Source organism: Pristis pectinata, chromosome 11 (assembly GCF_009764475.1).
Source record: "Pristis pectinata isolate sPriPec2 chromosome 11, sPriPec2.1.pri, whole genome shotgun sequence".
In the NCBI taxonomy this organism is placed as follows: Eukaryota; Metazoa; Chordata; class Chondrichthyes; order Rhinopristiformes; family Pristidae; genus Pristis; species Pristis pectinata.
In genome coordinates, this window is record NC_067415.1 from 72,857,375 (window position 1) to 73,001,553 (window position 144,179).

Genomic DNA, 144,179 nt, shown 5'->3' on the forward strand with positions numbered 1-144,179 from the left:
TTTCCTCATTTTCATCGCCCAGGGATATGTTCTTGGTATTCTTATCATAATCCTCTTTCAAAACAGATTCTTGGGCACCAGTGGTATGGTTTTTATGATGTTTCAAGAGATTAGTGATTATGTGTGCTGATGCAAGATTTTTATTTCCAGATGTAAAGAAATCCTCAATATATGAGGTCATGGAGTCAGACAGCACAGGAACAGGTTATCTGACCAACACACCACGTTGACCATTGATTCTATCTTCCAGTACTTGACCCAAAGCCTTCAATGCCTAAGCAATTCAAGTACTCACCTAGACACTTCCTAAATGCTGTCACCAACTCCACTTCTACCAATCTCTCAGGCAGTGTATCCCAGGTCTTCTCCCCTCTCAGGGTAAAGAAGGTCCACCTCTAAATCGTTCACCCCTTACCCTAAATCTATGTCCTCTAGTTTTATTACCTCTGATATTGGGGAAAGTTTCTTGCAGTCCACCCTATCTCTCCTCCTCATTATTTTATATACATCATTCATGTCCCCCCTTAACCTCCCCCATTCCAGAGAAACCAGACCTAACCTCACCAATCTCTCCTCATAACTGAAATGCTCCATCCCAAGGCAGTTTCCTGGTGAATCTCTTCTGCAGATTCTCCAGCGCTATCATATCTTTCCTGTAGTGTGGTGATCAGAACTGCGTACAGTTCTCCAGCTGAGGTCTGATGAATGTCTGATAAAGTTGGGCCATGGTCTCCCTTCTCTTGTATTCATTACCCTGAATAATGAAGGCTGGTATCCCATTTACTTTCTTAACCACATTATCTACCTGTGTTGTCACCTTCAAGGATCTTTGGACATGTACACCAAGGTCCCTCTGTTCTGTAGTAATCACCAGGACCTCACTATCCATATCCTTTCCTCACAAAATACATCACCTACATTCATCTGGATTAAACTACATCTGCCATTTCTCAGCCCATTTCATCAACACATTGATATTAATGTGTAGCCTAGTAATACATGCCACACTATCAATAACTCCACCTTCATGTCGTTTGCAAAATTACTGATCATGCCTCCTGCATCCACATGCAAATCATTCACACATATTACAAATAGCAAGGGTCCCTGGCCCGATCCTTGAAGTCACCGGCATCCAGTTACAAAAACAACCCTTAACCATCACCTTCCGTCTCCTATCGTCAAGCTAATTTTTGGATCCAACGTATCACCCTGCCCTGGATCCCATGGGCCATAACCTTTTGAACTGGTGTCCTATATGAGATCTTGTCAAAGGCCTTACTGAAGTCCATTTAAACCACATTCACTGCAGTATCCTCATCAACACACTTTGTTACCTCTTCAAAAAATGTAGTGTATTGGGAATTGTCGGTATTGGGCCGTATGTGTCATATTATGCGGAGACTGAGAGTTTTGGCTAATTTGCCTGAGGGCACAATTGCACTTACAGTTCCAATCACTAGCAAGTTAGATGTTAGCACAATTTTCCACATTGTAATCCAATTTGCCATGTCTTCACCCATTCATTTTGCCTGTCCCTCTGAAGCCCTCACAGATGCTGCTAAACTGCTCAGTTTTTGCAGCATTTCTTAATTTTATTTCAGAGTTCCAGCATCTGCCATATTCTGCATTTGTATTGCTGCCACTTTCCTTCTGGATCTGATGTTTGAGCAACAAACATATTCAGGCGTTTCCAGCACGACACACAGTATTTTAAAGAACATATCTAAAAATGGAATTTTGAAGGACTTTTGAGCTGGAAACCGACTAGGAGAGACTTTGAAAATGAAGTCAGGACAATAAGAATGCTTTCCATGATATGCTACTGCAGAGACCGAGGAGTCAAGTGAGTTAACTTTACTGACCTGTTGAAGGAGGAAGCCTGCTGCTCACACAAGGAAGGTATGGTAGGAGGGAGTCCAGAAGTCCATCCGTTGAAGCTTTGTATCATGCATATTTAGTGCAGGAAGCAGTTTAACGTGCCACAAACAATACATTTGCATATTCGTCTACATCCTGCTCTGCTCATTACCACCTACACCCCATTTCACATTGCCTTCTCAATAAGATTAATGCTCACTTTCCAAGTACGTCCTTCTCCTGCTTTTCTTCTTTCACATGCACTGACCTATCCATCCATTATTGCCCCTTCCCCTCAACCTTAGGCAATTTGGTGTCTCTTTCTGATGGCTACCTCACTGCTTGCACTGTATCCAAGAGCTGGAGAGAAGAATTTGCAATGACTTAGGTCTCTTCCCATTTTCTCATTTAAGGGGGATGTAGAAAAAAAGGGAGAGGGACAAAGCCAGAGGTAGGCCTTAATATATATATCAACTCACATGGAGAGGAGGAAGCAGTGGAGTTCTGGGATCCCTGACAGTCAGCTGTCTAATCATACAATGAAATATCAGCAAACCTCATGACTCGTGCTATTCCATCACATTAACTTGATTTCAAAAGAGAGAGAAATGCATTCATTTTTATGATAATAAATTCAAACATCTCCAAATTCCCAGAACCAATTACTTTAATTTGTTTTATAGGATGTGGGTATCATTGTTAAAGTGGCATTTATTTTCCATCCCTATTTGTCCCTGAACTGAGTGGCTTGTCAGAATATTTCAGACAACCATTTAGAGTCAATTGCACTGCTTGTTCTGGTCACAGATGGACCAGAACAGACAGTGATGATAGGCTTCTTTTTCTGAAGGACACTAATAAAAGAATGGGTGTTTAACAAAAACAATAACGGTAGTTTTATGATTACCTTTATCGATATGAGCATTTTTTTTTGATCTGATGTCTTTTAATGACTTGAATTTTAGTTCATTATCTGCTTTAATTCAAACTCAGATCAGTAGACAAGGCTTCTGAATACTAGTCCAGTAACTTAATCATGGTGAAAAACACAGTGATGCTGGAGGAACTCAGCAGGACAGGCAGCATCCATGGAGAAAAGCAGGCGGTCAACGTTTTGGGTCAGGATCCTTCTTCAGGACTGAAAATAGGAAAAGGGGAAGCACAATATATAGGAGGGAAAAGCAGAGCAGTGATAGGTGGACAAAAGAGGTGAGGTGGGGTGGGAACAGGGTGGTGATAGGTAGTTGCAGGTAAGAGATAGTGATAGGCAGGTGTGGGGGAGGAGGGGAGAGCAGATTCACCGGGGGATGGGTCAAAGGTAAGGAGAGAAAGAAGACAAAGGATAGAAAAAAGAGAGACTAAGAAAGGGAAGAAGAGAAGAAGGATCATGGGTGGGGGGTGTGGGGAAGCAGAGTGGGGGGAAGAGGGGTGGGGATTACTTAAAGTGAGAGAATTTAATGTTCATGCCATTAGGCTGCAAGGTTCCAAGATGGAAAGTGATGTGCTGTTCCTCTAGTTTGCGCTTGGAATTCTCCTGGCAGTGGACGAGGCCAAGGACTGTCATATCAGTGATAGTGTGGGAGGGGGAGTTGAAGCGACTGGTAACAGGGAGAGGTAGATCGTGGTTACGGACAGAGCACAGGTGTTCTGCGAAACAGTCACCTAGTCTTAATCACAGTGCTACTGAATCCCAACATATTATTTTCTCCTGCGTGGGCCAGCTGTATGCAAACATTTCGGTGACCATACTGAAGGAGAGATCTAGATCTTCCCATCCAGGTGTTTGAAGTGCATCTTCAGCGTGATCCCACATCTGATGGTTATTTTGCTTTCTTTGTGGCACTGCTGGTCTTCTTTAGCTGGAATATTCATGGCTATCATCAGCCAATTTTCAATTGGGTACCCTTGTCTCCATTCATCATTAAAATTAAAAATAGATTGAAATATCCCTTTAACTAAGACATTTTATTCAACAATTACACTCTCCAAAGGGTGTATGTGGAAGCAGTCTAATATAATCCAGTTACATCTGAAAGCTGGAGAGTCAATGTTGGCTTGTTGCTGTCTAATATCTTTACTGGATTTAACCCCTCACCTTCACTCAAGTCCATGTGTCTCTCCATGTTAAAATTCTATCCAATGATCCAAATGAGGCCTAACCTGCAATTTAGTTGAACTAATAGGATCAAAGACCAATAAGTGTCCTGAATTGAATGACCTGCATCCTAAAGTCTTGAATGAAGTGGCTATGGAGATCATGGATGCATTGGTCGTGACCTTCCAAAATTTCCTGTATTTTGGAAAGATCCCTGCACAACTGGAAAACCACAAATCTAACACCCTTTATCAAGAAAGAAGAGAAACAGAAAGCAGGAATCAACAGGCATCGGATAAGTTTTGGGGTCCACTATCAAGAATGTAATAACAGAACATTAAAAAATCATAACACAATCAAGCAAAGCATGGTTTTATGAAAGAGAAATATTGTTTAACAAATTTATTCTAGTTCTTTGAAAATTTAATGGGTGGGGTGGATAAAGGGGAACCAGTAGATGTAGTGTATTTGGATTTCCAGAAAGTATTTAATCTGGTGCCACGTAAAAGGTTATTTTAGAAGATAAGAGCTCATGGCATTGGGGTAATATATTAGCATGGATTTAGGATTATCTGATTAACAGAGAGTTGAGATATATGGATCATTTTCACTTTGGCAAATTGTACCTGGTAGAGTGCCACTTGGATTAGTGTTGGGGCATCAACTATTTGCAATCAATATGAATGACTTTGGTGAAAGGACAAGTGAATTGTAGATGTATTTGCTGATGATACAGAGAGTTGGGAAAACAAATTGTGAGGAGGATGTTAGGTATCTGGAAAAGGTTGCAAGTAGATAAGCTAATAGACAAAAAGTAGGTAAATGAAGGATGACAAGGGAATTGTGAGGTTATCCACTTTGCAGGAAGAACTGAAGGGCAGATATCGTCTAAATAGAGAGAAAGTACAGAACTCTGTTTTACAGAGTGATCTGTATCACTTTGTACATGGAGAAAAAAGAAGCATGGAGATATTGGAACAAGGCAAATGAAATGTTAGCCTTCTTTGCAAATGCAATGATGTACAAAGGAGGGAAGTCTTACTACAGCCAATTATGTATTATGGAGATTCTGCTGATGTATTGTGCATAGTTTCAGTCTCCTAACTCTAAAGTTAGAGTGCATTGTTTCAGAATAAGTTAGTTACCCATTTAAGGTAGAATGTTTTTCTTTCTAAGAGTAGAAAATCCTTGAAATTCTCTCCCTAAGCGATACCTGTAAGTTGAGTCATTAAATGTATTCAAGTCCAAGATGGACAGTCTTTAGAGAAGTCAAGAGTAATGAGAAACAGACGGGAAAGTAGAACTGAAGACCAGGTTAGATCAGCTGTGAGTTTGTCCAAAGACAAAGAAAGTTTGAGGGGCCACCTGTTCTACTTCTGCTCCCATTTCTTATGTTCCTTGTTTTGTGCACCATTCCTTCAGGGATCAAGTCAATCACGAATAAGCCACAAACTTAGTATCTTTTTAACAGCCCATCCAATCCAGGAATTTCCTGCTAGAGCAAAATTCTGTAGATGGTTAGATCTTACTGGATTCAGGGTGGAGAGGAGATATGGCTACAACACCTCAATACAAGTCAAAAATACTTAATTTTCTATCCAGTACTTTTAGGTGTCATAAGGTTGTATGAAATGCCATGTGTATCTGTGTGTGAGTTCCTTCTTGGTTTCTTATTATTCTTATTGGAATCAGTGATGGTAGTAAGAAAAACTAACATTTAAGTATAATAATATCATGCATGACTTTGTAAGATACAAATGTTGAAATTTGTCCCTGACCACACATACTGAATTTGTATTCCTTGTGCTCTGCTTTAAAAATTCAGTTACAGTGAAGACAATGAATTCCAATGCTGTTTCCTTGCACGTTTAACACTTGCCAGTGAGAGTGAATTTCCACTCTATATTTTACTAACTTGCTTTGCATTCACTTACTAATGATTCACAACACATTATTAACTTGTTCAAATTTTCTGAGAATAATTATTTTAAGAGATTTGTATTAAATTCACTAGGGAGTATTTTCTTACTCCTGACAATCATTTTGCAAATTACAATCTTCTTATTCCTTGAACTGCATTTTCTGAATGTTTTGTTTTGGCAGCAAATTGCATTATTCCCAATGAAAGATGCAACAGTCTATTTCATTATAACTACAAGCTTGATGTTAATGAAGATACTTTTTTATTTCAGCAGTATTTTCTTGTCATTTGACAGTCAAAGTTAATGCAAATTTATGGCAGGGCACAGAAATGGAACAGTGTCTGCAAACTCCAAAAATTGATGTGACATTTTGCTAAGTTGCTGTCATGCCTTACAACGTGGTCTGTAAACTTTTTGTAAAATGTGATCAAATGCGGAATGTTTCAACATTTTGATAATTCACAATGCAAACAAAAATCCATATCAAGATAGGTTTGCATTGCATTGTAACACTGTTTTCTGTTAAAGGCTCTTAATTTGTTTAAAGTACTTCACCTGTAGATGAAACCTAAGAAGATTCATGCTGGTGGTGCATTTCTTCAGAACTATGACTGATGAATTAGGTGCAGTAGATTCATGAACTCTGGAGAGTAGCCTCGTCATTGCCATAACTCATTTTCACTCATCTCTTATAAATTGGCAGAGAAAGCAACCCTTAATTCCCTTTTTCAAGACTAGATTGAAACTTTGATCTCCAAAGGTGACTGTGGTGTATGATAGAAGCTTGAGTTTTCTTTGAGGCAGGCTGCAGAGCCAAGATATTTCAGTCAGGTCATTACAAGTGAGAGAAAAGATACATTTTTATTGCATTTCAGCAATAATGGTCCTGCTGCTGTTTTGTGTTAACCAGAGTGCAATATATTTGATCACTGAGTTTGGACATAAACTATACTCAAGAAGTACATGAACTATTATCTATACAGGATGGATGTTCTTTGGCAATTACATTAAATTTAAAATGGTAGACTGTAATGGAGGAATTTAGGTTTGAAGGGGGCTTTGATGTGAAAATTTAACATTTGACTCATTGCATGTCATGCCTTTCTGATCTGGAGTGAGCAATGATTGACGTTCAGTTCACTTCATATATGGAAAAGGCTGTGAGACATCACTGAAAGTGCCTGAATTTTGTTGAAGGATCAATAAGAAGGAAAGCTGGCAAAGCATCAAATACATGGTGAAATTCAACAGTGTGCCAAAGGAGACATTTTGTGATAAAGGACAAATTAACTTATGACACAGTAATTTAATTTTTGACGCCACCAGTCCTTCCGTGAAATAAATGAATAAATGTAGTTAGCACCTTATACAGTTCTTCTTCTGACCTCAGCCATCAATAATATGTATGTAACAGTAGGTGGGAGAGAGTGAAAGTAAGAATACACTAATTTATGCCAAAATTCAGCCTATTGTATGTATGTATGTTTTGAATTTCAATGTGAAAATCAAGATGGGTTTGGAGACGAATAAGGGTTAAAATCGGGAATCACTATGTTGGAAGGTGACTCCAAGTCACTGTTTCCTTTATGTCTGGAGTTCCTGTCTGTGTGCAATGGCCATTGCAATTCATGACTGCAATATCACAGAATGACTTGGAGTACTTGCAACATTGCATCCATGCATGCCGTGATCTTGTCGGAACTTTGGACTTTCTGAAAGGAATGTCAGAACGTACAGGATTTTATCTTTACTGATACCTTCTATTGTAATAATAAAACTGTGCATTAGACTAGATTTAAGTCTTTATGCAAATTTTAAAAATTGCAGTTAGCCACACCAGTGTTTGTAATTTGTTGTTTTGAGATTTTCTATATTCCACTGCATTATATAATCCTCTTTGTTAAATTCAAATTTGTCATTATTCACATCTCCCACAGAGAAATGTAATTCAGCCTTTTTTTAACAAAGTACAAATTATTGTGTTATTATTTTATACAGTAACCTCTGATTTACACATTCTATAGCTGACAAAATGCTTACTTACTCCCTCCATCCTCAGCCTGAGTTAACACCAATATATTCAGAACATCAATTTTCTTCCAAACTAACATTTCTATGTTCATATTTGATGTATTTTTATCTTCTATTTGTATGCAACCAGCTGATCCATGCTGTATTCATTGTTTTTACAGAACACTCAATAGGCTGTTTGATGTATTGGCTGCATTACTGAAGCATCCATAATCAAAAACTGAATCAAAGGCTAAAGTTTGCATAGACAGGAAATTCTTCTTAAAAATCTAACCACATCACAGTATAAAAATTCCCATGGAGATACCAGAGACTTAAACTGGATTTTAAACACTAGAAATAGTTCTTTTAATAATGGTCAACATCATCAATTCATTCAATAATTAATCTTGAGCATATTAACAACTGCAATCACAACCATGTATATCATGGACGCTTATCAAGGAAAACTGGTTATATCAAACAAATTGTGCTTACTTACATTTTGCCAGTTACTGTGTTAAGCACAGTAGCTATTTTGTGCATGTTTGGTGGCATTGCTTTCCTTTCCAACTCAGCTACTTCAGTCTTCTCAAAGTCAAATAGATCAAATGTAGCTTCCATGGCAAGTGCTCATCATTGAGGACCCTCGCCATCTGCGACATGCCCTCTTCACGGTACTACCATCAGGGAGGAGGTACAGGAGCCTGAAGACCCACACTCAACATTTTAGGAACAGCTTTTTCCCCTCTGAAATCAGAGTGCTGAATGGTCCATGAACCCATGAATACTATTTCGTTATTCCTCTTAAGCACTATTTATTTATTTTTGTAACTTATGGTAATTTTTATGTCTTGCACTGTATTGCAAAACAATACATTTCATGATATATGTCACTGATAATAAACAGGATTCTGATTCTGAAGGACAATAGTTTTATTTGTCAAACATTAACCAATCGTTTCCAAGCTTTTTCCTTCTCTCTGCTGGTCTACTTATAGGAGTGCTCTCTTTCCCTCCACTCCCTAATTAAAATCTTGAAGAACCTTCCTCCGCACCAGGATCTGCATCTAACCTAAGTCTAAGTCAAAGTCAAAGTCAAGTTTATTGCCATATGCACAAGTACATGTATGTGCAGGTGTAATGAAAAACTCACTTGCAGCAGCATCACAGGCACATAGCATCATTTAAGCAGCATTCACAAGAAAAACATAAATTAAACATAAATTGCACAGAATTTTTACAAGAAAGAACACTAGAACAAAAAAAGTCAATTTTAGTGCAAAGTGATCAAAGTGGTCATGGTGTTGCTTTACTGTAGTGCTTCGAGTTGAGCAGGTTGATTCAAGAACCAAGTGGATGAAAGGAAGCAACTGTTCTTGAACCTGGTGGTGTGGGACTTCAGGCTTCTTTACTTCCTGCCTGATGGTAGCTGCGAGAAGATGCCATGGTCAGATAATGGAGGGCTTTGATGATGGATGTTGCCTTCTTGAGGCAGCGCCTCATGTAGATAGTGCTGATGGTGGGGAGGGATGTGCTGTGATGTATTGGGCTGAATCCACTACTCACTTCAGCTTCTTATGTTCCTGTGCATTCAAGTTGCCGTACCAGACCATGATACAACCAGTCAGGGTTCTTCCCTTTTCCCAGCCACAAGTTATATTCCCTGTTCTCAAGTCTCTAAATTCAGTTTATCTTTGACTTTTGACACCTTCTGTGCTTCAGAGTCCCAGTAATCCCTCATTCCCAGTCCAATTATTAATCTCAACCACATTCATCTGTAAATTGCTTTCTATTTCTATGTACCAGGGGTGACATTTGAATAAAGTATTACACCATGTGTGAAACTGATCAATAACAGATTAAAGAACTAATGTTCAACCTTCCTGCCAACTTTTTTCAATTATAAATTCTGCAAAGTAAACTGTTTATTTAAACTTGGCACACCGTAATGATATTCTTCCTTCTCCTGTGAGGATGCTCTGTTGCTGTCACTTGTGGAAGGGTAGAATTATTTTGCAACCAGTCATTACACACCATTTCCTTTGTAAGTTTGGATTTTGGAACTTTAGAAAGGAAATAATGAAAGGTGTATAGGTTTATAACTTTAAAATGGAAATTCAATTGCATCTGCATGTTCTGGGGCAATTATTCCTGCCCTTTAACTTTGCTTGGTGTTGAAGTTTCATGTGCCAATTCATCAGTGAATGTCATTTATGACTAAGCCTTTAAAAATGCCATTTATTTGTTGTTTTTATGCTGGTCAAAGTCACTGAATTTAACCTCCAAAGAATGAACAAAAATTCCAGATTGCCATTTAATCAATATGGAATATAATTTGTTCATTTCCTATATACACCCTGCAAGGCAAAATATCGCAAAGAAAATAACCTTGGAATTACTACAAGAAACACCACTGAAAATGTACTATTATGAGTTTGAAACTATAAAGCCTGGAAATTCCATCATACACTGCAGTGAAACAAAACAATGAGGCAACAGTAATGTTAGGTTTGAAGTAGAACCATTACTGTTACCAAAAGTTTGGTTAAAATTTGGTTAATATGACAATACTGTAATGTAGCCCTAGAAACTCTTCATTGGTTTGTGGCAGCATTGTGTGTTGGATCTGCACCAGTTTGATAATAGACCTCCAGCCTGCTCCATGAAGTACAACTGAATTTCAGTCTTCATAACACATGTATGGAGGATGCAATTGTCTTCAAGTGAAGTTAATGCATTATTAATATTTTACATCCACTCTTGTCACCAATAGTAGGTATGCAAAACTTTTAGACCTCAGCAGAAGGAACAGTTGCTCCGGCATTACTTGATCATCTCAATTTTATCAGGGGAACCTGACAGAAAAGTTACCTGCAGGATGGTTACTATTCTTTCACAGCTTCTTGTTTCAAGTGCAGCTACTTCCCTTCAACAACGTGGTTCTTGAACTAACCTACACAACCCTCATCCTGACCTCTGTATAGCAACACTATGACCTCTTTGACAATTTTGCACTATAATGGACTTCATTTTTTTTTCTTCTAATTGTGTTCTTTCTGATAAAAATTGGGTATAGTTTATGTTTTTCTTGTGAACATTGCATATCTGATGCTATGTGCCTGTGATGTTGCTGCAAGTATGTTTTTCATCATGCATACATGGTACTTGTGCATATGACAATAAACTCAACGTTGACTTTGACTTTGAATTCTTTATTTCTGGATTCATGGGAGGATCTTGATCACCACTGTCCATCGCCAATGTGCATTGGGAGCTGCTGTTTTAAGAACTTTTGCCACTGCAGAATACCACAGAGCAAGGTCATGTTCCTATAATGCTGTTGAAACATGCAAGATCTGAGAATATATATTGCTCTCAAATTCACCAAATTGGCACAAATCCATCACATAGCACTGCTTCAGCATGTTATCACCCACTGAAGAATTTCACAGGCTACATTTCTGCATCATCACATCAATCAAATATTACAAAACAATGAGTTCCCATTGTGGTTCCTTTTCAGATGCTCAGAACACCTTACATTGCTATGGATTCATTATTTTGTTCACTTGTAAAATCATCAGTCATTATTGCTAACAGGGATTCAAAATTCTCTCCTTTCAAATATTCTTAATGATATTTTAACGGCTCCCTGTCACAAACCTATTTCCAACTGACATTTTTTACATATCAGCTAGAATGTAATACATCACTGAATCGAAATAAATCCTATGATAAGGTACTTTTTTATCAAAAAGCTAAGATCATAATAGACATCATTCTCTTTGTTAAACAAACATTTTAATTTAGTCTCTTTTTGGTCCATTGAACACAAAGGATAAAATAATCTGATTGGACAGTAATGAAGGACTTTTAGTTCACAGCATGGGCTCTGAAGCAATCATGAGTACATAAATGGAACATCGCATTTCTCATGATGCTGAAGACAATGGTTTTCTGGATTTTGGAGTCATTATCCTTTATATTTCTTGTATGCTGTGGCTCTGTGCCCTGGAGTCAACAGCCAGAGCTCAATAATGATGATGTTCTGGGAAAATTATATGAAGGGTATCTTTAAAATAATTTTGGAGTGGTCAGTTAGAACCTACCTCATACCATGATGTATTTTCATAATAGTTTTCCTGTAACTAATCAATTGGAGAGGTTATTCCTCAAATGGAGAGGTTATTCCATTGCACATGCACTTCATGCAGTAGAATTTGGTGGCACAGTGGCACAGCCAGTAGAGCTGATGCCTCACAATGCCAGAGCTGGCGGTTCCATCCAAATCTCAGGCCCTGACTGTGTGGAGTTTATGACCATGTGGTTTCCTCTGGGTGCCCTTGTTTCCTCCCACATCCCAAAGATGTCTGGATTGATAGGTTAATTGGCCACTGGAAATTGCTCCTTGTGTGGAGGTAATTGCTGGAACCATGGGGAGTTGGTGAGAATATGGGGAGAATAAAAAAATGGGATCAATGTAGGATTAGTGTAAGTGGGTGATTGGTGGTCAGCACGCATGCAGTGGACAAAAGGGGCTGTTTCCCTGCTGCATGACTCGATGACTCCAATGGAATTCCAGTACCTTGTTCACAAGCACCAAAACCTGCCATCTCTCTCAATGGAGTTTCCACGCTAGCTGGGGCAGTGTACACGGTATGGCTGATATTGTGGCAGTTGTGTTTATTAGGTGAGAGTAGGAAATGACTGAGGTCAGGTAGGCCATCTACATGATATTATGCTTCACTGAAACCAACATTCACACCCATCCAATTAGGTTAAAATCAGTACTTTTAATTTAGTGATCTAAATGGAATCCACGTCATTAGGGATTACACAAGGCTGATAGGTCATCAGTGCTTTCTACACATCTCAAGATTTTGAACAAAAAGTTCCAGCTTCCATTTTATGCTTGTACAACAGCCTTTTCATTATAATCTTGTTTTACAAGAAGACCCATGATAAAATAATCACTGAGTTTGTGCTAAATTGAAATGTGTTAATTTATGGGAGCTACAGTCAATGTAAATATGGTGGGCAGAAGGTCCTGTTTCTGAACTCTCATTGATTTCATTCCCCTTGGGTTCTATGTTAAAAATATGCAGTAATAACCTCAAACATCTCACAAAAGCTGACAGTAGTATCAAAGTGAAAATATTTAAATATCACGTGTTCATAATATATCATGGATAGCAAATTATACTTACTTCCACCATTTGGTTCATCATGTTGATGACTACACTCAGAGCAATCCATTTCCCCACTTAACTCCCTGAGATTTATTCCCGCACTCATGCTCACTAACACTTCTCTGATTGTCCTACACAAGGAGAAATTTCCATTTACCAATCCACCAAACAGTCAGTGCACATTTGGGAGGAGGAAAAAACCAGAAAACCTGCAGAAAACCCCTGAGGTCACAAGGAGAATGAGAAAACTCCACATCAACAGTGCCACAGGTTAGAATCGAACCTGTGTTACTTGAGCTGTGGGACTGTTGCACTACCTGCAGTGCCACAATGCTGCCTATGTGCAACTGATGGCTGTCAGTGCATTGTGAAAAAAAGAACTGCAGTTAAATAAAGTGAAGATTATTCAATACGATACCCAAGCATACATTTCTGGGAGTTTAAAAAAAGATCAAAGTATGCCTGAAATGGGAAATGAATGAGAAATGGATGGATTAAACTGGCAAAAAAGCCAGTGCTCCATAATTGTATTAAGTATGAAAATATTGATTGATGACTCCTCAGAAGAAATTCAAACCTGTGTTACAACTAATTTTATGATGTAAACATAGAAAATAAACTGCAAATGGAATGATTCAGTAATAAATAAACTTTTGTTTTGTCACCTGAGATACCTGCAGTAAGTTTTATCAATCAAACCAAATCAAAATAGATTTTACATCTAATGATAGAGGAGCTCACTGCTGGGCCTGAATGTATTATCAGTTAAGCACACTGGCTGAAAGTAATACTTAAACCTTTAAATGCTGTTTCTCTTCAATTACAGTACATTTATCAGGTACTGCTCCATGGAAATAGAAGTAGCAGATTTATTTCCATGAAATATTTTACTGGTACTGATGGTTTCCTATGTTATTTATCTTTATTGTAGAGTTTTCTCAGCTTCTAATTGATAATGTTGTCTCTAAAATGCATCAGTCTTGAATCTGAATATTGCTGTGTAGTCCAGTATCATGTTAGTAAAGCTATAAAGCATACCATTTTGGGGGTTTTCAGCAGCTTTGCAATACAGCTTTTCTATCTTCGCTTCTAGGCTTGAAAATACTTGAGCTGTTGATATCAACATAAATATTGGGATCCAGTGTTGAACCTTCCAAACATGGCAGTGTCCAAAGGTGATCAAAGTGTAGGAAAGCTACTCGTGCCACTGCCTCAGAGTTCTAGAGACCTGAGTTCAATCCTGAGCACAGGTGCTGTCCCTGTGGAGTTTGCACATTCTTTCTGCGACCATGTGGTTTCCTCAGGGTGCTCCAGTTTCTTCCTACATCCCAAGAACGGGTGACGTGGTGGGTTAATTGGATACTATGACTTGCCCTTAGTGTATAAGTGAGTGGTACAATCTGGGGAGATTTGATGAGAATATGGGGAGAAAAAACATGGGATTAATGTAGGTTAGTGTAAATGTGTGGCTGATGGTCAGTGATGGGCTGAAGAGCCTGTTTTGATACTGTACGTCTTTATAATTCGATGACATGACAGAGTTTTATTGGCAACTGACCAGTGAAGGTGATTAACACAATGATGCTGGAGGAACTTAACTGGCCTACTAAATTTCTCCAGCATCATTGTGTTTTTCATATGGATTCCAGCATCTGCAGACCTTTGTTTCTCCAGTGAAGGTGATTGCCTAGTTACTGCCCTTTTAATAGAGGTTGCAGAAATTACTCTGGATTCTCAACGCATCTGATGAATTAATGCACAGAGCTGTCCCGACATGCAAGGTAACCTCTAATGGTGTGCAATGTATAGCCAAGTACTATCTCTGGAAAAATGAGGTGTGTTTCCTTGGTCCGTGGGTGGCATGAGGCTCTTCACACTGAATGTGAGGCCTGCTTTGGTGATACTTTAAATGTAACCAGTAGCAGATAAGATACCATCAAAGTTAAAAACTTCTCTCTCTCATAGCAGGGCTCCCTTGAGGCTGCTGTTCCTGAATCCCAGTTCAACCATGAACATGGATGCCTATTGCCTTTGTTTTCAGACCATGCCCCCCAATCTAATCACAAGACCAATAATCACCCAAGAATCTAATTGTAACTCACTACTGATGCCAGAACCTAATCCTCAAATCTCAATGTTCAGATTAACATTACTCGTCCACACCCCCAGTCCCCCCACTCCGACTTATAGAACATAGAACACTAACAGCACAGCACAGGCCCTTTGGCCCACAATGTTGTGCCGACACTTTATCCTGCTCTAATAAATATCTAACCCTTCCCTCCCAAATGTTAACCCGTCCCTCCCATTTCTCTATCATTCATGTGGCGATCTAAGAGTCTCTTAAATGTCCCTAACGTATCTGCCCCCACAACCTCTGCCAGCAATGCGTTCCACGCACCCACCACTCTCTGTGTAAAAAACTTACTCTGGCATCCCCCTTATTCATTCCTCCAATCACCTTAAAATTATGTCCCCTTGTGTTAGCCATTTTCGTCCTGGGAAAAAGTCTCTGACTGTCCACTCGATCTATGCCTCTTATCATCTTGTAGACCTCTATCAAGTCCCCTCTCATCCTCCTTTTCTCCAAAGACAAAAGCCCTAACTCACTCAATCTATCCTCAGAAGACATGCTGTCCAATCCAGGCAGCATCCTGGTAAATCTCCTCTGCACCCTCTCTAAAGGGTACAGTGCAAAATTCTCTGTGACTCATGGTCCATGGCCCAAGCTCTACTTGCTTGTATTGGGATTGGTTTATTGTTGTCATTCGTACCGATGTACAGTGAGAAACTTGTCTTGCACACCGATCGTACAGGTCAATTCATTACACAGTGAAGTTACATTGGGTTAGTACAGAGTGCATTGATGTAGTACAGGTAAAAACAATAACAGTACAGAGTAAAGTGTCACAGCTACAGAGAAAGTGCAGTGTATAAGGTGCGAGGTCACAACAAGGTAGATTATGAGGGCATAATCCATCTCATCGTTCTGCCATGGTAGTGAGCCTGTTTGGTTCCATACAATGCCTGGGTTACAGTGATGTGTCAGACTGCCACTCCTCACCCATTTCAAACCCCTTTCCCAGCTAAGAAAAATTTCTAGGCCACATCCTTCACTAATCTGTGGTAAGGCATTCAAAGAGTACTATTTTTATGGACTCTCAAGCTAATTAGTCCAGTCTGATTCATGTTTGTACTTTACCCTGTTCTGAGTTATTTGGAAGAGACCACCTAATTTCATAGAAATGTGCAGCACCAAAACTGAGTGAAACAAAAAGTACATGGTGGGTGAGGAGTACAAATGAAAGGCTGAGTAAATTTGCCTTTCTCAGTGGAGTTTTTTTCCCCGAGAATGAAAGATGCCACGAATGAAATATGTAAGATTCAGAAAGGGTGCTTGCCGAAGAAACATTTGTGATTCTGGAAAGAGGGTATTTTGTTTCAGTATAAGAGATCAGTCACTTAAGATAAAGATAAGGATAAAATGTCTTTACTCTGAGGTTTATAAATCATTAAAATTTCCACCCTGGAGGACAATTCAAGACTGAGATTGATAGATTTTTGGTTGGGCTATTAAGCCATTAGAAAAATTAATCCTGAGATAATCACAACATTAATCACATGGTTTAAAAAAAAATAACACAATAGTGTTATTTTGGATTGAACCATTGGGAAATACTTTTCTTTTTTAAATCCTAATAATGTAATATGAAATTCTCATTGTGTACAAATCTCTCTATGGGCTTGCCCCTCAATCTGCATCTTTAAATCTGACAAGCCTGATCTCTGTATTATTCTGCAGAATCCCCACTTCATTCTCACCACCGTTAATGACTATGTGCTCCAGTGTCAAAGAACTAGATGAGACAGACATTCACACACAAATCTTCCAGCCTTATTTATTCCTGGTGAGACCAGACACAAACTATGTGACTGCCATGGCCGTCTGGAGCTCCCGGTTGATAATCGTTTTAATTCTACTCCCCATTCCCACACCAACATATCTTTCCTCTGCTTCCTCTACTGCCAAGGGTGAGTCTAAATGCAAACAAGGGGAACGGCACCCCATATTCTGCCTGGGTAGTCTACAAACTGATGGTATGAATATTGAATTCTCCAATTTCAGCTAAACCGCTCTTCCTCTGTCTCTTTTCTCTCTCTTCCAGATCTACCCAATTCCTCCCACACTCACTCCAGTCCCTATAACCTCGTTTCTCTCCCCTTCTTCACCCACTCCACCTGCCCAGCATCCACACACTCTGCCCACTGGTTCCACTCCCACACTGTTCCCATCTGCCCTCCCCACCTCCCTCACTTGCTCCCTTGTTCCAACTTCCTCTTCTTCAGTCCTTTGTCACCTTCACCTATCACCTCCCAGCTTCTGGTGCTATTTCCACTCTTGCCTCCTCCATCTGCCTATCACCCCTCCTCACCTGGATCCACCAATCATTTGCTGGCTCTTGCTCCATCTCTTCCCTCCAGTTCTTTATATTGACTATCTCCCCTCTCTCTTTCAGTCCAGATGAAGGGTCTCAACCTGAAATGTCAATTGTCCATTTCCCTCCATAGGTGCTGCCCGACCCGTTAAGTTCCTCCAGCATCTCGTGTGTTGCTCCATTCTGCGTTTAACCACCATTCAGTCTCACTTGTTCCATGAACTGGTGACCAAGCTGGACTAAGGTAAACCAGAATCAGTTGCAGATTAAGGCGAGGTATGTGTATCTACACCAAATTGGATTCAGACCTGGTGCCTAATGATTTGCCTCAAACCTGAGGGACAGTGACCCAAATCAGTGTTAGAGAGCAAGTACTAAATTAAGCCAACCCTGGGTTTCAATCATAGGAGCTCAGTCCAGGAGTTTGATCCAGACTCCATCGCTGAAAAAGATTGGATCTATGCTGCATTCCCCCTTCTCTCTATCTCTATTGGTTGCCCCTTATCCCTCCTTGCATTCTCAGCTCCAGCCCCTCTCCATCTACCTCTGTCTCTCCTACCCTCCCTCTCTCTCTCTCTCTCTTCAGGAGTTCTCACTGTCCAGTGTATCCCATGACATTTAGAGTGAGAGCCAAGGGAACACACAGATCAGCAGTCAAGCAGCTATTACTGAGATCCTTATCACTGGACATCAGCTTTCTCAGTGGGCTGGAGATGTATTCGCCATATCTGAGCTTGTGGTCAACAGTGTCCAATATAATGACATGGTCTCTTCTTCCTGCTTATCATTTTCATTCTCCTCTGCCACCTCCTCCAGTGGTGTGTGTGGCTCTTTTGAGAGTGGGTGTAGAGGCTGTATGGTGGCTTTCACTCCTGAGCCTCTTTCTAACCACACATCTGGCAGGACCCTCAGGCAGCTCCTCAGTAGATCACAGTTCACCACACAAGGGAAGTCAGTGCTCCCCAACATGGAGATGGAAGGTTGGACATTATTTTAATTTTTAATTGTTTAAGCCTTTGAGCCACAGCTTCTATCCCACTGTTATAAGACTCTTGAATGGACCTCCTGTATGATAAAAACTTGATCTTTCAATTTACCTCATCGTGGCCCTTGCACCTTATGTGTCTACCTGCACTGTACTTTCTCTGTAACTATAACACTATATTCTGCATTCTGTTATTGTTTTTCCTTTTATACCACTTCAATGTATAATGATTTGTCTGGATGGCATGCAAACAAAAGCTTTTCACTGTATCTCGGTACATGTGACAATAATGAACAAATTATTTTTTATATGCTCGAGTGATTAATGCTCTTAAGAAAGAGAACATGACAATTTGAGTTTGTGTTAATTGCAAGTTAACTGAAATTTAGATACAATGGGAATCAAAGGATATGGAGACTAAATGGGATAACGGACAAGATACTGCATCAACCAAGACCTAGATGAATGCTGAGCAGGCTCAGAAGTTGCATGGCCTACTGTTTCTTCTCTGTTTAATTTTTACGATACATGAATAATTGGTTAACATTGTTTTTGCTGTTTTTAGTAGCTCACCTATTAGGTGGCGATTAGAAACACACTAACATGTAGGGGAGGAGGAGAATTGTTTAGTTTTCTCCAAGAACACTTCATAAGAAACAGGGTTGTGGGAATGGGAAGAGTATAACTGTTAGTTACTAAGAACAACCAACGTCTAATGTACTTGATGCCTGAGAGAATAATGATGCAGGACGGTGGGGTAGACAGCTGTAAAGCCAGCATGACCCCATGAGCATGTCTGTGGTGCATGTGCGACAGCGGTGAGAGAAAGCAGAAAAATACAATAATTCAGGGGGATGGATCGGCTTTTTTTGCAATTATGACCAAGAGTCCAGAAGGACTGTGAAGATGATGAATATATCAGAGCAATTAAGAGAAACCAGGAAGGGGAGTCGGGAAGACCCATTTGCCACCCTCCATGTTAGGACCAATGACAAAGGAAAATAAATGAAGTCGGTCCTGTCAAAAGAATAGGAACTCAGAAAGTTAGGGACCATATTAAAGTCATATCTTAGTTAGGATAGAAGTTGGCAGGTCTGGAATCACTGTGTGGTTGGAGAACTGGTATGGGAAGAATAGATCCTCTTCTGTGGGACTATGCTGGGATAGGAAGCAGTTGTACTCCTGGGAAGGATTTCATCCAGTTGGGCTTGTGATCAGTATTTTACTGGAAAGAAAGTGGGAAAAAAAATCAAAGAGCAGAGATAATAAGGGATCTGGTGAAAGTGAAACAAGGCTGAAAACAGAAGTATTATAATCTCAGAATAGGTCAGGAACATAGATGGCATGTCAGGGAATACACACAGTTATTCAAAAAATGTGGTAATGGACTGTTAAAAATAAAAAAAACAAGAATGTCAACCAAAGATGAATTAAACTGTCTGCAGATCAATGTACTCAGGTGCCTCAGAATTCTCCCACTCCAGCAACAGAGTGCTGAGCCAGTACTACGCAGTTCATCTGCATTCCCATGCAGTAGGGTTGCGGTCTGAATTCAACATCACAGTATAAAAGCACAAGTGTATTTTCACAGGCTAGTGTTTTCGGTTAAAGGAGGTGATGTGGGTTCTGACAATTAAGCATCAAATTTAGTGCAATTCACAGCCCTTCGCAGCACTGAATCTCACCAGGGTATACAGCTCTTAAATAGTACTCTGCACTCAACCACGGCGTTGGTTCAAGTGTTGTGTGCTGGTGTAAATAGCTGAAAGACGGATAAGCATCCACACTCAGAGACAGAAAGGCAAAAAGCACTCAGATTCAGAGACAGGCAGCCACAAATACACCACCTCCCAGAGACAAGCATGCACACACCCACAGATAGACCCACACTCAGAGAGAGGCAAGCAAACACACAGAAATCAAACAAAATTGGTCACTGAGATTTGAAATAATATTTACTCTTTGTCTTCCATTGTATATCTCACCTAATATTTGGTGGGCTTTCCAGTCTCAGAGACTACCCAGGCTGGGAGAGTGGCACTCACCTTGAAGGGAATTGAGACGACCCAAATACGTTGTAGGAAATGCAATTTATGGCCCTTCTCTATCCCTCCATTCTTCACTGAAGTGAATGTTCTGTCTACACAGAACATGGAACAGTATCCCACAAGTACAGGCCCTTTGGCCTACGATATCTGTTCTGACCATGATGCCAAACTAAACTAATTCCTTCTGCCTGCAAATGATCCATAACTCTCCATTCCCTGCATATTCAAGTGCCTGTCTAAATGCCTCTTAAATGCCACTATCATATCTGCTTCCATCACCGCCCCTATCAGAGTGTTCCAAGCACCAACCGCTCTGTGTAAAACACTTGCTCCATATATCTCCTTTAAACTTTCCCCTCTCAGCTTAAAGCTATGCCCTCTAATATTTGATATAACTACCCTGGAGAAAAGATTTTGACTGTCTGCCCTATCCATGCCTCTCATAATTTTATAAATTTCTGTCAGATTGCCTCTTGGCCTCCGACACATGTACCTGAATTTCAGCTTGTATGAATGGCCCCTTTCACACAAATAGTTAAAGGTTATTTTCGCAATTTATCATTGCAGGCTTTCTGGAGGGACACACTCTCTACACCCCCTCAAATACCCACACAGACTACTGGAGGAGGAGGTGAAAGAGAAGCATGAAAATGATAAGCAAGAGGAAGAGACTACCTCATCGTGTTTGACAGAAACTCAGATGAGACCTGAAGACAAGAGGTGAGAGAGGCATGGTTCATTCAGAGAAACACCTGGTACTGGTGTGCTGCCGTCAAGATAGAGAGAGGGGAAGCTTATGGGTCGGCTCCGTGGAGGTAAAGGTCACACACTAACACTGCTTTAGAAGACCATGTTCGGGAAAAGAAAACACGCAAGGGATAATGTGGGTACATGACCAAACAGCTGGTGCATCGTCCAACTTCATGACATCTCTAATGTTGAGCCAAAGCTTCTGTAGAATCTCAGAGAGCACTATTTCCACTCTGAAAGTGGTCCCAGACTTTTGCACCAGTCAGTGTCAACATTTCTGCACCACAAGAACTGATGATGCAGACATTGGCAGAACCCATTCAAAGTCTTTGTACCTCTGTGATTGATGGAGGCTTGCAGCTGAACACAAAATTTAGCCATGAAGTGATTACCATGAAGCTGTTAGAGAATACAGGTAGATATGATTGAAGGCAGTGTATCCACCTCTTCAGCCTAGTTCACAGATATAAAAGACATAGACATAATCTCTGAGGGTCCAAACTATAATAGAGGACAGGAAGCCAGAAATAGCTGCAAATATCCACCATAAGCATCGATGTGGATTCCATTAATTAACATTAGCCCACCCAACAAAAGTATTTGTTGAAAGCTTTTAAATCTAGCAATGAGAATGATCTGAAGCAGATGGAATGTGGTTATTTGCCTGGAACCTGGATGACTGAAATATATCAGAAATAAGTTGGAATAGGGCATATTTCCAATGAGAATGATAAACATAGTTTAAAGGTCCAACAAATCATTCTACAGCACAAAATATATGACCAAACTTTCCGAGGTGGCACAGTGGCACAGCCAGTAGAGCTGCTCTCCCACAGGTCCAACAACCCAGGTTCAATCCTAAACTCAGGTGCTGTCTATGTGGAGATTGCATAAACTCCCTGCGAAAACAATGACTTCCTTGGTGTTCGAGTTCCCTCCCACATGCCAAATACATGTTGGGTTGACTGGTCAACTGGCTACTGTAAATTTCCCCTGGTTGCAAAATTGATGAGAACTTGGGAAAAATAGATTACAGAAAAAAAATGTCAGAGGAATGGGATTGCCCTGTAAATCAGCCTAGACTTGATAGACCAAATTGCCTCATTCTATGTTATAATGAAATTAATGTGGACAGTTAACATAATAGATCAGCCCTTGACTCTTTATCCACATATTTATCAGATGTCAAATATTCGAATGCACTGCAACATCATCTTGGAGAAGTTCATCCCATTCCAATTTAAAAAACTTCAGACTGCAGAAAGAAATTAGTTTCTTTTTTTTTGTTTAATGAACAGTATCACTCATACAAAATATTGACAAAACCCAGAAGCTGCTGATACAAATCAATGGGATTAAGATTGTAGCTGTGTGAGCACACAATTCTCTTCTGATGCTACATTTCCTGAATTTGACCAGAACATGTCTAACAAACAGTACACCTCAATGTTCCTTTAATGGTTTATTGTACTACAAAGACCAAACCAGCACTAGTACATGATCTCCTTTAACTTTCTGTTCTCTTTAATATGAAACACATTCACATGCACAGTTCTCATTAGCCTCCTTAAATTTCAATCACCACTCACCCAAATGATTGCCTGGAGGTCTCTGTTTCCATATGTATAAATGTGCAAATCTGCCTACATTTCTCTTACTAATTGTCAAGGTTTGTCCTTTAAAAACTTTTTTTATAATATGACAACTGCCTATGACAATTGATTCATTGAACCTCACTTCCTGTTTTTTGAGTGTACCATCTCCGTTCTGTTTGTTGTTAGTTCTTAGATGGATTGATTGATTTAGTAAATAAGTTAGTTCATTGTCAGTTCAATAAAATGTCTTCATCATTAAAAAAAAGTGTTATTGGGGTAAAATTCTTATTTTATTGGTGAAAAGGGTACTCAAGGATAAAACCCACTGAAGTTAACATTTTTGAAGGATTTAGAGATGAGCAGACTTACTGAATGATTTGCAATTAACAACTGCAACACAGGACAAGGAAGATAGTTTAGGTTTGAATGCATTTACTTCAGTGTGTGACTGGTTACTAGAGCTTTGGTTATTGTATTCATTAGATCACTGAATGCTGTCTGCATCTAGGTATGATTAACCAATTGTGTCAGTATCTCTGCATGATTGACCAATTGTGTCAGTGTCTCTCTATGATTAACTCCTCCTGCATTCCACCACCTCACAGATTTAGCTTTGAAAGTTGATTTAAAAGTCCTATTGGTTCCCCAAGGCATGTTGGAATATAAAGTGATTTTTTTTATCTGTGAAGGTCACAAAACTGCCTTTCCAGTAGAGCTGCTAGTTCCTTTTGTTGTCAGTTTATTCTGAGTTAAACATATTTTAGCTGCAGGTCAAGCTGAGATTTCTTAAGTTTTCTCAGGCCATGGTTCTGAATTTACGTGCACATTAAAATAATGGATAAGATTACTAAGAAGTTTGTTCAATCTTCTGTCACAGCTAACAGAAGCCCCTGCAGAAATATCGCAAATGGTTGATTTTAACTGTCCGTGTCATTTCCTTAGGTTTCCTAACTCTCTGTCAGAGAAATGGACTGAAGTTCCTAATAAAACTTCCTGGGAGCTCTCTTGTTATCTTCAACATATTTAACTTGGAATATAATTATCAAGCCATGGTGCACAAATATTGTACTTAAAGTGAGTCTAATATTTCTACAGAGCAAGGGTCAATATCAGTCTTTTTCTGTGAAGTTAATAAGGCATTACTCCAGCACGAAAAATAATTTGCCAAGCTACTGAGAAATTCAGTCTTTTAGTAAGGTCAGTGCTTTTCTCTTAGCTTGTTTCTAATGGTAATATGTACTGGGTCTGAATATTAAGAAGATTTTTTTTAGTTAAGCCAGGTCAGCAGCAAGTATATAACAGAAACAAGGAAGGCTATGGATATCTGACCAGTAATTTATTCAAGATGAAAAATACGATGATGCTGGATGAACTCAGCAGGCCAGGCAGCATCCATGGAGAAAAGCAGGCGGTCAACGTTTCTCCAGTAATTTATTCAAACTGAATTGTAGATTACCTTTCTTAAATTGTTCCGCATAGGAGATAACTAAAAAAAAACTTAATCGCTGGAATAAATTAATAAATAAACATTGACTAATATTGTAAAGATAATGTGCATTTAAACCATAATATATATTTAATAACTATACAATATTAATCATTATGAGTGACAAAAATAATATTCCATCAAGAAAGAGGTAAATTCATAAACAAAATGCCACAACAAGTCATCAATCACTCCAGTAATCTCATCTGTAGAATTATCATAGCACTTTCCTTTCACCACTCAATTCTTGCTCCATTCCTCTAATCATCAAAACATAATTATTTATCACAGAAAAGTGAATTCACTTGGCATGCACACTTTTAGATCAATGCTTTAGCTTCCTTAACAGTTCTCAGTGTAGTCTCAACTATAAATGTCAAATGCTGCCTACAGACATTCGATTTTGAATTGCCTTACTGACCAAAAATAATTTTATTGTGAGTGATTTAAAATATAGATTCTGTTCAATCTGATCTTATTTTTCTGGCAGCTTTAAAAGAATCATTTTGAATCAAGTTTACTAAATTTAAATAATCCGATTGCCTATAATTAGTTTTGGTCAAGTAAATGTTAACACAAGTACATGGTGTAGATGGTGGTGATCTCTGTGGTGTAGATCTGAAGATCAAAGATAATTAACAAATATCAGGATTCTGAAATAAAAACAGAAAACACTAGAAACACTCAGCAGATCAGTGACCATCTGTGGAAAGAGAAGTAGAATTAATGTTTCAGATCAAAGAAAATCTGACAAAGGGTCTACAACCTGAAAAGTTAACTTTATATTTGGTAATGTTTCCCTTCCTTCAAACCTACGATTATTGGTATTGGTATTGCTTTATTATTGTCACTTGTACCGAGGAACAGTGAAAAACTTGTCTTGCATACCGATTGTACAGATCAATTCATTACACAGTGCAGATACATTGAGTTAGTACAGAGTTCATTGAGGTAGTACAGGTAAAAACAATAACAGTACAGAGTAAAGTGTCACAGCCACAGGGAAGTGCATTGCAGGTAGACAATAAGATACAAGGTCACAACAAGGTAGATTGTGAGGTCAAGAGTCCATCTCAACATACAAGGGAACCATTCAATAGTCTTATCACAGTGGGGTAGAAGCTGTCCTTGAGCCTGGTTGTATGTGCCCTCAGGCTCCTGTATCTTCCGTCTGATGGGAGAGGGGAGAAGAGAGAATGCCTGGGGTCTTTGATTATGCTGGCTGCTTCACCAAGACAGCAAGAGGTATAGACAGAGTTCATGGAGGGGAGGCTGGTTTCCATGACACACTGGGCTGTGTCTACAACTCTCTGCAGTTTCTTGTGGTCCTGGGCAGAGCAGTTGCCATACCAAGCCGTGATGCATCCAGATAGGATGCTTTTTATGGTACATCAATAAGAGTTAGTAAGTGTCAAAGGGGACATGCCAAATTTCTTCAGCCTCCTGAGGAAGAAGAGGCGCTGGTGAGGTTTCTTGGTCATGACATCTATGTGGTTGGACTAGGACAGGCTATTGGTGATGTTCACTCCCAGGAACTTGAAGCTCTCAACCCTCTCGATCTCAGCACCATTGATGTAGACAGGTGCATGTACACCGCCCCCTTTCCTGAAGTCAATGACCAGTTCTTTTGTCTTGCTGATATTGAGGGAAAGGTTGTTGTCATGACGCCATGTCACTAAGCTCTCTAGCTCCTTCCTGTACTCCAACTCATCGCTGTTTGAGATATGACCTACAAAGCTGGTATCATCTGCAAACTTGTAGATGGAGTTAGAGCAGAATCTGGCCACACAGTCATGAGTGTATAGAGAGTAGAGTAGAGAGCTGAGGACACAGCCTTGTGGGGCACCAGTGTTGAAAACAATCGTGCTGGAGGTATTGTTGCCTATCCTCACTGATTACGGTCTGTTGGTTAGAAAGTCAAGGATCCAGTTACAGAGGGTGTTGAGTCCTAGGTCTCGGAGTCTGGTGACATTTTGCCTGGGATTATAGTATTGAAGGCAGAGCTGTAGTCAATAAACAATAGTCTAATGTAGGTGTCCAGATGCTCCAAAGCTGTGTGTAGGGCCAGGGAGGCTGCATCCGCTGTAGACCTGTTACAGCGGTAGGCGAATTGCAGTGGGTCAAGATTGTCTTGGAGGCTGGAGCTGATCCATGCCATGACCAACCTCTCAAAGCACTTCATGATGTGTCATAGCCACTGGTAGTCATTAAGGCATGTTACCTTGTTTTTCTTTGGTACCGGGATGATAGTGGTCTTCTTAAAACAGGTGGGAGAATGCCTTTGACATTATAACCAACAATTCCATTCTTCTCCTTGGCAACAGCCCATCATTAAATTTAACATTTTTAATGTTGGCGGTATGTTTCACCCCAATATGAGTATTGGCCCTTATATCCATGTCATGGCTAAGACTGTCTATTTCCACTGGATATCTTCACCTCAGCTTGCTTTAACTGAACCTTCCTGCTGCTAAAACATTCACAGACAATAGTCTCCAAACTTGAACATCACAATCAACTTCAGAGCATTATCCTTCTTTCTACGCTCTTCAAACCAGAGGTTATCCAAAACTCCGCCTCCTCTCGATGTACTTGTACAAATCCTGTTCATTATTATTCCCATGTTGATAAACGTTGGCATCAGTTCAAGTCACACTCCCGTTTAAACATTTCTATTCTTGTTTTCAAATCTCTCACCTCTCAGTTCTCCCTTTCTTTGTAATTTCCCACATCCCTACAGCTCTCTATCTCTCTATCATTCTTCTTTCTTTTAACTCTTTCACTGAGCCTTTAGCCACCTGGTTTAAAATCATTTTTGTGGTTTAGTGTTTTTTTTGGGAAAGTGCCTTGAGATCTTTTGCTATGTTAGAGTGCTGTATGGATACAAGTTAAGTTATAGAATGGTATGTATTCTGTAGCATTTTTTGGCTGAATAGAGTGAGGTTATCACTGAAATCAGGTTAAGTCGTACATGTAGGTATTATCTGGCTGTGGGAACATTCTAGCTTTATGCTGCTAGGACAGCTGGCTTTAATTTCCTTTTCCACACTAGCCTCTATCTCTCATTCCATGTCTTTGCAACTTGTAGTTTTGTTTCTCCCTCACTTTTTTTTGTAGTAAAATCTTTCCTTCATTCTTGTTTCTCCCTTTTCAACAAGAGAACGATGCCAGGACCCATTTGCAGGCTGGTTCTTGCCTGATTCAGGCAGTCATTACTAATACCCAAGAATTTGCCCTCATCGGTGTAATGGTACCCCAATCAGAGATCAAGCACAGACAAAAGATTGTGCCTGTTCTTCTTGTTTTGTGGCATTAAGTGAGGACAGTAAGGGTCATCCTAACATGAACCCTTCACCTTTCTTTCCAAATGTTCTTAAATATTTCACTGAAAACCCTTTAGTTTGGTATGAAGGCACATGAAAATCATTTAATTAAGCTGCAGTGCTTTGGAAACATAAAAGAATATTGTCTCCTATTTCAAAAAAAACACACTTAAAATGACAGCAAATACTAATAATATCCTCCAACAAGAAAGGAATCAAAAGCACTTTACTGACCCAATGCAATCAAAAACAGGGAAGCACAGTCTTCAGAAAGGAACAAACTTGGTCAAAAGAGCAAAATTTATAACAGAAATATGTTTGACAAAGATCTGTAAATAAAAAATGTAAAGTATGTGTAACATAAACTGTAAAGGCAATGAAAAATAAGAAATTAGAAAAACTTGTTATAATTTAAATTGCTTATATTGCTGATAATTAAATAGTTGATAGCGTATTATACTAATTCCTTTATTACCATAATTATTTTCAGCTCCATCATGAGAAGAAGATATAAGCATTTTCAATTCATTCATCTGAAAGTATATTTTATTCAGGGGAAGAGAAGCAATTTTTCATATCTCTGAGAATTGTCTGCAGGCCAAAACCTAGCACTTGAACTGGTGTTAGTCATTGTGAGGAATGTGCACAGATTCTGAAATAAAGTGCAAATAGATCATTCATAATCTGAGACTCTTCAGGAGTTCTGCAAACTGCAAAGCAGCAAGGAAGAGATTGAAGGTTAACAAAGCATACAGTAGTCAACTGTTATATACACAGAAAATCATGTCCATAAGTCATAAAGTTCCAATAAAAGCAAGAAAAAAATCAAAAGCACAAAAGTCCAAAATGAAGTAAACCATCATTTCAATTAGGTATTAGATTTTTATTTACTAGTCACATGTACATCGAAACACACAGTGAAATGTGTCTTTTTGCATTACTGGGAATGTGCTGGGGGCAGCCCACAAGTGCCGCCATTCTTCCATCGCCAACATAGATGCTCACAGCTCCTAACCTGTATGTCTTTGGAATGTGGGGGGAAACCGGAGCACCCAGAGGAAACCCACGCAGACACAGGGAGAACGTACAAACTCCTTTTCGACAGCGGCTGGAATTGAACCCAGGTCGCTGGCACTGCAATAGCATTATGCTAACCGCTACATTACTGTGCCGCCCAAGAATATCTACCATCTACAGAACCATAGCTCAATGCATTGCCTCAACTTCAACAACTCTGCAATCCAAGGTGACTATTCATATGTTCAAGCAAGTATTTCAGAATTGATTGCTTTCTTATATGAATCTGAATTACACTGTATTTTCTAACTGTCTATTCTTTCTGAACTCTGGCAGGTTCAGCCAGATAGATAGGCGACTGCCAAGATGGGCAAGCAGATAGTGTGGGAGTCCCCTGTGGTTATTCCCCTCTCTAACAAGTATATTGTTTTGGATACTCTTGGGTGGAGATGGCCTCTCAGGGGAAAGTAACAGCAGCAGCCAGATCAGTGACACCTCACAAGCAGGTCCTTGTCGTATCCTTGCAGGGCGGTTTGCTAGTGTTACTCGGGACGGTGTAAGCTAGTCTGGTGGGATGGTAGGACCAGAGCAGTTGGTCAGCAGATGGAGGGATTGAGGAGATGGCAGAAGTTGTCAAGTAAGTCTAATAGGAAGAACAGGCAGGACCAGGTTCATGAACATGGTGGTACTGATGGTTTGAAACATATTCATTCTAATAGTATAATAGTAAGGCAGATGAGCTTAATGCCTGGATTAATACATAGAACTACAATGTTGCACCCATTACAGAAACTTGGCTGAAAGAGAGGCAGGACTGGCAACTCAGTGTTCCAGGGTTTTGATGTTTCAAAGATGTACAGGTGGGCATGCTATGTTGGCGCCGGAAGCGTGGCGACACTTGCGGGCTGCCCCCAGAACACTACGCAAAAAGATGTATTTCACTGTGTGTTTCGATATACATATGACTAATAAAGGTATCTTATCTTATCTTCAGATGTGATAGGGAGGTATGTAAAAGAGGCGGGGATTTGCATTACTGATCAGGGAGAATGTAACAGATGTACTTAGAGAGGACATCTTAGAAAACTTATCCAGTGAGGCCATAACTCAGGAATAAGAAAGGTGAAATCACTATGATGGGGTTACATGATATACCTCCCCAAAGCCTGCAGGACATAGAGGAACAAATTTGTAGGCAGCTCATGGAAAGTTGTAAAAATAATAGGGTTGTTGTAGTGAGTGATTTTAACTTCCCTAATATTGACTGGGAATCCCTCAGTGCCTGAGGCTTAGATGGGACAGAATTTGTTAGTTGTATCCAGGAGTGTTTGTTGAAATAATATGTGGATAATCCAACTGGGGAAGGGGCCATACAAGACCATATACTGGGGAATGAGCCTGGCTAGGTGATCAAAATTTCAGAGGGGGAGCATTTTGGGAACATTGATCATAATTCCATATGTTTTAAGGTAGTTATGGATAAGGATAAGATTGGTTCTCGGGTGAAAGTGTTAAATTGGGGGAAGGCAAATTACAGCAGTAGTAAGCAGAAACTGGGGAAGGTAGATTGGGAGTGGCTGTTTGGGGATAACTCCATATCTGATATGTGGGCATCTTTAAAGACTAGCTGGTTAGAATTCAGGACCTGTGAGGATGAAAGATAAGGATGGCAAGTTCTGACAACTTTGGATGACAAGAGATATTGTAAATTTAATCAAAAAGAAACAGGGAGCATTTGTAAGGTTTAGGATGTATCGACCATTGCTCCATAACCTTTAAAATTGTCATGGACAGGGATAGGTGCAGAGAGGACAAGAGGATTTTTAATTGGGGAAGGGCGAACTATGAGGCTATAAGGAGAGAACTTGGGAGTGTAAATTGGGATGTCCTTTTTGAAGGAAAATGTACCATGAAGATGTGGTCGATGTTCAGGGATCTTATGCAGGATGTTAGGGTTAAATATGTCCTGGTGAGGCAGAGAAGGAATGGCAGGGTGAAGGAACCGTAGGTGATGAGAGAGGTGGAACGACTTGTTAGGGAGAAGAAGGTAGCGTACATGAGGTATAAGCAGCAAGGTTCAGACAGGGCCCGTGAGGAATATAGGGTAGTGAGGAAGGAACTTAAGAAAGGGCTGAGGAGAGCTAGAAGGGGACATGAAAAGGCGTTGGCTAGTAGGGTTAAGGAAAATCCCAAGGGCTTTTTCAAGTACGTGAAGGGTAGGAGGATGGCTAGGGTAAAGGTAGGTCCAATTCAGGGCAAAGGTGGGAGAATGTGCCTGGAGGTGGCGGAAGTGGGAGAAGTTCTCAATGAATACTTCTCTTCTGTATTCACCAGGGAGAGGGGTCTTGATGACGCGGAAGGGAGTGCTGGTAGGGGTAATGTTCTCGAGGTTGTAGCTATCAAGAGAGAGGATGTGTTGAAGTTGTTAAATAATATTAAGACAGATAAATCTCCGGGGCCTGACAGGATTTTCCCCAGGCTGCTTCGAGAGGTGAGGGAGGAGATTGTTGAACCACTGGTAAGGATCTTTGAGTCCTTGTTGTCCACGAGGATGGTGCCGGAGGATTGGAGGGTTGCGAATGTTGTCCCCTTGTTCAAAAAAGGTAATAGGGATAGGCCAGGGAATTATAGACCGGTGAGTCTCACGTCTGTGGGGGGTAAGCTGTTAGAAAGGATTCTAAGGGATAGGATTTATGAACACCTAGAGAATCATGGACTGATTAGGGACAGCCAGCATGGATTTGTGAAGGGAAGATCTTGCCTCACAAGCCTGATAGAGTTCTTTGAGGAGGTGACCAGGAAGATTGATGAGGGCAGTGCGGTGGATGTGGTTTACATGGATTTTAGTAAGGCGTTTGATAAGGTTCCTCATGGTAGGCTTCTTCAGAAGGTCAGAGGCCAAGGGATCCAAGGAAGCTTGGCTGTGTGGATTAGGAATTGGCTTGCATGTAGAAAGCAGAGGGTTGTGGTGGAAGGAGTGCCCTCGGATTGGAAGGCAGTGACTAGTGGTGTCCCGCAGGGATCGGTTCTGGGACCTCTACTTTTTGTGGTATTTATAGATTACTTGGATGAGGGGGTGGGGGGCTGGGTTAGTAAGTTTGCGGACGACACTAAGATAGGCGGTGTTGTGGATAGTGTGGAGGGCTGTCGGAGCTTACAGAGGGATATTGATAGGATGCAGAGCTGGGCTGACAAGTGGCAGATGGAGTTCAATCCGGAGAAGTGTGAGGTGGTACACTTTGGAAGGACAAACTCCAGGGCAGAGTACAGGGTAAATGGCAAGGTACTTTGCAGTGTGGAGGAGCAGAGGGATCTGGGGGTTCATATTCACAGTTTACTGAAAGTTGCCTCACAGGTGGATAGAGCAGTTAAGAAGGCCAATGGGATGTTAGCTTTCATAAATCGCGGGATTGAGTTTAAGAGCTGTGAGGTGATGATGCAGCTTTACAAAACTCTAGTTAGGCCACACTTAGAGTACTGTGTTCAGTTCTGGTCACCTCATTATAGGAAGGACGTGGAGGCGTTGGAGAGGGTGCAGAGGAGATTTACCAGGATGCTGCCTGGATTAGAGAGTATTGAATATGAGGAGAGGCTTAAGGTGCTAGGGCTTTATTCACTGGAAAGGAGGAGGATGAGAGGAGACATGATAGAGGTATATAAAATATTGAGAGGAATAGATAGAGTAGATAGTCAGCACCTCCTTTCCAGGGCACCAATGCTCAAGACGAGAGGGCATGGCTTTAAGGTTATGGGTGGGAGGTTCAGGGGAGATGTCAGGGGGAGGTTTTTCACCCAGAGAGTGGTTGGTGCATGGAATGCACTGCCTGGGGTGGTGGTGGAGGCAGATACATTGGACAGGTTCAAGAGCTTGTTGGATAGGCATATGGAGGAGTGTGGGATGGGAGGATATGCGGGAAGAAGGGGTTAGGTAGTGTGAGGGTGGTTTGATGGATGGCACAACATGGTGGGCTGAAGGGCCTGTTTTGTGCTGTATGGTTCTATGGTTCTGTGGTTCTATGTTGAAATCGGGCAAGGCCCTTGAAGAATATAACAGAAGCAGGAACAAACTTGAACAAGGATTTACAAGGGCTAAAATGGGATCATGAAAGTAAGATTAAGGAGAATCCCAAGGCATTTTATCTATATATTTGGAGCCAGAGGGTAGCAAGGAAAAGAGTAGGGTCTACTCAAGGACAAGGTGGGAACTTATGCATGGAGCCAGAGGAAGTAGCAAGGTCCTAAATAAGTACTTTGCATTGGTATTCACAAGGGAGAAAGACGTGGATGATGGTGAGATCAGGAAGGGGTATGTTGATACTCTAGCGCATATCAATATCAAGGAGGAGGGGTTGGGTATTTTTCTAAGAATTCCTGTGGATAGGTCCACCCGACCTGATGAAATCTATCGCAGAATACTGAGGGAGGCAAGGGAGGAGATTTCTGGGGCCTTGACAGAGATTTTTGTATCTCCTTTGGCGATAGATGAGGTCCCAGAAGATTGGAGAATAATCAATATTGTTTCTTTGTTTAAAGACAACAGAGACAAAGCAGGAAGTTATAGGCCAGAGACTGTTATATCAGTGGTAGAGAAATTATCAGAGAAGATTCTTCGGGACAGAATTTACTTGTATTTGGAAAAGCATAGACTTAATGCTAGTCAGCATGGTTTTGTGTGGGGGAGGTCCTTTTTCACAAATTTGATAGAGTTTTTTGAGGAAGTGACGAAAATGATTGACGAGGGTGGGGCAGTGGATGCTGTCTACATGGACTTTAGTAAAGCATTTGACAAGGTCCCTCATGGTAGGCTGATCCAGAAGATTAAGTCATATGGGACCCATGGTGAGTTGGCTTGGACATGGAAGACAGAAATGGAGAGGTACTTTTCTGACAGGAGGTCTGTGACCAGTGGTGTTCAGTAATGATCAGTACTGCTTCTTCTACTGTTTGTAGTATGTATAAATGCTTTGGATGAAAATGTAAGTGAAGTACATTTTCAGTTGACATGAAAATTGGGAGAGTTGTGGATAGTGAGGATGATTGCCAAAGGGTATAATAGGATATTGATCAATTGGAAACTTGGGCAGAGAAATGACAGATAGGAGTTTAATCTGGCCAAGTGTGAGGCGTTGCACTTTGGGAGGTCAAATGCAAGAAGAAAATATACAGTAAGTGGCACGACCCTAAAGAACATTGATGTACAGAGGTATCTTCAGTTACAAGTACATTGCTCCCTGAAAGTGGCAACACAAGTTGATAGGGTGGTAAAGAAAGCATACAGCATGCTTGCTTTTATTGGTTGGGATACTGAGTATAAAAGTTGGCAAGTCATGTTGCAGCTGTATAAAAGTTTTGTGTGTAGTTCTGGTTTTTACACTATAGAAAGGATGTGGAGGCTTTGAAGACGGGTAGTTACATAAATCATTCCATATCGATGTGCTACTTACCTTGGATATGTTGTCTGGATTTAGGTGGTCCATGTCATGAAAACCCATAAGCCGTAATTCTGGTGAGACTGACATTAATTGAAAGGACAATAATTGTATAGGGGATATGAACAATGTTCAAGTAACACTACATACAACGCTCACGAGTTTCTTCTGTGAGTTTGGGGAGGGGATGCACAAGGACTCACACAAAGAAGTAGGATGAGCCCCCAGCCTTGTGTAAAATTATGTACAGCTTCAGGAGTAACAAGGAAAACATAAACTTGACTGCATCATCAACCACCACAGCAGGAGCTTTTAACACTGTGTATCCCAAATGGAGTGGTTGCTTTGAGTAATGGGGTGCATGTGTTTCACCTCATGCTGGAGTGGACATAGATATGAGACTTGATTGGACATTATAGCTGGTGAGATAGCCTTGGAGGGTAGAGTCAGAGTGGCCAACATTATCTGCCATCCCTTCCCAGAAAACCAAGTCTTATCTGCAGATACATTGCAGTCAATTGATGCATCAGGAAAGAATCCAGTGTTGTCTTCCCATAAATGGCTCCAGCAAGGACTGCAGCCAAATCTGCAGCAAGTATGCACTTAATGATGGCAAGTATATTGGAAATTACAACACAATAACATATTAAAAGTCGTATTTATGTTAATATTTACTGTCATCCACTTTCCTCTCTTCCCGAGGCAGTGGCTCAGGATAGAGGATGATTTATTTCCTCTGAAAACATTGCCTGTATCACAGAGCCATAAAAGTACTGGAGCTATACAGCATGGAAACAAATCCTTTGACCCAACTAATGCGTGCTTTCAAAAAGAAATTTGGCATGTCTCCTTTGACCTTCACCAATTTTTATCGACACACCATAGAAAGTATCCCATCCGGATGCATCACGGCTTGGTATGGCAACTGCTGTGCCTTTGACCCCAAGAAACTGCAGAGAGTTGTGGACACAGCCCAGCACAACACGGAAACCAGCCTCTGCTCCATGGATTCTGTCTACACTTTTCACTGCATCAGTAAAGCAGCCAACATGATCAAAGACACCACCCACCCCGGACATTCTCTCTTCTCCCCACTCCCATTGGGCAGAAGATACAAAAGCCTGAAAGCATGTACCACTAACCTCAAGGACAGTTTCTACCCCGTTATTATAAGACTATTGAACGGTCCCCTAATACGATAAGATGGACGCTTAACCTCACAATCTACCTTGCACTTTATTGTCTACCTGCACTGCACTTTCTTTTAACTATAACATGTTATCCTGCACTCTGTTGTTGTTTTACCTTGTAGTAATGATCTGTACGAGCGGTATGCAAGACAAGTTTTTCACTGTATTTCGTACATGTACCAATTTACCTATTTTTGGCAAGGACATCCAAGGCAACTGGAGACTATGCTGTGCTCCACAGACTTAGCACACATGCCCATTAGATCCACACAGGTTTACTTTGACTGTGCATTCACCATGAACTCAGGCACATAATCTTGCACACACTATTTTCCTCAGCTCAGCCCCGATCTCCTCATTTGGGTTCCCTATCTCTGCCCCTTTTTCCTACTTCTTGTCCCTCCTGACCCTGGTTTCCCATCCCTCTTAGTTCCCTCCCCCTTTGCTCTCCTCCTTCCTGGTTAGTCCTGTTGACTCTTCCTTCCCCTCTTGATTCTCTTGTACCCACTCAGGCCTGGTGCTCCCCAATATCTAGCTGCTTGCTGCTCAGTCACTCTGAAGCCTTTTCAGGGGCCATTCCCTGGTTGTCAATTGCTGCACCAACTGAAAGCTGCAGCCTCGCCCAGAATCCTGGACCTCCCCTCGAAAATCTCAGGAGACTGTTCGCCTGTCCCAGTGGTGCTGCCTGATGTTGACAGATTGTCATTGCCTGCTGAGTCCCAATGTGTGATTCATACTGCAGGAGTGGGAGCATTTCACTCAGCCACCATCTTCATACACCAGAAACAGTGGCCCTAAATTCAGGGGCCCATTTACCAAGCCTAGGCCTCTTCCTTGTGCTCCTTTTAATCTCCCTGGGCCTCTCTCCCGTACTCTTTATAATCTCCCTGGGCTTCTCCCATGCTTCTGAAACTGGCTTAATTGTCCACCAGATCACCACCATCACACCATTGACCGGCATATCCCACAAGCAAATGAGTTTGGTCGGATTTCTACCTGAACCTTTTGAAAACCATATTTATCACTATTAAATCAAAACAAATCAAAATGTAACTCTCTCATGGTTGGTTTTTAATGCCAGCATTGAGTTTTATCAATGACAAAAGAAATACATTTTTTCCATGTCTGACATTAGGATATCAGGAATATTTTTTAATTTCATTTTTTATTGGTTGAAACCAAAACATTCAAGCCATAATTACACTTCATTCATCATGATTCATTCCTTTTGCATTGCACATCAAATATTTATTTTCACACTTCCATCCAATTTGCTCAAATGCGATATTTCAATTGCAATAAACCAAAATTTGATTTCTCTGGCCAATGAAGAAAGAAGGAAATTAAACTGTCCATATGGCTCAATATTTATTTGTTAAATTACATTCAGCTTCAACAGATCAGGTTTGTCATTTGTGATATGTGAATCAAACCAAGAATAACCTAAACAAAATTAAATCAATAACATTCATGTCGTTGTTTAAGAACGGGTTCACCCACAGGTACCTTTTTTCCACCTTCCAAAATAAATATCTAATAATTAATTAGAAAAACAAGGCTCATTTCACAACGTCATGGCTGAAGTGGTAGCTATAAAAATTGTGTGGTCTTCCTTTTGAGTAATATTTGACCTGAAAGACCTCAGTCTATGCTGAGAGTTGATACTGCTCACATCTCTCGCAGTGTTGGGTAAAGGTGATACTAGATATCCATTTGTTGACAGTTCCCTCGATGTTGTGGTGTGTATGAGTCTTCAATGTGTACAGCATATAGAATGTGCAAGACTGCAGAAGTAAAAATCTCAGTCTAGAATCTGAAGTGTATCCTTCCTATGTTGTATCAAAGCAGTGGAATGAAATTTTAAAGCATTTTTTTTGCCTGAGGACTGTTTAAAAAACAAAGCAAAACAGAAGACTGGAAAGGATCATTGAGGTGAAAATACCGATCCCCTAATCCAGAAAGAGTGCACAATTTATTTTTAAAATCACACAGTTCATTCTATCGCCAAATCCTTGTGCATTTCTTCTTAAAATCTTTTAAGGTGCATACTATTTCTTATAAAACTTGACAACATACCCAAGTAGTTAATTTCAAGCATTCACAACCCAAGTTTTTCTCCTCATGTCCACCACTGACAGAGACAATGTAAAGATTCAAAACTGACTTCAGCAAGATCCAACATCATGCATGGGTCATCCACGAGCAGTGGGTAGGACAGAAGATGTTACTTGGTCACAGGTCTCAGGTATAGTAGCATAAACCCATTTTATCTTGTTGGCTTTTAATTGGCCAGCTTGGGCATTGAAATAGTTTGGGCCATCTCGGTGGTCCATTTCTCCTCTATGGCTACAGAAAAATATTTAGTCATCCTCATTGCAATGTTGATCCCACTGCCAAAGATTGCAATTCTTGCCAGCCACAAATCGTCGCAGGTGGTTGCAGCAGTGGTGGTTGGTTACTCTTGTTGTCACAAGGAAGCTCCTGCGAAACCTCAGGCATTTTTCTTCAGTTCTGGGTACCTGGCATCCTGTCTCCTTGGTGGGCCACAGCTTGGTGATCTTCTTCCAACGAGGTTCAAATGCTGTTGACAATCATTAGCTTAAGGTAGCCTGTGTGATTCTGCAGCTGCCATTCAGCACCGGTTCATATCTGTGTGGGCAGAGCATTCCCATGCAGGGAATGCATATGTGGCCCTGGAGTAACATAGGGATAATAAATGATAATGTAGCGACTCACCATCCGTTCAGGCGAACTGGCTCGGCGCTCGGGTCGCGCGGTGTTGGAGCGACGAGGCCCAAGATGGCGGCGGGCCTTGTCTTTCCCGAGCGACGGGTAGAACCCGCGCGCGGGAAAGACTTGATGTGACATAGTACGTCATTGCCGGTTGCATTGGGCGAGAACAGTCTCCCTTAAAAGTCCAGCACAAGGCGGGAAAATAAACCAGTTCTTGTTGACAATCCTTCGACTAGCGTCTTGTTTTATTTCGCGGTAGCAACCGCTACATTGGTGACCCCGACGATCTAAACAGATTTTGGACCCACGCAATGGACGACAACGCAGCAGCCAACACAGTGGCCCTCAAGCTGCCCACCTTTTGGACACTTCAGCCCAGTGTCTGGTTTGACCAGGCCGAAGCGCAATTTCACCTTCGGCAGATCACCTCCGACTCCACAAAGTACTACCATGTGATTAGCTCTCTGGACCAAGAGACAGCCGCCCAGGTCGGAGACTTCATCCAGTCACCTCCAGGGGAAGATAAGCACCCGGCTTTCAAAGACCTTTTGCTTCGGACCTTCGGCCTCTCCCGTCGTGAGCATGCCGCCCGCCTGCTTCATCTGGATGGCCTGGGGGACAGATCCCCATTCGCCCTAATGAATGAGATACTGGCATTGGCTGAGGGACACAAGGCATGCCTGATGTTCAAACAAGCCTTCCTTGAACAGCTCCCCAATGACATCCACCTGTTGTTAGCTGACACCGACTTCAGCAACCCCCGTGAGGTAGCCGCCCGGGCAGATGTCTTGTGGAAGGCCAAACGCGAGAGCGGTTCGTCCGTCGGCCAAATCACCATGCCGCGAGCCCAATGCCCGCCTCACCCAGTCCCAGCAACCGAGCAGCCACACCCCAGGAACACAGACGACGACACGGTTGACCAGCTGTGTTTCTACCATCAGAGGTGGGGCGCGGAGGCCCGTCGATGCCGTCCACCCTGCAAGTTTCAGGGAAACGCCAGGGTCAGCCGCCACTGATGGCTACGGTGGCTGGCTGCCGACAGAGCCTCCTATTTGTTCAGGGCAAGAAATCTGGATGGCGTTTCCTCATTGATACTGGAGCGGAGGTCAGTATTTTGCCCCCGACCGGCCGCGACACTCGTAACAGGCCACCAGGTCCTGTACTCAATGCCGCCAACGGTACAACGATACGGTCTTTCGGTACCCATACACCTCAATTACAATTCGGCTGCAGCCGTTTTACCTGGACCTTTACCCTTGCCACCGTCGCCTGACCACTCCTAGGAGCTGATTTCCTTTGGGCCCACAACCTGTTAGTCGACCTGCGAGGGAAGCGGTTAGTTCACTCTAGCGCTTTCCAGACCTATCCCCTGGGAGAAATCGGCCTACCAGCCCCGCACCTGGACTCCATTTCCCTTTCTGGCGACGATTTCACCAAACTCCTAGTCAAATTCCCATCAATTTTGGCACCTCTGTTTACATGGGGTACGACACTACATCATTACTACAGGGCCACCCCTTCATGCCCGAGCACGACGATTACCTCCAGACAAGCTCCGCCTGGCAAACGAAGAGTTCCGTCACATGGAGGAGCTGGGGATTGTTCGCAGGTCAGACAGCCCCTGAGCCTCCCCCCTGCACATGGTCCCCAAAGCCACCGGAGGGTGTAGGCCCTGCGGCGACTACCGCAGGCTGAATGACGCCACCACCTCAGACCGCTATCCCATCCCTCACATCCAGGACTTCGCAGCGAACTTACACGGGGCCCGCATCTTTTCCAAAGTGGACCTCGTTCGGGGATACAACCAAATCCCGGTCCATCCGGATGACGTCCCCAAAACTGCGATTATCACCCCATTCGGCCTGCTCGAATTCCTTCGAATGCCGTTCGGCCTTAAGAACGCCACGCAGACCTTCCAGCGGCTGATGGACGCGGTAGGCTGAGACCTGGACTTCGTGTTCATTTACTTAGATGACATACTGATCGCCAGCCGTAACCGCCAAGAACACCTTTCCCACCTCCGCCAGCTGTATTCCCGTCTCCGCGATTTCGGCCTCACAATCAACCCGTCCAAGTGCCAATTCGGACTTGACTCTATCGATTTCCTCGGCCACAAAATCACCAGCGACGGGGCAACACCCCTACCCGCCAAGGTAGACGCTACCCGCCATTTTGCCCACCCCGACACGGTCAAAGGCCTACAAGAATTCCTTGGGATGGTCAACTTTTACCATCGTTTCATCCCTGCAGCAGCCCGTATCATGCGCCCTCTGTTCTCGCTGATGGCTGGTAAGGGCAAGGACATCACCTGGAATGACGAGGCTGTGGCTGGCTTCATTAAGGCCAAAGACGCCTTGGCAGATGCCACGATACTCGTACACCCTAGGACAGACGTCCCAACCGCCCTCAAGGTGGACGCGTCCAACACCGCAGTGGGTGGGGTACTGGAACAGCTAATCGAAGGCCGTTGGCAACCTTTGGCATTTTTCAGCAAGCACCTTAGACCACCTGAACTGAAATACAGCACTTTTGCTCGGGAACTTCTCGTGCTGTATCTGGCGGTCCGGCATTTCCAATACTTTCTAGAAGGCAGGCCTTTCACCGCTTTCACCGATCATAAGCCTTTGTCCTTTGCCTTCTCCAAAGTCTCCGATCCCTGGTCAGCTCGTCAGCAGAGACATTTATCCTACATTTCCGAATTCACAACAGATATCCAACATGTCTCCGGAAAAGGTAATGTTGTTGCTGATGCACTTTCCAGACCGACCATCCACAACCTGTCCTTGGGTGTCGACTACACGGCCCTAGCTCACGCACAGCAAGCCAACGACGAGCTGCCCAGTTACAGAACCGCAGTCTCGGGCCTGCAGCTCCGAGATTTCTTGGTTGGTCCAGGTCAGCAGACTCTACTTTGCGACATCGCGACAGGTCAGCCCCGCCCTATAGTCCCTGCAGCCTGGCAGAGATGCGTTTTCGACTCGGTACATGGGATGGCACACCCATCCATCAGATCAACTGTCCGACTGGTCGCCAGCAAGTTTGTCTGGCATGGCCTGCGCAAACAGGTCAGTGAGTGGGCCAGGACTTGTCCACACTGCCAGACATCGAAAATCCAATGACACACCAAAGTCCCGCCACAGCAGTTCGAGCCTACCCGTAGGAGGTTCGACCACATACACATCGACCTCGTGGGCCCTCTGCCGGTTTCAAGAGGAGCCCGGTACCTCCTTACCATCGTGGACCGGTTCACGAGGTGGCCAGAGGCAACCCCCCTGACTGACATCACAACTGATTCCTGCGCCCGGGCGCTGCTCACAACTTGGGTCTCATGTTTTGGTGTTCCGGCCCACATCACTTCAGACAAAGGCACCCAATTCACTTCCAGTCTCTAGGCTGCATTAGCGAACCTGCTAGGGACGCAGCTGCACACCACCACGGCCTACCATCCTCAATCAAACGGGTTGGTGGAACGTTTTCACCGCCATCTGAAATCAGCCTTGATGGCCCGCCTGAAGGGTCCTAACTGGGTTGACGAGCTGCCTTGGGTCCTGCTCGGCAATACACACCGCCCCCAAAGGAGACCTCCGCGCTTCGTCAGCTGAGCTTGTGTACGGGGCGCCCCTAGTTGTCCCAGGGGATTTCATACCTGCCCTTCGAGATCAAGGGGAACAACCCCCAGCAGTCCTACAAAGACTGCGCGAGAAGTTTGGCAACTTGGCCCCGATTCCCACCTCACGGCATGGTCAAGCCCCATCCTGCCAACCCAAAGAACTATGAGACTGTAAGTTTGTTTTCATTCACAGGGGCACACCTCGGGCGCCGTTGCAACGACCATATGAGGTACCGTTCCGAGTCATAAGGAATAATTGTCCACCTTTATTTTGGAAGTTGGGGGCAGGGAACAGGTTTTCACGACAGACCGCCTCAAACCAGCCCATTTAGATCTGCAACAACCAGTCGAGGTTTCAATGCCGCGACGCAGAAGCCGACCCCCTAAGCGGCGGCTGGCACAGCCCGCGGACCTTGAGGACTGTATCACCGGTTCTGGGGGGGGTTGTGTAGCGACTCACCGTCCGGTCAGGCGAACCAGCTCGGCAGTCGAGTCGCATGACATCGGAGCGACGAGGCCCAAGATGGCGGCGGGTCTCGTCTTTCCCGAGCGATGGGGAGAACCCGCACGCGGGAAAGACTTGATGACGTAGTACTTACGTCATTGCCAGTTGTATTGGGCGGGAACAGTCTCCCTTAAAAGGCCCATGCAAGGTGGGAAAATAAACCAGTTCTTGTTGACAATCCTTAGACTAGCGTCTTGTTTTATTTCGCGGTAGCAACCGCTACAATAATAACATTTCATCCCACCAGTCTACGTATCCAACACATCATTCTCCGCCACTTCCGCCATCTCCAACGTGACCCCACCACCAAGCATATCTTCCTCTCGCCACCCCTTTCTGCCTTTCTCAGGGACCAATCTCTCTGTGATCCCCTAGGTCACTCCCCCCCCACCCCCCCACCCATCCCACTCCCACCCCGGGAACTTTCCCCTGCCCCCCTCCATAGGTACAACACCTGCCCCTACACCACTTCTATCCAGGGACCCAAACAGTCCTTTCAGGTGAGACAGAGATTCACCTGCACCTCCATTAATGTCATCTACTGCATTCGGTGCTCCAAGTATGGCCTCCTCTACATTGGTGAGACCAAATGCAGACTAGGTGACCATTTCGCAAAACACCTGCGCTCTGTCCGTAACGGCGATCTGCATCTCCCCGTTGCCAGTCACTTCAGCTCCCCCTCCCACACCGTCACTGATATGACAGTCCTCGGCCTCCTCCACTGCCAGGAGAATTCCAAGCGCAAACTGGAGGAAAAGCTTCTCATTTTCTGTCTTGAAATCTTGCAACCTAACAGTATGAATATTGAATTCTCCCATTTTAGGTAATCCCCCCCACCCCTTTCCCCATGACCCCCCCCCCCCACCACCATGCTTCTTCTCTTCTTCACTTTCCTAGCCTCTTTTTTTCTACCTTTTTTCCCTCTCTCTCCTTACCTTTGACCCATCCCCTGGTGGATCTGCTCTCCCCTCCTCCCCCATACCTGCTTCTCACTATCTCTTACCTGCATCTACCTACCACCACCCTGTTCCCACCCCACCTCACTTCTTGTCTACCCATCACTGCTCTGCTTTTCCCTCCTATATGTTGGGCTTCCTCTTTTCCTATTTTCAGTCCTGAAGAAGGATCCTGACCTGAAACATTGACCACCTGCTTTTCTCCATGGATGCTGCCTGGCCTGCTGAGAAGCCTGCTGAGTTCCTCCAGCTTCATAGTGTTTTTCATGGGAGATATTATAGTTGATGTTTAGCAATTACGTTGTGTAGGTGGGCAAGGCTGATCTGTTATTTGCTTAGGTTGGGCTACAATTGATCAGCGGTATAGTAGTGCAGCTCATTCAGCTGTTACTGCTGTTAGAGTGTGCTTGACCTGGGGAAGTTCTCAGGTTCCATTGCTTTTGTTAGGGATAATTCTGGAGTTATGAAATTATGGATATTAATTAAAATGAGAACCAGTCTTCAGGAAATAAAACCTATTCACAATTTAAGTTTAACTGATGCTTTGGGGCTATTAAAACCAATCATTGGGTCTGGGACATTCTGATCCTGTACCATTGAAACTGCACAGGGGAAGACAATAGGTGAATGTTCATGTTAATTGATGCTCATTGGAAACTTCAGGATGAGATCAGGGAAGGCATTCAGTGGCCATCTCCTGTATTAACACATTGTTAAAGGCACATCCCTGCCACTTAATGTGCAGTTCAGGACAGGTCTGTTTCATCACTTAATATTCTGGCTGGTTGTATATTCATGGACCCATCCCTCAACACAGTGACAAATTTATAATTTGGTATAACTTTGGTGTCTGGAGTTTGTGTACAGAGGCTTTCGGATGAGACAGCAGTGTTGAATATTCAAAGGGTTTCTGCTGGTTGGGATGTGCTACCATTGTAAACATGTAATTCTGTAAAGTCACCTGACTACGTTCAAAATGTTAGTTAAAAATTAAAAGTTAAGGTGGGGCAGCACGGTAGCGTAGCGGTTAGCGCAATGCTATTACAGTGCCAGTGATCAGGGTTCGATTCCCGTCGCTATCTGTAAGGAGTTTGTATGTTCTCCTGTGTCTGCGTGGGTTTCCTCCAGGTGCTCCGGTTTCCTCCCACATTGCAAAGACGTACGGGTAGGTTAATTTGGGTTTAAAATGGGCGGCGCGGACTCATTGGGCAGAAAGGGCTTGTTACCACGCTGTAAATAAAATTTAAAAATTTTTTTTTTAATTTAAGTAGGTGATCATAGCCATTGAAATTGTAGTTAGTCACTTATTGTTATCTTTGTGTAAAAGTATAAAAGTGTGTAAAAGTAACAGTATAAAAGCATTGTGTCAGGAGAGCGAGATTCTCCTCGACTTTCTCTCCAGAAGATCTGCTGTGCGAATAAAGACTTCTATATCTCCCAGCTGCAGCTTCCGTGTGGCTCAGTTTAGTCAGTCGCAATAGTTTTCAACAGATCATTGGCAAAGACAAAGATAACAGAGCTTGGATGGTTGGCCAGGTCATTAGTGTAAATGTCAAAAAAGCAGAGTTGCCAATGCACTTCTCTGGGATAGGTTGATGCATTTTGAATGCCAGTGGCTTTGTTTTCCTCCAGATTTGATTTACAAGTCACTCATTATGTAGGTCTACTACCCACCTTGTGAAGCACTCCTATCGAATCTATCTATTCATCCCTTGTCATCTGAACATCCTTCTAATTCTCTTGTTTATTATGCCCTCAGGTTTCATTTTTATGAAAGTTAGAAGTTAGTTTGAAAGAGATATAAAGGTCATCTCGAGTCGGTTATTATATTGAACAAGCTAATTGATGCTATATGTTTTAAAACACAGCCACAAGGAGATAAACATACAAAATCATTCCAGGAGAGCATCTCAATTGGCAGAGATGTTTGGGGTTGAATACGTGAAGGTCCCAGAGCCAAGAAGAGAATACTTATCCTTTGCAATAATAATTGGAAGGGATAAGAAATCAACATTGATTGTGCTTCTCTTTCCACATATATTATTGGGCTGACTCAGTATTTCTAACTCTTTGTTTTCATTTCAGACTTCCAACATCTGTAGGACTTAAGTTTTGATAAGAATTCAGAAAGAACAAAACAAAAAAATACAGCAGCTTTGTCAACAAAATGCACACAGAGAAGTGGTATTGTTATCTTATTTAAACATTTTCCTATTTTATTTCATGTATTTCCTTTTGGCATGGAAGGAGGCCATTTAATCCAAAGCCTCGATGCTGGCTCTTAGTGCAGTCCAATCAATCCCACACTCCAGCTTATTTCTCTGCACCCAATTCTCTCTCATATATCAAATCACACCCACCACTCACCAATTATCTTACCTACACTAGGGACAATTCACAGTAGTCAATTAACTCATCTTTGGGATAGGGGAGAAAACTGAAACCATCTGGGGAGACCCAAGCAAGAACATGCAAAGTCCGCAGAGACATTACCGAATATTAGCACTGAACCCGTGTCGCTGAAGTAGTGAGACAGCAATGCTACTTGCTGCACAACTTTAATGAAACAAACACAAACTGAACCAATATCTCAAGCAGGAAATACTTATTAAACATTAGCTGAGCCCAGTATGTGCAATAATTTCCTGTGGCTATGTATTATTGACAACTATATTGTATTTGGAGGGTTATGTATTATTATCTCATTATCCTGACCCAATTAAGTATTAATTAGAAGTCTTTGAGTGTTTCCTTTCTCCTCCAGCATGCATATATATAGAGGATGTATCTCCATATCCAAGAATAATATATCTACATAAGATAAACAATCCAAGACTGGAGCACCTTGTATTGTTTTGTTGCATCAACAATTTGAAAAAAAAGATGAATGGGTCCATTTACGTTATCTCAAAGTAAAAAATAAAGTACATCTTACTGATTCTTCAGACTCATGCTTATTTTCTCTATGTGGCTTAAAAAGGGTGTGGGAGTTTTTTTATATAAACTTTTTGATGTAAAAGTTCACAATAAAGCTATAGAAAAGAAACTGTCAATCAAATGAATTTTTGAGGCAGAATGCAATGTACTGACACTTCCATATTTAGCACCAATGAACTGGAATGAATTTCTCTGCACAAGGCTTTGACACAAGAATACATACATTACAGTGTGCTTTGGTTCAGTGAGAGAACTGTCCAGGTCCGATCCGATTGATGTTAGTGAGTGATATCACCAGCCAGCTCCCAGTTCAAATTATGTGCACATGATGGCCATTGAATAAAATTTTGCCTGCTTTTTACCAAGAAGTTGACTTTTAAAAACAGCACAAGAAGTACAACCATTCCCAAGATTCAAACACTTTGATAGACATCTCATAGCGTGATCATTATGAATTTCAATATTATCTGCACTGCATGAATATTTCTATCAACCATTTTTGCTTCAAAATCAATTTCTTAGACATATTTGCATAATGTTTCCATTTTAAGCACATAGATTCTAGCAGAAAACCGCATAAAATGTGTACCCTTTGCCCCCATTATTTCCAGTCTCCCATGAATCAGTGGAGTAGGACAATGCCCTAAAAATGAACATTTTTAAAATACCTTTACTTCAAAAAAAATCTTTGATATAATAAAACATGATAATTAAATGCAATTCAATTATTACAGGTAAGCTTCTCACTAAAAAGAAACCTTTTCAACCACTGTATCAAAATGCCACCCACAAGTAACTTGATGTTAACATACTGTAAATGACTTTAAAGAAATAATCAGTATTATTTTCTGCTTAAATTGGGCCACAGTAGTAATTTCTTTGAAATGTATAAAATAATCATTCTAAGTACTTCAAAATGAACCACTGTCATTGGATCCAAAAGAACTAATTTAATATTTGGAGACTTTTCAGAAGTCTGCAAATGAATGTAACTAATGGAAACTCACAAAAATAATAAATTAATTGTAAGAACATGCCAGGTTTGTTGGATGTAGTCTGCTATTGTGATATTTTTTTAAATTGTGGTAAAGATTGCAGAAGGACAACTGCAATTTGTGCTCAAAATTCCCGAATAATTTGAGTGGGTTACTTTGATATCTGACAAAACTCATTAAAAAGCAAAGAGTAAACATCAGCCAATGATCCTTGTGAGTTGTAACATCTATGAAATAGACTTATATACAGAAACATGCACAAAGCCGGGAGGAGGGAAAGCAAGGGCACAGCCTCCCAACCCAATGATAACTGAGTGCACACAGAACAGACAAATGGAATGCATTACCTGAGAGGCTGTTGCTCGGTGATGCCTTTGGGCATGCACACAAACACCAGCTGTGGCTTTGTTGTGGGTCTGGGAGTGATGGGTGGCCCTTTTCTCAGATTGTCACTGTTTTGCAGCTGTGTTCACCTCTCAGAGTGATTTATTTTTACATTCCAGCTTATCCCCTTATTCGTCTTCTATAGATTTGTGCCATGGATAGCCACCCCACTCATTCCACCCTAGTTATGGTTAAAATCAAAAAGACATTTATTTAGACATCTCCCCAGCATGGATTTTTATTGAAGTAGTGATTATACTGCTATTGATTTCCATGCATGTATAGTACATGATTGGAGACATAAGACCCCCACCCACCCGGGACATTCTCTCTTCTCTCCTCTTCCATTGGGTGGAAGATACAGAAGCCTGAGGGCACGTACCACCAGACTAAAGGACAGCTTCTATCCCACTGTGATAAGACTATTGAATGGTTCTCTGATACAATGAGATGGACTATGAACTCACGATCTACCTTGTTGTGACCTTGCACCTTATTGCACTGCACTTTCTCTGTAGCTGTGACACTTTACTCTGTACTGTTATTGTTTTTACCAGTACTACATCAATAGACTCTGTACTAACTCAGTGTAATTGCGCTGTGTAATGAATTGACCTGTACGATTGGGATGCAAGACAAGTTTTTCACTGTACCTCGGTACAAGTGACAATAATAAACCAATACCACTACCAGACTCTGCAAATGCTGCAATCAGGAGCAAAGCCCAAACTGTTAGCAGCTCAGGCTGCATATGTGGAGGGAAATAGATAGTCGACATTTCAGGTTGTGGCCCTGTGTCTGGCTCGAGAGTGTAGAGGGGCTATAGCATATGTTTGAATGTACTGATATGGTTTAATATGTGTAATACGTTTATGGTTAAGTTGCCCATCCAGAAGCAGTTAAGTGTAAATTCCTGCTCGTGTTCCCTGATGACCAGAGAGGATGCATCCCACAAGGTTGCAGGGAAAGATCACTGAGATGGATTAGCAAAAGTAGCATCCGACACGCACATGATGTAACAGATTCTATGTAAGTTAAGGTCTTTCAAAAGGAACATCTCAGGCAGAATGTACACTATGACGCAAATAGTTAAACTTCAAAAGCAGCACAAAGACTGCAGGCAGGCAGTTAGCTGCATAGCAACCAAATCACCTGACATTATATTTTAGCAGAAAACATTTCAATCTATGTTGTAGTAAGGCTCAATTAGTTATTCTTAACATTTCAGGAATACACAAAACCTGGTTATGTCCAGGTTCTCCAGCTGCTATTGAGGTATATCAGAGCTGTCGAGATGGATCATCTGAACCTTCATATTCTATGTACTTGTCCACATTGATGATGCTGCCAGACATTTTATTTAAGTCTTGGCTGGACCCTGCTGGAGCCAGCCCACAGTCTGTGGTTTCCACCCACACAGACTTGCAAATTCCAGATGCAAAGGCCGGAGGAGCTGACTCTCTACAAGGCAGGCTGGGTGAACTGTTGAGGCCTCGATCCTCATGTCCATTGATGGTTCTGATAGAGAGAACCATTTCAAACTTATTTAATTCATTAAAAAGCAAAGAAATTAAAAATATCACTATCTATACATTTAACTAAAATTGCCTTAAATCACTCTTGAATAATTAAGTAAGTAAAATAATGTTAGTCAAAGACTAGCATTCCTTTCTCTTGAGGGTTGATGTTCCCATTCACAAGAATGGGGTTCATATTCCTTAAGATATAGGAGCAGAATTAGGACATTCAGACCATAGAGTCTACTCCACCAATCAATCACGGCTGATTCTTTTTTCAACCCCATTCTCCCACCTTCTCCCCGTAACCCTTCACCCCCTTACCAACCAAGAACCTATCAATCTCTGCCTTAAATACACTTGGCCTCCACAGCCCTCAGTGGCAATGAATTCCACAGATTCACCACCCTCTGGCTGAAGTAATTCCTCCTCAGCTCAGTTTTAAAGGGATGTCCCTTTATTCTGAGGCTGTGCCCTTGGATCCTAGACTCTCCTACTAATGGAAACATCCTCCCTACATCCACTCTATCCAGGCTTTTCAGTATCCGGTGGGTTTCAATGAGATCCCCCTTATCCTTCTGAACTTCAAGTACAGGCTCAGAGACATCAAACGCTCCTCATATGTTAAGCCTTTCATTCCTGGGATCATTCTTGTGAACCTCCTCTGGACCATCTCCAGAGCCAACACATCTATCCTTAGATACGGGGCCCAAAATTGCTCACAATATTCCAAATGCTGTCTGACCTTATAAAGTATCAGCAGTACATCCTTGCTTTTATATTCTAGTCCTCTCTTAATGAATGCTAGTATTTCATTTGCCTTCTTTACTACTGATTCATCCTGCAAGTTAACCTTAAGAGAATCCTGAACGAGGACTCCAGACCTCTAATTTCTGAACTTTCTCCCCATTTAGAAAATAGGCTATATCTTTATTCTTCCTACCAAAATGCAGAACCTCACACATCCCGACACCATATTCCATCTGTCACTTTGTTGTTCACTCTCTCAACCTGTCCAGGTCCTCTGCAGACTCCCTTCCTCTGTGACACTACCTGTCGTTCCACTTATCTTGGTATCAACTACAAATCTGGCCACAATGCCATTAGTTCCTTCATCCAGATCATCCAGCCAGCCCCAGGGTAAAGCTGGCAGCCCAGATATGAAATATGTTTGGCCCCTCTCATCAGTTCTTCAATGTGCTGCCAGGGGTCAGTAGTGAGTCCAGTGGTAGAGCAGGAGGCCATGTGCCTTTGGCTGGGCTTGTGCTGAAGTCTGCAGTGAACTGAGTCAAAAGCAGCTGACAGGTGACATTTCTGCAGAACTGCCAGCTGTCAATCACATTGGGGCAGCCCAATGAATAGGTAATTTAAGGTAAGAATTAAGGTAAAAATTTAAGGTAAGAAGCGTCAATGGACATGAGGATCAAGGCCTCAACAGTTTGAGGCCTCAACAGTTCCATTATTTAAGGTAAAAATCAACATGTTTTTGCCACAAAATGAATGCTCTCGGTCAACTAAAAATGAAAAATTAAGATAAACAGACAAACTGGGAATGTGGAAGAACATAATTAAAAGATCGGATGTCCCTGTGTCACACGTCCGCAGATGAACATTTCAATCAACAAGACTGCAAAGTACGAGAAACCTTTCTCTCACTGCAATGCAAGAGGTTAAGTATTCGCCCATCAGATGAAAGGGCACATTGGAGATTATGGTTTTGCAATGCATTCTGAAGGAAAGGATAGGTTAAGCACACAAGTCATTGCTTTCCATGACATTCTGGGGTTGACATTCAAACAATAGTAGTGGACTAGCTGCCTGTGCTAACCTTTCCATTTTACAAGGAAATCTGTTGTGAAATTTCTGGGAGTTGAGTGCTGCTAAATCTGTCCGTCATTTTCCTTCTTGAATAAAATTCAATGCTCATGTTTTTCACCTGTATGATTTTCTGTTATTATGTTACTTTCAACATAATCTTTGTTATTTTCCACTTTTGTCATTCTTTGATCAATATTACATTGAGGTTTTTATTCTCCAGCATTAGTGTTCTCCTCAGTTACATTCCACCTCACTACCCCTAGCCCCAACACCAAGGCAGAGCAAAATTGAAAAATGCCAAAGCAAAAATGAGTCAGCAAATCAGAATTCATCTGAGATAAAATCAAGGCACAGCCGCTGTCAGAATTCCTGCCTGGATTTAAACTGAAAGGAAAGCTCTTGATAATACAGTTAATTTAAATATTGTGAATTCTAAATAAATGAGCAAGAAAAAAGTGACAGACTCATCAAAAAAAAAAGAAATTTAACTTAGGGCACTAAAAGATGCCTTCACCTACAAAACGTTGCCTTCAATTTGTAGAAGCAGCTCCCACCAACCTAAACTGCTGCCTGCTGGGTGTTTCCAGTTTTTATCTGTTTTTTTTCAGATTTCCAGCATCTGCATTTTGTTTTTGTTTCTCATCACCCTCGTGTTCCCTGTCTTCACCAAGCCATTCATGTTTCACCTGTTGTCATTCATGGGGTTCCAATGGGAAAAAAAGTGAAAGTTGCCACAAGGGGTAAGTCCTTAGTTGAAGGTGAACCTTTCGAAGCTAGTTCCCAGTGCTGTCCATGGGCCACACACGCATGAATGAAAACAGCCAAGCGCAAACTGGAGGAACAGCACCTCATTTTCCATCTTGGAACCTTGCAGCCTAATGGCATGAACATAGAATTCTCCCATTTTAAGTAATCCCCACCCCCTTCCCCACACCCCACCCCAACCATGCTTCTTTTTTTCCCTTTCCTAGCCTATCTATCTTTTTTCTACCCCCTTTTTTTCTCTCTCCTTACCTTTGACCCATCCCCCAGTGGATCTGCTCTCCGCTCCTCCCCCACACCTGCCTATCACTATCTCTTACCTGCATCTACCCATCACCACTTTGTGCCCACCCCGCCTCCCCTCTTTTGTCCACCTATCACTGCTCTGCTTTTCCCTCCTATATATTGGGCTTCCCCTCTTCCAATCTTCAGACCTGAAGGGTCCTGACCTGAACCGTAGACTGCCTGCTTCTCTCCACAGATGCTGCCTGGCCTGTTGAGTTCCTCCAGCATTATAGTGCTTTTCATCTAGATTCCAGCATCTGCAGTCCTTTATTTCTCTAATGAAAACAAATCCATTTGTATCTAAATGTATGTTGAATACTGTTGGACTACAATGTACAATTCCAGACATCTCCGTGCATTAGTGAAATTAGATGACCTGAAGTGTGGTAGGAATATCACAGCCATCATAATCCATTCAGTAAGTGCCAGATTTCAGTTTCTAGGCACTTCTCTCAAAAATTCAATCATGTAGAGCATGTGAAAGTTGCATAATGTAATAGACTTCTTGAATTTGAATTGTATGAATTTGTATGCTTGGAATGGGATTTTGTCTGTAAGGATATATATATATGTGTGTGTGTGTGTGTGTGTGTGTGTGTGTGTGTGTGTGTGTGTGTGTGTGTGTGTGTGTGTGTGTGTGTGTGTGTGTGTGTGTGTGTGTGTGTGTCTATAGCAAATTTTATGTTGGAAATTATAAAACTCCATTGGTTTTTATTTTACCATAATAGGATCTATTGTGTCTTTCTTAACTTTATGCATATTAGGAACTTTGACTTTATGTCTGAGCTGAAGAAGGACTGCTCCAGGATTGCAGTACTCTTTCAATGTCACATGAGAGTAGTCTGAACAATATGCTCCCCAGTAGTAGCGACCAGGATACTTGCCACCCCTTCCAAACTAAACATCTTTTCTAAACCATAATCCAAAATGAATATTCATGTCACTTAATACTGAGGTCACTGCTTACTATAAGATTTCAAATAGCATTATCGTGATTTTACTCACCGCAAGAAATCCTGAGCATCACTTACTAATCTTGGTGTTTGTAAGTAACTGTTTAATTACTTTTTTATTTACTTTCATTTTACTCTGAGGGAGCTGATAAATAGGAGGAGGAAGGCAGCTATGATCCTTGCAAGGGTTCATGAGATGCTTGTGGACAGGAAACCCATCAGCTTGGGTGAGAGGAAGGTCAAGTGAAGATGATATCAATTCAGTGTCTAGCCACATGGTCTACTCCCCTGAATATCTCGGATCAGGTTACAGCAGCCAATTAACCTACTCACCAACATGCCTTTGGGATGTGGGAGGAAACTGGAGAACAGGGAAATCCTGCAAGATCACAAGGAAGATCTTTACACACAGTACCCAAGGTCAGGATCAAACGCAGGTCTTTAGAGATGTGAGACAGTGTAATGTAGCATCATATTGTTATGTTCAGTGTAAGGATGCATGAAAAGAGGATGAACAATTTCAAAATAAAAGGAAGAGTAAGTCATAATACAACTACACTGCACTGGATCATGCCACCAAGCATGCCTACCACCAATAATGTGTGCATGTCTTTCTTTGATGTCAAAGGCAGGTTCTTCTATGGGAATAAATATTAGTAATCAGCAAGGCTTCCTCCTGTCTGGATGGCACACACATGCTGTATGCCAACTTTTCTTGCAAGAAGGAAATGTGGATTAATTTATGCCCTGGTCTACAACTTTCAGGTTTCTCTGGGAATGTCAACTTATTGTTGTATTCATGATGATAGGATGAATCAAATTTACAAATTTCTACAGATCTATGGTGGAGAGCATTCTGACTGCCTGCATCACAGCCTGGTATGGAGCTTCCAATGGACAGAATCACAAGAGGCTGCAGGGGGTTGTAGACTCAGTCAGCTCCATCACGGGCACAATCCTCCTCACCACTGAGGACATCTTCAAGAGGTGGTGCCTCAAGAAGGCAGCATTCATCACTAAGGACCCTTGCCATCCGAGACATGCCCTCTTCTCATTACTGCCATTGGGGAGGAAGACCCACACTCAGTGTTTTAGGAACAGCTCCTTCCCCTCCGCCATCAGATTTCTGAATGGTCCATGAACCCATGAACACTACCTCATTATTCCCTTTTTTTGCGCTATTTTTATATTTTTGTAATTTATCATAATTTTACGTCTTTGCACTGTACTGCTGCTGCAAGACAACAAATTTCACCTCATTTGAGTCAGTGATCATAAATCTGATTCTGATTCTGACTCTGAATCATCCTGTGAGAGTTAACGGTGAAGTCTGCAGAAGATTCAGTGGTGTGAGCAACAATGAAGAGGAGCTTTGGTCAAATAGGTATCCATGCCTATCTGGGATATGAAGCAGGCTTTGCAATGGGTATACTCACACATACTACCAAAACCTTCACATTTACCACCAAAAATTCAAAGCGGTATTTTAGTAGATCAAAGCAGGTAAATCAGAAATTGGCTGAGAAGTACAAGACAAAAAATGAGAATGAAGGGCAAGTACCCTTAATTGTGAAGTTCAAAGAGATAATCAGTTGCCTTCATGCAAGAGACACGGAAAGTTAATTTGCAGGTACAGCAAATAATTAAAGAGACAATCAGAATGCTGGCTTTTATTCCAAAGGGATTACAAAATTTATTCTTTATTGTAGAAACAATACCTCCAATTACAGACACATGTTCCTTGATTATCAAATAATAAATATTACACAAATTTCTTGTGAGATAGTTTGGTTCAATGGTCAGCTGCAAACTCAGCTTTTTTTCTAATCGATTCATCATCTTGAAGGCGAAATTACTTATTGATGCCTCATAATAAATGTAATTTATTGGAGAACATCCCAATTGCCCTTATCTATTTTAATCCTGCAATAAAGATTCCTGCAATTGTGTATGCTGTTGTGATACTAACCTCTGCATAGTGGTTATAATTTTATACAGCATACTTAACCTTTTTGTAAACAAGCTACTTAGGAACCATTAGCATGTTGACCATAAGTGTAATGTACAAGTACTGACATTTGAAACACATAATGATGCACCCAAAGAAAATTTCAATGGTTCATTGCAACTGTACACATAAATAATTGTTGTCTGCTCCTTTTCAACTGTATGCTCTTCAGTATCATTTTTGCAAACTATACTTTCTCCTTGGTTTTCACATTAATCATTCCAGGTAAGATCAGATATCTATATTAGTCACATGTACATCGAAACACACAGTGAAATGCACCTTTGTGTAGAGTGTTCTGGGGGCAGCCCACAAGTGTCGCCACGCTTCTGGCGCCAACATAGCATGCCCACAACTTCCTAACCCACATGTCTTTGGAATGTGGGAGGAAACCAGAGCACCCGGAGGAAACCCACGCAGACATGAGGAGAACGTACAAACTCCTTACAGACAGCAGCGGGAATTGAACCCAGGTCTCTGGCGCTGTAATAACATTATGCTAATACTTAGTATCTAACTTGTTTTTATTTTAAAAATAAACTTTATTCATAATATAAAATATATACAAAAGAATAAACACTGCAAACCTTTTTACATTCATGGTCAATACATTCAGTAGTGTCAACTTATTTTGTTAAAACCATAGCACCATTGCCACTCAGGTGACTCCCTGGCGTGATACACCATTTCAATGTTTGAGGGGCTTCCCCACCCAACTCAGCCCCTATATGTTGCGATAGCAGAAGGAGCCTAGACTGTGGACCTTCCCCACAGAGCCTTAGCATTGGCTGCACTGAACTTCAGTGCATCCGTCAGCACGTACTCCTGCAGCCTGGAATGTGCCAGTCGATAGCATTCCCTTACAGATACCTCATTGTGCTGGGAGACCAACAAGTTTCAGGCAGACCAAAGGTCACCTTTCACCAAGATGATGATCTTCCAGCAGGACTTGATGTCTGTCTCGGTCTGTGACCCTGGGAACAGCCCGTAGATCAGAGAGTCCTCTGTAACGCAGCTGCTTTGGATGAACAGAGACAAGGACCTTTGGATCCTTCTTCACGCCCTCTTAGCAAATCCACAGATTTCAAAGAGGTTGGTTACAGTCTCTTCCCCACTGCAGCCGTCCTGAAGGCAGCATATATTGGAGATGGTATGTTGTCTGTACAGGAAGGATCTGACTGTGTGGAACCCTCTCACCACAAGGCAAGCGAGGTCCTGGTGCTTGCTGGTGAGTTCTGGTGATTAGTCATTCTGCCAGATGGTTTGGAAAGTTTGCTAAGGGAACATCAATAGAGACCCTGTCCCGCAGTGTCTGCAGGACGTTCCATGCTGACCACTGTCTGATGGACTTCAGGTCAAAGATGTTTGCTTGGAAGAACTCTTCCACAAAGGACAGGTAGTGCAGCAACATCCAGCTGACTGGGACGTTGTGCAGCAACAGGGCCAGACCCATCTTCCGCAACACCAGTGACAGGTAGAACCTCAACACGTAGTGGCACTTGGTTCCCGTGTACTTTGGTTCCAGGCACAAGCATGATGCAACCACACACAAAGGTGGTCATCAGGATGAGGTCAACGTTAGGTACACTTTTGCCCCCTTTCTCAGGGGACTTGTGCATCATGACCCATTGTATTATAAACATTTTCTCTGTGGTGTCAGTGCCTTGATGTTCTAGACAGTTGTCTCTCTCCCCTGTGCCACATGAAACATATTATGTCATGTCGTTGTCAAATAACTATGCATGGCTGAGATCCCTTCTTCAGTGAAAGATTGCATGCCTTTCCACCAGCTAGCTGATTCGTGATTGTGCACAATCACTTAGTGGTTTCCCACTATCATGCTGCACATGCTGTCCAATGAAGCCTTGGGCATTCAGGTAGTTTTGAGATTGGTGAGCTGCCAGAGATTATTTTAAATTTTCATCCCATTGATTCCAATGTGGCCCACAGTAGGTTATCAAAAGTAATTTACTTAATATGTCTACAGGCAGGACATAAGCTTTTCCAAGAGAAGTTTTTAAATAAATATTTGATTTTAAATTTAACAATCCAATTCAAAATTAATGTGGGGAATCTGCTTATTTGGTGATGAAATTTCCCTCTGATTGAGGAATAATAGAACTCGCAATTTCACGTAATTCACAAGTGTTGGAAATAATTTACTTTTCAATGCAACGTGCAAGATAGAGAGAGAATAGCATTCTAAATTGACTCTCAGTCAGTAATTGGGTTAGAAGACAGAGATGGGCAGATGGTTTTGGAGTACATTTTCTTCTCCCTCTCCACAACTGATTCTTGTCTCTTCGGCCATTATCCAATGTGAGAATATTGGTTAAGGTCTAACACTGGGTTCCAATTGGGTTGGACTCCAATTTTTACACCCATTTATCTTTGCCAATCTTGGTCACATCTCAGCCCAGCATGACAGTTTATCGGTATTGGTACTGGTTTATTGTTGTCACTAGTACTGAGGTACAATGAAAAACTTGTCTTGTATACCATTCGTACAGAGCAATTCATTACGCAGTGCAGATACATTGAGTTAGTACAGAGTGCATTGAGGTAGTACAGGTAAAAAAAACAATAACAGAGTACAGAGTGAAGTGTCACAGCTACAGGGAAGTGCAGTGCAGATAGACAATAAGGTGAAGGTTACAACAAGGTAAATTGTGAGGTCAAGGGTCAATCTCATCATATAAGGGAACATTCAATAGTCTTATCACCGTGGGATAGAAGCTGTCCTTGAGCCTGGTGGTATGTGCCCTCAGGCTCCTGTATCTTCTACCTGATGGGAGAGGGGAGAAGAGAGAATGACCTGGGTGGGTGGGGTCTTTGATTATGCTGGCTGCTTCACCAAGGCAGCGAGAGGTATAGACAGAATCCATGGAGGAGAGGCTAGCTTCCGTGATGCGCTGGGCTGTGTCCACAACCCTCTGCAGTTTCTTGCGGTCCTGGGCAGAGCAGTTGCCATACGAAGCCATGATGCATTCAGATAGGATGCTTTCTATGGTGCATCGATAAAAGTTGGTGAGTGTCAAAGGGGACATGCCCAATGTATTTAGCCTCCTGAGGAAGCAGAGGCGCTGGTGAGATTTCTTGGCCATGGCGTCTACGTGGTAGGACCAGACCAGACTATTGGTGATGTTCACTCCCAGGAACTTGAAGCTCTCAACCCTCTCCAGCTCAGCACCGTTGATGTGGACAGGTGCATGTACACTGCCCCCTTCCCTGAAGTCAATGACCAGCTCTTTTGTTTTGCTGACATTGAGGGATAGGTTGTTGTTATGACATCATGTCACTAAGCTCCCTATCTCCTTCCTATGCTCCAACTCATCATTATTTCAGATACAGCCTACTACGGTGGTATCATCTGCAAACTTGTAGATGGAGTTAGAGCAGAATCTGGCCACGTAATCATGAGTATATGGGGAGTAGAGTAGAGGGCTGAGGATGCAGCTTTGTGGGACACCAGTGTTGAGAGTAATTGTGCTGGACATATTGCTGCCTATCCTCACAGATTGCAGTCTGTTGGTCAGAAAGTCAAGGATCCAGTTGCAGAGGGAGATGTTGAGGGCCAGGTCTTGGAGTTTGGTGATGAGTTTGCTTGGAATTAAAGTATTGAAGGCAGAGCTGTAGTCAATAAACAATAGTCTTTACTATCTTTACTGTCCAGATGCTCCAGAGCTGAGTGTAGGGCCAGGGAGATGGAATCCGAGGTAGACCTGTTACGGTGGTAGGTGAATTGCAGTGGGTCGAGATTGTCTGGAAGGCTGGAGTTGATGTGTGCCATGACCAACTTCTCAAAGCTCTTCATGATGGTGGCTGTCAGAGCCACTGGTCAGTAGTCATTAAGGCATGTTACCTTGCTTTTCTTAGGTACCGGGATGATAGTGGTCTTCTTAAATCAGATGGGAACCTGAGATTGAAGCAGGGAGAGGTTAACTATGTCTGCAAATACTCCCACCAGCTGATCAGCACAAGATCTGAGCACTCGGCCTGGGACACCATCTAGGCCAGATGCTTTCCTTGGGTTCACTCTCCGGAAGACTGATTTTACGTCCTCGATGGTGACCATTTCCCTTCTGTTCAAAACATGCATAGAATGCGTTAAGCTCATCAGGAAGTGATGTGCTGTTGTTAACTATGCAGCCTGACTTCATTTTGTAGCCTGTTATAGCATGTAAGCCCTGCCATAACTGACGGCTGGTCTGGGACTTTATTTTGAACCAGTATTGTCTCTTGGCATTCCTGATAGCTTTCCAGCGGTCATATCTCAATTTCTTGTATAGGTCAGGATCACCAGATTTGTGTGCAGCAGTCCTCGACTTCAGTAGGGAGTGGATCTCCCAGTTCATCCATGGTTTCTGGTTTGGGAGCACCCATATTTTCCTTTTTGGTATACAGTCAACACACTTGCTGATAAAGTCTGTGATGGTGGTGAAATACTCATCTAGGCTGGCAGCTGAGTCTTTGAACATGGACCAGTCCACCGACTCAAAGCAGTCCCGATAATTAGTTGGTCTTTCAACAACTCTGTCCTTCTGCCTACTGAAATGGGTCACATTCCTATTGGCTCTAATATTTGACCTATCATCCTGAGGTCACTCAGGCAGATCATCCTGTTCTGAGAACACAATACTTGGCCCTCGTACATACCTCACCACAACTGTGTTGACATTCTAATTTTCTAACAATTAAAATCTTAAAAGTTCACTATTTTTTCCATCAATGCACCTGTACGCTCATCCTTGATTAGATGCTAAGCACGCTTTTCTGATGAATCCCTGTGAACTTCAGTTTCCAAAGCAGAAACAATTATTTTAATCAAAGACATGTAATTTTCCTTGCTTATCAAATAATGGCTAAACTACACGCTTCCTTTGTTTGAGCTGGTATTATTCATTGGTCAGCTTCAACCTCCACATTTTTGTATCAAAGTGCAATTTTGTTCACTTTAAGTTCTTCCTTATATTCATAAGAAAAAACACATTAGCTTATTTCTAGTAGCAATTTAAAAGAAAGTCTCACCACCATATTCTTGTGAACAACCAGCATGGACAATAAATACTGATATTGTTTGTGGTGCCCATCTCCTGGGAACGAGCTAAAATACTAATAGTTAATGGGCACGTACAACGTGTAGTCGAAAAGGTTATTGGAGTGATAGCTTACAAAGAGGAGGAAATTATACTTCAGTTATATGCAAGTTTCTCATACACTATCTGGAGTACCTCATTCATTTTTGGGAAAGGAATATTTATTCTTTGAGAGGATTGAGTGCACACTGTCCAGGTTGATACAGGAGTTCTGAGAGTTATGTTCTTGGCTTCAAGCACAGACAGATGAATTTTTGCTTGTAGAAATTAATGGACATTAAAACAGGAGATGGAGCTATGCTATTTAAAAAAAATATGCACACATTGCCTGGGCAAGCAACACATTTCTGAATTTGTCAATATGTAGAACTTTTAATAAATATAAATCAGTATCAGTCAATAAAACTTATTAAGAGCTGAAAATTGAACCAATTTTGAAGATTTCGTTTAAAATTATTATGTTTCAAAATTGATCCAGGAAAGTTTATTTTTAATTGAATATGTACATTCAAATTATTATTTTCTTTACAAAAAGGAACAGTTGAAAATAGAGAATTTTATTATGTCCATATTAATTCAACGCTTAACTATCGAAACACGTTTGAAAATTCACAAGAACACAAGAAAATAGGAGCAGAAGCTGGTCACCAGGCCTCTCAGACCTGCCCCACCATTCAATATAATCATGGCTGATCAATACTGGCCTCAAGTCCTCTTCTGTGCCAATTCCCTGCAACCCTCAAATCTTTGATCTTTCAAATATTAATCAATCTCCACCTTAAATATATAAAGTAAGGTATCTTTATTCGTCACATGTACATTGCATCTTTTTGTGTAGAGTGTTCTGGGGGCAGCCTGCAAGTGTCACCATGCTTCATTGTCAACATAGCATGCCCACAACTTCTTAACCCATACGTCTTTGGAATGCAGGAGGAAACCAGAGCACCCGGAGCAAACCCACGCAGACATGGGGAGAATGTACAAATTCCTTACAGACAGCGGCGGGAATTGAACCCGGGTTGGTCCTTGCTTCCACCACTCTTGGGGGCAGAGAATTCCAGAAATTCAATCCCCTCTGAGAGAAGAAATTTCCACACATCTCAGTTTTAAATGACCTGCTCTTTATTTTGTAGCTTGTTTGTGACTCTCCCACCAGCAAAAGCATCTCAGCATCTACCTTGTCAAGTCACCCAAGCATCTTATATATTTGATTAAGGTCACCCCTCATTCCTCTAAACTCCAAGGAAACCGAAAGTCTAGCATCACTTGCTAGGACAACCGTCGCATCCCAGGAATTAACTTGGTGAATAGCGTAACGCTATTACAGCGCCAGTGACCCAGGTTCAATTCCCGCCACTGTCTGTAAGGAGTTTGTACGTTCTCCCCGTGTCTGTGTGGACGTCCTCCGGGTACTTCAGTTTCCTCCCATATTCTAAAGACGTATGGGTTAGGAAGTTGTGGGCATGCTATGTTGGTGTCAGAAGAGTGGTGACACTTGCGGGCTGCCCCCAGAACACTCGACGCAAAAGATACATTTCACTGTGTGTTTCGATGTACATGTGGCTAATAAAGATATCTTATCTTATCTTATCTTATCCTTTGGACTATCTTCAATGCTACCATATCCTTTTTTAGGTAAGGGGACCAAAACTGTGCACAGTATTCCAGATGTGGCCTCACCAACACCCTGTGCAACTATAACAAAATCTCCCTATTCTTAAACTCCAAACTCTTTGTAATAAAGGCTAACATGTTGTTAGCTTGTTACCTTCTTAGCTTCTTCTTGGACCTGCCTACACTAGAACTCCTAAATCCTTCTAAATTTCACTCATTCACAGTCTCTCCGCATTTTGATAATAATCAGCCTTTTGATCCCTCCTATTGAAGTGCGTGACCACACACTTCCACACATTAAAGCACTCAAGTACTCAATCTATATCCCATTGTAGAATCACAATGCCCCAATCACAATGTGCCCACCTGTCTCTTTTTGTACAATCTGCAGACTTGGAAACCTTGCATTTTGTTCCCTCGTTGAGATCAATAATGTAAAGAATACATAATTGAGGACCAAGTTACATCCTTCCAATCTGAAAAGGGCCCATTTATTCTAGCTCATTGTTTTCTACGTGACAGCTGGTTGTCAGTCCAAGCTGACACACTTCTCTCAATACTTCGGGCTTTTAATTTATGCACCAGCCTCTTATGTGGCACCTTGTCAAATACCGTAGATGCCATGACCAAGAAAGCTCACCAGCACCTCTACTTCCTCAGGAGGGTAAAGAAACTTGGTATGTCCCCTTTGACTCTCACCAACTTTTATTGATGCACCACAGAAAGCATCCTATCTGGATGTATCACAGCTTGGTACAGCAACTGCTCTGCCCAGGAATGCAAGAAATTGCAGAGAGTTGGGGACATAGCCCAGCATGTCGCGGAAACCAGCCTCCCTTCCTTGGACTCCCTGTCTTTACCTCTTGCTGCCTTGGCGAAGCAGCCAGCATAATCAAAGACACCACCCACCTGGGTCATTCTCTTTTCTCTCCTCTTCTATCAGGTAGAAGATACAGGAGCCTGAGGGTACATACCACCAGGCTTAAGGACAGCTTCTACCCCACTATGATAAGACTATTGAATGATTCCCTTATACGATGAGATGGACTCTACCTTGTTGTGACCTTGCACCTTATTGCTCTGCACTTTCTCTGTAGCTATGACACTTAACTCTGTACTGTTATGGTTTTTACCTGTACTACCTCAATGTACTCTGTACTAACTCAATGTAACTGCACTGTGTAATGAATTGACCTGTATGGTCAGTATGCAACACAAGTTTTTCACTGTACCTCAGTACATGACAATAATAAACCAATACCAATACCAATACTACATCTGCAGGATCACCTCTATCAGCTTTCCCTGACACATCCTCAAAGAATTCAAGCAAGCTTGTCAAACATGATGTACCTTTCAGAAAACCATGTTTGATTATATTCAGCTTTTCTAAATGATTAGTCATTTCCTCTTTGATTATTGAGTCCAGCAACATGCCACCAATAGTTGTTAAATTAACTGCCCTATAGTTCCCCACCTTCTATCTTCCTCCCTATTGAACAAGGGAATCACGTTGGCTGGATTTCCCTCCTGGAATTTAGTGAGTTTAAAAACATTCAACCAATGGGTCCAATATCTCTGCAATCACTTCCTTTAAAACCCTTGAGTACTTGCTATTGGTCCCAGCAGTTTGTCGGCCTTTAGACCCAAATGTTTCTCTAATAATTTATCCCTTATGAATTCAGTTTCTACTTTCATTCTAATTCTTTTGGAAAAATAAACAATCCTTATCCTCACAAAACAAGGAGCATATACCATTAATCTTCAGATCCTATTGATCCATGGATAACAGCTAAGGAAATTCTGAAAATTGCACCTACTTGGAAGTCACAGTATTATTGTAAGTTCTTACCTAAGTATTGTGGGATAAAAATATTCATTTGAATCCTAGATTTTGAGCTATGGAGTTGTACTGCATAGAAACAAGCCCTTCGGTCCATTATGTCTATCTGCACTAAGCCCAGTTGCCTGCATTAATTCCATTTCCCTCTATGTCATGCTCATTCAAGTCCCTGTTCTGATGCCACTTAAATGTTGTTACTGTCACTGCCTCCACCACCTCCTCTGGCAACTCATTCCAGATACCAACTACTCTTTGTGTGAAACATTTACCCCTCAGATCCCCTTCAAACCTCCTCAAACTTATGCCCTCTAGTTTTAGACTCCCCTACCACAGGAAACACAGTCTGGCTTTCTCGCCCATCTATGCCTCCATGTTAAGATTTTCCAAGTGAAAAAATACTTCCATGAAAATACAAAAGGCTAAAAATATAACAACAGATTAATGTATTTATGTTACCATTAAACAATCATTTATTGTAAAAAGGGGAGTGAAAGAGAGAGCGAGATATCTTTATTAGTCACATGAACATCGAAACACAGTGAAATGTATCTTTTGCGTTGAGTGTTCTGGGGGCAGCCCACAACTGTCGCCATGCTTCCAGCGCCAACGTAGCATGCCCACAACTTCCTATCCCATATGCCTTTGGAATGTAGGAGGAAACCCACACAGACACAGGGAGAATGTACAAACTCACAGACAGCAGGCGGAATTGAACCCAGGTCGCTTGCGCTGTAATAGTGTTATGCCAACTGCTACACTACCGTGCCAGGGCTACAGGAAAATAAGAGGGAATGGACTTGATGGGATTACTTTGCAGATGGCTAGCGTTGATCTAATGGACCAAATGTCCTCTATGTGTGTTGCAGTAAATAAAGTGTTCTCATTTCTAGTGAGATTGTACCAGAAGAGTCAGTCTGTGACACCTTGAGCTCCACTTCATGTCAGTGGAGGTGGAAACCTGCAACTATTGACATCCTTCTGTTTAACTTAATGTCAGGAAAAGGTCAACCATGCTAAGATGAATCACACACAGAAGTACCCAGTCTAATTTTATAACTGCACAATTTCACCCAGAAATGATCACCAGTGCGATCAACAGGTAAAATTGATGTTGGGCTATTTGTTTTTAAATTTGAATGGTTCAAATGAAAAACCATTGCATTTGTGGCTTCTAATGATATAAATTATGTTTCTTATGTGTTCAGAACATTAAATCTTTCTATCCTGCTTTTTGTAACCCCCTCCAGCCCATAACCCTCAGTTATATGTTCCCTTATGCTGGCTCTTTGTACACACATCTTTTTTCCAACCATCAGTGACCCTATGGAATATATGTCAAAGAGGGTACTTATACTACTGCACCTTACATAAAGGATAGTGGAATTTCTTCACAAATGCATTAAGATACAGTATATGCACTGAAAGTAAAATGATTTGCAAGGGAGAACATTTAACCTTTCTACATTTTGACCCTTCAAACTCCTGTGATACACAGGCTTCTCATTTCATAGTGATACTATGCTTTGGCACATAGATAGGCAGCGTGCTGTATGTCTATGTATGTAGATGCACTACAGATGTTTATTTTTAGAGATGACATGCTGCAAGGGGAGATGTTAGAATGACAAACTCCTAACCTGCTGAAATTTAGGATGCATTACTTTTAAGCTGCATTTTTTATTCACTCAAAAGATGTAGGCTTCGCAGGCTGAGCCAGCATTTAATTGCTCATCCTTGATTGCCCTTGAGAAGGTGGTGATGAGCTGGCTTCTTGAACTGCTGCAGTTCTTGCGGTGTGGGTTTACCCACAATACTTAATCTTATAAACATCAATGTGGTGAGTTAATTAACATAATTATGATCAGAAACATTAATCAGAATGCATTTAGTTAGATGCAGTTGGATAGCAGAGATATATAAGAAATTTAGCTGCTGGTGGAAAGTAAAGAAATCAGACTTCCTGTATAAAACTCTGATCTTGGAAGAAACCTTCAGCCATGTATAAAGCCTGCATGTAAACAACTTCTGAGAGCATCCCTTCAAGAAAATTATATTCTTTTGTAGACAATAAATCACAGAAATACCCAAATCAAGGCTAACTTAGGTTGGATTATAGAAACAAACTCTTGTACCCTGTGAACTATGTTACAGTGCACGATGAACTGGTTTCTTGAATCATTGCAGTTCTTGTGGTGTGGGTATACCCTGACCTGTATAATTAGAAGTGCCATTGTTACAAGAGAAGTTACTTTGGAGGAGATAACTTGGGTCCTGATACCAACCAAATAGTAAAAAATAATTTAGAATGAAAGGTCAAAACAGAAATAACCAATTGCAGTACCTAAGGAAGGATATATTTTGATAGAAGGAATGCAGCAAAAATTCACCAGACTGATTCCTGGAATAGCACGTTAGTTGTATGAGAATAGATTAAGCTGACTAGACTACACTTCTTAGAGCTGATTTCATTGAAGCTTACAAATTTCTCACAAGTTTTGACAAGATGGATGTGGAGTTGATGTTTTCCTTGTCTGGGATGACCAGGTACAGGGGTCATACAATTAAAATAAAGGGTCAGCCATTCAGGACAGGCATTTCTTCATCCAGTGAGTAGTAAATCCATGAGATTCTCCACCCAAGAGCACTGTGGAGACTCAGTGAGTATATACATAACAAAGATCAATTTATTTTTAGATATTAAGGGAATCAATGGATATGGAGTTAGTGCAGGAAAGTGTGGCTGAGGTAAAAGAGCAGTCATGATCTTACTGAATGGGGGTGTGGGGGCGCAATGGGTTGAATGGCCTACTTTTGCTTCTACTTCCTATGTGTTTATGAAGTAAACTTGGCCGAAGCCAGATTGCTGAACCACTGGTAAGGATCTTTGAGTCCTCATTGTCCACGGGGATGGTGCCGGAGGATTGGAGGGTGGCAAATGTTGTCCCCTTGTTCAAAAAAGGTAGTAGGGATAGGCCAGGGAATTACAGACCGGTGAGCCTTACGTCTGTGGTGGGTAAGCTGTTAGAAAGGATTCTAAAGGATAGGATCTATGAACACCTGGAGAATAATGGACTGATTAGGGACAGCCAGCATGGATTTGTGAAGGGAAGATCTTGCCTCACAAGCCTGATAGAGTTCTTTGAGGAGGTGACCAGGAAGATTGCTGAGGGTAGTGTGGTGGATGTGGTCTATATGGATTTTAGTAAGGCGTTTGATAAGGTACCTCATGGTAGGCTTCTTCGGAAGGTCAGAGGCCAAGGGATCCAAGGAAGCTTGGCTGTGTGGATTAGGAATTGGCTTGCCTGTAGAAAGCAGAGGGTTGTGGTGGAAGGAGTGCCCTTGGATTGGAGGGCAGTGACTAGTGGTGTCCCGCAGGGATCGGTTCTGGGACCTCTACTTTTTGTGATATTTATAGATGACTTGGATGAGGGGGTGGAAGGCTGGGTTAGTAAGTTTGCGAACAACACTAAGATCGGCGATGTTGTGGATAGTGTGGAGGGCTGTCAGAATTTACAGAGGGATATTGATAGGATGCAGAGCTGGGCTGACAAGTGGCAGATGGAGTTCAATCCGGAGAAGTGTGAGGTGGTACACTTTGGAAGGACAAACTCCAGGGCAGAGTACAGGGTAAATGGCAAGGTACTTGGCAGTGTGGAGGAGCAGAGGGATCTGGGGGTTCATATTCACAGTTTACTGAAAGTTGCCTCACAGGTGGATAGAGCAGTTAAGAAGGCCTATGGGATGTTAGCTTTCATAAATCATGGGATTGAGTTTAAGAGCCACGAAGTGATGATGCAGCTTTACAAAACTCTAGTTAGGCCACACTTAGAGTACTGTGTTCAGTTTTGGTCGCTGCATTATAGGAAGGATGTGGAGGTGTTGGAGAGGGTGCAGAGGAGATTTACCAGGATGCTGCCTGGATTACAGCGTATGGAATATGAGGAGAGGCTTAAGGTGCTAGGGCTTTATTCACTGGAAAGGAGGAGGATGAGGGGAGACATGATAGGGGTATATAAAATATTGAGGGGAATAGATAGAGTAGACAGCCAGTGCCTCTTTCCCAGGGCACCAATGCTCAAGACGAGAGGGCATGGCTTTAAGGTTATGGGTGGGAGGTTCAGGGGAGATGTCAGGGGGAGGTTTTTCACCCAGAGAGTGGTTGGTGCATGGAATGCACTACCTGGGGTGGTGGTGGAGGCAGATACATTGGACAGGTTCAAGAGTTTGTTGGATTGGCACATGGAGAAATGTGAGATAGAGGGATATGCGGGAGGAAAGGTTTAGATATGTGAGGGTGGTTTGATGGACGGCACAACATGGTGGGCCGAAGAGCCTGTTTTGTGCTGTATGGTTCTGTGGTTTTAACTCAGTTAGTTTGGTCCAGGTGGTTTGGGTTTGACCACCCTTCACTCTCCATCTGTTCTGAATGTTGATGACTAAACTGGAGTCAGTTTCAGGATGATGTAAAGTATTTCAGACAACAGTGAAACTGACCTGGATTTGGACAAAATAACAGACCCAAGATTAAATGATTTCCACTTGTCCTACTGACAGGGAAATTGCACCGTCAGTTTTCAACTCTGTGGTCAAAGACTTAGCAAAATGTATGTAGGCATAATTGATCATTTGTTTCATCACCTCTATTTCCAAGCTTCATCTTTTCTTCTTTCTCATTCCTTCCTCGTGCAACCTTTTATGCTCCGCTTCTTTCTTCTGCCCTCATTCCTTTTTCTTGAACTGTCCATTTTGTAGGTTCTTGCTTTGTCCAACTTTAAGTGGCCTGTGAATTCTCTCTGGATGACTTTGCATCTCACAGCATGGTTCAGGTTGGCCTTAATGATTAGTGGCTCTCTGAACTGTTGCAGCTCATTGCCAAGTACAGGTGACTGAGCAAGTTTCAAAGGTTGACTTCAGCAGGATGTACATACATGGTAACATCATTGTGAACTGTTGTGGAATTCTTTTGATTGGAATTGGCAAGGCTTAAAACATCCCTACAAACTTTGCCACAAGGAAAACTAAAGCATCAAACTGCCTTGTTTCAAGCAAATAGATTGCAATCAGCATTCTAATAGGTAGAACATTTATTTTTCATTTTAATTTATCATGTTTTTTATGGTTATGTACATGATTAATACATTACTAAAGTTAACATTCATATTAATTGTGCATTAATAGTGATTAATTTACAGCTCCAGTTAAAATCTTTATATTAGGTAGTCACAAAAAATAGTGGCTAAAAACAATTGTTGGAAAACACATGGAGTGATGTGTCAGATTGTGAAATCTGAGGGTAATATATTCCAATTTTGAAACAACAACTATTGGGTGTATCATTGTTTGCCATTGAACATATCTGTCATTGTGTCATCGATATGAGAAAGTGGAACTACAAGTGTTCACACTAACTGCTCAATGAAATATATGCCCAACATACAGATTAAGTACATGATACATCTGTAAGTAGCAAATCTAAGTCTACTTAGGCTGCAAAGAATTAGTCATTTGGGGAACAGGAGTTTCATTGCAGTGCAGGTTAAGGAGCTTGGACAAACCAGATGATGTTTAAAAATTATTTTCCAGTTGGCAGTCTAAACAAACAATAGTCTCAATGGCACATTTCTCTGAAATTCAATTCCATTGATTTCTAAATTAATTAAATTTCCTTGACTACTATATAGCACATTTAATGCCACTGACCAGGGATGAATTTTCAAGTATGTATTGCCAGTAAAATTCCAATAAATCAGTACCGGATTGTTTGGAAATCCTGATGGTTTAGGGTCTGGCTCATTGAAGAAGTAAGATAAGATATCTTTATTAGTCACATGTATAAAGAAGCACACAGTGAAATGCACCTTTTGTGTAGGTAGTTCTAGGGGCATCCTGCAAGTGTCGCCATGCTTCTGGCGCCAACATTTTTTTTGAATTTGGAATGTGAGGGAAACCGGAGCACCCAGAGGAAACCCACGCAGACACAGGGAGAACGTACAAACTCCTTACAGACAGCAGCCAGATTTGAACCTGGGTCGCTTTGAGCCAGGATCCGGAATGTGGGCTGGGCTTGCATCCAGAGACAGGTTTGGAAACACTGGGGTCAGATTTGTAGCTGGAGTCAACATCTGAAGTTAACAAGCTAAAAGTTACAAGCTGAAACTCACTGAGTTCAATTTACCGCTTCCTTTAATCTCACTGTGTCTACTGAAAAAAAATCACCAAACTATTATGTAACATATAAAACAATGTGTAATAAGGCTGTGTTGGAGTAACAGTATGATCCAATAGTCCAGAACATCTGCTAGTCTGGCACCAGCAAAGTCCCAAAGGTGCTGGATTAGTGGAGTTTTATTGTCCTGCAATGTCACTATTGATATGCCATTATAACACATCTGCACACACATTTCCATTCAAGATGTGGACACTGGCATTTATTATGAAGAAAGTTGTCAAGAAGTGCACACCAATGATCTTTAATATATTATTCATGTTTACTGTGTAAATGACAACAGCAATGATGAAGTCCCCTCCCACATCTAAATCAGCATCTTTCAGAAAAGACAAGTCGTTCCATAAAAAGCATGGACAAAATTAGTCTGATCTAATCTATGCAGGCATTTGAAGTCAGTCTGTTGAAGATTCAAAGGTTCTTTTGAGCAATAACCTAATGGCAGTGGTTCAGTATAGGCTTTTTTAATGAGAAGCAGAATGCTTATTTTCTCTGATGAAAGGACATCAACCTCTGAGCAGCATTACAGGTAGTATCTAATAAAATTTATTAAAACAAATGATTGCTTGAGGTAATTCAGATATCAACAAACCACTAATTGTAACCAAAACTTCAAACTATTAAGGATCACTATTTAACATACTAGTGATATGAAATCAATTAAACATATCATTGCATTATCGGATTCAACAACTACTTGTATGGAGAGCTGAATCAGAAATTATACATTACCTGATGAATCAATTGGTGAAATGCACCACTTCTTTGTTGCCAGGTGATACAATATCAAATTGTGAAAACACTAATTGTGAAACACCTATAGGAACACAGTGAGGTACTGTGAACAAATTGAAACTGTCACGGTGTCACTTATCTCAGCAATGTCACTTAAACAGCAATGGTTCTCCAAAGCTTCAAATTTAAAATTCTCATCCACACTGACGATAATCTGTCTGTTACATTCCAAGGTCTCCCCTCCCTATATCCTTCACTCTCTTTATTTCATGCTCTTCTTTATTCACCCTATCGTTGATGGTTGTACCATCAGCTCCTTTGGTTCCACAGTGGACATCTTTTCCTAAATCATTCCACCTTTTCATTTAAGACCATTTCTGAATCCCACCTTTTGGGCAAGATTTAGTTTACCTCCACTCCAAGCCCCCAATGTATTGTTTTGACCCTCACTGTGCAAGTGCCTTTATGAAACATAACAGTCCTTATATTGGTATTGGTATTGGTTTATTATTGTCACTTGCACCAAGGTACAGTGAAAAACTTGTCTTGCATACCAATCGTACCGGTCAATTCATTACACAGTGTAGTTACATTGAGTTAGTACAGAGTGCATTGATGTAGTACAGGTAAAAAACAATAACAGTCCAGAGTAAAGTGTCACAGCTACAGAGAAAGTGCAGTGCAATAAGGTGCAAGGTCACAACAAGGTAGATTGTGAGGTCATAATCCATCTCATTGTATGAGGGAACCGTTCAATAGTTATATTTTTACTCATGTTGCTTTAAGTGCTTTATAAATGCAATTTATTCTCATCACTGAGAAGTGCAAAGTAGATAACCAATTTAATGTGGAATTAATCTTAACTTGATCCAAATGACAAACATCTTTTCTTGTTGTAGATGCATCACCAGTATTGCTGTTGAACTTGTTGGACTAGTTTTGATCATGGTGATGTATTGGCTCCTAGGTTTACAAAATAGGGGCACAATAAAGTTAGAGGGGAAATCAGCAATGAAAACATAAATTATATAATTTCAGTGGGGAGTGGAAAGGAGGCAGAAGAAAAATCTCTGAAGTGGGTTATTTTGATGTGGGAGGGGACTTCATCATTGCTGTTGTCATTTACACTGTAAATGTGGGAACCAAGAGTCATATAGCAGTGAAACAAGCCCTTCAGCTCATTAACTCACCAGCCCACGTGTTGTTGGGATGCAGGAGGAACCCCTTGGAGTCACAAGGATGATGTGCAAACTCCACACAGACTGAAATGGAGGTCACAGTTGAACCCGCTCACATGGAGCTGTGAAGCAGCAGCTCGAGTAGCTGGGCAACTGTGCTGCCCCCTCTGACCTTTAAGTTACCTGATTTTGTTGGACTAAAGCAATTGGCTACAGGGCACATAACCAAGGAGTGCAAAACAACTGCTGTTCCTGCTTCTGATGCCCATCCACAATTAGTACCCAGCACACACATCATAGCTCCACTCTTTAGCCTTCCACCCAGAACACTGCTAAATTTACATATAGCAATGGGAAAATATTTGTGTATGTGTAATAAGTACAGAAAGTGCTGGAGATATTCAACAGTCCGGGCAGCATTTGTGAAGAAAAGAACAAAGTTAAACACTGGGAAAAGAAGTGTATTTTAAATTGCAGAGAGGAGGATAGAGAGAACAAAATGGTTTGTCCAGGTGACAGAAAAATGGTGCTAAGAGAGGATGATGAATGCTTGATAATCAGAGTGCATTTGCTTAGAGCAGTGTAAACAGAGGGAGATGGATGAGCACAGTAAGGAGAGAAAAGAAAACTTTGCTGGGATTGTGTGATGCAGAATATGTCTTTTGTTGGAGATCTGAAATAAAATAAAATACTGGTATTACGCAGCAGATCTGGCAGCATCTGTGAAGATAGGAGAGCTGAGTTAATGGTACAGGTGGATGACCAGTTCTGATGTAACAGGAAAGGCTAGTTATCTGAAATATTGGGTCAGGAAGGCTGTATTCAGACGGAAGATGAGTTCTTTGACCTTACTGTACATTGGGTTTCAAGAAAACAATATAGGGTGACAAAGATAGAGAAGCTGGAGTGAGAATAGGATGAAGAATTAAAGTGACAGGCAACTGGAAGTTCAAGTTCTCCCTTGTTGATTGAATAGAGGTATTCTACAAAGCTGTTGCCCAATCAGCATTCGGTTTCTTCATTGTAGGGCATACAAGATGAGCACCAAATGCAACGCAATGCACAAGAAGTGTAAGTCAATTGCTGCTTCACCTGAAGAGATTGTTTGGGTCTCTGGATGATGAGAAGGGAAGATGCAAATGGTAGTCACCTCCACCACTTCCCCTTCTTATGGCATTTTCCCATGCAGTTGCAAGGGAAAATGTCATTAAGAAGGGGAGTGGTGGAGGTGGAAGACAATTGCAGAAGGAAAGGTCCTTTCAGAATGTTGAAAGGGATGTAGGCCAGGCAAGGACTGGATTTGCTGCTCTCAAATGACTTTTTCTCTGCTCTATCTAGGTACATACATCAAGTGTGACTGATTAGAGGAACTAAAGAAAAACAGAAACATGCAGCAGATCAGGAAGCTTTTGTAGAAAGAGAAACAGTTAACATTTCAGATTCAGGACTCTTCATCAGAACAGGGAAAGAGAGAAAACAAATTAATTTTCGATCACAAAGAATGTGATGGAGGAATGGGTAGAACAAAGGGAACATCTCTGATTGGGTTAGACCAAATGACTTAATGGGACTGTTAAGCAGCAGTTAAGATCTTTGTCTGTGTAATGTGTTGCTAGTGATAAGGTTGTGGGACATATTCAGCAAGCCAGGCTATGCAAGAAAAAGGGAAAAACTGAATCAAAAGGATAAGTATATACAGATAATGCTGGAAATACTCATCAGATCAGGCTGCATCTGTGAGAAGGGAAAGAGAGTTAACATTTCAGATTGAAGACCCTTCATCATCCAGCATTTTATGTTTCTATCTTAGATCGCTAGCATCTGAAGTTTCTTTCTGATTTTCATGAATTTGAGCTGAAATCATGACATGCTGAAATGACCTGTTCTGACACACTGAAAGAAAGAGTGAGTTACCTAAAGTTGGTGAATCTGATATTGAGCCCTGAAGGCGGCAACGTGATCCAACAGAAGATGAGGTGTTGCCACTCAAGCTTACATCAGATGTCATTGCAAGAGGGTCTCAGAGCTGGGATGTTAACTGTATCTCTTGCCACAGATGCTGTCTGATCTGCTCAGTGTTTCCAGTATTTTCTGTTGTTATTTTAGATTTCCAGAATCAGTAGTTGTTTTGATTTTCATTTACATTGGAGAAAGGGAGATCATTTTGGAAACGAATGGGAATATGTCATCTTTAAGACAAAAGAAGAAAGGGGACTGGATGGAAGAATCCAGATGTCGACACATCAATCCAGAATGGTCTAATTTGGGATCTTTATTTAGAATTTATTATTTTCCTTCTTCTCAATGCATCACATTGAAAAGTGACCTTGCTAGCCAGCTGCAGCATTGTTTGAGTTAGAAGAGACAAGCTAATGTGTTTTATAATGAGAGCCTTACTAGTGTTCTCCTTTGGTATGCCAATCTCAATACTAAAACCATTGGAAATAATCCAGTAAGTGCTTTTCTCATGTTTAAATTACTAATTCTGCAGTCATATTAATAACTATGGCCATACATTTTTAAAAACATATTATTTATGAAGTGTTGCAAGAACTTAAAATATTACCAAATGAACCAATAATTTGTTATTAAAAGGTCCATATCCAGAACCATAAATAAATGGTTGAATGTGGCATTATTTTAAGGCTTACAAAATATATAAGCACAGAAGTCTGATTACATAGCATTGATTTTTCAGCACGTTGAAACCTAGCATCAGTTTCCTCTAGAATAAATCATATCGGCAAGATCTCTAACTCAATTTACAACAATTGGTCTGGACTCATCATTATGATTCTGAGATGATTTCTGCACCAGGGATACATGGAACAGTGAAATTCCTCATGCAGCAATCTTGAATTACATTGCCCTGAGGGTGTGGGGATGCCCATTATAGGACAGTGAAAGGGAAACTTGATTCTTCAGAGTGCATTGTATTTTTCTGGCAATTCTACATTACAGATGAATTGTGGTATGTTTACCCAATTGTCCTTGTTCGACGGAGAACTCTCAGTTTCTGATTCATTTATAATGCAAGATATTGCTGTTCACCACAAGTAGTCGGAACACATGAGAGGCTAGAAATTATATTGTACATTGAAATGCATACTAAATTGGGTTTGCTGATTGGATCTATGCAAGTTTCTTCTGAGGGCTATGAAGAAGCGATTTTTATGCATGTGCATTACCTGCATGGTTCCTCAAGTGCAGTTTCAGGAGTCATAATAACCTAACAGAAGCTCTTTAACCAGTGTTTCTCAATGGGACTAACAAGAGTGGGGAGACAAACATGGGAAAGGGCATCTTATTTCTCTGATATTTGATCAGACATGCTGGCTGAGGAAGTGAATATCTGGAGCAGGAAGTGGAGTGGTTGGACCTCAATGCTAATCTGCAAGACGCAGAAGCATCTTGTCAGCGAATAATCCATTGTTGCCATTTTAAGAGATTTACTAAGAACAGGTTAGCTAAGCGCAGTATGGTGGTGCAGTTTGTAGACCTGCTGCCTCAGGTTCAATCCTGAACTCCAGTTGTAAAACACGATGATGCTGGAGGAACTCAGCAGGCCAGGCAGCATCCGTGGAGAAAAGCAGGCAGTCAATGTTTCGGGTCAGGACCCTTCTCCAGCGTTGTTTGTGTGGAGTTTGCACATTCCCCCTGTGTCTGCATGGGTTTCCACTGAGTGCTTAAGTTTCCTCCCATATGCCAAAGACATGTGAGTTGGTAGGTTAATTAGGCACTGTAAATTGCTCCTAGTGTAGGCTAATGGTAGAATTGATGGGGTGTGGGGAGAACAGTTTATAGGGAAAATTAGTGGGGGGGGGTATAAGATTATTCCGTGTATTGACATAAACTCAATGGTTTGAATGGGCTTCCGGTAAACTGTCTATATTGTAAGGAAATATGAAATAAGCACTGGAGCAGCCTTTCTTCTTTCCAGTATGGCCTGCTTTCCTGGTGACATATATGTAATACAATGGTGTAGCAATGGTATTAAATGCAGATTGATGCCAATACTGCATGTTAAGGAACAGAACACAGCAGTCCTCTGTGCTATGCATCCTCAATGGTGCTGATTTTGTTTATCAAATTATATTAAATTTTAATCACATAATCTATAAAAAAAATCAAGCTATTCACTTGTATTTCTAAACCTGGATGTTCTGGCACTGGTAGTTACTCCTAAGTACTGAACATGGATGGGTTTTTCCACAAATCCTTGGATGAAACAGAAAGAATAACATACATGCTAATTTAAGAATGATTGACCTGAATTCTCACTTGTTCTTTTCCAAATGTCACTAAAAAATATTTCATTTTCTGTAGGACTTTTTTAAATTATCTGTTATTCCAGGAATAGTTTAATCATACAACTATGTAAAATAGTTTCTCCCATCTCTTCCTCACCTCCACCTTAAAGTTATATTTTTCAATTCCATTTTAGTAGAAGGGTTTACCAATTGCAGGCTTCCTACTCTTTTGCATGGTGCAATTTCAAACCTTCTGTGGAATTGGAATTGGTTTATTATTGTCACTTGTACTGAGGTACATTGAAAAACTTGTCTTGCATACCGTTCATAAAGATCAATTCATTACACAGTGCATTGAGGTAGTAGAAGGTAAAACAATACAGAATGCAGAGTAAAGTGTCACGGCTGCAAAGAAAGTGCAGTGCAGGTAGACAATAAGGTGCAAGGTCATAACGAGGTAGATTGTGAAGTCAAGGTTCCATTTTATGGCACTAAGGAACCATTCAATAGTCTGATATGAGCGGGATAGAAGCTGTCCTTGAGCTTGTTGTTACGTGCTTTCAGGTTTTTGTATCTTCTGCCTGATAGGAGAGGGGAGAATAGAGAATGTCCGGGGTGGGTGGGGTCTTTGATTATGCTGGTCTCGTCGCCGGTTAACTGGACTCTGACAACATGCACTTGTTTCTTTATTTACTTCTGCACAAGGAGAACAGTCCAGCCCCTGTCACTGAACTATTCCAAATTTTCAACAAGGAGTTGTCTTTTTTAAACAGATATTGACCAATTAAAATCTTTGGGCACCTTTGAATCCCTCACTTGCATACATAAAATACCAATCACGTTCCATTGATATAGGTCTTAATGACCAATAGAAATTATATGTTAATGGCTAATCATACCCTCAAGTTAGTAAAGTAATTGTCCAACAGTTAGGGAGTTCCTTGAAATCCTTTGTTTGCATCCTGATCTAGTCTTGGTATGCCTGGTGACCTCGGCACCCATGCTGTACAAAGAGGAGCTATGCTCTCAAGGACTTTGCTCAGCACGGATGATTACAGATAGACTGCTAACCATCTCTGCCTGCACACTATGATGCTGGAGGAACTCAGCAGGCCAGGCAGCATCCATGGAGAAAAGCAGGCAGTCAACATTTTGGGTCAGGACCCTCCTTCAGGTTCAATGTTGACCGCCTGCTTTTCTCCACAGATGCTGCCTGGCCTGATGAGTTCCTCCAGCATCATAGTATTTTTCATCCAGATTTCAGCGTCTGCGGTCCTTTATTTCTCTGCCTGCACACTATCTTAACCCTTACCTTGCCACATCATCCACACTGGCTGCTTTACCAAGGCAGTGAGAAGTATAGACAGAGTCCATGGAGGGGAGGCTGGTTTCCGTAATGTGCTGAGCTGTGCTCACAACACTTTGCAGTTCCTGTGGGAACAATATTTAAAAAGTAAGGTAAGGGCAAGATGATGATACTCATTATGGGCTTCTCTCAACTGGGAATGATAACAAGAATTGAAAGAGTTTATAATAGAGGGCAATAAGAATGATAATATTTAGCATGAAGATTTGATGATGATGTGGTGAGGCAGTTCAATGATATCAAAATTATTTATTGAAAATGAGGATGCTTCGTGAAAATCTGTTTCAATTCTCAAATTAGAGTTTTGCACCTTCTCTTGATCTTTAGAAATATGTAGACGTTGTTGGTAAGGGAGTGATGAATTATGCAGTGTAAGACATTGATTGATTACACATGACAGCATCCTTGAAATGGTGAGGGCTAAACTGGACTGTCCCTGTAAACAGGAATGGAGATCGCAATGGCGATTGCCAGTGGTGCAGATGTGCTGCCCAGTTATTTACATGATTGCAACAAGCAGCAAACTCTAACCATGAAATTAAATGGTTTATTAAAGCTAGCCTGGGTTACTTAAGACCAGCTGACTGCTCATAAAGGAGAAGTGCATTGCAGTTGCAGACATGCTGGCAAGCATGGAGACACAAAAAACTGTAGATGCTGAAATCTGGAGCAACACACAGAGTGCTGGAGGAACTCAGTGGGTCAGGCTATGGAGGGAAATGGACAGTTGATGTTTTGGGATGCGACTCTTCATCTGGACCTCCAGTGCTTTATGTGTTGTTCCAGATTCCAGCACCTGCAGTCTCTTGTGTCTCCATTTTGCTACTCCACTGCAAATTCTCTTCAAGGTACTATGATAAGATAAGATATTTACTTATTAGTCACATGTACATCAAAGCACACAGTGAAACACCTTCCTTTTGTGTTACTGAGAATGTGCTGGGGGCAGCCTGCAAGTGTTGCCACTCTTCCAGTGCCAACATAGCATGCCCACAACTCCTAACCTGTACGTCTTTAGAATGTGGGAGGAAACCAGAGCACCTGGAGGAAACCCACGCAGAGACACGGGGAGAACGTACAAACTCCTTACAGACAGCGGCGGGAATTAAACACAGGTCACTGGCACCGTAATAGCGTTATGCTAACCGCTACACTACTGTGCCACCCTCTCTCAGTGAGATTCTCTCTCACTGCTCCCTATTGTGATCTCTAATGCTCTCCTGCTCTGCTTTTTGACAATGTCCTCACCCAGATTCAATGTCCAGGTGAAGGGTCTTGACCCAAGCAGTTGACTGTCAATTTCCCTCCACAGATACTGCCTGACCCGCTGAGTTCCTCTAGTGCTTTGAGTGATGCTGGAAAACATTCTCGGAGACAGTCTGACCTGGAACAAAGGGTTGCTATATGGAATGGAGCTGGCTCCATTCTGTCCAGAGCTATGTTGGAAAAGACGAGAGAAGTCCTTTCTATCTACAAGGGGCAGAAGCTCTTTCTGAAGCAAACTGAAAAGGCAATGGGAGGAAATAGCTATGACAAACAAAGCAAATATGTGTGTTTCAAGGACCAGCACACAGTGCGCAAGAAATTAATTAACTAAAGATGCATGACTACTAACGCTGTACCAGTGTTGTACAATGCGGCAGCCAGAACAAATCATGTCACAAATGCGCATATACATACAGAGAAACATGAATTAGGAGTAGACCACTTGACCCTGCAAGTCTGCTCTGCTTTTGAATGAGATCTGCATTCCCCTCCTCTCATGATACCTTTCATCCATTCATTTTAGTAAGATCCTAACTAACTCTGCCTTACAATTTTGGGCTATTTTAGATGGTAGGGTAGAAGAGATATTAACCATTTACAGATGCTTACCAGCATCTTCTACCTCCTTCCTGACTGCCAGCACTCTCTTGAAAGCTGCAGTGTGTTGCAGAAGATGGCAAGAAACTTTTTAGATGGTTAAAAATAGTGATATTATACATTCCATTTTGCAGCTAATTGTCGATATTCACTGATGTGGTCATGGTTAGTGTGTTCAACAGCTTCACTAAAGCTTGTTTGCTAGTGACTCGGCCTGTGACAAGATGAGAGAGTGAGGGAGAGCGAGAGCGAGAACGAGAGAGAGAGAATGTCAGTTGAGGATTGGGATTGTGAGGGGTGCTGGTGATGATAAACAGATTAGATATTCTTATATCTGCAGCTGCCAAGATTCTAGACCAGCAGAAGGAATGTAAAAGTATTGTTCTGCTTGAGAGCTGTTTGTTTCTTGAACCAATTGAACAGACTTCCTTTTTTCTCTGTTGTCACATTATTAGGGGATATTGATGACTCTTACATTTGCTCTCACCAGGGGTTTCCAGAAGCAGTAGCCGATGGGCGTTGTGCTTACTTCAATGGAGCAAACTGTTTACTCCTTGTTACTAGTTGCTTAATAACAATTTTCTCAAACAGTGATTGGATCAGATTCCTATTGTAACAAATCAGTGTATTGCCTCACATGCTCAAGTTCACTAATAACTTTAGTTCGAAGTTTGATTGGAAATAGTCACCAACGACCCACCAATCAGCTACCTGATGAACACTGACATCATACTTTCAATTAATGTCATTCAATTTTTCCTTTGCACCTGCTCATTGTGACATCTACCTCATGGAAGCCTCCTTTTCTGAGCCAATCTCTCACATGTAATGACCAAACAAGGGTGCTAAGGGACCAAGTTTTCCATCCCGCACAACTTAAGCAGATAATACATATTTCAGAACTGGTAAACCATGTTGTAGGTGATAATATTCAGTCAGAGGGCATAGGATCCAGGGACACTTGGCCATGTGGATTCAGAATTGGCTTGCCTGTAGAAAGCAGAGGGTTGTAGTGGAGGCGGTGCATTCAGATTGGAGGGCTGTGACTGGTGGTGTCCCACAAGGGTCGGTTCTGGGACCTCTGCTTTTCATGATATTTATTAATGACTCGGATGAGGGGGTAGAAGGGTGGGTTAGCAAGTTTGCAGATGACACAAAGATCATAGGTGTTGTGGATAGTGTGGAGGACTGTAGGAGATTGCAGATAGGATGCAGAGCTGGGCTGAGAAGTGGCAGATGGAGTTCAATCTAGAGAAGTGCGAGGTGGTACACTTTGGAAGGACATACTCCAAGGCGGAATACAAGGTTAATGGTAGGATTCTGGGTAGTGCAGAGGAGCAGAGGGATCTTGGGGTTCATATCCACAGATCACTGAAAGTTGCCTCACAGGTGGATAGGGTAGTTAAGAAAGCTTATGGGATGTTAGCTTTCATAAGTCGGGCGATCAAGTTTAAGAGCCGCGAGGTAATGATGCAGCTCTACAAAACTCTGGTTAGACCACACTTAGAGTAGTGTGTCCAGTTCTGGTTACCTCATTATAGGAAGGATGTGGAAGCGTTGGAAAGGATGCAGAGGAGACTTACCATGATGCTGCCTGGTTTGGAGAGTATGGATTATGAGGAGAGACTAAGGGAGCTAGGGCTTTACTCTTTGGAGAGAAGGAGGATGAGGGGAGACATGATAGAGGTGTACAAAATATTAAGAGGAATAGATAGAGTAGACAGCCAATGCCTCTTTCCCAGGGCACCAATGTTCAATACAAGAGGGCATGGCTTTAAAGTAATGGGTGGAAGGTTCAAGGGAGATATCAGAGGGAGGTTTTTCACCCAGAGAGTGGTTGGTGCATGGAATGCACTGCCTGGGGTAGTGGTGGAGGCAGGTACACTGGTCAAGTTCAAGAGATTGTTAGATAAGCATATGGAGGAATTTAAAATAAGGGGATATGTGGGAGGAAGGGGTTAGATAGTCTTAAGTGAAGTTCAAAGGTCGCCACAACATGGTGGGCTGAAGGGCCTGTATTGTGCTGTATTGTTCTATGGTTCTATAATGCTGACACACATAGCAGTAAACCTTATGTGACAACCCATTTGTCAAAGAAAATGTTAAATTATTAATTCACCACATGGGGTGTTGCAATACCATTTTATAGCCTAGATGCTTGTGTGTCTTTCTCCAATTTCATTTTAATTGTTCACATTGATTACAGGCAATAGTCTCCCCTCCTCTCACGATGCTGCAAGTGGGAGCATGATTCACACAAACTCGCTGTTGCATTTCTGAGACTTGCAACAGTATCTGTGCTTCAAAGATGGTTCATTGGCAGTGGGATGTTCTGAAGGGGAATGTTGAAATGGCATTTCCGTTGTCTCCTTTGCTGCTCTCTTCCTTATATAAGATTGGGTCTCAATCCTTGCTGGATGTGCCAATATTTATCAAGATACTGAAGACTGATGCTGTAATCATCTTTTCATCAGTGTGGTGGAAATAGAGCAGAGTGGGTGAAAAACAAACGGGTATGGGCTTCCCTGCATCCTATTGCTTTGCACGCCCACTGGACTTGCCACACTTGGAATAATTTTCTCCAGGTTGCCTCTGTCTCCACCAGCCACGTGGTGAATTAATAATTTAACATTTTCTTGCCCCATCTTGCCCCTGTAGAAACAGAACATTTCTCCTCCTCCCCACTTTAACAGTGGAAAGAAGGAGCCAGTTCTATCCCATCCAGAATGCTTTATGAATGGTGCCAGGGTAGACTGCCTCTCAAAAAGCTTGCCAGCATCTACTGCAGCCACAATGTACTTCCCTTTACAAAGTGCTGGCTGATTTAAAGTAATTCGCTTTATTATAATCAGATTCAGATAACATATTAATGCCATTCATCACATTTCTGGAAATAAGGGAAATTAATTGGTCTATCTTTGCCAGATTGGAGAGGGAATATTACATTTCGTTAATTTAAGAAAGCTTGTAATCAAGGATTGAAGAATTGGCAAGTTATAGGTAGGTTGGAAATGGCTGAAAAAAGAATTACAAATCTCAAAGGTAATTCCAATCACAATAAAATCCAGAATTCCTCAAAGAAAGGGAATTTCCCAGTTTGGGCCCTCTCGGATTTCAAGGAACATGCAGAGTAGCACAGAGAGAAAAAGGGAAGCATTGATATCTGAGGTAGAATGTAACATATTGGAATTGCAAGCATAAGGAGAGGGTCTAGCATCTTTGGAAATGGATAGATTATAGGCATGGATAAAATGCATCCAAGCTGTCAACAAGGGAAGAAGTAAGGCAGTCATTGGCTCTGATTTTGTAATTATCCTTGGCTACAGGAGTGAACAAGGAAAATGGCATTCGTAGTTCCATTGTTTAAAATGGAGTGAATGATTGAAATAGTCAAAATAGGCCAATCTATCAAATTATTCATGAAATCAAAACAAAAAATGCAGATGGCGGACAAGTGAGGTACAAACAGAAAAATGCTAGAAACATCCAGAACATCAGCTTGCAACTATGGAAAGAGAAATAGAGTTAATGTTCCAGGTCAAAGACCCTTCTTCAGAACTGAGAAAGGGAGAAAACAAATAATTATTAAATTGCAGTGAGGGTTGGGGAGGGATGACGAGAACAAAGGGAATACCTCTGCTAGGGTGAGGTCAGGACTGCCCTGGGGATAAACTGTAGTGAATGAGTGAGATCAATGGGTTCATGGGGATAGTTTAAGGAGAGAGATCACGGTCTCTTGTTCGTTAAAGCTATGGAAGTAATTAGAGAGTGAGAACATAGGGAATATAAAAGTCGCAAAATGCCGGGCTGCAGCACATGCCCAGCAGTTCAGTCTGTGCTAATGGAGACATAGGTGAATGCCCTGGCAAGTTCTTATGAGAAAGCGAACCTGAATCGTCGAATGCAGAGGCTGCAGCATACCAAGATGGAACATTTGGTGTTGTTCCCCCAAGCTTATATACGGCCTTGTTATAACAGTACAAGAGGCCACAGACAACTGGTCAGAATGAAAACAAGATGGAGAATTAAAGTAGCAGGCAACAGGAGGCTCAGATCACCCATGTAGACTAGTATTTGGTTTCTCCAATGTAACGGAGAACACATTGTGAGCACCGAATAGATGGAAGTGCAAGAACATTGCTGCTTCACCTGGAAAGACTTCTGAATGGTGGGAAAGGAAGTGGTGAAAGGATAGGGTGTTGCATCTCCTGTGGGTCCATGGGAAAGTGCTGGAAGAAAAGGAGTAACTGGTGGACACAGAAGAGGGCCGGTGAGTCACAAAGGAAACAAACCCTTAGAAATGCTGAAAAAGGAGGGAAGAAAACAATGTTTCTGCCAGTGGAACCTCATTGAAGGTGATTGATATTGAGAAGGATGATCTGTTGAATGTGAAAGCTAGTGGTCTGGAAGATAAAGACCAGGGGAACTCTATCCTTGCTCTGTCCAGGAGGTGAGGTGTAAAAGCAGAGGCATGGGACAAAGATGTGGTCAAGGGCTCTGTTAATTATGGTGGAGTGGAAGCCATGAGTCTGGAAGAAGAAGATATCTCAGAGGCACTTGTGTATGCAAAGTCTTATCATAAGAGCAAATACGATGGAGACAGAGGAACTCGGAGAATTGAATGGATTTCTGCAGGATGTAGGGTGGGAAGAAGTATAGTTGAGATAGCAATGCAAGTCTGTAGGCTTGCAATGGATATTTGTGGTGAGTCTATAGAGATAGTGAGATCCAGAAAGAGAAGAGAAGTATCAGGGATGGATCATATGAGAGTGTGATCAGGGTAACATAAGTAATGATATTTTCACATTCTGTATGAGTGTACAAGCAACACCAACACAGTCATCCATATACCAGAGAAAGAGTTAAGAGAGGAGGGTCTAAGTAGAACGGAAACAAAAACTATTCCACCAGTACTACAAAAAGTGTAGTTCGGTGCTGTGCATGTTCCCATAGCTATATCTTTGATCCAGAGAAAGTGAGCAGACTTGAAGAAATTGTTCGAAGTGAGAACGAGTTCAGCCAGGCATATAAGTGTGTTCCTGGAGGGAAACTGATTTGGCCTCTGTTCAAGTGAGAAGCGAAGGGTGATCCGACCTTCCTGGTGTGGAATGCTGTAGATGGATTGTATACCCATGGTAAAGGCGGGACCATGGAATTCGAAGCTGTAAAAGTGGCAGAGGGCATTAGAGGTGTCATGTTTGTAAGTGGAAAGGGAAAAGACAGGGTAGAAAGGATGGGATCAAGGTAGGACAAAATGACATAGATGGGACAAGTGCAGGCTGATACTGTGGGTCTGCCTCTACGGTCCTCCTCATGGATCTTGGGAAGAAGGTAGAAAAGGGTCGTGCAGGGCTTGGACGCTACAAGGTTCGATGCTGTGGAGGGAGATGTACATCACTGTCCTTTGTGTGCTCCCCTCTTCCCTTTAGTTTTCCCCATGTTTTTGGTTGGAATTGTAACTTATCCACCACTGCTCTGTTAAAAATGAGATATAAATGCAGATTGTTGTGAATGTTGTTGTACTTGTGCACATAGATTCTTAGATCCCTTATTGATCCAACTCCCCTGTGCTTCTCCATGTGGGACTCTATTTTTAATTGATCTTTTATTCAGTATATTCTTTCTAACTTTTGGTCCCTTCTGACATTGTTCTTCCCTCTTGCCATAACAATATCTGCAACTTTTTTCTCATTCCTAGCTGAAAGTTGAATTGGCGTACCAGGACAGATCCCCAAACAACACCAATCTATCATTTTCTTGTTATCACATCTATCTTGCCCCAGCTTTTCTTCCATCTGTACATTATACAGCTTCAGCTCAATGTGATTTAATTTCTTCTAGTAATTTATTTCACAAACCACCTATTACTGCGTGAGGATTCATCTAAAAGAAATCAATTTGATGCCTTTCTTTCATTTCACTAACTATTAAGTTGGTTAAACTTGAAATTGCTCACGTCTGCCCTCATAACACATTCTAAACATTTTAAATGAATAACAGTAATTTCACTCTCCCATCTCATTTGGTTTACCCCCTGCTCTTTTCTACATAAACATATATGAATTGAATTCTTCAAATAATTTATCATTATCCAATAAAATCTGTAAGATTTAACTGAGACATTGTATTTCCCTACTTATTTCTGTTTATGTACTTAGCTAAAAGATTTGAGGCTGGAGTTTAACTAGTTTCAATATCAGCTTATTATCTAATTGATATCAATTGATTATTTTATCTACCAAATTATTTTTCTTCTATTTATCAAATCCCTGCCAATGTATCTTCCGTAATAGTTTCTTATCTTTCTGTTGTATCTCGGTAACCTTATTCTTCTTTTGTATTGTGGAGACTGCAGCAAATTATTAACTCTGGAATTTCAATGGCATCCTCCCTATTTTCTATAATCACACCCATGTCATTTCTAGCCACAATTTTTTATGAGCTGAGCCAAAGAAATACCTATTATACTGTTCTATCGGTGGAATTCTAGGCTCTCAATCTGTGTTTATGGTCTGTTCTTCTCAAAGAGCTCTGTGATGTGAAGGAAATGTCAGTAAATGAACATCAAAGAGAGGGAGAAAAGATCAAAATAAGCGGGGTGAGGAATGCAAAGGTTAAGTGCAAAGCACAGGCAGAAAACAGGAAGAATGGGAAATGAAAAGGTTAGACATGAAGGATGAAGAAGAGATTGGGAGAAAATGAAACAGAAAGAAAATGATAGAGAAACTAATGAGAATATTCAGATGTTGCAGCAATCAAGATTCAGGATTACTTTTCCCATAGAAATACTCTTATATTTAAATTATTACGCTATATCCTTAGACAGGAACATATTCTAAGTTATATAATTACAATAAATATTAATAACATGAACCATAACTGTTGATGTAAACACCATATTATGTCAATTACATTTGTCCCACTCCCAAAACAAAAGCTGTGCTGATGTGCATAAAGCCATCCAAGGAATACTAAAGATTTTAAAGTTCATTTCAGAAAACCACTGAAAGGAATTTTTAGGTGCATTTTATTCAGAATATCAACAAATGTCAGCATTGACTGAAGCTGCAGCATGAAGTGTCTGATGTCAGAGTAATTTGTGAAGATCTTTTATTGACTGGATGTCATTTTTAAGTATTCTTCAGTTGTGCATTTATAACATTTTCAAGGGTGTTCTCAACGGCTTGGAAATAATATAGGACTTCCAAACTTGTTGTATACAACAACCAAAGATCTCTGGAAAAAAAAGGAATGGCCAGTTTGTCTGAGATTAGATTATTCATGCTCTAGCATAGAAACTGGATGAGAAATTTGCTTTAGGGTGGTTGCCAGCATATTTACCTTCCATTGTACTCACCTCCCACTATATTTATGTATGTTGACTTCAGTGAAGTTGAAAATATGGAGAGGAGAATAAGAGGTAGTCAATACTACATTACAGATTTAACATTACTGATTAAAGACAAACTTTTAGCCCACAATCTTTATCTTAGTTTCCTAATACATCTCATTATTTTCTTTTGCATAATCTGGTATTTGGAATACAGTTTTTGATAGTTAATTGAGTGACATGTCGACCAAAATATGACAACAACAGTTTGCCCGTTCAATTCTCACATTAAATTTACTGGAGCATTATATCAAGCTGATATGAAGTAAAAATAATACTTACCTTCTTGACAGTGAAAAATACATGGCTCATAGTAACAACATAAAATCAGAAAATGCTACAGTGACAGAAACTGGTCGGTCATAATTAGTACCAAATTGTTATTACCTTGACAATCAGAAAAACTGCAAATGCTGACAATCTGAAATAAAAACAGAAAATACTGGAAACACTGAGCAAGGTCAGGCAGCATCTGTGAAAAGACAAACAGTTAACACTTCTGGTCTGGGACACTGGGACCCTGGATCCGTTCATCAGAACTTGGGAAAGATTTTGATGAAGAATCTCAGACCTGAAATATTAACTGTTTTTCTATCCACAGATGCTGGCTGACCTGCTGAATGTTTCCAGTATTTTCTGTTTTTATTTCAGGTTGTCAAAGTAATAATAATTTGATGCTAATTCTGACCTATAAGCCTCTGTCACTACCATTCCCCCTCGCCTCCCACACCTGGATCTATCTGTCATTTCTGTTTCTTCCTTTTCCTTATGTTTTCCCCTATCACCCTTGGTCTCAGCACTCAGCTTCGACCTGCCCCACCCGTTTCCATCTGCCCATCATCACACCATCATCTGGTTCCACCTATCACCTACCAGCTTCTGTCTCACCCCTCCCTCTCACCTCTATATACTGGCTATCTTCCCTCTAAACTTTTGGTCCTGATGCAGGGTCTTGATCCGAAACATCGACTATTCCTTTGTCTCAACCCACTCAGCTTTTCCAGCAGTTTATTTTTTGCTCCAGATTCCAGATTCTGCATTCCCTCTTGTGCCTGATGCTCTACATTTTTTTTTTACCCTGTTACTTCCACGATAAATTGTGATTCTTATTGAATTCCACCAGGGAGGAATTTTTCTATGATTTTGATTATGATTCCGATTAAGTTTCCAGTCATTACTAACCAGGCCGCATTCATCAGGTGGGTGGCATTCATGGTATGCTGTAAGGTAAACTCACCGCTGGGTCACAACCTGAAAGACATCCACCCCTCCATTACGAGGACTACTAACAGTGAGGTACAGTGGCATGCAAAAGTTTGGGCACCCCTGGTCAAAATTTCTGTTACTGTGAATAGTTAAGTGAGTAGAAGACGAACTGATCTCCAAAAGACATAAAGTTAAAGATGAAACATTCTTTTCAACATTTTAAGCAATATTAGTGTATTATTTTTGTTTTGTACAAGTTTAGAGTGAAAAAAGGAAAGGAGCACCATGCAAAAGTTTGGGCACCCCAAGAGATTTGAGCTCTCAGATAACTTTTACCAAGGTCTCAGGCCTTCATTAGCTTGTTAGGGCTATGGCTTGTTCACGGTCATCATTAGGAAAGGCCAGGTGACGCAAATTCCAAAGCTTTATAAATACCCTGACTCCTCAAACCTTGTCCTAACAATCAGCAGCCATGGGCTCCTCTAAGCAGCTGCCCAGCACTCTGAAAATTAAAATAAGTGATACCCACAAAGTAGGAGAAGGCTATAAGAAGATAGCAAAGCGTTTCCAGGTCGCTGTTTCCTCAGTCCATACTGTAATTAAGAAATGGCAGTTAACAGGAATGGTGGAGGTCTAGTTGAGATCTGGAAGACCAAGAAAACTTTCCAAGAGAACTGCCTGTAGGATTGCTAGAAAGGAAAATCAAACCCCCGTTTGACTGCAAAAGACCTTCAGGAAGATTTAGCAGACTCTGGAGTGATGGGGCACTGCTCTACAGTGCAGCAACGCCTACACAAATATGACCTTCATGGAAGAGTTATCAGAAGAAAACCTTTCCTGCGTCCTCACCACAAAATTCAGCGTCAGAAGTTTGCAAAAGAACGTTTAGACAAGTCTGATGCATTTTGGAAACAAGTCCTGTGGACTGATGAAGTTAAAATAGAACTTTTTGACCACAATGAGCAAAGGTATGTTTGGAGAAAAAAGGGTGCAGAATTTTGTGAAAAAAACACCTCTCCAACTGTTAAGCATGGGGGGTGGATCGATCATGCTTTGCGCTTGTGTTGCAGCCAGTGGTACGGAGAACATTCCACTAGTAAAGGGAAGAATGAATTCAATTAAATACCAGCAAATTCTGGAAACAAACATCACACTGTCTGTAAAAAAGCTGAAGATGAATAAAAGATGGCTTCTACAACAGGATAACAATTCTAAACACACCTCAAAATCCACAATGGACTACCTCAAGAGGCACAAACTGAAGGTTTTGCAATGGCCCTCACAGTTCCCCGACCTAAACATCATCGAAATCTGTGGAAAGACCTCAAAGAGCAGTGCATGCAAGACGGCCCAAGAATCTCACAGAACTAGAAGCCTTTTGCAAGGGAGAATGGACAAAAATCCCCCAAAAAAGAACTGAAAGACTCTAGTTGGCTACAGAAAGTGTTTACAAGCTGTGATATTTGCCAAAGGGGGTGTTACTGAGTACTGCCCATGCAGGGTGCCCAAACTTTTGCTTCAGGCCCTTTTCCCTTTTTGTTATTTTGAAACTGTAAAAGATGGAAATAAAAAAAGTAATCTTGCTTAAAATATTAAAGAAATGTGCAATCTTTAACTTTATGCCTTTTGGAAATCAGGTCATCTTTTACTCGCTTAGCTATTCACAGTAACAGAAATTTTGACCAGGGGTGCCCAAACTTTTGCATGTCACTGTATGAAGGTTGCAGGCACTGGGAGATAGCACTGACAGTCAGGACCATTGGAAGCTGATTATTCAGGAGGGCATTGGAAGAGGCAAAGGGAAATGGTGATCTCAGCTGGCTCAAGAGTGGGTCCTCTACCTTTATCTGCAGATAGCGCAGTAGAGACTGCCTCGACAGAGTAAGCCTCCTGAGCCACAGTGGACAATGTTCAACTCAGAGTTGACCAGTAAGGTTCAAACCATCATCCTACAAGATGAAAGGCTGCCATAGATCTCATCAGCATTTCAAACAAACTGACTAACCACAATGCTAGCTGGTGAGAATTACCTCCTCAATTCAGTATCACAAAAACAACATTTTCCAAATGACACCTTCAGCTCAGAAATATAATATGTAAAATATTTCTCTTTTTCTGTTTTTTTTCCTACATTTTCACACAGTTCTCCATTAATTTTCCACTTGTTTGTTGTACGTTTTCTCCATTCTGAGATGCAGTGCACTCTGAGAATTATACTTCCAATCAAGAGAGGTGAATACTACAATTCCTTCATTGTATCTCTTTTACACACAAGAATTTTCAACAGGAGCTTCATTCCACTGTCTCAGTTGAGTAGTAGAAACTCTGAGGACTAAGTAAATTTCTTGCCATAGACCCCCAAAAGTGGAGGTATATCTCAGAGAGAGAGAGAGAGAGTGAGCTTTCATTAATGTATTTCAAAATGACAGTAGCTCACTTAACAAGAAATTTTGCCTAAGGGAAACCTCTTAGTCAAAAAGAAAAAGGAAGCAGATGTAAGGTTTAGGAAGCTGAAATCAGACAGGGCCTTTGAGGAATAAAAAGGAAGCAAGGGAGAATTAAACAGGGAATCAAGAGAACTAAAAGGGGCCATGAAATTTTACTAGGTGAGTAGGATTAGAGAGAATCCCATGGCATTTTAAAAATGCATTGTAAACAAGAGGGTAAGGAGGGAGAGGGTAGGATCACTCAAAGAAAAAAGGAGGACCTCCTTATGCCTGGAGCTGGAGGGAGTGGGCAAGGGACTAAACAAGTACTTTGTATCAGTATTCACCAAGGAGAAGAATATGAGGGACAGCAAGATCAGGGAGAGGCAAACAGATATTCTAGGGCATGTTGATATCAAGAAAGAGGAGGTGTTGGGTCCCTTGAAGAACATTAAGCTGGATAAGTCCCCAGGGGCTGATGGAATCAATCACAGGTCATTGACAGAGGCAAGAGAGGAGATTGCTGGACCTTGAGAGAGATCTTTGTATCCTCTTTTGCTACAGATAGGCAAGATCCCAGAGGACTGGAGAATTGCTGATGTTGTTCTTTTGTTTAGCAAGGGCAATAGGAAAAATCCAGCAAATTATAGGATGGTGAGCCTTACATCAGTGATAGGGAAGCTATTGGAGACGATTCTTGGGGATAGTATTTACTCACATTTTGAAAAGTATGGATTTATTAGGGGCAGTCAGCATGGCTTTGTGTGGGCGAGATCATGTCTTACAAACTTGATTGAGTTTTCTGAGAAGGCGACGAAGATAATTGATAAGGGTAGGGCATTGGATGTTGTATACATGGACTGTAGTAAAGCTTTCAATAATTTCCCTCATGGTAGGTTGATCCAGAAGGTTAAGATACATGGGACAAATAGAGACTTGGAAGATTTGATTCAAAACTGGCTTGGTCATAGAAGACAGATGATAGTGGTGGAAGAGTGTTATTCTGACTAGAGGTCTGTGATCAATGGTGTTCCACAAGGATCATTGCGGGAACCTCTGTTGTTTGTGATATAAAACTATATAAATGATTTGGATGAAAAGATAGGTGGGCTGATCAGCATGTCTGTGGACAACACAGAAATTGGCAGCGTTATGGATGGTGAGGAAGATTGTCAAAGGATTCAGCAAGATACAGACCAGTTGAAAATATGGGCAGATAAGTGGCAGATGGAGATTAATCTGGGCAAGTGTGAGGTGTTGCACTCTAGGAAGTCAAACGTAAGAGTAAATATATACAGTAAATGGCAGGACCCTTAGGAGCATTTATGTACAGAAGGATCTTGGGGTGCAAGTCCAAAGCTCCTTGAAAGTGACAACACAAGTAGATAGGGTGGTAAAGAAGGTGTACAACATACTTGAGTAGAGAAGTCAGGAAGTTATGTTGCAGATGTATAAAACGTTGGTTAGCTCACATTTGGAGTATTGTGTGCAGTTCTGGTTGCCGTATTACAGGAAGGATGTGGGACTTTAGAGAGAGTACAGAAGAGCTTCACCAGGATGTTGCCTGGATTGGACAGTATTAGCTATATGTAAGGGTTGGACAAACTTGGATTGTTTTCTCTGGAGCAGCAGAAGCTGAGGCATGACCTTATCGAAGTATATAAAATTATGAGAAGTATAGATAGGTTAGATAGTCTTTTTTCCCAAGGTGAAAATGTTAAATACTAGAGAGCGTAGATTTAAGGCGAGAGGGAAAAGTTTGAAGGAGATTTACAAGGCATGTCTTTTTACAGAGAGTGTAGTAAGTGCCTGGAATGTGTTGCCAGGGAGGTGGTCGAAGCAGATATGATAGCAAAGTTTAAGAGGCATTTGTATGGGCACAATGATAGGCAGTGAATTTAGGAATATGGACTTGTGCAGGCAGATGGGACTAGTTAGATTGGTATAATCAGCACTGACATTGTGGGCCAAAGAGCCTGTCCCTGGGCTGTACAGTTATATTCCATGTTCCAGAGCCTACATAATTTTAAGCAAAGATCTTTTATTGCTCAAATTAGTCAGAGCCTAGGAATTACATCACGTACCACAGCGTGCCTGAGTGTTATGTAGTTGAATTTATACTACAAGTTGACCCTTGTTCATAAAGATCACAATTTTTGGTCCAAGTCTATTGCATGTATGATGCTATCATATGGAGAATGCCAAAGAAGTCCAGTGCCATCAAGAGCATTGTTTAAGTTCACTTTCAACTAAGATGCATACATGTGCATGACCCCTCCCAGCAGTGCTGGTCACTTACAGAGGTACAGATCTTCTGACTGCGTGTGAGGACTTCCACTGCAGGCATTCAAAGGCTTCCCGAGTCCATGGATGTCTGGTTTGAAGAATGGTCCATTTGAAAATTTGACCTAACCCCTTGTACCGGACCTCATCAGTGTGGATACAGTCGGCCGAATGGCCTGTTTCCATGCTGTATGGCTCTTTGACCTCCTCTTGTCCCTTGACCTCAATAGTTCTTGAGCCCCACATCACAGGAGTTTTGGCTGATTCCAGATTTATTAACTCCTTCCACCCAGGATTGTGTTTGGAATCATTGAAGTTCCGATGTGACCATCACAAAGGTGTAAGACCCACCTGATGTCTGTATCAGACCCTGAAGTCCTGATGCCTTCCAACTCACACAGACATGCGGGGAGAACGTACAATCTCCTTATAGCCAGCGGCAGGAATTGAACCTGGGTCGCTGGCTCTGTAATAGCTTTACACTAACCGCTACACTACTGTGCCATCTTTATACAGATATATAGGAAAGGGAAATAAATTCCCATTAGTAAGAAAAAAATACAAATTACATGGGCAATTTAATGGAGGAGGTTATATAGGAATATGGAGACAGGACAGGCACAGGTCCTCCTCAGGTCACAAACACCTGACACAAGCACCCATACACATGAACAAGCATTTGGGAGGTCAATGGGATGGATTTGCCAGCTCCCAACATCCCAGGACGGGCCTCCTTCCCTGCAGGTCTCCCTCAAACACTACCTTCCCATGTGACCTTAAACCTGTACTATACCTGTTTTCCTCTGCTTGATGGAGGAGAGGACTCGGGAAACCTAAGGCTTTTACGTAACACACACCTTTATATGATGTGTTGCAGAATATTGCTGAAATGAAACAATACATGCGCTGGTAACTTGCACAATATCAGTTTTTTTTCACTGCCATTTGAACATCGAAGAATCACTACACTTAGGTGGAAAGATAGTCCCCTTCCAATCTCAGCATCAGCATCAAACATTTGTAATCAGCCTTTAAACAGCACCAGATACAGAACAACTTATCTGAGAAGAGCTAACGGCAAAAAATCTTAAGAGACATAATGACTTTTATTGTGTGCGATAGTGCTTTGTTTCCTGTAGTTAATGGGCCATATCATACATGATTCCACCCATCACCCTTGTTTACTAGCCCTATGGCTGTGTTAATCTTTTGCAGTCATGTGTTTCCCACTTCAGTTTCATAACTGTCTTGTAAGCAGAGTGGGCTACAACACTGGCCAGGCTTCCAGGCATCTCGTCCTGATCTCTTCCCCCAGCATCTTTAACAGCCCATTCTAAAAATCGAAGATATTTAACCATTAATTAATTGAAGACATAAATATACAGAGAAAGGAAATTAAACTGAAAATAACAGAATTTTTAGTTTTAATGGAAGCTAACAAAAGATCACCTCTTCTGTAACCTTCCTATTTGTACATAGATGCCTCAATTTAGAATTACTTTGCTTGGTCCATTTAGTCAGTGTTGATATTTATTCCCCAGAGCCCTAAACTTCAGTACAGATCATTTTACAATTCCATTCCTGTAAATTGTTTGGGACCCTAACAGTTCAAAGTCAGAAATGTGGCCACGAACTGAATTCCCACGCAGTAGAAGATGCCTACTGCCAGGCAGCAGCTGGCAAATCCATCCCGTTGACCTCCCACGTTGATATGGACTCTGACCTCACGATCTACCTTTTGACCTTGCACCTTATTGTCTACCTGCACTGCACTTTCTCTGTAGCTGTGACACTTTACTCTGTACTGTTATTGTTTTTACCTGTACTACCTCAATACACTCTGTACTAACTCAATGCAACTGCACTGTGTAATGAATTGACCTGTATGATCAGTATGCAAGACAAGTTTTTAACTTACCTTGATACAAGTGACAATAATAAACTGATACCAATACCAATACCAAGTGCTTGTTCATGTGTATGGGCTGTGTATAAGTCAGGTGTTTGTAACCCGAGGAGGACCTGTGCCTGTACTGTCTCCATATTCCTATATGATCTCCTCCATTAAATTGCCCATGTAATTTGTATTTTTTTTCTTACTAATGGGAATTTATTTCCCTTTCCTATATATCTGTTTAAAGATGGCATAGTAATGTAGTGGTTAGTATAATGCTATTACAGATCCAGTGACCCAGGTTCCATTCCCGCCACTGTCTGTAAGGAGTTTGTACATTCTCCCTGTGTGTCTATGTGGGTGCCCTCCGGGTGTTCCGGTTTCCTCCTACGTTCCAAAGACGTACAGGTTAGGAGCTGTGGGCATGCTATGTTGGCACCGGAAGAGTGGCGACACTTGCAGGCTGCCCCCAGCACATCCTCAGTAACACAAAAAGATGCATTTCACTGTGTGTTTCAATGTACATGTGACTAATAAATAAATATCTTATCTAATGAGCCAACATCTTGAACCAGTACAATCTGTGTGGTGCAAGTAAGAAAATTCCAAGATATAGACTTAGTGCTGAAGAAGAAAATACATGTTCACTCTTGGCAGAAAATGCTTACCTTTGGCCAGCAGTTTCATGGACAACCTCTGGCAATATCCTCCTCATCCATCTCCTCTCTCCTTCTCCCATCCCTGCAAGTCGGAAGATACAAGTGTATCAGACTTTCCATTCTGCCACTGTATTCACTACTGATTCCAATGGCGAAACACAAGCATGTATCCAGCCCATTCAATTGAATGAAGTTGCTTGAAAGGATAAATTCAAATAAATGGATTGTTCATTATTTTCTTTATTTTACTTTACATTCATGATTTAAATAACTTTCCAACAATTTAAGGTATTTTTCGTAATTTTTGATATATTTTTTAACTATTTTATTCTGTTTCAATTGATCTTGCATACCTCTGATTATCAGAGATATTTAATAACACTTGAAAAGATCTTTGAAAGTAGGAAGCTGTCAGTGTCGTGGTTAGCGTAACACTATTATAACGCCAGCGACCCGGGTTCAATTCCAGCCACGGTCTGTCAGGAGTTTGTACGTTCTCCCTGTGTCTGCGTGGGTTTCTTCCCACATTCCAAAGACATACAGGTTAGGAAGTTGTGGGCATGCTATGTTGGCGCCGGAAGAGTGGCGACACTTGTGGGCTGCCCCAAGAACATTCTCAGTAATGCAAAAAGATGCATTTCACTGTATGTTTCGATGTACATGTGACTAATAAATAAATATCTTAACTAATATCTTATCTAAACGATCAGACAGAGGGGGCACGGTGCCTCAGGACCTGACTCTTAGTCACTGCTAAGGTCCCACTGAGGCTTGTAGCATAGCCATAGTGTCCTGACCTCCAGGTCATTTGGACCTGCAAATTACAGCAGCTGATTGGACCGGCAGATGATATGAGGTCATTGGAAAAGCATTGGGAATGATGGCTGGCTGTGAGCTAGAGGTGAGTATGATCTGACCCTATATCCTTTTTAACTTCTTTCATATTCTTGGGGAAAGAACCTGAAATAAGGCAACTACTTGAAACAAACATCCTGTTGCACAAGCAACAATTAAGCCCCTTGGTTTCAGGAAGAAGTGAACTTTGATTGTTCAAATCCAAATGGAGGAAGGAGAATGAGCCTACTTCCTGCACAGGAGGAAGATTCAAAATTGTGGCCAACTTCAAATGACTGCATCACCACAACTGAATGCTCGGAATATCATTTCAAAGGAGGCATTCTATTAGTGGTCACTTTGCAATCTCCACAGATCCAGAAGGTCTTAGATACCATCACTTCTGAGAGAGTTTCACTTAACAACATAACTTAAGATGCTTGTCTTAAATTTTTGAATTTACTTCATGGAAATATCTTAGTCAAGGATTGGATCAACGTGCACCTGTTTTTTTTAATGCTCAAATTATGCTTTAAAGCCAATGTAGGCATATTTCAATGTGATGGCACCAACTCCCTGATGTAACCCTGCTCACTTCCCAGTACAATTCAGCTGAAAACAACTGTCTTTTTCTCCAGCATCAATCCCACACATCATCAACATTCTCTGCTTCACTGACAGAAATTGGAGCAGTAACCTGCAACCAATGACCTTTGTATATAACTCCCAGTGAAACAAGGAGCTAACCCTTCCGCAAGTCAGCATGTGAATTAAAAGGTTCCCACTGGAGAGACCGATGTGTTGCTCTCTGAATCTGCCAGCATGTTGGGTCTCACAATAATTATTGTAGCTGTGCTTAGCAAAGATACTGTATATTGTTGTAATCTGTACAGAGCAATGAGCAGGTGCCTTGCAGTGGCTAGGGGCACTCACTGTAGGGGACTTGATCTGTGGCAACAGTGAGGGAAGAAGTGGTGAATGGTTGATGTGTCCAAACACTCTGAAGATGTGTCTCTCTTCTCCTGTTTTGCATGGCAGCTGTTGATAATAATGTAGTTTGAGGCTGCCATGGACAGAGCTCTGTTCTGCCTATGACCCACTGCTCACGTTTTCTGGTGGCAAATTACATGCAGCAGATTGGAACTACAGATTATATGCAGTCATTGGAAAAGCAGTGGGAACACTGGCTGCTGCAGTCAGCTACCGTCAGAACCATGCAGGGCCCCTTTGTAATGCAACTCACAGGGTGAAAAAAACCTGAATAATTTTGTACAGGGAAGTTTCCCAATGTTACAATTTTTTGAGAGTCCTGACTGTATGTTAGCTTTAGTTCAGAGCACCAGATAAGAGTTAATTCCAATTGCTAGACACATAATACTCTCTTCTTCTGATTTACAACAAACTCCAGTAGAGAATTCTACAGCTTCCACTGCAGCTTTTTGTTGTCTATCCTATTTTTTTTAACATTTAATCTTCAAGCTTTCTTCTAGATTTTTTTTGAGACAAGTCTATTTCTGTTTACCTTGACTCACCTCTATGATATAAATCTCCTCCATCAAATCAACTTGCAATCTTCTCAGTTCTATTGAAAGCAGCCACAATTTTTCAAGTGTTAATTCACATATGTTACTCCTCATGCCAGACAACATTGCCATGAATTTTGCTGCTTCTGCTATTGCTTCCATATCTCTCACACTGTGTGTACCTTGGGTCAGCACAACTGAGATTCATTTTTACATCATGGCTTTAATATGTGATTTCTGCAGCCATTGAATCCAATCTTTCTTCAGACACTTTAAACGGTTCAGCCTCTGAATAACTTTGCTGTTTCACATCACCCTGCTTTTAGAATTCAACCTGTGTGTTTTATCAAAAAGATAAAATGGCATATACTTAATTCCATATACTAGCATTTTTTAATATTTCATCAAATTGTTTCTGTTGTTTTGGTCCTCAGAACTTCTTCTATATTTAACATTTTTCTATGATCTATATAATTTGGACATCATTCCCTCTGTGTATGCAGCCAAATCATTGATATGAACTTTGAATAGAAGGTAATCTCCAGAACTCAATGGGACATAGATGTCCACCTAACTCATTCTGAGAAAACTCCCTCAGTGCACATTGGGATAAGAAGAAGTGGGTCGTCTTTTTCTCATCTGCACAACTACTTTATCAGCACGTGGCTCTATGCATGGGAAAGTGAAGGCAGAAGAAGTCAAAAGAATGCATCCTCTTATCAGCTCCCAACCCACTTTTTTATTGCAGTCAACTTGTTTCTGGATTGTTTTCTGTAACTGGAATGTAGATGCGTTGGTGCTAGAATCATAGCCAAGTCTTTGGGAAATATTCCAAGAATTCCCAATTTAATCTCCTGTTTGTCATTGACTGGGATTTATTCAGAAAGTAACAGTGGTCGATGGCAGACCACTGCCTCAATTTGTCATTCTGTTGATATATCCACCTTCTCCTCCCCCACCTGACTCCATCTGCAAATCAACCCCTCCACACTTGGATCCACCTAGCGTGTGCCAGCTCTTGCCCTACCTCTTCCCCTCACCTCTTTATACTGGCTATCTCCCCTCCATTCTTTCAGTCCAGATGCTGGGTCTCGACCTGAAATATCATCTGTCTATTTCTCTCTGCAGATATTGCCTGACCTGCAGACTTCCTCCAGTAGCTTGTTTTTTGCTCCAGATTCCAGCATCTGCAGTCTCCACTGCCTAAGTACTGTGTGAAGTTTTGGTCTCTATTCTTAAAGAAGGATACTCTTCATTTGGAAATGTAGATTCACCTGAACTATTCCTGAGATGAGCAGGTTCACTTGTGAGAAGAGATTAAGACCAATTGGTCTAAACTCTCTGGAGTTCAGAAGAATGAGAGGTGATCTCATCTAAATATACAAGATCCTCAAAGGGATTAACAAGATAGATGCTGAAAGGCTGAAAGTCTAAAACCAAGGGAAATAATCTCAGTGTAAAGCATAGGTACTCAATGGGTCCTTGACCTTCATCAAAGTCCATTGCAGAATGTACACTCATACATATTATTGCAATCCAGACAGCAGCTTGTCACAAAGCACAATTATTAAAGAGCTGACAGCCTTAATGCAGCGATTACCATTCACAGTCAATATTACATACACCGCTTACCCTTTGTTTAAGCAAAAGAAAACGTAAGCTGATTTAACACATGGAACAACTTTACTCAAGTTACTGTTTTTTGCACTATCTGTGATCATTGAGTGCTACTGCTGTTAATTTTGTTGAACTTGCAGATATGTCAATGTTTTAGGAGTAGCATTTGTCACTGTATTCAATGATGTTGTTTCATCTTGACACTTCGGGAAATATTACATGTTGACTCTGAATGTGCTTTCCATCTCAGCAATATCTTTGATCAGTTTTCTTCAATGCTGTTCCAATATGTATGCACTAATGGCAAGTGGACTTTTCTGAATTCCTTACCAATATTAGTGAAATAGTTCCTACAACCAATTACCTCTACTAATTACCAGTTGAGCTGGGCAGAGGAAACAGGTCCGCTGCTAATTCAGTCTAAATATCTTAGATCTGGGCACAGGCTACTGTCTGGCATTAAGAATTCTATTAAAAGTCTCTTTACAATCTCCACAGATCCAGAAGATATTTTTCCATGGATACCACACAATGAGAGGCCTCTATCATTTTTACCAATACCCTGTCTCAAGTGGGGTTAGCTAGATTGGCATCATGGTTGGCACCAAAATGTTGGGCCGAAGGGCCTGTTTCTGTGCTGTACTTTTCTATGTTTCAATGTTCTATTCCAGTCAGTTCTTCCGTCTGGGTTCTTAATGCAAAAGATATGTTCATACTGGAGACACAAGAGGCTGCAGATGCTGGAATCTGAAGCAATACACAAAACGCTGGAGGAACTCAGCAGGCCAGGCAGCATCTTTGGAGGGAAATAGACAGTCAACGTTTCGGGTTGCGACCCTTCATCCGGACTGAAAGATAGAAGGAAAATAGCCAGTATAAACAGGTGGAGGGAAGGGGTGGGGCAAGAGCTGACAGGCAATAGGTGGATCCAGATGAGGGCAGGTGATAGGCAGATGGGCGACGGGAAAGTGGGACTAGCGCCAGAAGCTGGGAGGTGATGGGTGGAAGTGACAAAGGGCTGAAGATGATGGAATCCGAGAGGAGAGGAAGGTGGTACATGGAACAAAAGGAGGGAGGTGGGGATGGCAAAGAGGAGTAGTCAGGGAGGGGAACCAGTGGGAGGAGCGTGTGGGTGATGGGCAGACGGAGAAGGTGGGGGAGGGGAAAGCGACAGGGTGACGGGGGCCAGGTAGATCACAAGATCACAAGACAAAGGAGCAGAAGTAGGCCATTCAGCCCATCGAGTCTGCTCCAAGGAAAAGGGAAAAAAGAAAAAGAAATGAGAAATGGGGAGGAGAAAACAAAACTATTCTAATCCCAATTTCCGGCCTTATCCCCATATCCCTTGATACCCCAACTATTTAGATATCTATCTAGATCAGGAGGAGAGAGAAAGAGCAGTTGGAGAATTCAGTTCTAGGCTACCCAGGTGGAATTTGAGGTGCTGTTCCTCTTATTTGCTTTTAGCCTCATCTTGGCACTGCAATGTATTGTACTCTGTTGGTTCTTTGCCTCAAGTGAATTCTTTTGCAGAATATAAGTAGTGATACACACTGCTGCAGCATAGAGAGCAGTAAGTCATGTGACACAATCCTTGCGAGATGATAGCCTCAAAGGAACAATTCATATTCAGAACCAATTTTACAAATATCGCACTGGGGAAAAGAGGTTGATCATTCAGGAATGAGATTAATTTTTATATTCAATAGGTTGTGCACATATTTTTGAACTTCTACCATATATGATCTATGGATGTGCAGTCATTGAGCATATTCAAGTCTGAAATTGATATACCTTGGGGAATTGGCAGGAAAGGGGACTTGAGGTACAGATCAACCATAATCTTACTGAATGGCAGAGTAGGCTCAAGGGGCTATGTGGCTGATTCCTGTTTACATTTCTTAAGTTAACTAAAAGAAAGAAGATGTCACACAAGCACACAAAGCACAATGGTGCAACCTACTGCACACAACATTTTTTATGTTAGTAAATACAATATTTCAATCTCAAAGGATTGTACTTAAAATTATGACACAAGAGATTCTGCATATGCTGGAATCTGGAGCAACACACACAAAATGCTGGAAGAACTCTGCAGGTCAGGCAACATCTATGGAGGGAAATAAACAGTCAACATTTTGGGTCGAAGCCCTTCATCAGGACTGGAAAGGAAGAGGGCAGAAGCCAGAATAAGAAGGTCAGGAGAGTGGGAGGAGCACATGCAGGCAGGTGAGAGGTGAGACCAGGTGAAAGGGGGAAGGCAAGTGGGCGGGGGTGGGGGAAGATGTAAGAAACTGAGAGGTGATAAGTAGAAGAGGCAAAGGGCTGAAGAAGAAGGAATCCGGTAGGAGAGGGCAGTGGACCATGGAATAAAGGGAAGGAGGTGGGCAGGTCATGAGGGCGGGGGAAGGGAAAAGACAAGGTGGAGGGGCCACAGGAATGAGGGAAGATAAAGGGAGAGGGGGAGAAGAGGGGAGGGGTTACCGGAAGTTAGAGAAATCGATGTTGAGGCCATCAGGTTGGAGACTACCAAGGCGGAATATGAGGTATTGTTCCTCCAACCTGCTTCTGGCCTCAACATGGCTGGAGAGGAGGCAGTGGATAGACATGTCAGTATGGGAGCGGGATGTGGAATTGAAGTGGCTGGCCACTGGGATATAAAAATTACCATTATATAAGCTCAAATTTCTTCATGAATTTTGTTTTATGCTAATGAAAACTCATGAGCAACTGGGCATTACTCCTGACAGAATTCAGAATCCCATCTTGTTGGAAGAAGGCACCAATTCTAAACCTCCTATTACTTTAACCAATTGCTATATTATCACAAATGGTTCAGATTTAGTTTATGTGATGCTACTTCTTGGCGTCAGGTCTAATTCCAGAAGCAAAGGCATATCAGAACTGGTGTTCTTCTGTGTATACCATTCTTGGCTAATGTTTGGCTGTTAAGTTCCCAGCATTTTTCTATCTCAAATTACAGTGTGTCCAAAATGCTCCTGGCTATTGTCTTTTGACAATTCTACATATTTTCCTTTAAATTACCTAACAAAGAAAGAACATACTTCAGATTGGTTGGACCAAAGGACAATGATTTGCATACCTAAAGGCCTATTATTCAAATTCAGAAAAAATAGCTGGACCAAATAAGTACTGAAATTACAAAATTAACAAGGCTATTGTGCAGGCAAGACTTTGACAAAGGCAACTTGGTGATCTGACTCGAAAAATAATGTTCATTCAAGCACAGGAAACAAGAATTTCCCATTTAAAAATACTTGTTATGAATAAACCTACAACTAATAATCAATAATCAAAAAAAATGGCAAGTTGAAACTAAGAATATTGAATGATTGTTATCTTTCTCAGTTGACATCAGTGCTTTTTGTGTTTTAGTGTTAAGGAGTCCTGAGTTCTTCTGCACTGTTCCTTGCCCACTGGTTTTAACCAATTAAATCCAAGTCTAATTCAGTCTGAAAGCATCTGGGGCTGAGTCACAATTGCGTGCAGAAAGGTGAAATATATAATCAGTTTACTGGCTGCAGGGAGATAGGCCGACTTTAGTGGGTTTAAACAGGACAATTGTTCAAATTGTTCAGCATTTTTAATCTGAACTGCACATTTTTAATGTTTAAATTTTTCCCTTTCTGATGGAGATGTATGGCAAACATGTGAAAGAGTGACAAAGATGCTAAAGATTTGATAGAATTCAGGACAGAGAGCCAGTTAAGTACATAACCGAAGGATATTGAAGTAAGGTGGGTTTCCAGTGCCAGTTAATGGACCATCATATACTCTGGTAAGTCCACTTTAAGTATTGCTGAAGCAAGCCTATTAAGCTTTGTGAAGGCCTGCTTTAGTGTGAGTGGACTGCAGATTGTGTGGACCTTGCATGTATGGATGTACATCTCTGAGTCCTGAAGTGACATTCAGGATTTTCGTGGATGTCTTCCGACACCAAATGTCTAGGCTTCTCCATGTGTTTGGATGTCAGATGCATGGCAAGCCTGCAGGAAATCTGTGGATTTTGCATAGCTCCCAAAGTTCCTGATATCCCTTTAAATATAATTTTATACAGAAATTAAATTGCTCAGTGGACATAACATGAATCCATATGAAACAATGTCTGGGTACTTCTTGTTAGAACTTTCAATGGAATATTTCTAAACTGGCCTCAGAATGCAACACTGCAACTAAAACTTATGGAGATGCTCACTGCCTATCCATTAAGAGGAAATGAAGGTCAAAACATAATGACCCAGCGGCCTGAACTAATTACTGGGATTCAATTACAAATGTCAGCAATGAAAACAGAATGCAAGATAGATAGGTTTAATGGTCATTCAGCATTTGGAATCAACCTTAAAAAGTCCTAAATTCTACAAGGTCATTTTGTGCACTTTCGTTACAGGATGTTGCCTTGAAGCAAACCCATCAGTTAAAAAGATTAAGAGACAAACAAGAATATTAGTGATGGAGCTTTTTGCTTGAGTAACCTTCAAAATCCAATAAAGACCTAAGGATTTACCAACAGTTTTGACCTCAATCAGGTTAATTTATTTGATAATATCTTTAAAATTTGGCTTCCTTCTTCAAACAAGAATGCAGTAAGGCAATAGAGCTCGAGAGAACTTGTGACCATTTTCATGGACACAAGTAAACTACACGTTTAAGTCTGACATAATAAAGTGATGGAATTCCCATTTCTGAACTGTAGGCAAATAGTGGAGTTTATCATATTCTCACTCCATCTACCAATGTGTTTAAAAATTTTAATCTCTTTAATCCAATGAAATAAGAATACTTAATTTACATTGGAATTTTAAAAGAACTAACCTTGATAATGGTAACCATGAAATTATAGGATCTGATTCACTAATTTGCAATCATTATGCAGTCTAGCCTATGTGTGATTCTAGACCTCGAGCGATGTGATTGACTCTTAAATGAACTCTGAAATGATCTAACAAGCCATTCAGTTGTATTCTAATCACTATGCTGAAACAAAACAAAATTATAATACTGGACAAAACACTTTGCATTCAAAAATAGTCACTCAATACAGACACAGCAATGTTGTTATTTGTCCAGTTGATCTTGCAAAGTCTTGTCCATGAATGTCTGGTGTATAATTAGGAGAATTGTTCCAAAGATTAGTCGAGCAATGGCCTAATAAAATCACATTCATGGAATCATACCCTGCAGTCTATGACTAAAGCTCCTTCATCACAATTCCAGGGTCTGTCTCATCCCACTGACAGAACCCATCCACCAGAAGTGATCGCAAGGTATGAAGACAGGAAGGGACAACACTGGGTCCTCAAAGCTGACTCTAGATCCCATGAAGTCTTATGATCTAGTCAGAAGTGGACAAAGAAATCTGGTTACCACCTGCAGTCCTCCTGTAACAAATGAATCAATATTTCGCCAACAGTTGGCGAAGCATGGCTAGTAGTAAGAGCCCAAGCTGTACACTGAACAGGAAACTACAATGTTCACCATCATCAACAAATTGAAGGTCACAGTGATCAGACTGGATTTTCTACAGGTAATGAGAGAGCTGATACTGGGATAAAAGAATTGACCTCACCTTCACAATGCCACATGATTCAGATGCATTTGTCCATGACAGCATAGATGGGAGTGACCTCTGCATTGTCCTAGTGGACGCAAGATCCTGTTTTCATATCAAGGATGCTCTCCTTCCTTTACATTTTGTTTTAAAAAGAATTGCAGATCCTGGAAATATGAAATAAAATCAGATAATGTTGGAAACACTCAGCAGGTCAGGTGGCACCCGGAGAAAGAGAAATAATTAACATTTCAAGTTGGAGACCGTTCATCAGAATTGGTGAAAGAGGGATATAAAAAAGTAATTTTAAGATGCAGAGAAGGTGGCAGGAAGTCCTGCCCCATGAGGTATCTTGTATATCTATCTGCACCTCCATATCTCTGTTTTCTCCATCAAGATAACTGAGCTTATCTATTTCTGGCATCTTGATAACCCCTAAATTTAATCCATCCAAAATCAATAGCTACCCTTCCAGTTGCAGAAGATCTCTTTACCATGCTTCCCCATCCAACCTATAATCAATTTTTATATGTGTATTATGGAGGGTCGTGGCTGTCATGTGACAACATTGACTCCATCTGGTCGGAAGACACACTACTGTCAATCAAGGCTTGGCTCCACCCCTGCCCCTCAGGGCACACCTGACGATTGGTTGCCTTAAGTGCCTTTGTACCTGGCACACTTGACCATTGGCCCTTTTGAACTACCTGGGCTGGACCACTCCCAGCATTCCAGCACTATAAAGAGGGCCACATGTGCTTGGTTCTCCCTCTTTGCTGTCTCCGAGGGATGCCGAGGTAAGCTGTGCACTGCTTGAGAGAAATTAGAATATCCCTCTAGCATAGAGCTGTGCTTGCACTGATTTTGAGGGGTGGCAGGCATCGTATTGTTACTTCCTTGATTCATTTGTACCCAGTTTGTTGTGTGTGTGTGTGTGCGCGCGCATCTCACCCTTGTTGCGATCCCCCCACATTCGCGATCACCTGTGTGCGTGTGTGTATGTGTGTGTTCATTCCCGTTTATCCTGTCCCGCGTTTGTCTTTTATAAATAAATCATTCTAACTACAAACACTGTGTCCAGAGTCCTTGCCCTTTGAGACCTTTTGAACTTGTCTTACAATAATATGGTACTAAACTGTATATGGTATATATGGTACTAAATTTGGAGAGGGATTGGAGCAGACAATATGGGAAAGTATTGAACTGGGGGAGGGGGAATTATGATGCTATTAGGCAGGAACTTGTGAGCATAAATTAGGAACAGATGTTCTTGGGGAAGTGTGCAGCAGAAAAGTGGAGGTTGTTTAGGGCATACTTGCATGACATTCTGGATAGGATTGTCCCATTGAGGCAGGGTAAGGATGGTAGAGTGAAGGAACTGTGGTTGACGAGAGATGTAGAATATCTTGGCAAGAGGAAGAAAGAAGCTTACCTGAGGTTTAGAAAGCATGGATCAGACAGGGCTCTGGAGAGTTACAAAGTAGCCAGAAGAGAGCTTAAGAATGGACTTAGGAGGGCTAGAAGGGGGCATGCGAAGTCCTTGGCGAGTAGGATCAAGGAAAACCCCAAGGCGTCCTACATGTATGTGAAGAATAGGAGGATGACTAGAGTGAGAGTAGGACCAATCAGGGATAAAAGAGGAAACGTGTGCCTGGAGTCGGAAGAGGTAGGGGAGGTCCTTAATGAATACTTTGCTTCAGTATTCACCAGAGAGAGAGACCTTGACGTCTGTGAGGACAGCATATGACAGGCTAATATGCCAGGGCATGTCAAAGAGAGAAAAGAGGATGTGCTGGAACTTTTGAGAAACATAAGGATAGATAAGTCACCGGGGCCAGACAGGGTATATCCAAGGTTATTACGGGAAGCTAGGGAAGAGATTACTGCGCCTTTGGCGATGATCTTTGCGTCCTCACTGGCCACAGGAGTAGTGCCAGATGATTGGAGGGTGGCAAATGTTGTTCCTTTGTTTAAGAAAGGGAGTAGGGATAACCCTGGGAATTACAGACCAGTGAGTCTTAATTCAGTGGTGGGCAAATTACTGGAGAAGATTCTTAGAGACAGGATTTATGGGCATTTGGAGAAGCATAGGCTGATTAAGGACAGTCAGCATGGCTCTGTGAGTGGCAGGTCATGCCTCACGAGCCTGATTGAATTCTTTGAGGATGTGACAAAGCACATTGATGAAGGTAGAGCAGTGGATGTGGTGTAGATGGATTTTAGTGAGTCATTTGATACAGTTCCTCATGGAAGGCTTACTCAGAAAGTCAGAAGGCATAGGATCCAGGAAAAGTTGGCTGTGTGGATTCAGAATGGCTCGCTCATAGAAGACAGAGGGTGGTGGTAGATGGAGAGTATTCTGACTGGAGGTCGGTGACCAGTGGTGTTCCGCAGGGAGCTGTTCTGGGACCCCTGCTCTTTGTGATTTTTATAATTGATTTGGATGAGGATGTGGAAGGGTGGGTTAGTAAGTTTACTGACGATACAAAGATTGGTAGTGTTGTGGATAGTGTAGAAGGTTGCTGTAGATTACAACAGGATATTGATAGAATGAAGACCTGGGCTGAAAAGTGGCAGATGGAGTTCAACCCGGATAAGTGTGAAGTGATACGATTTGGGTGATTGAATGAAAGGCAGAATACAAGGTTAATGGCAGGTTTCTTAGCAGTGTGAGGGAACAGAGGGATCTTGCGGTCCACGTCCATAGCTCCCTCAAGGTTGCCGTGCAGGTCGATAGGGTTGTTAAGAAGTCATATGGTGTGTTGGCCTTCTTTAGTTGGGGTATTGAGTTCAAGAGCCGCAAGGTAATGTTGCAGCTCTGTAGAACTCTGGTTAGACCACACCTGGAGTTTTGTGTTCAGTTCTGGTCGCCTCATTATAGGAAGGACATGGAAGCTTTAGAGAGGGTGAAGAAGATATTTTCAGGATGCTGCCAAGATTGAGGTCTTATGAGGATTGTTTGAGTGAGCGAGGGCTTTTCTCTTTGGAGAGAAGGAGGATGAGAGGTGACTTGATAGAGGTGTACAAGATGACAAGTTGCATAGATCGAGTGGACAGTCAGAGACTATTTCCCAGGGTGACAATAGCTAACATGAGGGGGTATAAGTTTTAAGATGATTGGAGGAAGTTATAAGGGGGATGTGAGGGGTAAGTTTTTTTTACACAGAGACCGGTGGGTGCATGGAACGCACTGCCGGCAGAGGTTGTGGAGGAAGATACATTCAGGACATTTAAGAGACTCTTAGAAACACAAATGATAGAGAAATGGAGGGCAACGTAGGAGGGAAGAGTTAAATAGATCTTAGAGCAGGATAAAATGTTGGCACAACATTGTGGGCCGAAGGGCCTGTACTGTGCTCTAGTGTTCTATGTGTTCTATGATAGAGTAACCAAAGAAGAACTCTGCAATAACGTGGCCTTGGAAAAGCTGGTGTCAGGTATCACACTTTGTACATGAATGATCATGTCATTTTGGATACTTCAGACTTCAGGGCAGGTTCCATGTGGCCTTTGTCTGGTCTCTGAAGAGATTTTCGGGCAGCACTGCAGATAGATTGACAGAAAAGGCCCTGTTTCTGGTGTCACAAGTAGTTTGTTCCAAATCTTTCTGACAGTTTTTTGACATCTGTCATTTCCAATTTGATGAAAAATATTTTTTTTCCTTTTAAAAGCTATACTGACCGTCATAGAGTTATATAGCGCAGAAACAGGCCTTTCGGCCCTTCTGGTCCATGCCAACCAAGATGCCCCATCCAAGTTAGTCCTATCTGCCAGAGTTTGGCCCCAACCTTCTAAACCTTTCCAATCCTTGTACCTGTCCAACTGTCTTTTAAAAGCTTTTATTGTACCTGCCTTAACCACTTCCTCTGGCAGCTCATTACACACAGATACCACCCTATGTGTAAAAAAAGTTGTCCCTCAAGTTCCTATTAAATCTTTCTCCTCTCATTTTAAACCTAGGCCCTCTAGTTCTTGATTCCCCAACCCTGGGAAAAAGACTGAGTGCATTCACCCGATCTATGCCCCTCTTGATTTTATATGTCTCTATAAGATCACCTCTCAGTCTCCAAAGCTCTAAAGAATAGAGTCCTAGCCTATCCAACCTCTCCCTATAACTCAGTCCCTCAAGTCTTGGCAACATCCTTGTAAATCTTTTCTTCACTCTTTCCAGCTTAATAAGATAAGATATTATTCTGGGGGCAGCCCGCAAGTGTCACCACGCTTCCAGCACCAACATAGCATGCCCACAACTTCCTAACCCGTATGTCTTTGGAATGTGGGAGGAAACCGGAGCACACAGAGGAAACCCACGTAGACACAGGGAGAACGTACAAACTCCTTACAGACAGTGGCCGGAATTGAACACAGGTTGCTGGCGCCGTAGAGCGTTATGCTAACCGCTACACTAACATCTTTTCTATTGCAGGGCGAACAAAACTGAACACAATACTTCAAGTGCAGCCTCACCAGTATCCTGTACTACCACATCATGACCTCCAAACTTTTACACTCAATGACCTGACTTATGAAGGCCAGCATGCCAAAAGCTTTCACCTTGCTGTCTACCTGTAACTCCACTTTCAGTGAACCATGTACTTATGCTCCAAGGTCCCTCTGTTCTGTGACACTCCCCAGGGCCCAGCCATTCACTGTGAAAGTCCAACCTGAATCTGACTTTTCAAAATGCAACACCTCCCACTTATCCAAATTAAACTCCATTTGCCATTCTAGTCCTCAGCCAATAGTGACCAATATTGTGTTCCTTTCATGTTGAATATTTAATACACATATTACAATTATAAAGACCATCTTCAATAATAATATTGGTTATTTTGCCTTGCATTGAATGGTTGTTGGGAGGATTGATGAAAGAGTGAACAAAACTACCTATGCTGGTAAACTGAAATGGAAACAGAACATTCTGGAAATGCACAGCAAGCCAGTCAGCATCTGTAGAGAGAGAAACAGAGTTAATATTTCAGGTCAATGACATTTCGTCAGAACAGTTTTGATGAAGGGCCATCAGCTGAAAATGTTCTTCATTTTTATCCTCTTTGCAGACGTTGCCTGAGTGGGAGTACAGGAAGGAGGTGGAGAGCCTAGCGGAATGGTGTCATAACAACAACCATTCCCTCAATGTCAGCAGAACAAAAGAGCTGGTCATTGACTTCAGGAAGGAGGGTGGTGCACACGCTCCTGTTTACATCAATGGTGCTGAGGTCGAGAGGATTGAGAGCTATCAATAGCTTGTCCGGGTCCAACCATGTAGATGTCATGGCCAAGAAAGCTCACCAGCACCTCTACTTCCTCAGGAGGCTAAGGAAATTTGGCATCTCCCCTTTGACCCTCACCGATTTTTATTGATGCACCATAAAAAGCATTCTATCTGGATGCATAATGGCTTAGTATGGCAACAACTCTCTGCCCATGACCACAAGAAACTGCAGAGTGTTGTGGACATAGCCCAGCACATTACGGAAACCAGCTTCCCCCGATGGATTCTGTTCACTTCTCGCTGTCTCGGTAAAACAGCCAGTATAATCAAAGACGCCACCCACACTGGACATTCTCTCCTTCCCCACCCCTCGGGTAGAAGATACAAAAGCCTGAAAGCGCATACACCAGGCTCAAGGACAGTTTCTACCCCGCTGTTATAAGACTATTGAACGGTTCCCTGATATGATAAGATGGACTCACGACCTCACAATCTACCTGGTTATAGCCTTGCACCTTATTGTCTGCCCGCACTGCACCATCTCTGTAACTATAACGCTATATTCTGCATTCTGTTATTGTTTTCCCTTATACTCCCTCAATGCACTGTTGTAATGAAATGATCTGTATGGACGGCAAAAAAAAGCTTTTCACTTTGCCTCCGCACATGTGACAATAACAAACCAAGTTATCTATTTTATTTCCTGAATGTTCTGTTTTTTTGTGGAGTATATTGTAATGAGCACATTGTAATGAGCACACATCATGTGAGAAACAGCAATGGGTTGTATGGAGAGTCTGAATATTAGGAAGCAAAAACCTAGTGAAGACAAAGTAAACAATGGATAAAAAAGGAGAGAAAGAAATATATGACTATTGGAAATTTAGTGATAAGTATCAAAGTATTCATAATAATAAAAGTTTCTGCAATCTAAATTGCAATATGGAAATTGGACAGCTTTGAATATTTTGCAAAATATTTATGAGATCATAAGGACCCAAGTTTTTAAGAACACTTTCTCGTATGTTGGGGTGAACAAACTATTATTGATAATGAAAGATAAGTAACAACCTGAATTACTCTGGGGTCCAGCATAATAAAGAATAATTTGTCGATGTTGCTGGGGAGATGACACCAAATTAAATGTGGACACTATCTCAGTTCACAAAAAGCACCCAAAAAGTTATTAGAAGGAAAAAAGAAAAAGTTAAAATTCACCACAAATTGCTGAATGACCTGTGCCACTCACCATTAGCCCTCAGAATCAGACACTCACCATTGACCTTCCCATGAGTGCCAAGAAATTGCTGGGTGTCTGCTGTAAGTACCAATTAAACTCACTGCGGAGAGATGGTCATGGCATTTAATAGAGTAAAGACCCTTGTAGTGATGAGATTTATGTTTCTGCAATGCCACTCAACTTTGACTATAAAGAACAGGAATAAATGACACAGTGAATTTTGATTCCTATAAGCACTAAATTGCTCCCAGAGTGTATTTGTTTAGATTATTTTCTTGCTTTACCTTACTCTTTATTTTTGCTCTCTCTCTCAATGAAATGTTCTTTCTCCTCTTTTTGCTCCTCTTTCTTGCAGTGAATTTAATCTGATTTCATCCCACGTTCTTCTCTGTCATTCATTCCCTTTCTTATTCTATCTTTAAGTCTCAATGGTTAAGAAGGTAGATTGGTTGTCCTGTCATTTCCCAAGGACTCAGATACCCTATCGCCCTCACAGCATCATTACTAGCTTCTTTTTCCATTAATTTGCAGCACAAAATAATTTTTGAGCTCTGGGTTGGGTAAACAAAAACCTCAACCAAGGACCTTCCTGTGAGACGCCTTACTCCAACAAAGCCTGCGCATTATTTTTCCACAAAAAAAAATTGAAGAGGAAGTAAACTGTGATTTTAATGAATAGTTCAGAAACTCATCGTGAATGAATAAGAATAGATTTTCTTCAATTATTACCACTGCAAAAATCTTTTCAGTGCACAGTCAATATTTAGCTTTATGAATAGATTTTATTTTAAATTATATAAATCTTTGATTCATTCACTCTGCGTATCAGCATGTGCCAAACTGAAAAAGCTATGTTTTGAATATTATCATATTCTTGGCATAGCTATCTTTTCACAAGTATTTCCTTTAATCCAGTTGATTAATACCACAGCTATAATCTACCATGCAACAACAATGCTTTGAGTAATGAATTAGCTCATGAATCACACCATTTATGTTCAGATAATGTGCCTTTGAACTGAATACTGCACATTCAATGTGCTTCTCATATGGAACACATATTTTAGTGACCTACCTTCCTCTGATTCATTTACCTAGTCTATGACTCCTGAATAGGAATACAGATCCAATACTGTACAGTTTGTTTACACAGATTCGTACTGGTGCAGTGGTTTTACACTGGAAAACGTAAGAGTTTAGATGTTTTCTCACTGGCTGGTGCTAACGTATAAGGCATGGAGTGCAGGTCTGGGCAGTAAATAATAATTAAAGCAATTGCTGCACTCTGCAGCATTATACTTTATCAGAGCTCCAGCCCTTTAAGGTCATTCTCCATGAAATTGCAAATACTCTATCCTTGTACCCCTCTTGGTAAGACATCAAAGAGAGAATCAGCAGAACAGAGAGAGATGCAAGAGATTCTGTAGATGTTGGAATCTGGAGCAACAAGCACAAAATGCTGGAAGAACTCAGCAGGCCAGGCAGCATCTATGGAGGGAAATCAACAGTTGACATTTCAGGTCCAGGCCCTTCATCAGGACTGGAAAGGAAGAGGGCAGAAGCCAGAATAAGAAGGTGGGGGGAGGAGGAGGAGCATAAACTGGCAGGTGAGTCCCAGTGAGAGGGGGAAGGTAGGTGGGTGGGGGAAGGGGGATGAAAGGGAGTGATGTAAGAAGGTGAGAGGTAGAAGAGGCAAAGGGCTGAAGAAAGAGGAATATGGTAGGAGAGGACAGTAGACCATGGAATAAAGGGAAGGAGGTGGGGATTAGATGGTCACATCATGAGGGCAGGGGAGGGGAAAGAGAAGGGGTAAGCGGGCCACAGGAATGAGGGAAAACAAAGGGGGAGGAAAAGAAAAAAAGAAGGGGGAAGAGGGGAAGGGTTACAGGAAGAGCAATTGATGTTGAGGCCATCAGGTTGGAGGCTACCAAGGTGGAATATAAGGTGTCATTGATGAGTTGATGGAGATTAAGACCCAGGGCACCATCCAGGGTGTTACGGACTCAGTGAATGTCCCTTTAAGATAGTGAGTGTGTGTGTGTATTTGTGTGTGGGGCGTGCTTACGTCAATAGAAGATAAAGGACGTAATGATGTTGTTGAAGAAGTCAGAAGAAGAAGAGAGAGAGAGAGAGAAGGGAGAGAGACACCAGCCTGCTAGTTTTCTCTATCGATGGATGAGAAACAATAACCGTGTCTGCCACAGAAATCCATGTATGGAAATTGGAAGTAATCCGGTGGAGTTCACTTTGTTGCTGACCTGTAGAAGGAAACAGGTATTTGTGTGTGGACGACCACAATTCGGATGCTTTTCGGGGTGAGGAAGTCACTACCGAGTAAACACTGAAGTGTCGTTTGGGTTCTATCGTGGAACATTTGGACTTCGTAATTACTCTCTCTCTGTTTCTCTACATCTACGTCTTATCTTCAGACAACGGTGGTTGTTGAAGAAGCCCTTGCTCATGTTTCACCTTATGGCTTGCGGAAATGAACTTTAAGAACCATTCCTGAACTTGGAGTTTGGGACTTTGCCACACACACACGAAGAGTTTAGTTTTGGGGTTAACGTTCAAGGTTTAACATTTTTGAATTCTAACATACTAACATTTTTACTCTTATTTTACGTATTATCATAAGTAGTGATTAATAAAATAGTTTTTAACACTAAATCATGCTCAGTGTGTTTCTTTTGTTGCTGGTTCGTGACAAGGGTTACACTGAAGAGGGTCTGGGAGGAGAAAGCCTGTTGCCGTAACCCATCCCTCAACATGGAACAGTGCTGAAAGACCTCACAAGAGATGTCATGGCAAGAGCTCTAACACTTGGAAGTGCACCTTACATGCCATGATCATTATCCTCTGTTATATGCATGGTGCTCCTCTTGATCCTCATCTTCCCCATTCTCTTCCTGCTGGAGGGACTTAGCTCCCCTGTTGACCTGTTGACTCTGTTACTCACGAGATAATGAAGTTTGAAACCCTGCTTGAATACTACTGGAGTACCGAAAACAGCAGAACTACATTTTGAAAAACTCAATGACATACTTCATTTGGCTTCTGATTTACATCGTAGCAGTACTCAGCTACACTTAGTGAAACCCAGAGAAGTGTCAGAAGTCAGAAGCCCAAGAAGGGACAGGCGTTATTTCCTTTGATTTCAATCCTGGGAAAAATGAAATACATTCGTCCAGAATCACCTGAAATATGGAAAGCAACATGTACTGCCAAAGAGTAGAAACAAGTATACAAATTCCCTGAATACAGGATTATGGTTTTTGTTTTCCTCTTGGTCAAACATAAATTGCATACCTAGTTGATGGTAATCTTACAGTTCATTCAGAGCTCCATATTCTGAAGGAAACTGAAACGAGAGCATATTCTATCACTTCCTGAGCCCAGAATGCTAGTGAATCCATGTACCACTCAGTCTTACTGTCCCTATTGAAGGGAAAAGAGACACAACTCTCTTTCCTCGAGTAGAGAGCACCAATAATCTCCCTCATGCTGCAAGGGAAGCAAGCTGTAAGATATGCATGTAACGATCCAGAGGTTAAGAAGTTCAAGGTGGCAGTGACCTTCACCTCCATGGGCAGCATAGACCTTGCAGAGATGTGTGACTGGATCTATGTCTGCAGAAGGTTGTAGATCTCTGTCACCACAGCTTCCAGAAGCATTACCCCTTGAAGAAACCAAGATGAATTCATGACACCCTGTACACTCGCTTAGGGGAGTCTGTGTATGAACCTGAGCCTTGCTAGCCCTTTCTCCCCAAGGGCTAGAGGTTGAGCTAATGCCATACATTTAATGAAACACAGATCTGGAGACCTGCAGGTCCAGGGTGAAGGAGAAATTCAGAGAATTTAACATTAGTAAAAAAAATAGTTTTGGAGAAAGGAATGGGACTGAAAGATGATACATCACTAGGATCTGATGAACTGAGGATTTTCAAGAAGGTGGAGATGGACATAGTGGACATGGATAGGGAGGTGCAGGGATAATATTTCCTTTGGGTGGAGTGCCTCGAACCAGTCGGTCATTGGCTCAAAATAAGTCAGACTGAAATGAGAAGAATTCTTTCTTCACCCTGAGGGTAATGAATCTTTGGAGTTCTCTATCCAAGATAGCAATCGATGCTCAGTCACTGAGTCTGGTCAAGACTGATCCATTGATATTTAAATATTAAGGGAATCAAGAGATCAGGGGTTAGAACAAAAATGTGACACTAAGGTAAAAATTTAGCTGTGAGCTTATCAAATGGTAGAGCTAGCACGAGAAGCTGAATGGCCTGCTTCTATGTCAAATGTTATCTAGAGTGAGGAGACTGCAACTGTGGAAGCGATAATAGCTAATGAGCACAGTGTTCAGTCCAGCAGTCAGCCTCCAGAGTGTTCTACAGCAGACTGCAGCTGTTTGAGCAAAATGTGCACGTGACCTTTTAATTTGTGCTGCTGTATTAAACACAATGGAACAAAAACATGCTTCTGTTATGACTGGTCCAATTTGGGAACAATATGATGCAATTTTTCCCAGCAATTGTCTAAATTGATGTCAATTTTTTTTGTGTTCTTCGTGACAAGCAGGTCATTTGTACAAGGATGCTTCATAATGGGACACTCCCACTATGATCACTGAAATGAAAGATAAACTGTGTTATTAAATCCCATTTAAAAATATACAGTATATCAATGTTTAAAAGGCAATGCAACACAAAAACACCAGTTAAAAGGCTCCACTTAGCACTAATTTGGTTACTAGTTTCCTTAAGGAGCAAACTACAGTTATAACTGAGGTTCATTTGCAAATTGCTGAATAATCAATGTTAATAGTAGAAGACTTCTCTGAGGAATAGATGTAAATAGCCAATCAGTTGGATAGTAATCCCTAAAGGAAAAGAAAATGAGTTTAAAGCAGTATGGTTAATTAGTTGATGCTTTAAATGAAACAATAGCCAATTCTCGCCTGATAAAAATATTGTTTCATGTGCCTTTGTTGTTATCCATTTTCCTTCCTTTATTAATCAATAGCCATGTGACACTTTACATTGTCTGGTTTCTAATCTACAGATGTGATAAACTGTGGTGCCCAAAGTAACTGCTTTTCAAACACATCTACCCTTCTCTCCCAAAGGAAATCTGAGTACAATATCTCTGGGATATAAAAAAATACTTCCCAGAATCTATAACCTCTGAATTACAGTTAGCACAAAGAACCATACTGGTGGAAATTAAGTGAGGGGTTAATGCTCGGTTAAATAAAATTTCACAAACTGCATGTTACGAGGGTCAAAAAGTAATTTTGGACAGCAATGTGTGGAGAATTATGAGGTCATTTAATTAAGGGATCAGGATATGGCCGTTAAATGTGTTTTGCATAATACTGCTGTCAGAATGCATCACTTATGTTATGTATTCAACTCATTTAGCTTGATCAGCAATAAGGAATTGGCTGCAAAATGAAATCTAGGATGTTCATTTAAAGGTAAGGTGACTGAATATTGTTCTGTAGATTTTAAACCTCTATTCTTTATGTTGACAACATTCAGGTATCTGGATTATGACAAAGATATGCTGACTCAAAGAAGCCTATGAACTATATGTGACATCAATACAGCACTGAGCATATTGATCAAAGTCAGCATGGTAGCCAATATAGAGTACTTCCCAGGCTAGCACAGGGCAACTTCAATGTCAAATAGTTTGCTGCCCATTGACGTTCCTGTCCATTGTGCAATAAAATCAATGACTTCAACAAATCAAAAGCAGCAAAATGAGAGCACAGTGACACTGCTCTTAAAAGCTGCCTGTTTCAGTGTCCAGAGGGTGACTACTGGTTGTACAGGCAATTGACTCCTTCAGTACCATTCTTATCTGAGACAAAATATACTTTTTTTCTGAATCATGCAGGGTATTTAAAGCCTGCTTACTTGAAAATACTCACAATGCTTTTTAACAATACCTAATCTGTAACATCAATATATGACTAAAGAATAAACACTGCAAGGTCAGCAAAAGGCTCTGCTATAAATTTGCACGTCACAATACCTATTATCAATTCCAGGCAGAAACATAAAGCAAGGGAAACAAAGCCCCTGTTCAACCATATGTCAATGGCTCCCTGTATAGATGGGCCCATTGTGGTTAGACTTAAAATATATTGCCCAGTCCTCCCTCCAATAAGACAAGCTATATGGCACCCTGCTCAACATGGCAACAAGTATGAGATTATCAGGTAATGACAACAATTATGTTTGTTGTGCAGAAATTAATCACTGCATTGGCAACAACTCAACAATGATTTTGCCTCAGAACTATTTTGTTGGCTGTGAATCACCTTGGGATATCCTGAGGTCAAGAAAGGTGCTTTACAAATGCACATCTTGCTTTCCACACTGTGGAAGGTTGGAAGCCAAACAGGTTGCAGTTAGAAATTCAGATGTACACCATATAATACCATATGGACATTGTACACAGCTTCCAAAATTTAATTCCATTGAAGTCAATGATGCTGAATTTTGGAAGTGGAATTCATACAGTACTTTGTAATATACTTTGCCCAAGTGACTGCAGGCAAACTGTTTTTGGATATGTTATACCTGCAGAAAAAAAAGTTGCGAAAGAAATTGGGAAAATAAATAGTGTATATGCAAAGGATTAGTGCTGCTCAATTCTCACATGTTGGCTGTCTCTGTGGGAAATAATTCCCAGAAGTTTTATCCGCAGATTGAAAACTGCTATAATGTGAATAAATTAAAACAAATAACTGTTGGCAATTTGCCACTTATAGCTGAACAGCACACTGACAACTATTCCAAGGTTTGTAAGCGTGGTTTAATTCCAAATTGCTAAAGTTGAAAGACAAAGTTCACATTTTAGCATGAATGCATAATTAAAAATATGGTGGCACCTCTCCATCTGCTCTTTTATTACCTTCCACTTTGGAAGTGTCCATTATTTGAACCTAGCTGTTTTTGCATAAGTATTGCTCTTCAGTGTCTCCAAGGCAACAAGTAACTTCCCGAGACCAATCACCTTTCCTACACCCCGAGAGATGACATCTTCCCAAGACAACCGCCCCTATTAATTAGGCAATCTGTTCATTATTGAAAAAGAGCACTGTATAAAAGTTTCAGTTTAGCAATTCATGTGATTGCTTCCCTGGAAACCAGCTTCAGTAAGAATGTCTTATTAGTTCAGATCATGCATGCTGTCAATTATTGTTGCATCTGAGATCCATTCGTACTTCTCAAGTGAATGAAAAAAAATCACAGTAATAGAAGATTCCTGAAAGAAAATAAATACGCTGGAGTAAATTGGGACACAGTATAATTGGATATGTAGGAGAAAGAAGATATATACAGAGGAAATTGCTGTTTGAAATTATAGGCACTAATATATTTTCAATGGCTTGCGTACCTTTGATAAAGGAATCTCATTCAGATGTATTGAAGCATTCACTCATTCTGAATGGCACAATGGCAACTCTATTTACATACTCTCAAAGGCAATATCCAGCAATAAATCCCTTGGAGAGATGGATAGACACAGTCCTTCCCAACTGGGTCCACAATAACTGCCATTTATTAGGTTATTATTGTACAAAAAAGAGCAAATGTGACCTGATAATAAGTATTGATATTTTTCATCAAAATGAACTAAGACTAATACGTCTGTGAATACCTTCAGCTATTTTCTGTTAAAATTAACCAGTTTCCGATCTACCATTTACAATGCCTGAAACAGTTTCAAGAAGTTCATTCCTAATTTCTGTTGGCTCCTTAGGAGCAATTGCAGGAGAATTTATTGTGAGAATTAAGAAAATGTCTGAACTAATAAACAAATATTGTCTTCACAGTGGAGAACACAAAAATATACTGGAAACTAAGGATCTAATGTCAGTGAGGAACATAAAATAATTAAGCAGACAAAATGTTGAAAAATTCCTGAAAGGATGGATCATATTCTTTTAGTTCTAAAAGCGATGACTGCAGCAACAATGAATACATTAGTGATTATCTTCTAAAATTCTATTCTTTCTGAAATTGTCCCTTTGCATTGGAAAATCGTAAATACAACACTATTCAGGAGGGAAATCCTCTCGGCAAATGTCGACAATCTAAATTACAAGGCATTTCTAATATATATTTCAAATATTGCCTGTTCCCTTTAATACACCTTGCTATTGTTTAATATTCCTTTCTGCACCAACTACTTTCTACATGAATATTTATCATGTTTTTGGTTCTCACTGTCCACTGCAATCAAACTTCCCTTCTATTTATGTGACTTAGTTTCATTCTCTCTGCTTTTTAATTTGTTGATCCTGGTTGCTTAACTACACAGGCGGATCCTTTGCTTTTCAGATGTGCATACTGATTTTGTATTTGCCTGTAAACATTTCTCAAGTACTCTTTGTTTATCATCAGTTCAAGATTGTTTACTGGAATTCTTAGTCCTTTGGTGTTAGTCATTAGTCCTTTGGTGTTAGTCATTTCTCAAGTACTCTTTGTTTATCATCAGTTCAAGATTGTTTACTGGAATTCTTAGTCCTTTGGTGTTAGATTTATTGTCCCTTCTTTTCATCTCTAAAAATTGCAATCAGTTAATCTGGTCACTATTTTACAAGATGTTGCATTATTGTCAAGCAGTTGACTCTTTTTGATTTGCTGCTCAATATCAAATCTAATTTGGATTGTTTCCAGTTCTGAAGCATTTTGAGCCAGAATCTACAACAGGCAACTGTACTTTAGATTTGTCTTTGCCCATTTAATTTCCATGCGCTTTTGCACTTGGAGGGATGGTATTGTTGAGTTTGAACTAAGGAAGCCTGAAACATCTGATACCTTTGTGAACAGGACAAACATCTTTAACTAATCAGTCTGAAGTATTGTTAAGAAACAGCATGGAGTATGAATGAGGAAGTGTAAATTAGAGAAATGAAATAAGGCAGGAAATGCTCAGATTAATCAGCAAGCCAGGTAGAATCTGCAGAGATAGAAACAGAGTTAGCCTTTTAAATTCTGATTGTAAAGATACAAAGTAAAAAATAATGCCAAGAATTTTGTGAGCATCTGAAGAAGTTCGTAAATATTTGGAGCATGTTGGGACAATTAATGTTTAGTTTATTGACCAGCTACCAAGAAAATTCAGATGTGGGGTGCAAGGCCAGATAACTGTTGGGAGATCAGTGAATGGATGAGGATGGTGGTTGGGTGAGGGATGCACACTTGGGGAGGGTGTGGGGTGACCCCACTGCAGAAGGTGTGGGCCTGATGGACAACCAGGGAAGTGAATTATCGAAAGGGGGCATACAAGATTACGTTCACAGAGCCACCCTAAGATCAACTGGACCAGGTTTACTGGGCCACGCTGGGACACGTTCAGGAAGGTCCTCTTTTAGTGAGTAACAAAGGAAAAGGCCACAAAGATGTGTCAAAAACCTTTTACCACTTGAGTTGCCCATGGATTCCAGAATCAAAATCAGATTCAGAACCAGGTTTATTATCACTGACATATGTTGTGAAATTTGTTGTTTTGTGGCAGCAGTACAGTGCAAGGCATAGAAATTACTGTAAATTACAAAAATGAATAAATAGTGCAAAAGATGAATAATGAGGTAGTGTTCAGGGGTTCATGGATCATTCAGAAATCTGATGGTGGAGGGGAAGAAGCTGTTCCTAAAACATCGAGTGTGGGTCTTCAGGCTGCTGTACCTCCTCCCCGATGGTAGTAACGTGAAAAGTGCATGTCCTGGATGGTGAGGGTGCTTAGTGATGGATGTCACCTTCTTGAGGCACCGCCTCTTGAAGATGTCCTCAATGGAGGGGAGGGTTGTGCCCGTGATGAAGCTGGCTGAGTCCACAACCGTCTGCAGCCTCTTTCAATCCTGTGCTTTGGAGCCTCCATACCAGGTGGTGATGCAACCTGTCAGAATGCTCTCCACCGTACATCTGTAGAAATTTGCAAGAGTCTTTGATGACATACCAAATCTCCTCAAACTCCTCATGAAGTAGAGCCACTGGCATACCTTCTTCATGATTGTATCAATGTGTTGGACCTTGGTAAGATGATGCAGAAAATCCCAGACATGGCATATACAGCTATGCGTTGTATGTTGTCCCACATATCCAGAGTCCTCCATGCACATACATCATGCATACAGAGGGCCCTAGAACCAAATCATAAACATGGTGAAACATAGTGTAAACCTCAATTTTCAAACATATTTCACTTTGGATTATACAGCGCTCATAAATGTGTCTCCATGAAATCCAGTTATTTTTAGGCAAACATTTTTAAATATTCACATTTAAAACCTGGAAGAATCAGACTCCTCACTTGTAAGCATCCTCTTTCAGTGATGTTATAATAAAGGCTTTACACCATTGAAAAATATACTCGGACTGAACAAAACATACTCCAGTTTGTGCCTCTCATGGAAGTATGTAACCTTCACAACATTTGATATGTTTGAACAGTGAGTTAAACAGTTGGGTTGTGACTTTGTGACGCTAATGATGGATCATCAGATCTCATAAAAGTACTGTATTATCATCTATATCTCTTTCAAGTTGCTGTGTGATTTGTGTGTAGTAACACAAAGAGCTATTTACTTCATTGTTACTTTGGAAGTAAATTTGGGCTCAATGTTCTAGAAAATTGTTGGAAAAACATACTTAGGAAGTTATTGCCTTTGTTACGAGGCCTGTTTGGTTTCTCTCAATCCACAAGGAAATTAAGATCTTCTTTTACAACCATATCGTCTTCTCGAAAATCTCCACATGTATATATCCCACTTCATCACTGCTGTTTGGAGGTGTGTGGATAACATCCACAAGAACTTTGTGTATGGGAATTGTAGTATACTATTATTCCCAGTTTATTTACTTGCTTGCAGACAGCATATTAAAGTTGTCCTGCCTTGTAGTTTAATGGTTGCTATGTGCAGTCAATACTACCCATGCCATTCAAAGGCTGCATGCGCTCGAGCATTGTGCAGTTCAGAGCAATGTAAAGGCAACTTGTGGCTCTTACTGGGGAGACACATGGAACTACAAAGAAAAACAAAGATTTTAAGAATAGTCCCTGGCCAGTGATAGACTGAAAAAAGGTTGAATACATGAAAGAGAATGCACTAATTTTTCCGCCAATGTACATTGTCATAGAGAATAATACAGTTGTACAGCACAGCAACAGGCCCTTTGGCCCATTATGTTCATGCCGACCTTTTTTGCCCATCTACATTAATCCCACTTTCCTGCATTAGGACTGTACCCCTTTATGCCTTGTCTATTTAAATGTCTGTCTAAATGTTTCTTAAACATTGTGATTGTATCTGATTCAATCCCCTTCTCTGGCAGATATGAACCATTCACTGTGTAAGAAAAATCTTACCTCTCAGATCCCCTTTAAAACTCCTTCCTTTCCCCGTAAAATGTTGCCCTCCTGTTTTTGATAACCTCATACCATGGGAAAAAATATTTTGACTAGCTAGTCTATCTAGCCTATCTATGCCTCTCATAATCTTGTATAGTTCTATCAGGTGAACCCTTCAGTCTCCCTTGTTCCAGGGAAAAGAAGACCTGCCTACCCAATCTCTCCCCATTTCTAAAGTTCTCCAAACCAGACAACATCTCAGCAAATCTCCTCTGCACTCTCTCCAGTGCCACCAGATCCCATTGTGCGTCCCACAGCCTCCAGACTCTTCAGTCAAATTTGTGAACACTCAATGAATCTTGAATCTGTGCCTGGAATATTTAGTTCTGTGTCATGTCTATCTTGGAGCAAGGTCTCCACATTAGCCATTATTTTACTGCATCATACTCTTAAGAAGAAATCTGTGCTGCTTAACCATATTTTATTTTTTACGGTAAATATTATTCTTCTGCTTGTTTGATGACATCCTACTTGTATGTCGGTGCTGGACATTTCCTTGCTTATTTTGATACGTTGTAGGAACTTACCTATTTACAAAGCCTACCTTGGCCTACAAAATGGTCTTTTTGTCCCTGGAATTTTAAACCTCTTCTTCCCCACCATCCTTCCAATCTTAAATTGGGAATCCTGCATCCTGCTATTTTTTTTAATCTTATCCAATAGTTGACTCTGGGAGTAATTCAGAGATCATTATTTTTGAGATTTGCTCCATAATCTATAATTTAGTTCCTTTAAATCCCTTTGAGGAATCGGAATCCTTCACATATCCATGTCATTTATTTCTACAAAAACCACAATATTTGGCTCCTTACATTCATGTTTCAGAATCTTAAGTATTCACTCTTTGATATCTTGTAAACTGTTAGAGTAGAATCCTCAACTTCACTGATTGCTTTCTTACCTCTGATGTGGTTGACACCTCTATTCTCTGATAACATCTTTTTCCTGTATTTCACCCTGGGCCAATGCACTTTTCCAGTCATGTCTTTACCTGCGTTAATGTAGGCAATAACTCATGGGGCCATTTGAAGAAGAGTTGTTGGTATTGGTATTGGTTTATTATTGTTACATTTACCACAATGCGGTGAAAAACTTAGTTTTGCGAGCCATTCATACAGATCATTTCAAAACATACTTTGAGGTAGTACAAGGGAAAAACAACAACAGAATACAGAATAGAGTGTTACAGTTATAGTTACTGAAAAAGTGCAGTGCAAAGGCCATAACAAGGTAGATTGTGAGGACAAGAGTTCATCTTTAATGTACAAGAGGTCCATTCAAGAGTCTTATACCAGCTGAATAGAAGCTGTCCTTGAGCCTGGTAGTGCATGTTTTCAAGCTTTTGTATCTTCTGCCCAAGAGAAGGGAGAGAAAAGAGAATGTCTGGGGTGGGAGGGGTCTTTGATTACGCTGGCTGCTTTTCCGAGGCAGCGAGAAGTGTAGACCGAGCCCATGGAGGGGAGGCTGGTTTCCGTGATGTGCTGAGATGTGTCCACAACTCTCTGCAGTTTCTTGATGTCTCAGGCAGAGCAGTTACCATACCAAGCTGAGATGCATCCAGATAGGATGCTTTCTATGGTGCAGCTATAAAAATTGGTGAGGGTCAAAGGGGACATGCCAAATTTCCTTAGCCTTCTGAGGAAGTAGAGGCACTAGTGTGCCAGCATTGGAGAGTTCTGACTGTTCTTCTGACCAATACATCACAAAATCAACTATTTGTGTGATCTTGCTGTGTACAAACTGGCTGTTCTCATTTGCTAGGATTTCACTGAAAAAAAGAAAAGATTTAATAAGAAGCATTTAATAATGTCCTGATTATTCTTCTCTTTGCTCATATTGCTGCCAGTGGATTCTACTAAAATGGTCATGTCCAGTGGACAAACAGATCTATCCTTGGCTTCTTCTTCACTAGTTACCTATTATCTCTTTTAAACAATTTCATCCTGTATTTATATGGTTCCATGGGTGGCAGACTGGCACAGCTTCAAGAGATGCTCCAGTGACCAGGGTTCAAACCTGACCTCCAGCGCTATCTGTACGGAATTTGCACATCCTCCATGTGTTTGCGTATATTTCCCCGGGTGCTGCAGTTTCCTCACACATCCGAAGACTTGTGGATTACTAAGTTAAATTGGCTGCTGTAAATTGTACCTTGTGTAGATGGACGGTAGACTCCAGGGGGTTGTGAAATTGGGGTATTGGAGTTGAGGGGAACAAGATGGGATTAGATGAAGGATGTGTTTAATGGGCGCTTGACAGTTGACACGGACTCAATGGGCTACAGGGCGTCTTTCTGTAGTCTATGATTCAATAACTTTCAGCTCTACTCACTACCACATTCCCACATCTGATACTGAAGTCTGGATAAATTAAAGTGTCCTCCAGATGATGATATCCAATATTATAATATTGTTGCAATCATGAAAATATGGTCAAGAGAAAGGCAGGACTGGCAGCTCAATGTGCTGGGATATAGAAGTTCCAAGCATTACAGAGTGCGAGGGGTGCAAAAGAGGAGGGGGTGTGGCACTGCTGATCAGGGAAAGCATTACTGTGGTACTTACTGAATATTTCCTGGAGGGATTGGCTAATGATGTTATAGGGGTAGAGCTAAGAAATAAGAAAGGGGCAATCACTTTGATGGGGTTATACGATAGGCATCCCAATAGTCATAGAGTCATAAAGTCACAGAGCACTACAGCACAGAAACAGGCCCTTTGGCCCATCTAGTCCATGCCAGCCTGGTTTTCTGCCTAGTCCCATCTATCTGAACCCGGACCATAGCCCTCCATACCTCTCTCATCCATGCACCTATCCAAACTTCTCTTAAATGTTACAATTGAACCCGCATCCACCACTTCTGCTGGCAGCTCATTCCACACTCACACCACCCTCTGAGTGAAGAAGTTCCCCCTCAGATTCCCCTTAAATATTTCACCTTTCACCCTAAACCTATGTCCTATAGTTCAAGTCTCACCCAACCTGAGGGGGAAATGCCTGCATGCATTCACCCTATCTGTACCCCTCACAATCTTGTATACCTCTAGAAGGTCTCTCCTCATTCTCCTGCGTTCCAGGGAATGAAGTCCTAACCTATTCAACCTTTCCCTATAACGCAAGTCCCAACAACATCTGTGTAAATTTTCTCTGCACTCTTTCAAGTTTATTGATATCTTTCCTGTAGGTAGGTGTCCAGAACTGCACACAATACTGTAAATTTGGCTTCACCAGCGCCTCATACAACTTCAACATAACATCCCATATTCAATGCCCTGATTTATGAAGGCCAATGTGCCAAAAGCTCTCTTTACAATCCTGTCTAACTGTGATGCCACATTCAAGGAATTATGGATCTGTATTCACAGGTTCCTTTGTTCTACCGCACACCTCAGTGCCCGGCTATTCACTGTGTAAGTTTCACCCTGGTTTGTCCTCCCAAAGTGCATCACCTCACACTTGTCTGCATTAAATTACTTCTGCCATTTTTCAGCCCATTTTCCTACTGGTCCAGATCATTTTGCAAGCTTTAATAGCCTGCCTTGCTGTCCAGTACACCCTCAAAAGCAATTAGAAGAACAGATACATAGGCAAAATGCAGAAGGGTGCAAAAGCAACAGGGTTGTAGTTGTAGGTAGGCTTAACTTTCCAAATATTGACTGGGATTGCCTGAGTGCAAGAAGGAATTTACATGGGGAGAAATTCGTAAATGCATTCAAGATGAATCAGTATGTAGAGAGGATGTAGATATGCAGAATGGGCTGCACTTGATTTTATCTTCGGGAATGAGGATGGGCAAGTGATTGAAGTGTCTGTGAAGGAACCCTTCGGGAACAGAAACCATCATTTGGTAGGCTTCAAAGTAGTTATGGAAAAAGATAAAGTTGATCTTCGATTTACGGCCCTATGGTAAAATGAAACAGGATTAGTGATTTTCCTGTTGCAATAGCTAGAGAATGGCCCCATATGTCAAAAAGATGGCTGACTTAAGTTTCATTTTAGTCTCTGATTACACAGGTAGGCCTGTCTGAGAGACTTATTGGAAATCATGTGATGATTTCCAGTAAATTGCGTATTGGTGGTCTTGCCTCATATGGAGTTGTTGCTCACTTGTAGGGGAGATAAGAGAGACCCTGAACAGTATAAGTCTTTTCAATGGATGTTTTGGAACTTCTCCATGGGCTGGATCACAACCAGTGCCTGGCGACCTTGATACCCCTTCACGTGTTGTCGAAGTGTTAGAGCTCCCCAGCAGCCAAAGACTGAGTGATTAAGAATACATGAGCAGTGCTGCTAATTGTTAATTGCTGATAAGTATTATTATGAATTGCATGTAACCTTGAACTTGATCTATTAGTGGAGAATCAAATAAAGAAGCCTGATTTTTTGTTCTTTTAGTTGAGTGAGAATAGGTTTGTAGCTGTAGTTACAAAAGGTAAATTAGATCTGTAGCTTAGAGTCAATCAAAATTACTTGAGTTACTAATTTCTTTGTTCCTTTAGTTAATAGCTAAATAAAATTACTTAATTAAATTATTTGTGTAGTTGAGCCTTTCATTGCCAATTCAGTCGCTCGAGAGGAATCAAAAGAAACCCGAGCTCTGCTTTGAGACAGGCCCTAAACTGGGGGAAAGCAGATGTCAAAAGTGTAGGGCAGGACTTGAGACTTGGGAGAGGTAGATTGGGAGTGGTGTCACGTTCAACTGTCCGATCTGAATTTATCCTAAACTCACCTTTAATCCCAATGAGACACAACGTTAGTGTTTGAGGATAAGACCCTTTGTCAGAACCGGAAAAAGAGAGGAAACAATTAGTTTTAAGTTGCAGAGAAGGTGAAGGCGGGATGGATAGAACAATGGGAATTTCTCTGAAGGGGCAATGCCAGATTCACATCGTGACAGGAGGTGATGAAGCCAACTGGTTGAAAAATCATCAGGGTCATTAGAAAGATAAAACACGTAAGAGTTGTGAGAGGGAGGTCAGAGTGAAAGGAGACCCAAAATGTTGACAATCCATTTGCCCCCACTGATGCTGATTGACCCATTGAGTTCTCGCAGCAGTTAATTTTTGTTCCAAATTTCAGCATCTGCAGTCTCTTGTGTCTCCCTTCATCCTAGGAATCAACATCATGAACCTTCTCTGCATTGGCTCCAATGCAAGTATATCCTTCCTTCAACAGAGACCCAAATTGTCCAGCATTCTTTCAGTGTGATCTCACCAGTACCTGGAATGTTGCATTAAATCTTTCCTGCTTATTAGCACAATACCCCTTACAAAAAAATCCAACTTTATATCTGTCTTCATAATTGCTTGCTGTATCTGCCTGCCAGTCCTTTATGATTCACGTACTCTGACTTCCAGGTCCCTTTATACTCTCATATCTTGTAGCCTCTCTCCATTTAAGAAAAAAATCATTCTTCCTTCCAAAGAGGATAGCTTTGCATTTTCCCACAAAATCTTCCATTTGCCAAATTCTTAGCCTCTCACTTAACATAATTGCAGGGTCATTGTGTCTTCCTCAGTACTTACTAATCTACCCATCTTTGCATCATCTACAGATTTGGCTATGGGACAAATGGCCCTGTTATCCAAATCATTAACATAGATTGTACATATTTAATGCACGAACATTAATCTCTGTACCATCCTGCTGGTGACCAATCGCAAAATAAACCATTAATCCCAATTCTCTGTTTCCGATAGTTACCCAATCTCCTATCTGTGGTAAACATTGCTGTCAACCTTGTGCACTCTTCCTGTGCAGTAATTTTTATGCCACACCCTGACTAATCCCAATACAATATATCTACTTGTACCCCTTTATCCACCCTGGGTGTGGCTTTCTTAAAGATTTGTCAAACATGATTTCCCTTTCAGAAAATCACATTAATTCTGGTTGATTGCCTTGTAATTTTCTAAATGCCCTGCAATTACCTCCTTAATGAAGGATTCCAATACTTTTCCAATGACAGACCACAGGCAAACTATTTCCTGATTTCTGAATTGCCCACCCCCTGCCTCCTCTCTGGGATAGTGGTATAACATTTGTTGATTTCAAATCCTCTGAGATTCTCCAGAATCCAGGGACGATTGCATTTGGCACATCCACTATCCCTGCAGCCACTTCCTTTCAGACCACAGGATGCAGACCATCAGCAGTGAGTCCTATTAAACGGGCTTGTACTTTTTCTCCAGTGATAGAGATTGCTTTATGTTCCTTCCTCCCAATAGCCCCTAGATTATCCATGTGCTATATGACCCACTTTTCTCAGAAGTCTAATCCATAAATAAGGGCACATACGATGTGCACATATAGTGTGCTTTGAGAAATTGAATCCCAATCCTCTGTGTGCACATTCGCAGGTTGTCTTCCTGTTCCAGGCTCTTGTGACATTTCCTCTGTCATATTCTGTATCCTGTCAGTGTGGATTCCTCAACTTCATAAATTGCTTTCATCTCGTCGACATCTCTGTTCGCTGGCAACATCTTTCCCATGCAATTGAAAATAAAAAAAAGTTGCAGATGCTGGAAATCTGAAATACAAACAGAAGATGCCAAGTATTTCTATCATTTTTCTGCTTTTGTTTCATCTTTTCTTTGTTGTTCACTCTGGGGCAGGGCACTGTTCCAGTTCTCCTTTTAACTGGGTTAATGGACAGGGAAGCATAAGAAATAGAAGCAGGAGTCAGACATCAGCCCCTCATGACTGCTCTGTCATCTCATGAGATATACCTGATCTTTTATTCTGGCATCTCTATTGTGTTCTCACCCCCCATACCCAGCGATTCTTTAATATCCAAAACAAAGCTATCAATCTCTGTCTTTCATGTACTCAGTGACTGAACCCCACAGCCCTCTTGTGTAGAGAATCCCGAAGATTCACTACACTCTGAAATTTCTTCCCTTCATGCTATCCTGAAGGGCCACTCCTTTATTTTCGAACTGTCATCCCTGAAACTTCAGGGACTGTAAGCACAATCGGCTTGACCTTTCTTTACCGGACCAATCTACCATCCTAGGAATTAATTTGCTGAAACTTCACTGCACTTCATCTCTTGCAGGTGTGTTCTTCTTTATATAAGGAGACCAGATCTGTACACATTATTCCAGGTGTGGTCTCTCCAGAGCCCTCTGTAATTGGAGCAACACACATTTATTCTTTTTTTCTAATATCTCCTACAATCAAGGCTAACATACCACTTGCCTTCATAATTGCTGCTGTACCTGCATGTTGACTTTTCATGATTCATGTACAAGGACACCCAGCTTCCTCTGAACGCCAATATCTCTCAATCATTTTGAAAAAGGTCCAACTTGATATTTTGCCCACTAAAGTGGATGATCTCACGTTTCCATATGATCTTCGATCTGCCATGTCCTTTTCCATTCACTCTTTGCTGCATCCTCCTCTCAACCCACATTGCCATTCAGCTTAGTATCATCAGCAAACTTGGATATACTGCACTAGGTCCCCTCATCAAATTATTGATATAGATTGTGAACATCTCACATCCCAGTACCAATCCCTTTAGTACCACATAGGTCACATCTCTAAACCCAAAAATGACCTTTTTATTCTTCTTCACTGTTTCTAATTGTTAACATTCCTCAATTCATGCCTATTACCCGCAATCCCATTTGACACCCTATCGAGGCCCGCTGTACTCAAGGTACACTAAACCCAATGGCTTCCCCTTATCTATTTTGCCAGTTATAACATCATAAATTCTAGCAAGTATATCAAACATGCTTTAATAAATTTATATTTCTGTCAAATCCTGTTATTATTTTCAAAGTGCCCTGTTACTATTTTCTTATGCTGAGACACAAGCATTTTCCCAACAACTGATATCAGGCTAACCGATCTGTAATTCTGTTTTCTTTTTCCCTTCTTCCTTAAAAAGTGAAGCTACATTTGTTACCTCCAATCTGTTGGTGCTGTTGGAATTTTGGAAGGTGCCAACCAATGCATCCATTATCTGCACAGCCAACTCCTTCAAAACGTTGTCATCTAGTTCATTCTGGAACTTATAGATTTTCAGTCCCATTTATTTCTCCAATACTTTTTAAAATAATGCTCATTTCTTTCAGATCCTCATTCATTCTATTGTCCTCCACTATTTCTGGGAGGTTTTCTATGGATACTTCCATTAAGACAGGCACAGAATATTCACTTGATCTCTCTGCCATTGTTGGCAATATCTCAAGGCACAATTGGACAGTGATCTCAGTCAACATTGCAACATTGACCTTACTTGTGCTTTTTTTACGGCTTTTACATACTAATGGAGTGGGCCTTTTTATCAGAGACCTGCTTCTTGGACATCTAAAGACCTAAGGATGAAGCAGCAATGTCCTCAATGGAGCTGGATATTCACAAGATTTCTCCATCTTCAGATAAGCAGATGATTGCTTTGGCTGGGATTTGGCCAGTTCCCAACCATTATGTATTCTGCCTCAACTGCCCAACTTCAAAGGACAAATGTTCAGTTGGACATCGAAAGCACATGCAGGCCAGCCTAAACTCCACCTACCCCTGTCCTCCATAACCAGTCTGGGACAAATCTGCTTTGATGTGACACAATTTGCTTCCATACAACTTTGGGAATTACCATTGGTTTAATTCACAGTTAATCTTTGAAGGTCTGGGATAATGGTTCCACAAAACCAGGCATCACACCTGCCATCCAATTGGTGGCACTGTTTAATGTAAGCTAACATATACAAGGGAATTACTAGCCCATTTCTCACTGCCCTTCTATGTTTCAGTGCTCTGGAATCCTCCACCCATATTATCATCTCCATTATTTCTTCCAAAACCTTCTTAAACAATTCCCTTGCTCTTTTTGCATTTGCATTCTCATCCTGTTCTCCCCATTCTTTCTCCTTTATCTATCCTTTGCTCCACTCCACCTTCCTCTTTAATGTGAAATTCCCTCAGCCTGTATACGAATAGTGGTTGGGAGGGTAGATTTCTGAATCTTTGCTCATACAAAACTGCCTCGCTTAATACAAACACTTGGATATTGTGTGATTATCTATCACATTGTTGTTCTGTGCTTCAAAGTAAATTGAAATTTTATTTATTATATTCTCATGTATTGTACATTGAAATCATGACTTTTGATTTGAAGAAGAAGTAAATATTGATGTATAAAGGAAAATACTTGTTATTTTCAAAGGGGAATTTGCTCATCCTTTGTTTATTACCAATATATTTTTATATTTGTATTAAGGATTTCAGTTTCAAGCAGTGGTGCAGAAAAAATTAATCCCCTGTCCAGTGCTTTGGTTTTTCTGTCTGCAACCTCAGATCAGACATGACAACCTGTTGAATTTCAGCATATTATTAATCAGAGAAAAAGGGAAAAAATGAGCTAAAAAGATTCTCCTGTCCAGGAAGCGGAAAAGCCAAGTGCTCTTAATTTGGGTCAGAAGAGTCACTTATCCAACATCAACAATAAATGCTCCCGCAAATGACTCCAATGAGTCAGCATCCTTTTGCTGCCGTTACACAAATATTAAACTGACAGCATTTATAATGAAAATCAGGACAAACCATTGTGGTGGCATCAGGCTTAAAGATTTCTGGCAGAGCATCCTTGTTAAAATCACAGGCTTTTAAAAAAGAACAACAGGGTAAAAATTGCTTTTGTGCCACACACAAAGTCTTTCCTGTCACTGCTGGTAACATTACTCACATAGTTGAAGAAAAGGAACAATTTCACCTTTGGTGTGAACTGCATTGAGTGTTGATAAATGTCTGGGAAAATATCAAAGATTAAAATGTATCTGGGGATTTGTATTTACAAAGTTATTACTCTAAGTTGATGCAGCGACCAGCCTCCAATGACAATATAATAACTTGGTTTTAAAGTTACTTTGGCCCAAATTATTTAACATTTTTGTTTCAATGTTACTTCTTTCATAAACACATTGAAGGAGATGTGAAAATACCTCAGGGTTTCGAGTCCTTTTCAACTGGATTAACATGCTCAAACTTTACCTTCCTCCAGACAGTTCCAGCTAAATATATGAACGTACATAATTGTTTCTAAATGACAAAACCACCGAAAGTGTCTTCAGCGTTAACCACGACCAGAAAAAGTGATGACAACTCAATGGATCTAATTGCAGATGAAACTTATTGTTGTTGGATAAGTAACTCTTCTGACCAAGTTTGCAGACCATAATTGCAGGCGCCATGCAGTCTGTCTCGGCAACTAAAGTAACTTTTGACACAAGAAATTCTGCAGATGCTTGGATTTTTCTCAAGGGCAGCATTAATGGTGATGGAAGAGAAACCCCAGTTACTGAAAAAGGCGAGCATCTCTGATGGAAAACCTCATCATGGGAACAGATGCGGTGGAGGCAGAGGAACTGGGAGAAGGGGATGGCATCCTTCCAAGTGACAGGGTGGGAAGAGGTGTAGTCAAGGTAACTGTGGGAGTCAGTGGGCTTGGAGAAGATGTCTGTGGTTAATCTGTCTTCAGAGATGGAGACAGAGAGATCCAGAAAGGGGAGAGAGGTTTAGGAAATGGACCAAGTGAATCTGAGGGGCAGGGTGGAAGTTGGAGGTAAAGTTGATGAAATTGACGAGCTCAGCACGGGTGAAGGAAGCAGCACCAATGCAGTTGTCAATGTAGCGGAGAAAGAAATTTTGAATCAGTTCATACAAAAAATAAGATCCGCAATGAAAATACACTGCTTTGCAGTCACATTTTGACCAATTGTCTGAATTCTGTTTTACATCAAATCCCCTTCAGAAATCACCCTTCTTCACCCACCATTATTTGCTCCTAATCTACCAACCACTTAATTTAAAAATTGTCTGCACTGACCACCAAGCACCCATTTACACTAATCTTACACTAGCCTTTTCTATGGTCCCCACATTCCCATCTACTCTTCCCAAATTTTAACCACTCACCTACAGATGAGGGACAACTTACAGCGGCCAATTAACCTACCAACTCACACATCTTTGGAATGTAGGAAGAAACGGGAGGCCTTGGAAGAAACTCATGTGCTCACAGAGAAAGTGCACAAACTAAACCCAGACAGCATTAGAGGTCAGCATTGAACCCAGGTCATTGTGTCATACTCCATATTTAGTCATGCTCTCCACATTTATTTTTCTTCATTCAGCTATTAATCCAGTTGTGTAAATTTAATTAAAGCCTTCTGCTTTGGAATAATGTCTTGAGCTGCTTTGAGCCTGCACACACTCAGTGTATATCTTTCATAGGACCGCCGATAGTGTCAGAATGGCTACATCTCCACAGCCCATAGAATTCAGGATGAACTTCACTGTCCTGTTCTGGGCATGTGCCCAGATTTATGGTCAACTGCTGCTTCATATCACACAAGGAACCTCAAAGGGCAAGAGTAGAAAGAGCAGAAGGCTCCAGAGGAGTAGTAATATCAAGAATGGAAAGAAAAGGATGAGGATCAGGTGGTGGATGGTCAGATTAAGAAGGCCAATCAGGAAGGAGCAAGAAGACTGGAAGCTTAAAGATGAGAAGGAACCTAAGATTTGTGAGACCACTGTACCAATTGGTCAGAGTTCTCAGAGGAGTTCATCCAATAGCACATCAAGTAAACCACTCCTCATCCTCAATATGCCAAGCCTCCCACGGTACTTACTACTTTTGTCGTCACGATGGCCATGAATTGTCTTCTTCAATCTGGATTTGTGTGTTTGTTCCCAACAGGTTGATAGGGTGGTAAAGAAGGCATATGGCATGCTTATCATTATTAGTTCATGCACTGAATTCAAGAGTCAGGAAGTTACGTTGCAGCTTTATAAAACTCTAATTAGGCCATATTTGGAGTATTGCATTTAATTCTGGTCGCCCCATTATAGGAAGGACATGGAAGCTTTGGAGAGGGTGCAGCCTGGATTAGAGGGCATGTGCTATAAGGAGAGGTTGGAGGAACTTATGTTGTTCTCTCTAGAGTGGCGGAGGCTGAGGGGAGATCTGATTGAGGTTTATAAGATTATGGGAGGCATGGATAGAGTAGACAGCCAGTATCCTTTCAGGGTTGAAATGTCTAATACTACAGGGCATTCATTTAAGGTGAGAGGGAGTAAGTTTGAAGGAGATGTGTGGGGCAAGTTTTTTACACAGAGAGTGGTGGGTGCCTGGAATGTGCTGCCTGGGGTGGTGGAGGACGCAAATACGATTAGAGATGTTCAAGAGGCTCTTAGATAGACACATGAATGTGCAGAGAATGGAGGGATATGGATATTGTGTAGGTAGGAGGGATTAGTTTAGTTAGGCATTTAATTACTAGTTTAATTAGTTTGGTACAACATTGTGGGCCAAAGGGCCACTTACTGTGCTGCTATGTTCTAAATTAAATAAAACCAAATTAAATCAATCATTTATCTGATTTCACAGGAATAATTGAATTGCACAATGCAATCCCTTATTGTTTGTATAAATTGAAAGGTAAAAGAAAAATTTGCATTAAGGCATCATCTATCACAATCCTTCCAAGCATTCCTAAAGAGCTTCTAGTGATGAAGTAATCTTAAGTGTAGTACTGTTGTAAGGTAGGAAACATGACAGCTAATTTGTGTAAAGCAAGCCCTCACTACAGTGGTATGATAATAATGATCAGATAATTTGTTTCAAAATGTTGATGGGGGATAAAAATTGCTCCACTTCGATACAATGTCAAAGATTTTTATGTTCATGTGAAAGAGCAGGTGAAGCTCTGTTTTAATGTTTGATCCAAGAGGTGGCATGTCCAACAGTGCAACACTCCCTCAATACTTCATTGAAGTATCACGCAAGATTATTGTGCTCAAGGCTACAGGGTGGGCTTGAAGCAATAACCTCATGATGCACAGGCAAGATTGCCACAAGCTGATACCTTTGTACATGGGTTCTAAGACCATGTGGCAATGGATTCAGAGGTGAGAGGTTCCTGAGCTTGTCGTAAAGAAGATTCCACTGCAGACAGAGGGCAAGAGATGTGCAGATGTGCTTAGCCACCTCTGATTGGTGCATCTCACTGAATATTGTGTGTAAACTTCTGTGCAAGGAACAAAAGCCTGAGTTAGCGACAACCATAAAATTATTTAAGAAAAATGCATGTCAAGTTGTCTCACACCTCAATCATGTGAAAGATGTGAAGTGCAGGGAGAAGACAGTTGTCATATTGATGAAAGTGAAAGGTACAGAGTATGTGAATGGGAGGAGAAAGAAATCGTGCAAAATAAGGCACAGTTTTCCTTATGTGATGGAAATCAGACGGGCAAAGTGTTTCAACCAGAGCAGTTCTGCAGATGTTGCTGATGTGAGCAAGTCAAAATTGAGATGAGAGTTAAGATTCTCAACTTAACAGCTCTCATGAGGTCTTTATATTTACTCTGCAATGCAGTCATATCCTGGAAGCTAAACTCTTGGCATTGATTTGTGAAGAATTCTTGTCCCATTGGCAGAGAAGTTTCAGAGGGCTTCCTATGCCATGGCAAGAACAAAATCTCACTCCTGCTGCTGTGAATTGTATCAACAAGTATCTCCAAAGCTGCACAAAAGCTCTTTTGCACCTTTTCTAATTATTCTATCCCCTTGAAAATGGTTCTCAGCTCTCAGCAGGCAAAATATGTCTCCTCTTTGGGAATTCCATTTTCCTTAAGTGGCATCAGTTAAGCCCAATTTCCCACACTACTTCCAAACATGTTTATTGCCAATGAGTGGCATGGTTTTTAATGGCTGCCTGCCTGACTCATGATAATAAGCTGGCAGTGCCACCCACTGTGGGATTGTTTTTGGTTATGATTGAATTTCTCAACATATGGTTCATAAATGCAATTACTTTAACAGTCTCAATTTATTTCTGAATTAATCTGATGCAACTCTTAAAAACCCAAAACAAACAGTCCAACAGAATGAGCAAATTTTACTAATCCAAATCACAAAATTGCTCAGGGTGAGCAATGCGAGTCTCACATATGCACAGCAGGACTTTTCTTCCAAGACTGATTAATGCAAATTGAACAACTAGCTAACCACATTTCATCTACTTGAACATTATGTCCAAACAGTGCGTGTTATTAGTTCTAAGAATCTTGATGTTTGTTCTAAGTAGGGAAGTAGCTAATTTGAAACATAAAGACAATCTCCAATGTAAATTAAAATTGTTTTTTGTGTAAGTATGAACTGTAACAAAAGACCTTATCATTGGGAAACATGCATGACTACACATCACTCTGATCTTGGCATATAGTAATCAACTGATCTACAGCAATACATAAATAAACTGAACAGTCATCAATCTTTGGCTGTTTTTGTTTTCAATTTTAAGCACTCTTCAGCTTGTTAAGTGTCCGTCGATTTAAAGTATGCTTTGGTTCTTGATTATATATCAACTGAACTTAGAAACTTTAGATTTAAAATACTTAATAGAAAGATTTTCTTTAATCTCACTTTTCAAAGGCATAAACAATAGATGAATATTAAGGGTGTTACACAGTTTATGAGGAATGCAATGCAGGTGGTAGTTTATCCAGGACAAATTTGGAGCTGCACAAAGAAGTCTGATGATTCTTTGGTGAGACAGAATACAACATGATTTCCTTCCTTAATTCCTGAAGAAACATAAGAGAACAAAATGTCAAAACCTCAGTTGTTCAGGTACTGTTTTTGTAGCATGATACTCTCCGTGATGATATTCAAAGTGAACATGTGCCTAAGTGATAGCTACTCAGTATGACACTTTACCTGAAATGATAGACATAGATTGTGTCTGCAGATAGAACAAGAAACTGCTGGTCTTCTGTATCATGAGAACATACTGATGGAGGAGTTAAGCAGAACAGAATCAGGCCTGGAAGTGGAAGCACTATCCAGTGGTTAAATAACATTAGAAGAAAAAATTATTGATTAGAATTTCTGATAAACTGCCAGCTAAGGAAGAGTTGGAACCTTACATAAATTGGAACTAAGTGGTGATCAAACTGAATTGTTTATGGAAAATTTTAACTGATAAGATTGTTTAAATTATCATGGAAGTAAAGGACAACAAATGACATCAGTAATGCACCAATTTTAAAAGATGGGAAGCAACATGTTAGTGAATAGATGTGCATATAAATTAAAACATAGAAGCAAGCAGTTCAGCACAATCTATTTTAATGTCTGTCAAAAATGTTAGGAACACTCAGCATATCGAACAGCATCTACGGAGAAACAATGTGAACATTTCAGATCATTGTAATCCTTTATCAGGTCTGAGAAAGGTCAATGAAGGACTATTGCCATGAAATGTTAACTCTCTTTCTTTTTTCACAGATGCTTCCTGGCTGGCTGATTATTTCCTGGATTTTTTGATTTTCATTTTCACATTTCTGGCATTTGTAGGGTTTAGTTTGCTTTTGGATTACTATTTCAGTACTTATTCTCCAGGCAAGCAATAATCCAATCTCATGTGACCAATCTATTCCCATTCTACTTTATCCTCCTTTGCACCTGACTATCCTAATCCTCAGTGTTGGCATCCTTCAATCACCAAATCAAAGCTTCCATAAAAACATGAAGAGAACGTTTCTGCTGCTTGCTGTTTAAAATCTTTTACCTTGAGCTGTATATCGTTGACTCTTCAATTTAAACACAAGGAAGGCCAAATCAAATAGCTGCCAGAAGCAAATGTAAGGATCACAATGCACAATTAACTCATCCCCATTAATTTAAAAGAAAGCAGCATGTTGTCTGCTTATTAGCATGGTTGCTCATGTACTCGACACTAATCGTTCTGTTCATTTGCTACAGACCTCAGCAGGGGACATGAAATTGTGAATTTTGAGCAGTACTTAAAGCTAACCTGCACCTCTTAAAGATGAGGTAACTGGAACAGGTCCTTCCACTGTTTATACCAGTGACTATCACCTGGGAATAATTGGAAAGCACCACAACATGGGAGAGAGCAGATCCCAGTTTAATGGATGCTGAATTGAAGGCTCTGGTGGAAGAAGTAGAAACCAGGTATTATACCTACAGCCTATCCAGCCTCTCCTTATAACTCAAGCCCTCCAATCCCAGTATCATCCTTGTGAATCTTTTCTGTACCTTTTCCAACTTAATGACATCCTCCTTATAGTTGGGCGACCAGAACTGCGAACAATATTCCAGGTGTAGCCTCACCAACAACTTGTACAGTCGCAACATGATCTCCCAACTCCTGAACTCAATGCCCTGACCAATGACAGCAAGTGTGTCACACCAACTTGCTCTATTGATGCACCATAGAAAGCATCCTATTTAGATGCATCACGGCTTGGTACAGCAACTTGCCCAGGACCACAAGAAACTGCAGAGAGTTGTGGACACAGCCCAGTGCGTCACAGAAACCAGCCTCCCCTCCTTGGACTCTGTCTTTACCTCTCGCTGCCTTGGCGAAGCAGCCAGCATAATCAAAGACCCCACCCACCCGGGTCACTCCTCTTCTCTCCTCTGCCATCAGGTAGAAGATACAGGAGCCTGAGGGCACATACCACCAGGCTTAAGGACAGCATCTACCCCACTGTGATAAGACTATTGAACGGTTCCCTTACACGATGAGATGGACTCTGACCTCACGATCTACCTTGTTGTGACCTTGCACCTTATTGCACTGCATTTTTTCTGTAGCTGTGACACTTTACTCTGTACTGTTATTGTTTTTACCTGTACTACCTCAATGCACTCTGTACTAACTCAATGTAACTGAATTGACCTGTACGATCGGTATGCAAGACAAGTTTTTCACTGTACCTCAGTATAAGTAACAATAATAAACCAATACCAATACCAATACTGCACTTCACTATTACTAACTGTATAAGAACTTGCATGTTTGTTGTTCTATCTGTTGGAACTGTTGGGGTGGCCAGTACTGAGCTGGTGGTTAATGGGGCTGAGCTCATTGGCTATGAGTTGTTTCATCATTTGTAACCAACCTTCTTACATTCCACTTTCTTCTCATCTCATATTTCTTCTGAGACATGTTGTATATGGTGCACATGTACACCTCGTGTAAAATCCCCTCCCTCTGTCTTTCTCCTTTCAGATATATGTGGTAAACCTGATCAGGTAGCAAAGAAACAAGACACATTGAAGCCAAAGATGTATCGACACTTGATTTCACTCTGATGTCTGCTATCTTTGGCACTGATGCTGTGTGTATCTTAGAGGATGGGTTAAATGTATCACCTGCAGCTACAGAGGATGTAAGTGAAGGGGTAGGCTGCAGAAGGAGTCTGAGGTTACACAATGAAATATTTAGTTCAGAATATGGAGGAATCTGGCACAAGCTTGGCTCAGGTTATTGTGCAGGGTTTGGAGCCCATCCTCTCCAGAATAACTGAGGAGGCCAACCCCATGAGGACACGTGGACCAAATTACAATGCTGTGCTTGATGGGTATTGCTTCAGCTTCCACTGAAGCACATGCAGTTTCTGAGTAGAAGATAAGGGTGAATTTGTACAGGGTTATACCACTTCCCAGCAAGCTAAAAATGTCCTTATCACTACACGGGGTGCTAATGTTCAGCATAGCCTTCAGGGTGATGGCAATACATCAATCTAACCTCCAACAGGGTGCTAGAATTGATGAGGTACTACACTGCGGGAGTGACAGCATCTTCATGGAGCATCAGCCTGCTGTCTTCTCTCAGCATCACACTATACACATTCACACCCCATCACTCTGCCAGAGTCTTTCTTTCATCTAGCCAGCCAGATGAGACTTCTGCCAGAACTGCTGAAATGGTGCCATCTGAATCCAGGAAATGCAGGCCTTCTAGGTTCTGACCTGTTCAGGTTTGTCCCACAAGACCATCTGCTGCCTTCTTCAATAAAAGCCAGCAACATTCTTTCAGCTTAGCTGCAGCTATTGAAAGTGCAGTAGGGTTGGAGGGATGGGGAACTGCATAAGAGACAAGGGCAGGCAAAGGTATGTAGAAAAGTATGTACCTCAGAGGTATGTACAAAGGTGATTAGTTTAACTTTGTTCCAATATGACATAATTTCATCAATAAATGTGACTTAGAATGACCTATTTTGCAGTGAGACCAAGAATATGTGATGATCAATGATGGATCATGGCAAGATATATGTGATGTCTGGTGAATGGAGGATTATGGTTCCTGCTCCTGTATAGGCTGGCAGAATGAGGCTGTCGATGTGCTGCATTCCTTCTTCCCTCTCTCCCTCTCTTCTTCTCTTTTACTTCTAATCTAACTCATCGCACCAGTCTGGATAAGTGTGAGGTGTTGCATTTTGGAAAGTCAAATCCAGGTAGGACTTTCACAGTGAATGGCAGGGCCCCGAGGAGTGTTGTAGAACAGAGGGACCTTGGAGTACAAGTACATGGTTCACTGAAAGTGGAGTCACAGGTAGGCAGAGTGGTGAAGTAGGCTTTTGGCATGCTGGCCTTCATAAGTCAGGGCATTGTGTATAAAAGTTGGGAGGCCATGATGCGGTTGTACAGGACACTGGTGAGGCCACACTTGGAGTTTTGCATTCAGTTTTGTTCACCCTGCTATAGGAAAGATATTATTAAACTGGAAAGACTGCAGAAAAGATTTAAAAGGATGCTGCCAGGTCTTGAGGGACTGAGTTATCAGAAGAGGTTGGACAAGCTAGGACTTTATTCCTTAGAATGTTGGAGACTGAGAGGTGATCCTATAGAGGCACATAAAATCAGGGGTATAGATATATAGGGTGAATGAACTCAATCTTTTCCCCAGAGTTGGGGTATCAAGAAGTAGAAGGCATAGGTTTAAGGTGAGAGAGGAAAGATTTAAGAGGAATGTGAAGGGAAACTTTTTTACACAGAAGGTGGTATCCATGTGGAATGAGCTGTCAGAGGAAGTGGCTGAGGCAGGCACAATAACAAATTTAAAAGACAGTTGGACAGGAAAGGTTAAGAAAGGTTTAAAAGACATGGATTGGAAAGGTTAAGAAGGTTATGAGCTAAACACTTGTAACTGGGACTAGCTTGGATGGGAAATCTTGGTCAGCATAGACCAGTTGGGCCAAAGGGCCTGTTTCCGTGCTATATGACTCTATGACCAGTATTTCCTTACAGTCTGTTTCCATCTGCTCTGCCCTATTCTTTTGTAAATTTTAAATATCAATGTCAAAGTAATGTTCAGTCGACTTAACCTGAATGATAACTGATGCAAAATTTCAGCTTTTGTTTCACACCTGTATTTTTCCTCACCAGACATCCTAGCCATTCACCCGGTGTGGAATGAACAAAATTTTATAAAGATTTTGTGCAGTTGCACCATTACATTTCTAATTTTATATTTCTTAATTCTTGTGATAAACCCATGTATTTCATTCATTTCCTTAAGAACTCTAGCAATGAGGTATTGCTTGTAAACCAGAATTCACAAATCCACCTCGTCATCCACCAGCAATCAGATTCCCATTTGAAATATGGTTAGGTATCTTTAGGTAACATCCTCTCCTGAATTGAATTCCATCTAACTCTTTTACTGCTATTCCAACGCATCATATTATTATTTCCCTGTAGGTTTCCTTTCGCCCACAGAATTACTATTATATTCCTGGATTATATTCAGAGTTGGTAACTTTGCCTAGAATATCAAATAAACCGTACTTACTTGCACAACTATATTTTCCATTGTTACAACGATGGAGGAGGAGAACTGAGAGCTCTGCACCGATTCTGTGCCTACAGCTACAGTCTTACAATGTGGTGCAAATTTAAATCATGTTGTCTCTAGTTTTGTCTTCAGATTATTGAAATATATATTGAAGGGTGTGACACCTTCCAAACACTCTAAGAAATAGTCATTAATTCTTAATCTGCTTCCTCCCTTCCTAAACAATTTTAATAGCTTTCCATTAACTCTCGAAGTTTATCCTCTTAACTTTAATTCAATGGTTTCCCGAATGGTACTTTATCAATGGATTTCCTAAATGGCTTTACTAGACTCAATGTCAACCCTACCCAATTTGTTACTTCGTCCTTTCTATCTGTCTTTTGTGATGTTCCATCTTGTTGGTTACCATTTGTTATTCTTCTTCATATTATGTTTAGTTATTTCAGTTTTAATTTTTCTGATCATTGATTTTAAACATTTTAGCTTCTCATCACAATGTGATTGCACCTTTCAAGTAACAACATGCCTCTTAATTAGAAGTGCAAGAGATATAAAGGAGATCGGTGTGGGTTAAGAGAGAATTGTAGGACATAAGAACACATCATAAAGAGAAATACCTTCTTCAAATGTAAATTTCCTATTCATACCAGAAAAAAGAGAAAAAAGTCTGAGGTTAAAGAGGCCATGACAATTTTGAATAAAATGATAGAAATTAAACTTGTTTACACCAAAAAGTAGCTGTGAAAATACTGAGAGTGTGAAGGACACAAAAAAAACAGTGATCCAGGTATGATCATTACTCCAAGTGATTTATTATGTCTGTGTTTATGAATCAAACCTCAATTAGCCTTAAGGTAGAATACTAAGGTAAGCTGATGAAATACGAAGAAAAAAAATACGTTTCTAATAAAGGCGTAACGCATAAACTGAAGGAAGCCATGGTTGGGGGTCGAGCCTGATCATATCCTGGGTTAGAGCAATTAATGCTATTAGGGAATCCTTGCAAAAAGTGAGTGTCTGATAATCGGAGTAAAGGGAATACAACACCAGCTCAAGGAAGAGACAAAGAAGGAAGTTTAAGACAACCAGCCTGTTATTCATTATGCATAAAGAAGAACAGGCCACCCAGAAGCAATAATATATGAAATTTCCAGGAAAACACAGTGTCCTATCACTCAAACCTTCAAAAGGAAAACCTTGCCTTGGAGTTCCTTCAGGATTCCGTTTCCCTGCATTTCAGAAGTGGCTGCATTCACTTGTGCTGCATTTTTGGATAACTTGTGACACTATAACAATACTACGTTTTTGTTTTCTTTATAACAAAGTCAAAGTCAAGTTTATTGTCATATGCAAACGTACACATATGCACAGTTGCAATGAAAAACTTACTTGCAGCAGCATCACAGGGACATAGCATCAGAAACACAACATTCACAAGAAAAAATATAAATTAAACATAAATTATACATAATTTTTACAAGAAAGAACAGAACTAACAACAAAACAAAGTCCATTTTAGTGCAAAGTGATCATATTGTTGCTGAGCTGTAGTGATTAGAATTGTGCAGGTTGCTTCAAGAACCGAATGGTTGAAGGGAAGTAACTGTTCTTGAACCTGGTGGTGTGGGACTTCAGGCTTCTGTACCTCCTGCCTGATGGTAGCTGTAAGAAGATTTTATGGCCTGGATGGTGAGGGTTTTTTGATGATGGATGTTGCCTTCTTGAGGCAGCGCCTCCTGTAGATACTACTGATGGTGGGGAGGGATGTGGCCGTGATGTACTGGGCTGAGTCCACTATTCTCTGCAGCTTCTTACATTCCTGCACATTCAAATTGCCGTACCAGACCATGATACGAGTCAGGATACTTTCAACTGTACATCTGTAGAAATTTGTTAGAGGGTTCCATGATAAGATGGACCTCCTTAACTTCCTAAGGATGTAAAAACGACGACATACCTTCCTTGTGATCGCACTTATGTGATGTTAAGCACTTCCTGCCCACAAAATAGGCAGGAGGTGCTGAAGGGATATTGTTCATATAATGCTACAAAGCAGATTCATCCATCATCATAGGTTAAACATTTCTAAAAAAAAGGATCAAAACTTCCCTGAACCAGGGGATTCAAAGGGTAATACAAATTGGTACTTGAGCTAGATTGGATTGGAAGGAAACAAGTCATAGGTGACTCAGAAATCTGTTATGAAGTCATAGCTGCTTTTAATGTCCATAACTTACTTGATGTTGGGAGATAAACAAATTCACATTTGCCAAGTTGTGGTACAGCTAACAGAGCTG